The sequence below is a fragment of the Plecotus auritus genome (assembly GCF_963455305.1).
Source record: "Plecotus auritus genome assembly, chromosome: 9".
NCBI classification, from domain to species: Eukaryota; Metazoa; Chordata; class Mammalia; order Chiroptera; family Vespertilionidae; genus Plecotus; species Plecotus auritus.
In genome coordinates, this window is record NC_137783.1 from 34,738,250 (window position 1) to 34,882,428 (window position 144,179).

The 144,179-nt window shown below is 39.3% G+C and overlaps 3 protein-coding genes and 1 pseudogene across 7 annotated transcripts; 2 read left to right on the forward strand and 2 right to left on the reverse strand.

The window, feature by feature from the left end:
* Window positions 1-4,016: 4,016 nt before the first annotated feature.
* Window positions 4,017-39,185, reverse strand: IPMK (inositol polyphosphate multikinase). 2 transcript variants are annotated; one of them, XM_080687518.1, is made up of 6 exons: window positions 38,662-39,185; window positions 24,746-24,831; window positions 17,457-17,553; window positions 15,270-15,442; window positions 9,481-9,562; window positions 4,017-7,529 (listed from the first exon to the last, which is right to left on the reverse strand). In XM_080687518.1, the coding sequence occupies exons 1-6, from the start codon at window positions 38,849-38,851 to the stop codon at window positions 6,907-6,909; spliced, it is 1,251 nt and encodes a 416-aa protein (XP_080543644.1). In that variant the 5' UTR covers window positions 38,852-39,185; the 3' UTR covers window positions 4,017-6,906. The 2 variants fall into 2 exon arrangements, with proteins under 2 accessions (XP_080543644.1, XP_080543643.1); XM_080687517.1 differs by having other exon boundaries at window positions 4,317-7,529; window positions 24,737-24,831; window positions 38,662-39,144.
* Window positions 38,507-59,916, forward strand: CISD1 (CDGSH iron sulfur domain 1). Of its 3 annotated transcripts, none has more exons than XM_080687520.1 (5): window positions 38,507-38,855; window positions 39,891-40,075; window positions 40,281-40,538; window positions 46,976-47,181; window positions 59,516-59,916. In XM_080687520.1, the coding sequence occupies exons 3-5, from the start codon at window positions 40,514-40,516 to the stop codon at window positions 59,603-59,605; spliced, it is 321 nt and encodes a 106-aa protein (XP_080543646.1). In that variant the 5' UTR covers window positions 38,507-38,855; window positions 39,891-40,075; window positions 40,281-40,513; the 3' UTR covers window positions 59,606-59,916. The 3 variants fall into 3 exon arrangements, with proteins under 3 accessions (XP_080543646.1, XP_080543647.1, XP_080543645.1); XM_080687521.1 differs by having other exon boundaries at window positions 38,722-38,855; window positions 40,284-40,538; XM_080687519.1 differs by lacking the exons at window positions 38,507-38,855; window positions 39,891-40,075; window positions 40,281-40,538 and adding an exon at window positions 45,863-45,982.
* A 39,230-nt stretch (window positions 59,917-99,146) lies between these two features.
* On the forward strand, window positions 99,147-138,161 carry UBE2D1 (ubiquitin conjugating enzyme E2 D1). The gene is made up of 7 exons (XM_080641771.1): window positions 99,147-99,512; window positions 128,347-128,410; window positions 128,504-128,535; window positions 131,036-131,113; window positions 133,001-133,106; window positions 136,270-136,363; window positions 137,285-138,161. The coding sequence occupies exons 1-7, from the start codon at window positions 99,489-99,491 to the stop codon at window positions 137,328-137,330; spliced, it is 444 nt and encodes a 147-aa protein (XP_080497897.1). The 5' UTR covers window positions 99,147-99,488; the 3' UTR covers window positions 137,331-138,161.
* Window positions 127,438-127,824, reverse strand: LOC308257706 (phosphatidylinositol N-acetylglucosaminyltransferase subunit P-like; annotated as a pseudogene). The gene has a single exon. The product of its transcript is annotated as a phosphatidylinositol N-acetylglucosaminyltransferase subunit P-like (transcript).
* Window positions 138,162-144,179: the final 6,018 nt, after the last annotated feature.

A 144,179-nucleotide genomic window follows, 5' to 3' on the forward strand; every position in this document is an offset into this window, starting at 1 on the left:
ATCAAACCCAGGACCCTTTGGTCCGCAGGCTGACGCTCTATCCACTGAGCCAAACCAGCTAGGGTTAGATATTCTCATTCATAAAAGAAGACGTACTAATTTTATTTTTCCTAATAAATATATTCAGAACAAATTAAGAGTAAAAAACAATAGTATCCCCTCTGGAGAAAATGGAAGGGCAATGCATAGGAAAGGGAAATTATTAAGTAAACAGACAATCTAAGAATTTTCACCCTCACTAGTATATTATATACCAATAATAGAAATATATAGTAGGGAGAAAATGACAATTAATGAGTTAATGTGAAATTCTGATATGGGAAACTTAAATCCAACTAAACTGACAATAAAACAGCACATTCAAGTTCAAATAGTATTTTAAAATTAAGTAGTCTTTGTACCTAAAAACTGAGCCAAAACTACTAGTTCAGTGAAAAGGTGTTTTAATATCAATTGGTGAAGTGGTATCTATCTATAACACATAATAGAAAGTACATGGTTTTGCATAATTTTTGTTATGGAAACACGTTTGTACATACTTGGAGAAACATCAAATAACATCCAAGTTTCACAACCACTCCCCAGATTATAACATAGTAATATGTAATTTAAGATGGCAATACTGTGAAAGTACCCAGGGAGTTCTACCTAGAGAAGGGAAGGGGTGGAAACATGGATGAATTTTTTTAAAAGATAAAGAATAAGATATTTTTAAATTTGCATATGCTGCTGTCCTGCTGCCTCTGTTTTGATCAGCAGAATTGAATACGCACATTGTGTCCCTTGATCTGACATTGCTGCCTGATTAAATCATGACCATGACAAGCCAGGACTCAAATTTCCTGGTGCCTTATGCAAATTGGTCTAAGATTGGACATGTTGTTGACTGCACTGTGGCCTTCTTGCATCATGCCCTTCTTCAGTGTCCTCCCACACTGACTCTGCATTGGGCAATAGTAGTAGCAAAGTTGACTCAAACAAGGTTGAAACTTGTTTGCATGTTCAAGAGTCTTCTCTTGGACCTTTACTACCACTAGGGAAAATGTCTGGTCTAGCCTGCTGAGAAGACACATCACCCCAGCCATCCTAGACTAGCTCACAACGCCCTCTCCCCACACAGCTGACCTGCCAGCTAATTGTAGAAACATGAGTAAGTCCAGCCAAGATCAGCAGAACAACTCAACTGACTTGCAGATCCACACACATTATAAAGAATGTTTGTTTAAGCCAGGAACATTTTGGGGTGTTATGTAGCATTAATTGCTGACTGAGTGGTCAGGCTAGCCTTACTTACATTGTCCTCTCTGCCTCTGGCATAACCTAGATGGGTTAGGTTCAACTTTAATAGGAAGTAGAAAATGGAAGCACCCTGACTGGTGCAGCTCAGTTGGTTGGGTCACCCTGTACACCAAAAGGTGGTGTGTTCTATTTCCATTCAGGGCACATACCTAAGTTGCAGGTTCAGTTGGAGCTCGTACAGGAGACAACTGATTGATGTTTCTCACTTCAATATTTCTTGCTCTCTCTCCCTTGCCTTCTCTCTAAATAAACAGACAGGTAGGTAGGTAAAATGGAAGCTAATGCCCAGCTGGTGAGGCTCAGTGGTTGAGCATCAACCTATGAGCCAGATCACAGTTCCATTCCCAGTCAGAGCCCATGCCCAGGTGGTGGGCTCGATCCCTAGCAGGAGGTGTGCAAGAGGCAGCTAATCAATGATTCTCTCTCATCATTGATGTTTCTATCTCTCTCTCCCTCTCCCTTCCTTTCTAAAATAAATAAAACTACAAAATAATCTTTTTTAAAAGAAAAATGAACAAATATTTATGTAAAGGGTAACATACTCTTTCATTTCCAATGCATATGCTTCTATTAACATCTTATCTTAATCATCTTTGAATCTGATTCTTATATATACCTAATATGCAAATATTTGAATAAGTTATTTTTAAACTACCAGTTTGTTAGTATATAACTAAAGAAAAAAAGCTCCAATGCAAAACATTTTAATAGGTTGTCAAATATACAGTTATTAGAATTATCTAAATTATCACTTATAAAAATCGGTATATCACATTAGATGATTCTATAAAATAAAATCACACATTGGCAATAACCCCTGCAGTCCAAGAATAACCCCATCAATAGTACAAATTACAAATACATTAAGAAAGAGACATTTAAACCAAAAAGTAACTCTGACTAGACTAAATACATTCATTCATCAATTACAATAAAGTTAGCACAGTCACTAATAACACAAGTTTAGGTGCAATTTCACATGCTTTCACAAATCTTCCAGTACAGCTCCCATAGTAAAGTGTCTTTGTGCACGCCATTTTCATTTATATGTAGATGCATCATACATCATCCTTAAGTCTATTTCACTTCATAATTAAACTTAATATATATTTTAAGTGAACACCAGGTTAAAATTTAGCCCCATTGATGACAAAGTTTAACAATTAAAAAAATTCTTGAGAGTATATTTTAATTTGTTTAATCGCCTGAATACTATTTCCTCTTACTAGATGCTATCAAAATAATTTAAACATTAACTCCTCAAAAATGGAAACTCCAACCTTCCCAAAATATTAACAAGCATTTTAAGTAACAATAAAATCATCCTGTAAGTCCAACAGTAAATTTCACATTCATTGCCAAATTTAAAATACCAGTGATTTGAAAATTGAGGCCTAAAACATTAGTACTAAATTATAAAATACAATGTAAAAAATGTGCAGTAATTTGCATGTGAAAATATAATGGAATATTCCTCACAGTAACGTTAAAGCATTACTCTAAATGGACAGTCTAACTAAACGTACCTTTACCAGTAAGAAAACTGGAAAATTAAGACCTTTATATGCTATATATTACTATCTGAACTCAAAGCCAAATAGAGGTTACAATGCTGCAAAGTACTATTTTCAACCTCTCTAAATTGTTAGTTGCTTTATCTCAACTCAATAATTACTACTTTATCTTTACACTAACTCAAATGCTAGTTAAATTTATCATCTTGAAATAAATATTTCTCTGTATCTCTATTTTAATTCAGTCCCCAACCCCATGCCATCTAGACAGAATGCTGGAAATAGGGCTTTGTCTGATTGGTTCGCAACTGTTTATTCAGGGGCTAAAAATGGTTAGCATACGGTAGATATCCAGTAAGTATTTTTGAATCTATATAATAAAGCCTAAGCGACTGTTATGGAGGAATGACCAGAACGACTGGTCGCTATGATGAGCACTGACCACCAGGGGGCAGGTGCTCAACCAAGGAGCTTCCCCCTGATGGTCAGTGCGCTCCCACAGGGGGAGTGCTGCTCAGCCAGAAGCCGGGCTCACAGCTGGTGAGCGCAGCGGCGGTGGTTGGACCCTCTCCCACTTCCGTGGCAGTGCTAAGGAGCAGCAAGCCAAGCAGTAAGGGGCAGTGAGTAGGCAGGCGGTAAGGAGTGAGGGGTCCCGAACTGCGAGAGGGAGCAGGCTGGGCTGAGGGACACCCCCCACCCAGTGCACGAATTTCGTGCACCGGGCCTCCAGTGAACTAATAAGAAGCCTGACCTCCATGGGCAATTCTACTTGTTTTCCCAAAGCATTAATAGGCAATTTACCTCTTTGCACAACCAAACTAACAATTTTTTAAAAGAAACTGATATCTACGCTGTGATAACATAGAATGTAATGGAAAGACAACTGAAGCTACACATATATCAAATCAAGGTTAAAGGCACTGGATTAGAAAGATTATTACAAAGCATGGTAAACAATTTTTAAAGCAAATCAAGTTTTAAAGTATAAAATGTTGAACTGCTATGAGTAAATGGTACTAAAATGATAATGCTTTAAAATAGTTGACAAAATTTCTATAATTTCACACATAAAATTCTTTCGTTGTTTTACCATTTTCTTCCATCCTACGTGTTCTATATTCCAAATTCTAGAAACAAATGTTTTCAGTTGCATGAAACAAGAAAAATGCAACTGAATTATCTTTGAAAATTAATTTTTTTCTTCAGTTATGTTTTAAATTTGATAGACATTATAGAGATGATATGGAGAACATCATCTTGAAAATCATAAAACAGTAAATTATACTGTCAAAATAAAATTTAAAAAGTTCTTAGTTGAATACAGTCTAAGCCTCACAATAGCAAAATGTAGTGTAAGAGGCATAGTAAGTACAACCTTTCCATACACATAAAGAATAATTAATACTGAATTGAAAATACCACAAGCTCCATGTTAGAGGTATGTAATATACACATTTTCACAACTGTTTCTTGAAAAACTATTTAGATAAAATATTTAGCATTTATCAATTTTTTTATTTGAACCTATGCAACTTCCATCCATATTAAAATATCAATTAGTGTAAATACTTTCTTATAAAACTATTATACAATTTAAGTTTTTATTAGAGAAATGTAATACTCACTCTCCATAACTTCTTAAAGTTCTTTTTGTTAGTGCATTCCATAAGAAATACACTAAAACCATTATGTGTGTTTTCTAGTGGAAAAAAAGTAATAAATCTATTAATCCAAACTATATCCTTATTATGGTTACTTCTTAAACATTTACATGTTTAAAAATGCTTGGTGAATAGTGATCATTCTATTCCTGCAGTGGTAAATTTCAGCATAATGCTAAATGACTGGACTAGATAGTAAAATAGTCACATATAGATTACATAAACAGAAACTTGTTATATGTAAGCTTACTTATAAAGTAACATAAAATGAGCATTTAGATAACAGTGATTTAAAAAATGTAAACAATTAAATGTCAATCCCTTCCCTGAAAAACAAAAGATAAAAGGGCTTCTTGTTTTATTAAACAAAATATTATCTATTTTATAAAAAAGGTAAGACACGGATTTTACAAAACTATATTTCCAAATATGGGTAAAGAAAATCTGGAACAGTTGACACACTTCATTGAGATAAAATGTGCATAAAAACCTGATTAATACTTAAATGTATTAAATTCATTTTACATAGGCTGATACCATTCCCTACAAAAAAAAACTTCTTGTTTTGTTCAGATTCAAAATAGTGTCCAATTATCTGAACTTAAGATTTATCGAGCCACTATCCAAATAACAACAACAAAAAGTCTATATTGTAGGAAAAATCAAGTAAAACTAAAACATTTCTATTAATTATTACTTGAAATTCACCCCCCCCCCCAAAAAAAAAGCTAATGCCCATTTAGGCAGCAGAGAAAAATATGAAGTGCCTATATAAAACTTACAAACAAAAAATTAAAAAGAATTAAATTTTGCTATAACAAAATGCATATGAATTTCAAAGGTATTCATGTTTAATAGATTTATTAAACTTAGAATTCACAGAGCATTTGATACTTCTGTTTGTGCTCAGATATTTTGCAAAGTGCCCTCAGAGAGGCTTGGGAAGGTGACATAAACATAAAATTGTGATACTTTCCTCCACACCAAAAAAAAAAAAAAAAAAAGTGATTGGATTTAAAAGTTTAATTTATAATTCTTAAGAGAAATAGGGGGGGAAGGGGTTGGGACACACTAACAATTCCCAGCTCTAAAACATTTTCCAAAGAATATGGCAAAACTATTAACTACTTAGATGTGTTATTAGTGAATCAAAATGCAAGCAATAAGAGCATAAACACCTAACATATTTGCAAATTAACTTTAAAGTTTTCAATAATAACTGGTTATTTTTTAAAACGTAGATGTGAAACAGGTAATACAGAATCTAATTTATCCAGGAAAAATAGCATTATCCCCCATCTAAAAAATTAAATCATATTTTCTCTCTTGAACATAATATAAAACTATTTTGAGTAAATGAAACAAAAGCATGGGTTTAGATATGCACCACTCTCTATGATGTACTAATTTACACAGTATGTTTGATAACACAATATTGGATGTTGTCCTTCACTGAATATTAGAATTTTGAGAAACATCATTTTTAGCAACATAGATTTATACTACTGCTTAACTAAATGGACACATAAAAATATATAAAATTTTTAAAAATTCAAGTTATTTCAAGGAGAAATAAGACCAACTTTCAATCACCCACCTTTTTGAACACATAGTTAGAGGAAAAGGCATAGAGTTTATAACGCTTTTCACAATAGAGTAAATATATATTCCAATTAGCCCATAAATGAAAAATTTTAAAAGAAAAACATGTTTCTTCCAAGTTACTTGTCTCTTCTTGCCCTGGCAAGAATAATTATTAGCGCCCTTAATTTCAAGATTTTTGTTGTTGTTTGTTTCAATTATCTTTTTCATGAAGTATAACATGTTGAAATATGAGTAATAAATTAAAATTAAAGGGAAAATCTGCTTTTGGAATAAAATAATTCAAAATCATTTCACTAAGAAGCACCTTTAGATATGCTGGTCTAAACTTTAATATGAAATCTAAACAGTACTTGTTTCTGAAGTAGAATGTTCTCCAGTTTTAATAACTTCAAAAAGTAATACTAAGGACATCAACCTGTGCTTTCTAGATTTTTGAAAGTGTTCTCATAAATGTAATGAGTATAGATATGGCTCATTGTCATGGTTGGGTGGACAGAGATTTCATGATAAATTGGCTACAGAAAACTAAATTCTTAATGACTGTTTTGCATTTTGCTTGAGCCAAATAGATGTTTAAATCATGTACCACCACATTCCCTGCTTAACCATTCCAAAGTTTCTTTATTCTTCATAGTTTTCTAATGAACAAATAATTAGTTTTCCTGAGTAAGATTATAAAAAAGTTAACCCTTCTACCAAAAGTGTAAAGACAAATAAAATGTAGACTCACAATACAAATTGTTTACATAGCATTACAAGTGCAGAGATACTGACTGCTGCTCTTCACAATGATTGCCCCACCCCTTAAAAAGACTGCAGCAAAGGATTCAATTGTCCAAAATACTCTGAAGTACAGTAATTAAATTCTTCAGTCCATAAACATATCCCTCATCTATTGTGTTGCTAGGGAAAACATGAGCAAAATCTATCATTCGCACTTCTACTTCCGCAGTCTCTTGGCAACCAGTGGGAAGGTGGTAGAGAACTTTTTCCAGCTGGGAAAGCACATTTCCATTTAAATGTTCCTGTGACAAGCTTTTCCACCCATTGTCTTGCTCTATATTTTCAACTTTCGATGAAGTCTGACTGTGATGCTTTCTTGAATACATTTTTCTGTGACGAGCATACATCTTGGACAAGCTTTTGCCTACTGAAGCCTCTATTTTTCCATTTGTTGTGGAACTTAACACTCGAAAGTTATTATTGTACTCCAGCACGTCTGTGTCCGAGAGTTGTCCTTTGGACAAAAACTTTTCTGCCAAAGTTCTGTCATTTGATTTTGTAGTAGTTGGATGAGATGAACCTTCATAAACAAACAGTAATGAACTTGCATAAAAGTTAAGCTGCTTCTGGCTTTCAAACCACTGCAGAATTCTCTCAATCTTCTGAATACTGGCAGCAACCGCATCTTTTCTTAAGCAGAATCCATTATGAAAAAACCTGGAAACTCCTATAGAGGGGGAAATATAATATCACTGTAATATATTATTATTATTATATAATTATAAAACAGCTACCACTTGGGAAGTAAATTCATCTTAGATATCATTTTTTCCCCATCATCCCTTGCAATAAACTGAACTAGGAAGAATTCTAATTTCTGGTGAAGATGCTGGTGAACATTTAAGTTACACTTATGTAAAGTGAAATATCCTTTAAACAAAACTATTTATTACAGATAGACTGGTAGTTTAGTTCTCTCTACATACATTCTCTTAAGGAATGTATTCCAAGATTTATTTCATTCACTATTTTGAGGAATTTTATAGAAAGATTACTTGTTTATCAGAATCACATGTAAGAGCTAATCTCAAACCTAGAGTCAAATCATAACCATTTTTAATGGTGTCAACAGCCCATTACCAAAATACCAAGTCATAACAGCACTAAATTTTTTTTCTCAATAATACTGATTAAATCAGTCTTTCCACACAAATTAAATTCACATTAGGGATTAGCACTATTCCAGTTTGAGTATATTATCCAAAATTAAGACTTTTAAATGCTTTAACCTATCAGATTATTTATGCCTCTTAAAATTATTTATGCCTACTTTATCATATTTGGAAATTTTATTGGTATGTACAATTTTATTTTTGCCTTTAAACAGTTGTTCCCCCACTCTGAGACAGAAATTGCTAAAAAATATATTCACATTAGCTTGGGAAATATTTTAATAAAGAACCAATCTGCATGCCCAGCCGCAGTGGCACAAGTGGCTGAGTGTCGACCTATGAACCAGGAGGTCACGGTTCGATTCCCAGCACAAGCTCGGGTTGCAGGTTCGATCCCCAGTGGAGGGTGTGCAGGAGGCAGCCAATCAATGATTCTCTCTCATCATTGATATTTCTCTCTCTCTCTCTCTCTCTCTCCCTTCCTTTCTGAAATCAATAAAAATATATTTAATTTTTTTAAAAAAAGCCAATCTGCATATTATCCCTGCTATTGGCTAAGGCAAATAATGATGGTTACAATCACATGATGGATGCCTATTTTTTACACATAAAATAAAAATTCTTCTTCAAACTCTTTACATTACACATAACCTGTTCCCCACCTTAGGCAGAGCTAAGAATAAACTTGCAATAGAATATTACTTCCAAAAATTTAGGATATCACTGTTTTTATTTGTCGATAAATATTTTACAACTATATATATTAACAGACTGTAAACTACTCTTCATGCCACTTGTTCATTCATAATGTAGTTCTAGAAGCTAATAATACACAGCTCAACTATAAAGAGAAATTTAAATAAAAAATGACATGCTACAACATACACTTTAAAGTCTCTTATGTAACAAGCAGTTTTAACATATTAAGATCTATATACTTTGATTTTTAAATATGTTTTTATTGATTTCAGAGAGAGTAAGGGAGAAAGGGAGAAGGGGAGAAGGAGAGAAACATTGATGTGAAAGAAAAAGATCGATTGGTTGACTCCCTCACACACTCTGATCGACCAGGGACCAAAACTGGACATGTGCCCTGACCAGGAATCGAACCATCAACCTTTTAGTACATGGGATGATGCTTAACCAACTGATGCTGAGCCACATCAGCAAGGACTATATGCTATGAATTTAAAGACAACCTCTAGTTCCAGTACTTGGACTAGGTGGTTGGTTCACAGATGTTCATTTTTATTTAAGTATAGTAAGTAAGTAAGTAAGTAAATAAATAAATAAATAAATAAATAAATAAATAAATGAAAATGTAAGATACACCCAAGGTTTTGGTGTATGATGAACCAGAGATTATGTGTGAATGTAAATTTCATTTTTTAAAAGTTTATTGTGAATTGAATCATTATTCCAAAAGACAAAAGTGAAATCACTTTAGAATTATTTTGACATTTATGCAGTAATAAAAGCATTGAAATCTGGTTGTTCAATACTTACCTTCCTTTAGAGTTTCTTTTGTTAAGCTTCTTCCATAGTGCTGGTTTTGTGTCTCATAGCTATCAGAATGAACATGATAAACCTGTCAGAAAAAGCAGTGAATATTAAAAATGAATACTCCTCAACCGTGTGGAATTTATCTCAGCAGTGGTTAAAGGTGGAAAGATCTATTCATATGAATCATCCTAATGAATTGAAGGGGGGAAAAATCATGTCGTCATATCAGCAGATTCTAAAAAGGCATTTAATAAATTTACACCAACTTTCGATGAAAACTCTTTAAACAGATAGATGAATATTTCAATAGGAAAAATTATCTACCTTAATCCACCAAAAGTAAGCCTCAACTCAAGTTTAAAGTGGAAATAAAAAAAAAAGGATCTGTCCTAAAATATAAGAAGCTTCCAAAAAAATGTGTACTATCTAATGTTCTATAACCTCTAGCAAATGCAAATAAGACAAGAGAAAGAAATTAAAGGAATAATAATTTGGGAAGAAAGAGATAAAAATATTACTCTTTCTAGGTAATGGACATATACTGAAAAATCAATTGAAAAACTAATAAAAACTTGAAATGGTGACTAAGTACAAATAGCAAGCAGAAAATGAGCTTTGATATACACAAGTAACTGGTTAGAAACATAATGGAAAACTCCATTTACAAATGCAACAAAAGATAAATAAACTAAATAAAGGCACAATCTATATAAAGACATCTTTAACAAATTCCTAAGACATACACACAAACACACACCCATGGTCCCAGAGAGGGAGACTCAGTATAAAAGGTATCATTTCTTGTACCCCTATGTTCACTGCAGCATTATTTACAATAGCTAAGATTTGGAAGCAGGCCTAGTGGCCATCAGTGGATGAGTGAATAAAAAAGCTGTGGTACATTTACATGATAGAATACTACTCAGCCATAAAAAAGGAAGGAAATCCTACCCTTGTGACAGCATGGATTGACCTGGAGAGTATTATGCTAAGTGAAATAAGCCAGTCAGAGAAAGACAAATACCATATGATTTCACTCATATGTGAAATCTAATGAACAAAATAAACAAACAAAATAGAAACAGACTCATAGAGAACACAACAGCTGTCAGAGGGGAGGTGGGCTGCGGGGCTGGGTGAAAAAGGTGAAAGGATAAAGCAAAAAAAACCCCAAAACCCTCAGACACAGACAACAGAACGGTGATTATCAGAGGAAAGGAGAGTGAGGGAAGGTAGGAGAGGTATAAATAGTAATGGAAGGAGATATGACTTGGGGAAACACACAATACAATATACAGATAATATATTATAGAATTGTATATCCAAAACCTATAATTTTATAAATCAACTAGAGGCCCAGGGCACAAAATTCATGCATGGGTGGGGTCCCTAGGCCTGGCCAGTGATCAGGGCCGATTGGGGCCAGGCCTATTGGGACCTGAAGGCCCAGGCAGGGTTGAGAGAGGAGGCAACAGTCGCTGGGCCAGGCGCGGAAGGAATGGATGCCGGACGCCAATGCCGCTTTCGGTGCCCCGCCACCACGCGGTTTCCCACCTCCCTCCCTCCCCCTTCTCTCGTCACTGTGCCATCACTGGGGCCTGCCGGCCAGGGGTAGGGACAGGGGGAGGTTGGCCACCGGCCCCACCACCACCCACCCCTGGTTCCCCGTCCCAGCCCAGGGCCCGGGCCCAATCAGGCGATTAGGGCCTGCCGCTCAGGAGAAGGGACAGTGGGAGGTTGGCTGTGGGAGCACAGTAACCACCAGGGGGGCAGCTCCTGCATTGAGCATCTGCCCCCTGGTGGTCAGTGCGTGTCACTGCAACCGGTTGTTCCGGTCATTCGGCTGTAATGGTCACTTAGGCTTTTATATATATACACTAGAGGCCCGGTGCACGAAATTCGTGCATGGGGGGGGGCACAGGGTGTCCCTCAGCCCAGCCTGCACCCTCTCAAATCTGGGACCCCTCGAGGGATGTCCGACTGCCTGTTTAGGCCCAATCATGGTAGGATTGGGCCTAAACAGGCAGTCGGACATCCCTCTCACAATCCAGAACTGCTGGCTCCCAACTGCTCACCTGCCTGCCTTCCTGATTGCCCCTAACCACTTCTGCCTGCCAGCCTGATCACCCCCTAACCACTCCCCTGCCAGCCTGTTTGCCCCTAACTGCCCTCCCCTGCAGGCCTGGTCCCCCCCAACTGCCCTCCCCTGCTGGCCATCTTGTGGTGGCCATCTTGTATCCACATGGGGACAGTCATCTTTGACCACATGGAGACAGTCATCTTTGACCACATGGGGGCAGCCATCTTGTGTGTTTGAGTGACAGTCTATTTGCATATCATTCTTTTATTAGATAGGACAGAGGCCTGGTGCATCGGTGGGGGCCAGCTGGTTTGCCCTGAAGGGTGTCCCAGATCAGGGTGGGGGTTCCCTTGGGGTGTGGGGTGGCGTGGGCGAGGAGCCTGTGGTGGTTTGCAGGCCGGCCATGCCCCCCGGCGACCCAAGCAGAGGCCCTGGTATCTGGGATTTATTTATCTTCTATAATTGAAACTTTGTAGCCTTGAATGGAGCCAAGCCACCTGCTCGCTTCGTGGTGGAAGCCATTTCTGTTGGGATTTATTTATCTTCCATAATTGAAACTTTGTAGCCTGGAGAGGAGGCCTGGGCCGGCCAGGGTAGGTGGAAAGCTTGGCTTCCTCCATCTCCGGGGGCAACTCAAGCCTCCTGCACTCTCCAACTCTGTAGCTGCCATCATTTTTGTTGGGATTTATTTATCTTCTATCATTGAAACTTTGTAGCATTGAGTGGAGGCCTGGGCCGTCAAGGGCAGGCGGAAAGCTTGGCTTCCTCCATTGCCGGGGAAACCTAAGCCTCCCTCCTGCTCTCCGTGGCCGCAGCCATCTTGGTTGGGTTTATTTGCATATTCTCTCCTGATTGGCTGGTGGGCGTGGCTGGTGGGTGTAGCAGAGGTACGGTCAATTTGCATATTACTCTCTTATTAGATAGTATAGATGTTACCCCAATACATTAAATAAAAAAAAATAAAAAATTTAAAGATATCAGTTCTACTTAAATTAATCCACAACTAAAATGAAATTATAGCCCTAACCAGTTTGGCTCAGTGGATAGAGCGTCGGCCTGCGGACTGAAGGGTCCCAGGTTCGATTCCAGTCAAGGACATGTACGTTGGTTGTGGGCACATCCCCAGTAGCGGGTGTGCAGGAGGCAGCTGATCGATGTTACTCTCTCATCGATGTTTCTAACTCTCTATCCCTCTCCCTTCCTCTCTGTAAAAAATCAATAAAATGTATTAAAAAAATAAATTAAATAAAATGAAATTATAATAAAACACCAACAATTTTTATAACCATACAAGCCAATCTAAAGTTCGTATAGAAAATGACATATCCCAGGAGGGCCAAATCACGTAATGGCTTTTTTACTTCTCCTGGATATGTACCCTAAGGCAATGGAATCCCCCTGAAGAATTTTTAATAGGAGAATGCCATGATTATTTTACAATGTCTGGAGAACAGATTGAAAGAAAGAAAAACTGAACTTGAGAGATCAGTTAAGAGACTAGGTTCTGTAAAAGGATAATGGTGATAATGGGATTTGATATGCTGGGGAATTAAGATCAATAGGATTAATGGATGGCTCTGAGAGGTAATGGTGACTACAGGTTTCCAGTGTGTGAAACTAGCATGTGTAAAACTAGCACTGCCATTTCTGAGATAAGGAACATTCTCAGTATTTGTTGAGATTTGTTGTGGTTGGTTATGAGATGAGTGTATCGCTTTTTTATATATTAGTTCTAGATGTTTTTAAGTCATCCTAGTAAAATGTCTGGTAGGGTTCTAGCTATGCAGATTAGGAGATCAAAGAAAAAGCTGAGGCTACAGATATGCCTTTGGGAGTATCAGTGTAAGTGAAACTGAACCAATAAGAACAAAGGACACTGCTTAGGAAGAAACAGAAAATGAAGACAGTAAAATGGAACAGGGCAGAATAAACATTTAAAGAATAAACAGGGGGAAAAAATAAGCTGGCAAGGAAAACTGAAAAGTAGCCTTTGGAAAAAAACAGCACAGGGTGTAATCTCAAGGACACAAAAAGGAATGTTTCAAGGAAAATGTAGTCAGCCTTGAAGGCTGCTTTTCAAAGTGCCAGTAAGGTTAGTAATGAAAATGGCATTTAGATTTAGTGACATGAAGATGTCATTAGGGACCTTAGTGAAAGCCGATCTGGTGGCATGGTAGAGCAAATGCCAGATTGGAGGCTGAAAAATACTAAGTGGGAAGTAAGGCAATGGAAATAACTATTTTTATTGTGAAGGGAGACAAGTTAAACCCACTGGTAGACAGCAGAGCAAGGTAATGGTAGGTTTTGATGTTGTTGTTTTTTAAAAATGGAGAGTGATTTGAACATATATAAAACAAAAGGAAGAGTGTCAGGAAAGAGACAGAAGCTGAAGATATAAGACAAGAAAGAATCAATAGTATTAGATTCCTGAAGAGGTGGAAGGGAATGAGATCCAGAGGGCATAGGGAAGGGCTGGCTGTCCTTAGGTCAGAAAATCCATCAGTGTGAGAGAGAGGAATAAAAGGGAAATGAAAGCACTTGTAGGTTAGGTATGCACATCTGTTGGCAGGAAATTAAAAGAAATCCTATCTAATGCCTTTAATTTTTTCTGAAGCAGAAGGCAAGTTCCTCTAAAAAATGTGAAAAGGAAAGTGGGAGGGTAAGATTTGAAAACAGCGGATGTTTAAATAGTTGCTCCTGTGGGATGTTTATTTCTTGTTTGTTTTAACATTATGCCATTAATCCTTTTTCCTTTTCATATATACCCACATTTAATTATAGTTTTCTAAATGAAATAACTGTATCAACAATTTCTTTGATCAGAATACCAAATTCAACTGTGCTGTTATAATTATCACAATAACAATCCATCTATAATGCTTCCTATTTATTAACTCTCCTATTTAAAACTCAGAAGTTTCATATATCATCTTTTATGATGAATTTCAAAACTACACTATTATGCTTATATAGTTTATCAAACTTAACCTCCCCACATCTAACCTCTATTTCCAGAGCCCTTGTAGCTCCCACTCTTGCCTTTTAGGAATGTGGTACATGAAGTAGCTCCAACTAGCCTCCTGGACGATGAGAAACCACATGGCAAAAGACTCTTCTGAAAATTAGAACAAGCTCCCCCACATAAGTGAGGTCATTGTAGACCACCTAGCCCCTGCAGAACCATCAGATGAGTGCAGCCACACAAGGGACCCTGGGCGAGATCAGCAGAACTGTCTACTTAGGCCAGCTCAAACTGCCAACCCACAGAATCATGAGCAAATAAAACAACTGCTTTTAAACCACAGTGACCTAATTTTATTTTCCCTTTTAAAAAATATAGAAAAATTACTGAATATATAAACATAGTACTTTCCTCATGGCAAAATCATAAACAATATAACATTAACTTACCACGTTATTTATATTACAGCTAAACTTAAAGTCTCTTTAAAACAAAATTACCAGAGTTGGAGTCTTGAGGTTCAGCCATTCATCCATTTATTAATCACGTATTATGTGTCACAATCATTCCAGACACTGACCATATTATCAGTGAACAAAAAATAAAAATCTCTGCTCACATTGGGGAGTTGTAGACAACTGAATTCCAAAATATATCATCTTATATATTAGTATCATAATGACATCTATAATTTTCAAGGAAAGAACGTGTAAAGAAAAATATGTGTATTATACTAATAATCACTCTTACCCTCATGCCAAGCACCAAGAATCCAATCTCTTCCATTAATGGGTACTTGCTGACCTGTTGCTGAATCTTCTCAGATGAGGCAAAAGGATCATAGCTTTTTCGTCCTATCTTTACATCCATTATACAGGGTTTATTAAATTTATGGGTCACATCTTCCAGTTTTAGGTATAAATCTGTTATGAAAGAAAAACTTTAATTAGTGATAGGCAAACATATTACCACTCAAATAACTTCCAGAAGAAACAAAATGAGGAAAATTTAAGACTGAGAAAAAAAGTTAAAACTCCAGAGTCAACAATTAATATAAATATCACAGAGAAACACTTGCAGGAGGGTGATTAAATAATATTCAACCATTAGCAAAAGGTATGAAGTAGATGTAAGGTTTCCAAGAACATTAAAAAGGCACAATGAGAGCTGTGGCCAGTGTGGCTCAATTGGTTGGTTGAGTGTCGTCCCTTCAGGGCACATGCCCAGATTTTGTGCCCAATCCCCAGTAGGGGGCGTGCAGGAGGCAGCCAACAGATGTTTTTCTCTCTCATGGATTACTGCACTCATGGATTACAGAAGAATTTCTATAAACATTTACACATATTTATCAGAAAGTCTGAGGGCTATAAGGGAAATAGTTGTGGAGACAATAAAACCCCTTCTAAACAATCTTTTAAAAGTGCGTACTTCATTACAGTATCTAGATAGTCAATCTAACACCATCCTCAACAAACTTTGTTAATCTTTAGATGTGACATTCTTGAGGAATAATAATTAAATAATGTTCTAAGTTAAGCATTAATCAGTAGCAAAATTCATTGAAATCTAAGTATCTTACATTACAATGGAAATTTCTATGATCACAATGAACTGTGAAATAATTTAAGCAACATGCTGATCTGAATCAGAAACATATACATTTGGGACTAACAGACAAGAAGGAAGGGTGAGGGGACAAAAGGGGAGAGGAGGGGAAAGAGCCTAGGCTCACTTTTCCCCACTCACATACAACTGAAGTACAGACAAATCCTAAATACCCAGAGGAACCGCTGATTTAGTATTACCTAACTGAGGATACTCACAGGAGAATACTGTTTCCCTATTGAGAATAATGATTCCCTATTGATGAAACGTGATACACAGCTCATGAGTCAAAGGAAGACAAAGAACTAAGGAAAAGAATAAGCTCAAGCTGGAGCCCCCTTCTTTCCTGTTCTCAAAATGTAGTCCAAGTACTATCTACATTAAAAAAGCTTGTTACTTTTTTAAAAAATATATTTTTATTAGTTTTAGAGAGGAAGGGAGAGGGAGAGAGAGAGAGATAGAAACATCAATGATGAGAGAGAATTATTGATCGGCTGCCTCCTGCACGCCCCCCTTTGGGGATTGAACCCGCAACCCAGGCTTGACCGTAATCAAACCCGGGATCCTTCAGTCCACAGGCCGATGCTATCCACTAAGCCAAACCAGCCAGAGCAAGCTTGTCGCCTTTTTTTTTTTGAGCTTGTCACTTTTAACAAGCACATCACTGAACTCCAACATAAACCTTCATAATCAAAATGTCTGGGCGATTAGCCTATTAATATGCATTTTAATAAGCCCATGGGTTATTCTTAAACTCAGTCAAATTTCAAACTCTTACCCCATTCACCAATCTTTTTCAATAGTTACATAGTCAAGCTGCTTATTTAATTAAATTGTCTGCTCAAAGGCCCAGAAGTGGCAAATACTGCTTCAAGTATTAACTAATATTAAGAGAGAGAAATGTTATGCCCTTACATAGATCAGTTTGTCCTCTAACTATAAAACTTACTGGTATTTTTTAAAATATTGCAATTTAAAGCCCAGAAGTGTGGGACGAAGAAGTGGGATAGGAGACAGGGAGGAAGTTATGCAAGGAAAATATATTTCCTGATGTTTTTTTCCTATTCAAAATGAAAAAAAGAAAATTGCCCAGAAATTACAAAAAGAGAACATCTGTAAATTAATACAGTATTAAGTACTAGTATATATATTTTTTCACTCAATTATAACAGACTGATCATTAAGTTTATTTAATGAAGTAGAGAATGATTAGAAAGAAAATCACACATGTATTCAGTTTTTATAATACTAGGCTTACTTTTATATAATAAACCTTTTATAAAACCACTCTCCTGAATTAAGAATAAAAGATGAATTTTAGGTAAAAATTACCATTTGGTGCAGTGGGAGGTGACCAGATGCCGTAATATTTTGGTAAATATTTTCGTAGCTCTAAAAGAACACCATCAGTACCATCAGCAGCATAAACCTGAAAGAGAGAAATATAACTTGCATATTAGTTTCTTATAATGCTTTACAAGTGCCCTACACTTTTCTCAAATAAAATAATACTGTTTATCATAATATATCTAAAATTTTGAATAAGCAAAAAAAAAAAAAGTACACTGTGTTTCCAATGAAAAACTATGTATTGTTTAGGTAATCTAATTCTAGCCTTCTACTGTCCTTGAACTATTTTTCAACAAAGTAAGCTGTAGATAACTCTTAGCAAATGCAAAATAACTCTTGTTCATATAAATGCAAAATTCTTGCAAAGAAATTCTGGCCAGGGAAGGTTCTCAGAACCTTCATGGAAGGTGGGAGTTTAGTGAGCATTCCTAAATTCATTTCAACTTCCCTTTATTCCATATAAATGTGTGCTTCTTTGACTTTTCTTTTGAAACAGTTTTAACATCTGCCTAGTTCCCTCATTAAATAAGTTTAACATCGTTAACACTTACATATTTGATAGCTGTAAGGAAGTTGTGGTTTCACCTTTTTTAAAAAAATATCCTTTACCTCAACGTAATTCTAATCATTGCTCACTTAATTTGTTGATTTATAAGCAGTAATAATTCTAGTAATAATTCTAGAAAATATTAGAAATGTCTAGATGTTGGGAAGCATGAGACTTGGTTGGAAAGTTTGTAAGGAGGACATTCTGATAAGTGTGTGGAATGCCGCCTGCCCTGTTTATCGGAATTCTGACTTAAGGGAAAGGGAGTGTTGAAGGCGGTGCCCCTAATTATTCCTCGACCTTTCCAAACAAGCCTGTGCATATGCAGACCCCCAGCTGAAGAAGCCAGGCCGCGCCTCTATTGCCTGCCTTTATTGGAATTTTTATCTTTAGATACAATCAGTAGGGTGAGTAAACTTGGGAGGACACTTGGTTACATTGTACTCTAGGCCAGGGGATCCAGGGATTAAGCATAATTCTAGGAAACACCAGGAGTCTGCATATGCACAGCTGACCTTTAAACTGAAGACTGATGTTTAACTGGAAGGCTGCTTTCTCCTTCCACAGCCTCCCAGGCCCCTCACCCATATCTTTTTTGCCAAGCTGTCTTTGCCTCTCCTTAGTAGCTGAGCATCTTTGGGAACATTTAAGGGAATGTGAGCACAATGCAAAATGTCTTTATAAGTATGTTGTGGTGTACACACTTTGTAATTACTTTTTTTGTTGTTGATGTGGCAACCATTTATAAAACATTCAAAATAATTCCACAGTTCTCAAGCAGTAGTCTAATCCCTTTCTCACTTTTAGGAGGTAATTTTTCAGCTTAATCCACATTGCCCTCTCCATAGAGGAAGGAAAGAGGTATGGGTCTGCCTTACTGAGAGCCAAACAGCTCAGAGAAAGACGCCACTATGGTTAAAAATATATCCCTTTCCAGGAACAAAGAAAAAAATAAAAGGGAAAAAGAAGGATGGAAAATGCCCAGCCAGTGTTGCTCAGTGGTTGAGCGTCGAACCATGCACCAAGAGGACACTGGTTCAATTCCTGGTCAAGGGCACATACTGGTGTTGCAGGTTCAATCCCCCACTCCCATACAGGCACGTGTCTCTCACATCTCTCTCTCTCCCCCGCTCCCTCTCTCTTCCTCTCTCTCTCTCCCCATCTTCCCCCTCTCTCCCTTTCCTCCCTCTCTCTAAAAATCAATGGGAAAGATATCCTCGGGTGAGGATTAAAAAAAGAAGAAGGATGGAATGGAGGAAAGGAAGAAAGAGAAACAGAGATAGGCATTCCCAATAGGCATGGCTCAGTGATTGAGCATCAACCTAAGAACCAGGAGGTCACAGTTGGATTCCCAATCAGGGCACTTGCCTGGGCTTCAGGCTCGATTCCTGGGAAGGGGTGTACAGGAAGTAGTCAATGGATGACTCTCTCTCATCATTGATGTTTCTATCTCTCTCTCCCTCTCCCTTTTTCTCTGAAATCAATATATACATATATATCTGTACACACACATACATATGAAACAGAGATAGGCAAAAGGCTCTGATAAACTGATAGGTAAGTTCTATCAAGCCTTTAAGGAACAAAATCTTTATGTGATGCAAATTCTTCCACAAAATACAATAAGAAATGCTCCTCAACTCATTTTATCAAGCTAAAAGAACTTGATATCAACCAAAGACAAAATTTAAAGAAAATAATAATTCAATCTCATTTATGAGCAAAGCTGGAAAAAATCTGAAATAAAACACTAGCAAACAATATTCTGTAATTCAAATTATTAAAAAAAAGACATTCTAGTAGGTTTCATTTAAAAAATGAAAGGTGATATAATATTAGATAGCTATAATGTCATTTATGGCATTAGCAGATTAAAGGAGGAAACTCATGCTAATTTCAATAGATACAGAAAAGGTAGCTGAAAAATATTCAATACCTATTCATATCATACTTTAAATTGTTTCCTGAAATAAAAATTGAAAGGATGCTATATATTTTCCCTTTCCACTTCCACAATTTTCTTTCCAATAAGCTGACATGACTTAACTGCATCAATGGGATCCCTTGCCCTCTTGTCATTCTCTTACTAGTGGGAGAGAGTTGAGGTTGGGTTATTTACTTCTCTAGTTCCCTCCTTATCAGTTCATATCTTCTCATAAAGTTATCTTCCCTGGGTTCCAGTAACCACTCCCTCTCCTTACCCTTAGAGGCCCAGGGATGGTATAGCATTAACTCTCACAGGTAGTCTTAACTCTGGCCATGCCTAGGTAAACAATCCCTTTATTAAACTGACAGAATACATAATTTATCTCTTGTCAGAACCTCGACTCACACAAAGGGCAATTTCCTTAACCTAGACAGAAGTATCTACCAAAATGTCAGAGAGAAGACATATTTTAACAGGGAAATGTTAAAAGCACTTTTGTTATATGAGAGGAAGATACCCCTATCATTGCTTCTACTGAGCCCTGAAATGAAGTCCTTGACAGAAGTATATGGATTCAAAAAAGACAAACAAAACTTCTAATCACAAAATATAAAATTATCTATATAGAAAACAATTAAAATTGTTAGAGAATCTCAGATAAATACGAGTTAAAAAAAGAATTCAACAAGATTACTAGACAAAGAACACTAAATAAATATCTATTTTATCCTATCTAATAAAAGGGCAATATGCAAATTAACCATCACTCCATCACAAAATGGCGGCACCCATAGCGGCCAGGGCAGAACGCTGGTGGCATCGCCCTGGCGACGCGAGCCCAGCACTCCGCACCCTGGCCACGCAGAGGGAGGGGCCTCTGGGGGCAACGCGAGCCCAGCATCCCGTGCCCTGGCCACGCCGAGGGAGGGAGAGGCCTCTGGGGGCGACATGAGCCCAACATCCCGCGCCCCGGCCACACGGAGGGAGGGAGGGGCCTCTGGCCAGAGGCCGGGATGCGGGACGCTGGCATCGTTGCAGGCCGGATTGAGGGACCCCACCCCCACCCACCCCCTGTGCACAAATTTCGTGCACTGGGCCTCTAGTTCTTATATATTAGCAATCATTGGAACACTTAATTCAAGAACTACCATTTACAACTGAAACAAAAAATAAGGAACCTAGAATAAATCCAACAAATTACGTACAAGACTTTTACAGAATAAATATAAAATACTTTCTTCAAAAAAGAGACATTATGTAACATCTAAAAACATATATCCTAGAGCTTAGACTGCCTACATTCAAATCCTGGGATCACTATTTACTTTAGCATGATCATGATCAAATTATTTAAACTAATCATGCCTAATGTAAACATGTATAAAATGAAGCTAAGAGTGCCTATCTCGTAGGTAGTTGTGAGGGTTAAGTGAGTTAATAATGGCAAAGCATGTATAACAGTACTTGTTTTTTAACTTTAGCTTGTATTTTTTTTACTTGCACCTAAACTTAAGAGCTAACATCATAGCATTTAGAAGAAAATATAAGTGAAATTTTAAATGTATTTTATTTGATTTTTTACAGAGAGGAAGGGAGAGGGATAGAGAGTTAGAAACATTGATGAGAGAGAAACATCGATCAGCTGCCTCCTGCACACCCCCTACTGGGGATGTGCCCGCAACCAAGTCACATGCCCTTGACCGGAATCGAACCTGGGACCCTTCAATCTGCAGGCCAATGCTCTATCCACTGAGCCAAACCAGTCAGGACTATAAGTATAATTTTAGATATAACACCAAAAGCACAAGCGACAAAAAAAAGAAAAAAGATACACTGAATTTCAATATTTAAAAAATTTAAGCTTCAAAGAACACTATGAAAAAAGTGAAAAGACAACCCAAAGAATGGGAGAAAATATTTCTAAATCATATATCTGACAAGGGACTTGTATCTAGAATATGTAAAGAACTATCTACACTAACAAAAGAGAAACATGCAAATTGACCATACCTCCGCTATGCCCACAAGCCATGCCCACCAGCCAATCAGGAGCGGGTATGCAAATTAACCCAACCAAGATGGCTGTGGCCACAGAGCGAGCAGGAGGCTTGGGTCTCCCCAGCAATGGAGGAAGCCAAGCTTCCCGCCCACTCTGGCTGGCCCTGGCCTCCGCTCAAGGCTACAAAGTTTCAATTATAGAAGATAAATAAATCCCAACAAAAATGGCAGCAGCCGAAACCGGTTTGGCTCGGTGGATAGAGCGTCGACCTGTGGACTGAAGGTCCCAGGTTCGATTCCGGTCAAGGGCATGTACCTTGGTTGCGGGCACATCCCCAGTGTGGGGTGTGCAGGAGGCAGCTGATCGATGTTTCTCTCTCATCGATGTTTCTGACTATCTATCACTCTTCCTTCCTCTCTGTAAAAAATCAATAAAATATATTTAAAAAAAAAAAAAATGGCAGCAGCCACCGAGCTGGAGAGAGCAGGAGGCTTGAGTTGCCCCTGGCAATGGAGGAAGCCAAGCTTCCCGCAGCCCTGGCCTGCCCTGGCCTCCGCTCAAGGGTACAAAGTTTTAATTATAGAAGATAAATAAATCCCAGATACCAGGGCCTCTGCTTGGGTCGCCAGGGGGCGTGGCCGGCCTGCAAACCACCACAGGCCCCTTGCCCAGGCTGCCCCACGCCCCAAGGGAACACCCCACCCAAATGCGGGACACCCTTCAGGGCAAACCAGCCAGCCCCCACCCATGCACCAGGCCTCTATCCCATCTAATAAAAGAGTAATATGCAAATTGACCATCACTCCAATACACAAGATGGCTGCCCCCATGTGGTCAAAGATGGCTGCCCCCATGTGGACACAAGATGGCCACCACAAGATGGCCAGCAGGGGAGGGCAGTTGGGGGCGATCAAGCCTGCAGGGGAGGGCAGTTGGGGGGGACCCAGGCCTTCAGGGAAGAGCAGTTAGGGGCAATCAGGCTGGCAGGGGAGCAGTTAGGCATCAATCAGGCTGGCAAGGGAGTGGTTAGGGGGTGATCAGGCTGGCAGGCAGATGCAGTTAGGGGCAATCAGGAAGGCAGGCAGGAGAGCAGTTGGGAGCCAGCAGTCCTGGATTGTGAGAGGGATGTCCGACTGCCCGTTTAGGTCCGATCCTACTGTGATTGGGCCTGAACGGGCAGTTGGACATTCCTCGAGGGGTCCCAGATTTGAGAGGGTGCAGGCTGGGCTGAGGGACACACACCCTTGTGCATGAATTTCGTGCACCGGGCCTCTAGTCTATAATAATCCTACATAATCAAAGGCTTATATGCAAATTGACCAAACAGTGGAATGACTGGTCACTATGACGCACACTGACCACCAGGGGTCAGCAGCTCAATGCAGGAGCTGCCCCCTGGTGGTCAGTGTACTCCCACAGGGGGAGTACCACTCATCCAGAAGCCAGACTCACAGCTGGTGAGCACAGCGGTGGTGGCAGGAGCCTCTCCCACCTCCGCAGCAGTCAGACATTCCAAGGGCTCCTGGACCACGAGAGGGTGCAGGCCAGGCTCAGGGGACAACCCCCCCACCCCGAGTGCACGAATTTAGTAAAAGCATAATGTGCTAATTAGACCAGACAGCCGGACTACCTTCCGGACGAAGCGGGGCTGCAAGGGCCAAGCCCCTTGCACGAATTTCATATATCAGGCCTCTAGTGACTAAATAAAAGACATCCCAATGAAGAAATGAACAAAGGATCTAAAGGGACATTCCTCCAGAGAGGATTTAGACATGGTCAGTAAGCACATGAAAAGATGACCAACATCATTAGCCATTAAGGAAATGCAAATTAAAATATACCACAATGAGGTAACAACACTTCACACTCACTTGGATGGCCCTTAGGAAAGAAAACTAAGAAGTGCTGGTGAGGATGTAGAGAAATTAGAACCCTCATACATTGCTATGGAAATGTAAAATGGTAGAGCTACTTTGGTAAACACTTTGACAGTTCCTCAAAAAGCTAAATGTAGAATTATCATATGACCCAGCAATTCCAGTCCTTGATATATATCAAAAAAATTGGAAACTGGTACTCAAACAAATATTTGTACATGAATGTTCATAGAATCTCTACTTACAAAGGCCAAAACGTAGAAACAACCCAAAGGTACATCAATGGATAAATGGATAAACAAAATGTGGTAAGTATAACGGAATATTACTCAGCCATAAAAAGGAAAAAGTACTAATGCACAATATAGTATAGGTGGACCTTAAAAATATGAGACCAAAAAGAAACTAGACACAAAAGGCCACATATCGTATAAGCAGATTGGTGGTTGCCAGGGATTGGGAGGAGGGAGGAACAAAGCATCATGCTTTCAGAGTTTCAGGGTTTTCTTTGGGTGATGAAAATGTTTTGTTAACTAGACAGAGGTGGTGTTCCTAGTCATATGACTACTTAGATGTTAAGTCTGTCCCTTACCACCCTGCTTTGGAGATTTACAGTGCACATCAGCACTAGGCTAAGAAATTCTATAGTGAAAACATTTAAACTCAGCATTTCTGAGAAATACAGTCTCTCAGGTGTTTTTCAAAATGTAGGTCGTAACCCATTAATAAAAATCAATTTAGTGGATCAGAATAGAAAATATTAGGTTGCATCAGTAAAGATAAGCATTATATTTCATTAAGCTTTTGTTTCAGTCACACACACATTATACAAGACATGCTAACAAACGTATTTATTACTGAGTCACCACCAGAGAACTGAAAGCCACAATGAATACAACAAACAAATCTTACCTCACTTACCATATTATAGAATTCTAACTCTCTTGGGCCCCTTGGAGGTGGCTGTAGCTGTTTCAAAACTGTGCCATCTGGATGTTGCAAGATACCTACAGAACAAAAATCAGATATTGTATTTCTTAATGCTTTAGTAATAGTGTATCTTGCATCCTAGAATAGATTTAGATTTGTTCCTGAAGTTACAGATAAACGACTTACATAAATTTAAGGGTTTCCTTCTACTTATTTCAGAAATTTTAACATTCAACCAACATATTTCAGTGCTTGTTATATGCAAAGCACCAGAACACAAATTCTAAATAGCTTGGTTTTATTGTCTCCACAACTATTCCCTTATAGCTCCTTCAGACTTTCCAAGAGATGTTAATTTATAGTTAAACTAGAGGCCCAGCACACGAAATCATGCAGGTAGGGTCCCTAGGCCTAGCCTCCTGCAATCAGGGCCATCTTCTGCCCGTTTGGCAGTCCCCAGGCCGAACGCCGCCTCCGCCACTGGGCTCTCAGGCCGTTGGGATCACCAGCTCATCCCCGGCTGCTCGGGGGCTCAGGCCTGCGGGAAAGTGAGTGCAGGCGACTTCACTTCCATGCGTGTGCGCCGGGCCGGCCACTGATGGAACGCACTGCCCACTTGGGGCCGCTCACGTGGGCACCACCGCCACTGGGGTTTGAGATGCTGACGGAACCTGCCCGTTTAGGTCGTGGGGCGCGCCCGCGACCTACCTGCCCCGGCGTGAGCAGCCCCGAGCTGGCAGCACATTCCATCAGTGGCTGGCCCAGCGCACACACGGAGGTGAAGTCGCCAGCGCCTGCTTTCCTGCAGGCCTGAGCCCCCGAGCTGGCCGAGGATGAGCTAGTGATTCCAATGGCCTGAGAGCCAGCCTGGTCCTCCCGCCACCCACCCCAATTCCCCCATTCACCATAGCTGATCCATCAGAGCCTGCGGGCTGGGGGCAGGGACCAAGAGGTCAGCCGTTCAGTCCACTCACCAGTCCCCAGTTCCGCCCTGCCGCCACTTGCGGGCCGGTGGGTAGGGGAGGACCGAGAGGTGGTCAATGGCACCTCATGACGACTGGTCGAGCGGTCGTTCTCTTCATGATGCTTATGGCCTCTGGCCTTTTATTATATAGACTAGAGGCCCGGTGCATGAAATTCGTGCACGGGGGGTGGGAGGGGTGTTCCCCAGCCCAGCCTGCACCCTCTCCAATCTGGGATCCCTCTCACAATCCAGTACTGCTGGCTCCCAACCACTCGTCTGCCTGCCTGCCTGATTGCCCCTAACCACTCCCCTGCCAGCCTGATCAATGCCTAACTGCTCCCCTGCCAGCCCAATTGCCCCTAACTGCCCTCCCCTGCCGGCCTGGTCACCCCTAACTGTCCTCCCTTGCCAGCCTTGTCACCCCTAACTGCCCTCCCCTGCAGGCCTGGTCCCCCCACCAACAGCCCTCCCCTGCAGGCCTTGTCCCTCCCAACTGCCCTTACCTGAAGGCCTGGTCCCCCCCAACTGCCCTCCCCTGCAGGCTTGATCGCCCCAAATGCCCTCCCCTGCTGGGCATCTTGTGGCGGCCATCTTGTGTCCACATGGGGGTGGCCATATTTGACCACATGGGGGCAGCCATCTTGTGTATTGGAGTGATGGTCAATTTGCATATTACCTCTTTATTAGATAGGACAAGAAACAAGTTAAAAGCAGTAGCAAAAATCGATCTCATTTTTATAGAGAAAAAAATGTTAGCAGTGGACCAATATGAATCTTCTACTTTGTAATTTCTTATAATTTTCTCTCATCTGTTATAAGAAAGCAAAATTTTTTTTTCCTGATTCAGATGTACTGTGTACAGTTGCAAAGATAGAATGAGGGCATCTAGACAACGGGAAAATGGGGGCACCAAGTCAGAAGCAGGAAGGGGCACCTTTTTATAATCAGCCCACTCAAAGAAGGAGTCTTTTTCTAAAGTCATGTCCTAGCACTGGCCCTGTCCCTATACCAGTGGTCGGCAAACTGCGGCACGAGCCGCAGTTTGCCGCTCTGTTGACTAAAGAGTTTGCCGACCACTGCCCTATACCATGAAGACTCATTCCCAAAAGTATGTTAAAATCTTAAATTTTCATATATTGAGTTTTTCACAAAATCATGTTCGTTAGAACACAATAACAAGTCCAAATAAATCTATTTACAACTTTGATAAAATATGCCACTTAGTTTCCATTGCTGTTGCCAAGTGTCAGGAATTTTTAATCATAATAAAAATGCAAAAATTAATCAACAGAAGCAGAGAGTCTCAATTTAAGATTGCAGTAATTAAGTTGTTTTAATACCTAGCTATAGAATAGGTAAATATAAACCCATGTGGATAAGATTGGTTGGTAAGCAGTCAAAGGACCTGAAGACTTTAAGAAATAGTCTAATATAACTAAAAATTAGTGAAGAGAAATTCTAATTCTGAAGGTTGGGATATGTGGAACAAGAAAGCCCTTCATTCCCATGGTAGGAGACATTTTCTATGAACCAATGAAGAGTGAAAGATAAAAAGAAACCTTGATGAACTCAATTCCAGACGGTGGCGAACATGGAGCATTCATAAATGGGGTGAGAACCATGGCAGCTTCTCTTCCTTGGGACAGGCACCTAGTCTACATACAGGTGCACCTGCCATTAAACACATTTTGACAGGCAAGCAAAAGTCAGCTTGACTACAGACAACAATATGTGGTAGCAGGATGGATTAGAGACAATAGTTCTAACAGATTGCTTGGTCCAGCAATTCTCCCACACTACTCATTCTGCAACACACCCCATCTAATTTTTCAGAAAAAAGTAGCCATGTAAGAGAATATGGTAATCCCAGGCATTCTCCCTGTGAATGAATTCCAGAATCCAAAAATAAACCAATAATATTTTAAACTGCAGACAAATCCCTCCCAGCTGAAAAAGTATCAAGATTAAAAAAGTGGGGGGGAGGGGAGAGACTGAGCCAATAACAGAAATACTAAATCTAAGACTATAGCCCAGCATCAGCTTAACTAAATTCTAGGAAGAATATGACTTATCAGCCTCTTACTTTAACAGAGGAAAGGACTTATACTCTATGTGGGGGGAAAAATTCCCTGCTGTTCTTTAAATAAAATGTGAAAAAATCCAATAAAAAATTATTAGATATATAAAAAAAACAATAAAACATGATGCATAATCAAGAGAAAACAAAGTCAACTGACAAACACAGAAGTTGACAAACAGATGACCAAGTAATTTAATCAGCAAACAAGGATTTTAAAACGATTATAAACATGTAAAAAAGTTATAGAAAAAAATGACTATAAATGCTGAATAGATGAGGTATTTCATCTATTGGGAAACACTAATTGTGTTCAGGAGAGAAACAGAAATTATAAAAAAAGATCTAAAGCAGAGTTAAACAGGAATACTGAAAAAAAAAAAAATCCTTTGGCAAATCAGCCTCTCTAAACATAAGATTACTAGAGGGCCTGTGGGGAGCAGGCCTAAGCCCTCAGTGCACATCCTCAGCACTGCTGCAGAGGTGGGAGAGGCTCCCGCCACCGCAGCTGCACTCAGCCAGCTGTGAGCCTGGCTCAGGGCTTCTGGCTGAGCAGCGCTCCCCTTGTGGGAGCACACTGACCACCAGGGGGCAGCTCCTACATTGAGTGTCTGTCTGCTGGTGGTCAGTGTGTGTCATAGTGACTGTTTGTTCCGCTGTTTGGTCAATTTGCATATTAGCCTTTTATTATATAGGAGGATAACAGAGGAATTTCAAGCTCATGGAGCACTGAAAGTGTATTAGTTTGCTCGGGTTCCATAACAAAATACCATGGACAGATGGTTTAAACAGCAAATATTTATTTTCTCACAGTTCTAGAGGCTAAAAGTCCCAGATTAAGGTGCCAACCAATTTGGCTCCTGGTAAGAGCTGTCTTCCTAGGTTGTAGCCTTCTCACTTTGTTCTCACATTGTAGGGGAGAAGAGAATGAGGGAGAGGAGCAGTAGAGGGCGGGGAAGAGAGTGAGAGTGTGAGAGAGAAAACACTCTCTCATGTTTCTTTTTATAAGAACAGGAATCCCACTGGATCATGCCCCCACCCTTGTGACCTCATTAATCTTAATTACCTCCATTAAAGCCCTATCTGAAAATACAATCATATTGGGGGTTGTTTTTTAACATATGAATTTTAGGGGACACAACATTCAGTCCATAACAGAAGGTAACCATAACAACTACAAAATTCAAATTTGTTTCTACTGACTAAACTGATTCAATCACCAACATTAATAGCCTAGCAGAACAGATGTATTAATTTCAGGCAAAAATACTGTTTGCATAAGTTGTTTAAATCCTACACATAATGTCTAGAATTTAATAAAAAATTACAAGACATATGAAAAAGCAAGGGTGAAAAATCACTGTCAAAAGATAATGCAACGAATAGAACAGTTTGAAGTGACACTGATGTTATAATTACCAAAGAAGCTTAAAATAACCATAACTAATATGTTAAAGGTTATAACAGAAAAGGTAGACAAATGCATGAAAAGATGAGGAATTTCAGTAGAGAGAAATTTTGAGTAAATGGAATATTAGTAATAAAAAATGTGGTAACAGAGACAAAAATGCTTTCTATGGGCTCATCAGTAGACACAAAGTAGCAGAGGAAGGAATCAGTGAATTTAATGACAGGTTAACAGAAATTACTCAAATTGAAACACAAAAAGGAAAAAAAAGGAAGTTGAAAACAATCAGAAGAAAGTACCCACAAAATCTGTGGAATATCAGTCTGAGAAAACTATCATTAGAATCCCGCCCCCTCTCCCCTAAAACATGAACAATAGTATCAGACAACTTGGCCACACTGACAAAGAATGCTACATACTACAGATTATATGTTTTGCCTGTACAAATGGAACATCTACCAAGACTGACCACGCACTGGACGATAAAATAAAAAATAATTAAAATCACATAGTTTAGCCAGAATCGGTTTGGCTCAGTGGATAGAGCGTCGGCCTTCGGACTGGAGGGTCCCGGGTTCGATTCCGGTCGGGGGCGTATGCCTTGGTTGCGGGCACGTCCCCAGTGGGGGGTGTGCAGGAGGCAGCTGGTCGATGTTTCTCTCTCATCGATGTTTCTAGCTCTCAATCCCTCTTCCTTCCTCTCTGTAAAATATCAATAAAATATATTTAAAAAAAATAAAAAAATAAATAAAATAAAATAAAATCACATAGTTTATTTTCTGACCTAATGGAAATAACATATTTGGGAAAATGCCAAGTAGAATAAAGGTAAACACACTTCTATTTAATCCATGGATCAAAATTCAGAAGGAATAAATATTAGAAAATACTTTTTTGCTAAATGATAATGAAAACTAAACATATCAAAATTTGTGGAATGCAGCTAAAAAATACTGCTTAGTGCTTAGTGGAAAATGTGTCATTTTAAATGCTTGTATTAGAAAAGTAAAAAGAACGTTCCAGCCTGGTTGGCATGACTCAGTGGTTAAGCCTTGACCTATGAACCAGGCGGTCGTGGTTCGATTCCCGGTTGGGGCACATGCCTGAGTTTCAGGCTCGTCATACAGGAAACATTCTCTCTCATCACTGATGTTTCTACCTCTATCTCCCTCTCTCTGAAATCAATAAAAATATTTTTTTTTTTACCAAAAAAAATTTTTTTTAATGGTTCCAACCTAAGATGCTAGAAAAAGAACATAGTAACCCCAAAATAACTGGAAAGACAGGAGCAAAAATAAATAAATAATAAATAAATAAAATAAGGATGGACAATGGAGAAATGTCAACGAAACTAAAAGGTTCTCTGATAAACCTCTAGCTAGACAGATCAAGAAAAGGAAAAGCAAACATAAATTACCATTATCAGGAATAAATAAAAGATGATAACAGTACAAATCTTATAAACATTAAAAGCATAAGAGAATTATGAACTTTACACCAATAAATCCAACAACTTAGGCGAAATGAATACATTCCTTTAGACAATAATTATTAAAATTGACACAAGAAGAAATGGAAAATCTGAGTTGAACTATGTCTACGAAAAACACTGAATTCACAATTTTAAATATCCGGAGGCAATCATAGGCTGAAATACTTCACTAGCAAATTCTATCAAACATTTAGAAAAATAACCAATCTTACCAAATTTGTTCAGAAAACAGAAAAGTAATAATACTTCATATTTTGTGAAGCTGACAAATGCTTCATTTTTTTAAAACCTCAACAAAGGCTTAAAAAAATTACAGACCAGCCGAAACCGGTTTGGCTCAGTGGATAGAGCGTCGGCCTGCGGACTGAAGGGTCCCAGGTTCGATTCCGGTCAAGGGCATGTACCTTGGTTGCGGGCACATCCCCAGTAAGGGGCATGCAGGAGGCAGCTGATCGATGTTTCTCTCTCATCGATGTTTCTAGCTCTCTATCCCTCTCCCTTCCTCTCTGTGAAATATCAATAAAATATATTTAAAAAAAAAAATTACAGACCATTATCTCAAATAAACACAGTCACAGAAATCTTTAATAAAACATTTGTAAACCTAATCCAGCAATATATACAGGATAATTTATCATGACCATGTGGACTTTATTGCAGGAATGCAAGGTTCATTTAAATATTTCAAAATTAGTAAATATGTTGATGTTTTTAGGAGATAGGGCTCTCAATGAGAAAAAAAAAGGAGATACAAATATAGAATAAAGAAGCAAAGAAGAACCCTGCAGTATTAGCTTTAAATTATACGTAAGTATAAATTGAAATTTTTAAGAATTCAAAATTATGTACTTCTTAGTCCATTCTGCTGAGAAGACAAACAGCAACTGCACGCAAGGAGCAATGGTATACCATTGCTCGATCTTAGTTTTAAATACCATTTACCCCTAAAGGAACCAGATTTCTTGAAGAAAAAATGGCTCATTCCAGGGCTGGGACAGAGAAAGTACAAGATGAACATCAAACATCTTATTATGGCAGAAAGTGAGAAAATGCTTTCAAAGAAAAAAAAGGGAAATGTTTAAAAGACACAAGAGCCAGCTTGAAAAAGCTCGCACTGCCCAAATCTGGGACAACATGAGCATCAAAATGAGCAGCAACAATAATGCCTAAGATCCATCCGCGGAAGTTTGAAAAGACTATTAGTAAAGCCTAAGAATGAATGAGGAAGAAAGGAAAGAAGGGAGGGAGGGAGGGAGGAAGGGAGGAAGGGAGGGAGGGAGGGAGGGAGGGAGGGAGGGACGGAGGGAGGGAGGGACGGAGGGAGGGAGGGAGGGAGGAAGGAAGGAAGGAAGGAAGGAAGGAAGGAAGGAAGGAAGGAAGGAAGGAAGGAAAAAGAAAGAGGAGAGAAGGGAAACTATTCCTTAAAGGAAAATACCAACTAACAAATGTAACAGGAATGACTGAATATTACCATTTTGCAACTATCATAGCAATAAGTTGGTCAGATATTGTCAATGGATGCTTTTAACAATGGGTGCAAACTCTGATTAGGAACAGGATATTTAACACTCAAAATATTCCTCTAAATTACTTCATTACAATAGGAAAAATGAAAACTTTACAGTGGAAAATATGGCAGACAACACTTAACCAGGAAATCAAAGTTACATCCAGTAATGCAACTGACATTCTGTGTTTTATGATATGATGGTCCAAGAATACAACATAACTAATATATATTTTATCAAAAATGCATTTATCTGAATCCAATTATGAGACAACAGCCTGACAAATTTAATTTAAAGGATATTCTAAAAATCCATATGCCTATACTGTGGTTATGAAAAATAAAAGATGAAAAACTACTCCCAATGCCTATGGAGTCATAACAACTAAATGCAATGTGTAGTCCTGGATGGGGGAAAATTGCTATAAAAGGATATTATAGGATAATGGTAAAAGCCAAATGTTAAATATTCTGAACTTAATAATTTTATCATGATTAAGTAAGAAAAAATGCTTTTCTTAAAAGAGATATACACTTAGTTATTTAGAGGGAAGGAATCATGATGCTTATAAGTTAGTCTTAAATGGTTCTGCAAAATCACTATAATATACCACAGAGAATGATATGTAGATTCAAAACAGATACAAAAGCAATATGTAGATTCAAAGCAGATACAAAATCTTGTCACGTTTCTTGTGAAAAATGACAGATTGATTTAAAATCTATAAGGAAATACAAAGGGCCAGAAAAAGTCAAGATATCCTTAAAAACAAAGTGGAATGCTTACTCTTCAGTACATCAAGACTTATTCTAAAGTAACTTGAATCAAGACAGTGAAGTATTATTGCTAGGATTAACAAATAAATCAGTGAAAATAAGTAAATAAGTCCAAAAGCAAAACCAGATAACTGACTGAAAAAAACGGGGTATATGTGCACAATAGAATACAACTGAGTTATGAGGAAGCTCTCCATGAACTGGTATTACTGACTTCTAGGACATACTGTTAAGTTTAAAAACAAAATACAAAACAATATATATAGCACACTGTTTTTTGTGTTGAAAAAAAGAAATGAGAAGACCTATATAGATCTGCTTATTTCTGTAACAAGAAACAGAAATTAAAAATCAAAACACAATAAACTGGTTACCTACAAGGGATGATGCTAAGGAATGGGGTAGAGTGATAGGGAATGGCGTGACACTGATATACCTTTCTGTAAAGTTTGACTTTTTTAATAGGCTTTCAAAAATATCTAGCTAAATAAACTAAGAACTAAGTTTAAACAGAAACAAATGAATCCAACTGTACTTCAAAAGAGTATGATCAGAGAAGGGGGAGCTAAAAATAGCTCCCCAAAAGCCCTAATCCAAATAACTTTTTAAGAGTTTCCAACCACATACCCTCAGTATAAGGGAAAGTATCAATATGAAATGCTGATTGTTAACACAGAGGGAGTGGTAGAACCGAAGAAAAATACTCATTTTTCCACTAGAAAAATTATTAAACAAGAATCATCAATAGATGCTAGATCTAGGGGTGAAGTATGATAAGGATCCAGATATTTGTATGATCTTAAAATTAAAACATTTCCCCACAGACGCTTATTAGTTGAAAGGGGAAAAATATTAACTATATACTGGAGAGGACAGACCAAACTTGGGCCAGATGATCAAAACTAATAATGGGCAGATGGACACTGTGAGCCTCCAGATGTGATAACTTAATGAGGATACACTTGGCCCTGGCAGGTGTAGCTTAGTTGGTTGGACCTCGATCTGTGCACAGAAAGGTTGCTGGTTTGATTCCCCATGACACATACCCTGGTTACAGGCACAGTCCCATGCAGGGGGCATGCAGGAGACAGCAGATGGATGTCTTGTTCTCATATCATGTTTCTCTCTTTCTCCCTCTCCCCTCCTCTCTCTAAATATCAATAAAAAATGTTTTAAAAATAAATAGGATACACTTGTATAATATTCCAACCAGAAATGCATTACCTCAATTTCATCATGAGAACCCATCAGAAATCCAAATTAAAGAATATCTCATAAAATAACTAGCCTATATTCTTAAAAAAATGACAATGTTATACAAGACAAAGAAAGGCTGGGGAACTGATACAAATTAGAGGAATCTAAGAGACTTGACAACTAAATGTAATAAAAGATCCTGAACTAGATCCTGTGAAGAGAAAAACAAATACGATGAAAGACATTGGAACAGCTGAAAAATTGGAATATGGACTATAGATTAGATAAGAGCATTTTATCACTGTTAAATTTCCCATCCTATATAATAAAAGCCTAATATGCAAATTGTCCCCTCGACCCAGGAGTTCGACCAGGGGTGGGGCTGGCTGGCCCCTCCCCCCCAGGGGAGAACAGCAGCAGGTGGCTGGGGGAAGGGATGCCCTGGCCACAGAAATATACACTTAAGTAAATAGTTCAGGAAAAAAAATAAATGCATAGTCAAATAATCAGAAAAATGTTAAGTTCTCTGTATTATTCTTGCTACTTTTCTGTAAATTTGAAATTATTTTAAGTCAATTAGTTTCAGAGGATATCTAATAAAATAGACCAGTAAACCAAAATAGTTGTGAGTTTTCCCCCCAAAACAGTATCACTTTAAATCCCTTTTCCCTATAGACTACCTTATTCTATATTCTAAAGTGGATCAGGGCACAAACATGAGACTTCAACTATTTGTTTAAATCTTTAAGGACTTTTGAAAGAAATTAATGGTACATGTTAAATATTAAAACAAAAAGGACTTTATGCTAACTTTGGTTAAGTTTGGGAATTTAAATTGCTAACTATTACATGTTTGTGAAACTTTCCTACAGAAAGAGTTATACAATGTACAAGGTATACAGAATGTTTAATACATAAAATAACAAAAATGATAAAGATATAAAAATCCAACACTAGAGGAATAAATTGTGATACATCTACACTATAGAATACAACACAATTTTTTTAAAAAAATAAAGAATATCCTAGGTACAAAAATATGGATATACTACATGATAAAATACAGACTGGAAACAAAAAGTTGCTTACATATGTTTATAAGAAAAGTCTGAATTGTGTTATGTGTTTATGCATGTGCCCAGAAACAAAGGCTTGAATGGACACACCAGAAATAGTTACTAGCTATAGCATTTGAGAGAGTAGGGGGAAGGTTACTACATACTGTTTTACTCCTTGAAATTTTTTCCCTAAAAGATCATGTACTACTTTTACAATTAAAAAAAAAGAAAAAGAGCCGAAACCGGTTTGGCTCAGTGGATAGAGCGTCGGCCTGCGGACTGAAGGGTTCCGGGTTCGATTCCGGTCAGGGGCATGTACCTTGGTTGCGGGCACATCCCCAGTAGGGGGTGTGCAGGAGGCAGCTGATCGATGTTTCTCTCTCATCGATGTTTCTAACTCTCTATCCCTCTCCCTTCCTCTCTGTAAAAAATCAATAAAATATATTTAAAAAAAAAAAAAAAGAAAAAGAAAAAGAACTATTGTTCTTAGAAAAATTCAATGTACTTTGATGAAATAGGATTTGAGTGAAGAACATAAAATATAACTGATATCAGAACAATAAAATACTGTCACTTAACTATATCAAGTTCTATTTTTCTGTTCAAGTACTGTTATGCTATTGGTTCCATGATCTTAATTTTTAATTTAACAAAGGCAATGTCGATGTAAGAAACACCCAAACCGGTAGAGAATTTTTCTAAGTGTTCATTCAAGCCAAAACTGATGACAATTGCTGGGAAGCAAGATTTCAAATACTCTGCAGAATGGCCAATTTGCAGTTTCTTTTATGCATTTGAAATTAAGGAAGATTACATAAAGGTGGAAGAAAGCAAGGAGAGAATTACAGGATAGTTAACAAGACTATGTGCTCTCTAGAGGGCGGTTATTTAAAAAATGTGTGTTAATCTTAGATGGAAAAAAAAATGACAGGGCTTGCTTAAGGCAAAGATAAATCTTTTACTAAAGTTATACACCTACTATGACCTGCCCAGTTAGGAATTTATGATCAGATACACTGTTAGGTTACTTTCCTGAACAGCTCTTTCATTCACACCAACAACTCCTTTTTGAAAATCACTAAGATACCAATTCTAAATCGAAAAACTCTGGTTACTTACCGATAGTAACAAAAATTTTAAACAAATATTCACACAATGTTTTTAAGAAAGTTTATTCTGAGAATTTCAGTTGACAGCCAAATCAAACTATGATCTACATGATATACTTGACAACTATATGTGGTTTGTTATAGTAGAGACATAAATTCTTGTACTCTGAATTACTGATCATCTTGTTATGCATTTTAGGAATAGGGAAGATTATCATCAGTGTCCTTTCACTAACAATATAAGCAAGATTGTGTAAATAAATGAGAATTAAATTCATCAAATATTTATTAAATAGCATAGTATGTTTGAGGTATTGTGCACTGGTGACACAAAGACAGTCCCTTAGTCTTACAAAATTGAAAAAAAAAAGGTTTCTTTTTAAGTTGAATGGACTCCTTCCTCTAGAATCTAAATTACTTTCTTAATTAGGTAATTTGGGTGACAAATTCTTCAGCCACTGTTCCCAATGTAGTTTTAAGTCACATTCAAGGTGCATTTGTAATGAGTCAGAGATAACTCTCTGAATAGGCTCACTATTACATACATACTTTGATAAGCAGTGGTTAGTCTTAAGTGACAATCATGGAAGATTGTGCTTATGTTGGGGTTTTTTGTTTATCTCTTCTCCTTTACACAGAAATCGATCTCTAGGTACCCTTAGGAAACAATGATTTATTCAGGTCTCTAGAATAGTGTATTAGGAATATTATTATTACAATTCATCAATATAAATCAATAGGTACACATCTACTAACAATACTTTACTCCTTAAGTACTCTCAAATTCTCATTACCTTAAGTGACACACGAGACTATATGCTAAGCATCTTGAGAACGTTGTTTCCTTACATCTATACTACACACCCTGAGAATGATACTTCCTTATCTGGTGTACTAAAGGAACGAGCAATTTTCACTTGCACTCCCCTTCCGGAGTTTAACTGAGCCCAATGTACCAGGCTGTGAGGATACACAGATTTGGTCTCCAACCTCAAGGAACTCGCAATTTAATGGGAGAAAGGCACACAAACTACATGACACTATCATTAATGCCAACTTTCAACAAAAGAAAAGTAGGTAAAGATAAAAGTAGTGGGAAGTGTCGCTCAGCGAGAAATGACCTACATTCAAAAGAGTACCCATCCATCTTCAACAATCTTGATCTTCAAGCCCAATACACGGTGGGAAAAACCGTCCTGAGGCAGGACCCTTGGTTTCTGCCTTCTAACACATAGCAGCTGTGTAACTTTAGGCTTGTCCCTTAACCAGACTTAACCAGCCTCAGTTATTTTGACTAAAAATGTCATTATTACCTACCCGGCCTAAACCCAAATCATCTTACCAGCATAAACCAAGTTGTCTCTAGTGGCTTCCAGGTCTAAGATCTGCTTTACTCGCACACTCATCCATCAGACGCCCCAATTAATTGTGGCCCAGGAAACCAGTGTGAGTAAGCTTGAATTCGAGTTCCTAAACTGAACTTTAAATCATCAATAGGAAAAACGGAGATAGGCCCTGTATTGTGCTTTAACCGTTGAGAGCGGGGGGGGGGGGGGGGGGAGATATTCCACATGCCATGATACAGTAAAGGTCTGACCTGGGGGCCATTCTAGCACAGCAGCAGGCTGTTGTTTCCTACCAAGAATCCGAGTTTCTGCTCCTGGAACCAAGCCTCCCGGAGAAATCCACCAGATATCAGAAAAACCTCCCCAGGGGCAGGGAGGGATCCCGGATAAGACAAGCGCTCTCGCTCTCTCTTTCTCTCTCTCTTTCTCTCTCGCTCTCGCTCTCGCTCTCTCTCTCCCTCTCTCTCTCTCTCTCTCTCACACACACACACACACACACACACACACACACACACACACACTGCCCTATGTTTTCCCCTACCCGCCAGCTATGCACTGAAAAAGCACTAGATTAGCATCATCTGCATTTCATTCCTTCCCTTTTGCAATCGCTACCCGCTTATAATAAACAGACCTCGTGCTCAGGGGAGAATTGACTTCCCCATCCAGTCAAATTAAAGTTCCTTATTTTCACTAACAACGCCGCCTCCAATCAACACCCACCCTCCCTGGGGAGGAGGCCAGGCACTCCTCTCCCCCCCCCCCACCCCCCGGCCACCTCCAGCTGCAAGCCTGCCGCCCCACGCCCTGGGATCGCCCCACTTTTCGAGACCCTGCGGCACGGGTCGCGAGGCTCCGGGGAAGAGCGGAAGAGGCCCGCGCGAGGACCAGGGGGGCGTCCCGCCCGGCCGCGGGCGCCAGGCTGCCCCCGCCGGTCCCGGGCTCCCGGAGCCCCGCGCCACCCCCACTTACCCACTTTGTCCTTCCCGTACATGTGCCCGGCCACCTGATGCGAGAGGGGCACGCAGCCGTTGAGGAAGCGGAGCGTGCCGCCCGCCGGTTTCGGGGTGCTCTCGGAGTCCGCCTCGCTCGCCGGTGGGGTCCGCATATCTGGGGGGCCGGGCGCCTCGAGCCGAAGGGGGGATGGTGGCTCCGTTGCCATAACGGTAAGCTGAAGCGGTAGCGGCGGCGAGGGCAGAGGGAAAAAAATAGGGTGGAGGGAGAGGGCGCAGAAGAACCGGGGGTCGCTCAGGCTCGGCCGCGAGGAGGCCCTGGGGTTCCCGCGGCGGGTGCCCGCTGAGGCCCGGGGAGGGGGCCCATGACGCCGCGGAGGCGCGGGCGCTGCCCTCCCAACTGCCGGCGGAGCGCGGCTCCCGGCTCCCTCTGCTCTGCCGCCGCGGACGCCAGCCCCGGAGACGGAACCCAGCGGAGGAGCGGCGGCGGCGGCGGCGCCCCGCGCTCCCTGGGGCCTGACGGCGAAACCGGCCCCACCTCCCGCGTCCCCGCCCCTCCGCCGTCCTCCAGTCCCCTCGGCTGCGGCGCGCGCGTCAGCGCCGCCTGCTTCGCCGCCGCGAGCCTCCGACTGCGAGATCCGCGGCCGCCGCCGCCACTGAGCATGCCCAAAGGCCGCCGACGGGACCCCCCGGGCGGGCGGCACTGGCGAGCCCACCGCGACCTGGCTGGGGCGCGCACACTCGCGGTCCTTCACTCGCCACCCCCGGGTCGGCGTTCAGAGGCCATCCGTGCTGGGGCGCTTTCATTCATTCAGGGCGCGTTTCAGCGCTTCCCGGGATTGGCTCCGAGGCGCCGGGGGCTTCCAGTGGCGAGGAGCCGTCTGTCCCGTGTTTGGAGAGTTAGGCGGCAGCTGCAGTGCCCAGGGTGGCTTGGGAGGCCACCCCTTAACTGCATCAACTTCCTGCAACTCCCACCCCACACAGAAACGATACAGTCAAGACAGGCAGCGCCTTAGAAGACGCACCTTCAAAACACCCTTCAAGTTAATCCTAGCCCCTCTCACCAATTTGGTGCCCCTAAACGGCTCTTATAAAACATTTTTTTGAAAAATGGAACTGACACAGATTTCAGACTGTAGATGGCAGAGAATAATCTTAATTATTTTTTCTCCCCAAGTTGTACTGAAAAATTTTCAAGCACATTTTTTTAAAATGAGCCTTTTCTCTCTCTCCCACTTGACCCCTTAGCACACGTTCCAAGGTCCTCAACAGCTGACTAATTGCTGGGTAGAAGACAGAAGGGATGTGCACCGGGGAGCAAGGAGAGATTCTGGAATGAGACTCAACACTTGATTTCTGTGTCTGCCACTGGCATTTTACAAGAAAGGTGGACCTGGCCTTGCAGGTACACGGTCTAGACAAGAAATTTTTAGGTAAGATCTTAGATATCTGATTATGGCAAATGTCTTCATAACACCTGTCCAGTGCCTGGAGAAACCCACACACTGGGAGAGACGTAAAATCTGGGCTGGATTCCCTATTCCCAAGGCCCTGCCACTGGGCTCCAGGACCCCGCCCCGCAAGTTTGCGCAAACTCAGTTGCTACCTCTCTAGCTTTCTTTCTCCTCCCTCCTCCAGCAGCTGTCAAAACCGGACTGTGGACTTCCTGGAGGTTCCGGACAAAGCTCTGCGCATGCTCAGCATCAGCCTGGGTGGAGAATACGCACGTGCATACGGACTGCCGCGGCGCCTGCGCGGTAGCTGCCCGGAATCGGTGCCCTTAGGACGCCTTTCGCACCTTGACTCGGTCTGTCCGCGCTAGCCGGTTTGGGTTCAGTGTCCTGTGCACACGCCTTGCAAGCGACGGCGCCATGAGCCTGACTTCCAACGTACGAGGTGAAGTGGGGCCTGGGAGCGGGTGAGGCTGGCGGCCTGCGCACCAGTGCAGCTTCGTCAGCACCTCTCCTGGCTGTTATCGCTGCTCAGGGCGTCCGCCGGTCTGGTAACCTTGAGATGCACAAGGGCAAGCTCTTGGCCGACCTACAGGCTCCCTGGGCTGAACGGGGAAAGTGGTATGGATTGGCGGTATCCCCGGGCATATATTGGCTTGGGGACCATGCAGACTTCTATCTACCCAGGTCTGGATCAGGTTTCCGCTAACTAGCCAAACCCTAAAACCCGCCGCTAGCTTTTCTGTTGAGCCCCCTCTGTTCTGAAGTAATAGGCTTGGAAAAAAGGAGATAAAAAACAACACAAAAACCTGTTTCCCCCTTCTCACGTTTAAATCACCGTGGAGTTTGAACGTGTATTGCCTGCAACCCTGAAGGGATGCATGACTAATCACATCTTAGTTTTGCACATATTTTTAAAGGGAAGAAACCCAATCCGAGATCTTAAGTTTTCCCAGTTTTTCATGATGCCTCTGGCATCTGGCGCTTCCTGGCTATAGTCCAGGAGAGAAGATTGAAAACCGAGCTCACGGAGCCTTTTTTTTTTTTTTTTTCAGCCTTGCTTCCCTTGTGCTAGTACCTAGCGTTTGGAAGTGTCACTTCACAGAAGGTCCAATTAAAATTAAGAGACTTTCTAGAAGTTAGTTAATGTGAACATAATTTCATAACAGTTCTTGGTGGTGTTATAACTATTAATATATACTGTGCACCAGCTATACGATACATGTGATCTCTCTGCCCAGTATAAAATGCCACACCTCAAGGTTTGGTTACCTGTAACAGTAGTTAAGTAAAGGTAAAGAGATTGTCCAGAAGTTAATTAAAACTAGCCCAATTGATTTATTCAGTAAATATTGACTACCTAGAATGCCAGAATCTGTAAAAGATTCCTACTAATTTGAGCCCTAATTTTGTAATAGATTCTATACATTGGAGAATTATACTTCTGTTGCCAAAGTTACTGTTAGAGTGAGGGTGACGATCCATGACATCTTTAAGTTACTAATGAGGTATATAGTAGGTGATTATTTGCAAAAATTATTTCAAAGGATACTCATCTTGAGTCTCAAATAGAGGCACTTCAGTGCATTTAAAGTAGGGATTGATTTTTGTTTGTGTTTTTTAAAAAACCAAACTTGTATTTTCTCAGGAATAAGACTTGTGTAAAATAAGATACTCATGTGACTTGAGCCACTGGTAATTTTTTAGGAAGACAGTTTGCATTTGTGTGATAATGGGTGGAAAGATTCCAAAATATGTCCTTAAAATGTGGAGTCATTTTGTATAAACCGGCTTTAAACTCTGGTTTGGTAGCATACTATTGAAATGTGAAAGAGGTGAACCCTAGTGCTTCTTAATACTACCTACACAGGCTAATCTTTCTTGCAATTAAGACAGATTTGTTTTTTTGTATTGTTTTTTTCATCTAACCGTAGGGGAATCTAAAAGTGACTTTCCCATTGTTTGCAATTTTCTAAGGGGTAGGAAAATGCTTGGTGAAGAGGGTTATTAACTTAAACTTGAAGTACAGTTGTTATAAGAAGTAGCTGTGGACTGACTGTCCCCGATTTGATTCCGGTCAAGGACACATGCCTGGGTTGTGGGCTTGATCCCCAGTGGTGGGGCGGGGGGTGGGGGGGGGGGCGCGCGTGCAGGAGGAAGCCGATCAATGATTCTCTCTCATCATTGATGTTTCTCTCTCTCTCCCCTCTCCCTTCCTCTCTGAAATAAGAACTAACTAAATAAAACAAATAAAAACATAACGGTTGTGAGGATTCTGAGAAAAGGCCCAAAGCCTTTGTAAATCTTTTCTACCAGCACCTTCTTTCTCAGATATAGTTGTGTGGCAAAGTAGGGACAGATTGTCTTGGGAATCCACCTTGTAATGATTAGAGCTCAAATTGTTCTCTCAAGTTTTAAACCAAACCTATTAGTTTTTACAGATTGAAAATCATTTTAGATCATTTGATTTGGGGGAAGATGACCATGTCTCTTCTTAGTTAAATAAGTTAATAATTAGCCCTAACTGGTTTGGCTCAGTGGATAGAGCGTTGGCCTGCGGACTGAAGGGTCCCAGGTTCAATTCTGCTCAAGGGCATGTACCTTGGTTGCGGGCACATCCCCAGTAGGGGGTGTGCAGGAGGCAGCTGATCGATGTTTCTCTCTAATTGATGTTTCTAACTCTCTTTCCCTCTCCCTTCCTCTCTGTAAAAAAATCAATCAAGATATATTTAAAAAAATAAGTTAATAATTATAAAGGGCATAGAATAGTATTTGACAATGGTAACCACGATATAAGTATATGTATGTGTGTGTGCATACAAAATTCTTGCTTATATTCAGAAGAAAATAATGAGTGGGTTATAAGTAAAAGTGATGTGCATCAGGCCAGGACATGAATCTGGGAGAAGTAATGAGGATGAGTGACTGGAATTGATATCCAAAGATCCCAGTCATTGAAATGGCTCTTGACCATTGGTCTATTATACCACACTTTTTTTTTCCTTATTGGGGTATAAGTGACATGCTCATACCAAACTTACTTTTAATTTCATCTCATATTTTATTGTAGTTTATTATAGTTTCTATCATTAAATGGCTTTTACTACCAAGGAGTCACTAATGACTCCTCATACCTGATAGACGACTTTTAGGAAGTTTGCTAAACATTTTGCTCCTTGATACCTTCAAACTCATTGAATCAGCTCTCATCTGTAATCCCTTCCCCTCTTCCAGTTGCCATTTTCTCCTGCTTCCTTAAACTCTTGCCTCACTAATGATACTTATTGATCTAAGTCCTGTCACTCAGGTTTTCTTCTCTTTAGCCCAAAGCAACTCATAATTCACCCTCATTTTTAAAAAGAAAAAAGAACCAACTTAACCAAATACAGGGTATTAAATGTATACACACTTTAACAGCTGATAACTCAATTTTGAAAATGAAATGGATTTTAATAAACACTGCCTTTATAATTATTCAAAGTGTGTATATACATTTTTTGGGAAGGCCTATATTTTAAAAGGCCTTCCTTAATCTGTCCCCTCAAATCACTTTCTTTTCATACTTTGCTTTATCTTCAGATTACAAAATAGGTGTTCATCTATCTACCTTGTGTTTTATTATTCATCCCAAACCTTGACTGCTACAATGTGTGTAACCAAAACTAAGTTTCATAAATTCTTATTCTCTAACTTTTATATCCTTGTTTATTTTACTAAAACTAATTCATTTGGGTTCAATAAACTCATTGAGTCATTTAAAGTAACTGTTTAAGGGTTTGGTTTTTTGAGAAATAATGTACAGATCTGACAATAAAAAAGAAGCTCCTATGCATTATAAACAAATACCTAGATTTGTGAGATAGAGGAAACAACATTGGTGGTGAGCTGATATTTCTTGGAGCTGAGTAAGTGAGAGTTCATTAGAATATTCTCTGTGTATGTCTGAAACATTTCATAATAAATGTTTTTATTTTTAATCTCAGGAAATATTTAAATTTCAAACTGTGAAACAAGAGATTAAGATGAGGCCAAAGATAAGTTATTTGGTGTAAGAGCAATGTGATGGTCTGATGGGCAGATGGAGCCGTAAAATCAAATTAGCAATCTATTATTTCTTCTTACACAATTTATATTGAATACCACCTGTATGCCAGGCCTTGAGAGAAACATTACCAGGTACAGTCTACCAATCTGGGGGAGACCTAGGGAGGGAAAGATTTAAACTCAGCTCCCCTCCCCCTCTCCTGAGATGAAAGGAACATTTTGATTCTGTGGCAGTTGACGCTGGGCTGGAGTGAACAGTTTGGGGCAGAAAGGGACTAAAGGAAAAGAAGCGGGGTGAGATTTCTGTGTAAATTAAAGCAAAATAATCCCCACACTGGAGAAAATCAGAGGAATGGGTTATAAATAATGGTGTAGGATTTGGGAACATGTTCATATTTTCTCTATCTCTGAATAATTCTAACAGATAAAACCAGAGATTATACAGTAACAGGCCAAGGGAAGAGTAAGACAGGTAGGAATTATTTAGGAATGTATCTGTATTTTGTTCTTTATATTGGCTTATGCTATTTGTGTAGATAGATAGCATTGTTAAGGAAGGTTGGATAAACTGGGATTTGATCTAACTATAGGACTACTGTACCTTGAGAGATGCCTATAGAAAAATGGAAGTGAACATAAACCAGAAGAGACAGCCGGGCCGGTGTGGCACAATAGTTAAGCATTGACTTCAAGGTACTTGCCGGGGTTGTGGGCTTGGGACGTGCATGAGGCAGCCGGTTAATGATTCTCTCTCATCATTGATGTTTCTCTCTCCCTCTCCCTTCCTCTCTGAAATCAATAAAAATGTATTTAAAAAATAAAAATAAACCAGAAGATACAGAAATAATGTCAGGAAATTGTCAACTGAAATATCTTTAAGAATTGGATCTTAGCCCTAGCTGGTTTGGCTCAGTGGATAGAGTGTCAGCCTGCAGACTGAAGGGTCCGGGGTTCAATTCTGGTCAAGGGCCCATGCCTGGGTTGCAGGCTCAGTCCCCAGTGGGGGGCATGCAGGAGGCAGCCAATCAATGATTCTCTCTCATCATTGATGTCTATACTCTCTCCTTCTTCCTTCCTCTCTGAAATCAATAAAAATATATTTTAATAAATAAATAAATAAAATTCAAGTCAAATCTACACAAAATGTTCAGTTAAAAAACATCCTTTAGTGAGGCCAAGGGTTTGAAGCTCTCAAATGACTTATTAATTTGTTTTCTTAGTCATGCAGCACCTGGGAAGAACATAACATTAATGTTTATTTTATGGGATTATAGCAAGGAGGAATGGAAATGTTGGGGGAAGGAAAACAAACTAAATTACTTTGTACAGAAAAATACTGCAGTTGAAAATAGAATAGGAGGAACATGCTAATTAGAAACATAGGTTAAAAACTAGATTATTAAATAGCTAAGAGAAGACCAAGATAAAAGAAACTAAGTATGAGAATGGTTATTCTTTTCCATAGAGTTTTGTAAGAATTAGTTCCAATTTTATGTAAGGCACTGGTGGGTACGGTGGTTAATCACATTAATGCAATAAGACATAAATAGTGCAAATTAAGCCATACAGTTAATTATTCATCATATGTTTTTATTTGGCCTTGGAATGTGTTTTTTTTATACTTATCTCTCTAGGGCTTTATTTGATAGTCTGGGAACTTATTTCAAACACTTATGAAGATCTGACTCAGGAAGTGCTGAGAAGCAGTCCAGTGTGTTTATCCTGACCCCTGTTCAACTTTTTCCTGCAGCCCACTCCGTGCTGGGAATAGACAACTGTCCTCTGAGGCTGAGGCTAACCAGACTATGCAGAACTTTCTTCTCTCCAACTGTCTCTGGACATGGGGTAGTTAAGTGCTTGGGCGTCTAAGGGCTCCTTGAAAAAGAAAGCTATGTAGAAAAAATAAATAGATGGCCTGTTAGTCAAGCGAATAACTGAGTAGAAAAATGTCATTAAACTTATTTTTCTTATTTTTTCAATTACAGTTGACACTCCATATTATTTTATATTAGTTTCAGGTGTACAGCTTAGTGGTTAGACAATTATATAATTTACAAAGTGATCCCATGATAACTCTAGTTCTCACCTGGCACCATACATAGTTATAACGGTATTATTGACTCTATTCCCTCTCCTGTGCTTTATATCCCTGTGACTATTTTGTAACTACCAATTTGTACTTTTTAATCACTTCGCCTTTATCACCCAGCTCCCCAACCCCAAAATGTCATTAAATTTAAAATGAAGTTTGTAGGGAATTTAGATAATCATCCACTGATGGATAATGAAAAATCGGAATTTATTAAATGAGAATGTAACTGTAATTATATTACTCATGTTTAATATGAAATTAGTCCATTCTGATTTTTATTTTAATGAGACGGCACTTTGAAATTTAAAAAAAACAACTTTTTAATGACTTTGAAGCCCAGAATCATGTCGGATTTATTCCTTTGAATGTTTACTATTAAGGGTGGTTTTGTATGTATTTTTTAGAGCAATTGGTATCTATGGACTCACATGTTATTTTAAATATTTTTAAGAACTCTTTAAAAATATTAGTAAGCCTTGCTTTTCTCCATCTGTAAAATGATTTTTTAATTTCCCTCTTCTATCGTAATTTAGCTATCATTGCTATGAGCTGGGGAAAGTTTTAACAAAGTCTTACATCAGTGTGTTCTGACCATAAAGTTAATATTAAAAACCAACTTTGATTATTGGGATGCTTACTGCTCAAAAATTGGATTTCCTGAACATTATATTAGATTATAAGTGCATATTTTATACGTATTTATCAATAATTTTGATAATTATTCCTGTTTTTCTTTCCTGCTCTAGTTGAATGGATCGCAGCAGTTACCATTGCTGCTGGGACAGCTGCAATTGGTTATCTAGCTTACAAAAAATTTTATGTTAAAGATCATCGCAACAAAACTATGGTTAACCTACACATTCAGAAAGATGACCCCAAGGTCGTACATGCTTTTGACATGGAGGATTTGGGAGATAAAGCTGTGTACTGCCGTTGTTGGAGGTCCAAAAAGGTGAGGAAATAAGTCCTTTATATAAGTACCATCTTTAATGAAATACTTCTTTTTAAACTATTCTATCAAACTGGTATCACCAGATAATGTTAAGATAGCCAGTCCTTTGCAAAAATTTTTTGATCGATCCTGTTCTTCTCTGTTTTTCTTACACTCTTCAGGAATATAGTTACTAAAATGTATAACCACTGCCCTGATGGTTTGGCTCAATAGTTGAGCATCAACCAAAGAACCAGGAGGTCACGGTTCAATTCCCAGTCAGGGCATATGCCTGGGTTTCGGGCTTGACCCCCAGTAGGGGGCGTGCAGGAGGCAGCCCATTAATGATTCTCTCTCATTATTGATGTTTCTATTCCTTTCTCCCTCTCCCTCACTCTCTCTGAAATCAGTAAAAAAAAAAACAAAAAACCACACACACACAAAAGAATGGTTTAAAATAAAAAGTATAACCACTATAAAGTAAAATTACATCATATTCTTACTGAGTTCAGGTGAATGTAACCATATTCTTAGCCAAAGAAGAGAAAGAAATCTCTTTATTTACTCGTAAAGATTTTCTCCTCAAGTGGATCTTAGCCTCTGCTATCCCATAAAAGGATGTATGCAACCTAAACACAGAAACAGAAGAGGTAAAATGTTTTCTTGAGTTTTCAAACTCCTGGATTCTAAGAAAAGTTTTAGAAATTTCAAAAGAAAGTTTGGGAAAATTAGCCTTGAAATTTTTTTATCTGGTAAACATATTGACCCTGTATCCTAAACTTTCTTTAAGCTGCAGCTCCTATAGTTAAATGTCTAACATTGTATTTTTTTAAATCTTACTTTCTTTTGTGAGAATTGCATTTCATCAGGTTCCATTTGGAAGTATCATCTGTGATACCTGCAGCTTTTAGATAGTGATGACAGCTACTGATCTAAAGGTGGTAAATTACTCTTCTAAGGTCACCTTGAAAAGCTTCATACACTGACTGACTTTCTGAAGGCACATTATGTGAGGGACCTCTTCCTGTACCGGAGAGCCATTATCACAAATCAACATATCACATAGTAGGCACTGGGAAGCATATTCCACTAACTCCCTTCTCCCAATAGAATTGATGTTGCATAATCCAGTGATATAATGCTTAGATTATGTCATAGTGTCTAAAAATGCTTAGTGAACATATGGAATAGGAACCAAAAATTAGTAGTGCTATTGCAAGTTGTATCTTAAGAACACTATTCAGCCCTAATCGCTTTGGCTCAGTGGATAGAGCCTCGGCCTTCGGACTCAAGGGTCCCAGGTTCAATTCTGGTCAAGGGCATGTACCTTGGTTGTGGGCACATCCCCAGTAGGGAGTGTGCAGGAGGCAGCTAATTGATGTTTCTCTCTCATCGGTGTTTCTAACTCTCTCCCTCTCCCTTCCTCTCTGCAAAAAATCAATAAAATATATTTTTTTAAAAAAGAACACTATTCATTTGGAATGTGGGATTGTTCAAAAGTACTAGTGGGGTTGCTAGAAAATAATTATCAATAATAATCTATAGACTATACCTGGTTTGTTTTTAAAAATTATGCCTATAATAAGTTTCATTCTTTTATTGCTCATCAAAATATAGAAAGTAATACCTGTAGAAATGAGGGAATTTCTAAGTCAGAGTTGTAATAGCTCTTTAGTCAGTGATTTTAAATAGTTCATTTAATGTCTACTCTATATACATGCATGGCAAAAGTAGTAAAACAGCAGGTATCATAGATGTGTATAGTGGATACAGTACAAGGGCTTTAAATAAAAAGAAGAGTTACACTGTGGGCTAGAATTTTCTGGGAAGGTATAGTGATATATATATGGAAGTTAAATTGCCCAGAAATATTGGTGGCATTTGAATAGACCAGCAAGTATTGGAAACGTTATCAAAATCTTCTGGAAAGAACTCATATGAGCGAAGGTGGGATCAATGAAGAATCTAGTCTTGTCCTTGCACTGTCTGCCCCCAGAAATAAGTCCAAATTGAAGAGTGTCTTGAGTGTACCAGTGTGAGGAGTTTGTGCCTCCAGACTTGGGGGAGCTCCTTGTCAGGGATTTCAGACATAAAGTTAAAAGACTTATACCAGGGTGCTAGCTATGGGACTGGAAAACAATAAACAGATAGATACATGAAACATTTGGAGGGATGGATCAGCCAAATGCAATGATGATTTTTGTCAAAGATTGGGGGAGATCAACTGACGCTCACTGAAGTATCTAAGCCTTTGAGTTTGTAGAGATGGTGCCATTAACAGAAATAAGGAATTCAGGGTGAACAGCTGGTTTCCTAGGACAGTAATAAGGAGTTTTATTTCAAAGAGTGAACTTAAGGTGATGTTTGAATGGAAATGTACAGCAGACAATCTGAAATGTGGGACTAAAATTGAGACATCAGGGTTAGAGATAGAGATCAGCAAAACTGATGAGTCAAGCATAGGAATGCAACCAACAAATCCTGGATACAGATAAAAATCAAGGGCTTACTGTGAACTCTTAGGGAATTTTCTGCATTTTGGGAAGAGGAATAAGAGCCAACAAAGGAGATTAAACGGGCCAGAGTTAAGAAGAAAACTAAGAATATTTCGGCTTCACAGTGGAAAGGGGGACAGTTTCAAAGATTTGGTTGTCAGCATGTGGGAAAAGTCAACCAGGTGAATAGACGTAGTCAATTGACCTTTTGGTGTCATTTCAACAGAATAGAATAGAAGCTGTGTCCAAGTGGTTTAAAGTATGACTTACTAATAAAGAATGCTAAAGTCAAATCTTCAGTAAATATGAGTAAATGGAAAGAAAAAGAAATGAGATGACAGCTTTAGTGGACTCTAAACCTTAGCTTTGAGGTCAAGTAAAGTGTGTTTACCTTGGTTGGGCTTTCCCAGAAGGTAAATCGTCAATAAAGCAAATATATTCTTTCATGGACTAAGATTTCAAGTATTTCAGGACGAATCACAAATAGAAGGTGGTGATTTGAATGTTTATTAGACTTTATAGTTCAACATAACATTCCAGGATTATTCTTGCATCATACAATTTAGAATTTTCAGATGGTTAAACAAGGGATTACCATTTCCCATAGCTGGACTTTAAGGAAAGGAATGCCAGACCAGTCATTTTATTTTCAGTATTTTTTGTGTGTTTACCTTTTATTCCATTAATGATCCTCTTTGCATCTAGGATTTGTCACTTTGGAATTTTCACTGAATCTTGGATACTTTTTATTCCCAAAGTGAATTAGGAGTTCATTTTGAGTATTACTCAAGTTAATGGATGGTCTTCTTCTTCAGGCATCTTTGGAAGCTCCCCACATTCTTGAGGTTCCTAAGGTTGTCATACAGGTGCCAAGTCACACATTTTTATAAGTCAATGCACAGACTTGTAATTAATGCCTTGAATTAGATAGGTGTTACATTCAGTAATTTTTTACATTCAGTATTTTTTTTACTTATACAACCCAATTGTTTTATAATAAAACTTAAATGCCTTTTTTACCTATTCCCAAAAACGTTATATGTAATATAAACTTTAAAATAATCCTAAATACAATCGCTTGTTTGTTGTATGTATGTAACGAGCGGTTTTCCCAGAGCTAATAAATCAGATCTCTTCGTAACGTGTAGAAATTCATTTTTTAACACACTTCTTTCTCCCTCTTCCCCCCAGAATTGGTATGCCCTCTGCTGTTTCAGAAACTGGCCTGTTTCATAATATTACACCAAAGGGCTCTCCATATGTACAGTGAGAAGGAAAGGAGCCAATAGAGAGGAAATGATTAAAGTGATTACAGGGGAAGATGCTATTTCAGACAGTGGTGTCTTGAAAGAGGGTGGAAGGAAATGAGACTAAGCCCAGATGTGAAACTCAGCCTTAAAAAGGAAGATAGTCTTACTTTCCAAACAAGATGAGGGAACCTTGATGTAAGAGAGAAGAGTATGCAACGTAAGTCATAGATTCCCACTCCACCCCACCCCCACTCACCTCAGGTAGGTTAGTTACATCATTTGCTGAGTTGTATTGTTGTAGGCAGAGAGAAAAGTGTTTTAGTACTCACTGATTCCAAGTCAAAGGATGGGAGAAAATGAAGCATTAATTTAGAGAGTTGTCGCTAAATATTTAAGAAAACAAGATAAATTTAGGATTTAGTTCAATTCATAGATGAAAAATGAAACTTTAAAAACAATTAATTGAATTAGAGACTAATATTCACAACTGTGTATTACAGAGTCTGCTGAAACAAATTTTCCCCCTAAAATCACCCTCATTTTTATTAATGAGCCAAATTAAGACCAATTTATTTACTACATTAAGTTTAGTTTCAATTTGGCCTGGTTATTTGCATAAACACAATAAGAATAGCAATTGATTATATAGGCTCTTTTTTAAATTTTTATTTATTAAATATATTTTTATTGATTTCAGAGAGGGAGGGAGAGATAGAAACATCAGTGATGAAAGACAATCATTGATCGGCTGCCTCCTGCACGCCTCTTACCAGGGATTGAACCCAACGCTCTAGCCACTGAGCCAAACCAGCTAGGGCTAGGCTCTTTTTTTTAATGGTTGTTTGGTTTTTTTTAATTGATTTCTGGGAAGAAGGAAGAGGGAGAGAGAGAAACCTAAATGATGATAGACAATCATTGATGGGCAGCCTTCTATACGCCCCCTACTAGGGATTGAGCCCACAACCCAGGCATGTGCTCTGACTGGGAATCGAACCCTGACCTCCTGATTCATGGGTCAAAGCTCAACCACTGAGCCATACCTGCAGGGCTATATAGGCTCTTTAAAATCTGCTTTGCTGGAATTTCATGATTGAGCTTTAATTAGTCCCTCAGGACAAAGAAGCTGAGCCACCTAGTTGCTATCAGGTTTTCCTGCAATACCTATAAACTTGGGTAAATTCCTCAAATTGAGGTCCCCAATGATCTTGAGGTTCCAATTGTTGGGCTAGTGACCTGCAGCCCTGCTTTTCATGTTCCCAAAGCCTGGATCCTTTAAGAGGCCTGGGAGAGAGCAGCCACCCCTCAAAGGGAAGGGAGAGTCCCTATTAAGTCATTCCTGAGGCTCTTTCTTCACCAAGAAAGATTCATGGTGAACTATGTCTTTCTTGGCCAGCCAGACGGAGACAGCACCTCGGGCACTGTCAGCCTTCTCTAGGACTATTAGAAAGTGCCAGGTGTCCCAAGTGGATGAGTTAGGCTCTCATTTATCTAGAAAATGGTTCTGTTCAGAACCTCAGAAAGCAATTTCAATTGAAAAGCCAAAGTTAAAAAAGCAGCCATCCTTTTTTTTCCTGTCCTTAGTTATCTTGACCCTTATCTATAGCCTGGGGTCTCTCAACCCTTAACCCTGGCTCCACCTCCAGGATTTCAAAGAGCTCAAATTCAGCCTGAACTTAACTCCAGATACAAAAGAAGGAAGAGAAAGGGAAGAAAAGAACATCCTTCCAACCAATGGGCAAGGATCTCTCTCTCTCTCTCTTTTCTCTCTCTCTCTCTCTCTCTCTCTCTCTCTCTCTCTCTCTCTCTCTCTCTCTCTCTCTCTCTCGCCACACTGTGTGGGCAGGGGTTGCGCAATTAAAAGCTATTGGGATGCTCACTGCTAGAAGACTCGCAATGACAGGATGAGTTGGTCATGGACCAGGGAAGTTTGTACTAGGCGCCCCACCAACTGCAATGAACACTGTAAAATCACACAAGGCCCTTCCTTGCAGCTTATCCCTGTCAGGTTACTAGTTCCAGTGGGGGAAAGGAGGAGGGAGGGGGGAGAGAGAGAGAGAGCGCCTCATGATGGCTGGAGGAAAAGATGCAGGGAGGAAAGAACAGAATCATGTCCTTCAAGCCAACTGAAATTGAAATGAAATGCGACGATATACTATGCAGGACCATTTTCTTTTTATTTACAGCTTCAGGGGTTGAGTTGGGGTTTTGGGTGAGTGGTGGTCTTGTTTTTGTTTTTGGAGGTGAGTGTGTTATAGAAAGTCTCAATCTATTAATGGTTTGGAAGTGGGTTGCGCTGAGTCCATTTTTTCATAGAAACAATATTTAACAAACATAATAGGATATTTTCTGAATGTTGGTTAATCCACATAAGGACAGTGTTGTAAAATCTTAATTTGTGTTTATATGTTTTCCTATTACATCTACTATCTTACGTTTACCAAAGGATGTACAGAAAAATGGTGTAAAATGTCATATACTTTCAGGAAGTTTCAAAGATCTCACTGCTTTTATTTACTTTCAACCAAAGCAAACCTGTTTCTCTGAGTGATTTATGGTAATAAGTCAGAATGGCCCCAGGCAACTTCCTTGGGGAATATAACCCAAACTGTCAATAAAAATACAAAGGTTGGAGAAGGAAGATAAAATTTTCTTTAGTTGCAGATTGAAGAGATAATTCAAAGAGGAGTATGTATTTATTTCCATTTTGAATCACCCTAAAAACAGAAACATCTGCCGAAACCGGTTTGGCTCAGTGGATAGAGTGTTGGCCTGCGGACTGAAGGGTCCCGGGTTCGATTCCGGTCAAAGGCATGTACCTTGGTTGCGGGCACATCTCCAGTGGGGGGTGTGCAGGAGGCAGCTGATCGATGTTTCTCTTTCATCGATGTTTCTAACTCTCTATCCCTCTCCCTTCCTCTCTGTAAAAAATCAATAAAATATTTAAAAAAAAAAAACAGAAACATCATAACTTGAGATATGGGGCCCTTAAGAATAAACAAATCTTAGGTTTTTTATGAAGACCGTGATAATGTTAGCTTTCCAAGTGTGTTTTCTTTTTCTTTTAAATATTTCTTTCAATCTCTTCTCCATACTCTATCCAACCTCGTTTTAAAGATATCTGAGATGAATGGATTTTTAATTGGTTTAACAAGCATAATAGGATATTTTCTGGACATACAGGAAAACCTGCCAATTTAATTCACAAGCTTTTCACCATGATATATTAATGAACAAAGACTAGTATCTTAGAACGAACTTCAGAATCAACTATGACCTAACCTTTTTTCATCAAATATTTTATCTTTTTTAGTTTTAATTTTAAGTATTGATACTATATGAACTGAATTAAATATACCATTTGTGTTTTTATAACCAGCTCTTTGCTTGACAAGTTTAACAAATTTCAAAATTATAAATGAAAGAGGCTTAATAAAATTTTCATGTTTTCATTATATTATTATTTAATGCAAAAACGACTATACCGCCGAAACCGGTTTGGCTCAGTGGATAGAGCGTCGGCCTGTGGACTGAAAGGTCCCGGGTTCAATTCCGGTCAAGGGCATGTACCTTGGTTGCGGGCACATTCTCAGTGGGAGGTGTGCAGGAGGCAGCTGATCGATGTTTCTCTCTCATCGATGATGTTTCTAGCTCTCTATCCCTCTCCCTTCCTCTCTGTGAAATATCAATAAAATATATTAAAAATAAATAAATAAATAATTAAAAAAACAAAAAACGACTATACCTGCTCTGGCTGGTTTGGCTCAGTGGATAGAGCGTCGGCCTGCAGACCCAAGGGCCCAGGGTTCGATTCCAGTCAAGGGCACATGCCCAGATTAGTGGGCTTGATCCCCAGTAGGGGGAGTGCAGGATGCAGCCCATCAATGATTCTCTCTCATCATTGATGTTTCTATCTCTCACTCTCCCTCTCCCTTCCTCTCTGAAACCAATAAAAATACATTTTTTTAAAAAACTACTATACCTAGATTATGTTTGAAAGCATATCCCTTATTTTCTTTCTCTTGAATAAAAAAGTTAAAAATAAAATAAGACACTTTCTGAAAAGCATTGCTATGTAATTTACTTTTTGAATTTTAATGCCCAATAATTACCATTCATTCATTTATACTATACTAGAGGCCCGATGCACGAAATTCATGCAAGGGGCTCAGCCCTCACAGCCCCGGATGCCTTGCGTCCCCACCCACTGGTCATTCTGGAAGGTCGTTCTGCCGTGCGGTCTAATGAGCATATTAGCTCTTTATTATATACGATTAAGGATCACGAAGTAATTTCAATAAATATATTCTGTTGAAATGTACAAAACAATCCTAAGAAATTGCTAATCTTATTTTGAAATAGCTCATTTTGACTTTTGGTTGAAAAGAAAATGTTTAGTTGTTCATAACTTAAAATAAGAAGTCCCTAATGCATAAATATGATGGGAATACTTAACCTTCACGTGAAGTTTGGGAGTTGATTCTGATTTAAGTCAATAACTCCTGTGGTTAAGTGTTAATAGAAAATAGTATTAAAAGATATCAGTGCCTCTGAACAAAATGGTTTTTAATACCTAGTTTACATTTTAAAGGCATAAAAGCATTATACACTTTAAAAGCATGAAAGTTTATTAACAAACTAGAGGCCGGTGCACAAAATTCGTGCACTGGGGGTTGGGGAGGTCCCTCAGCCCGACCTGTGCCCTCTCACAGTCCAGGACCCCTTGCTCCTTACTGCCCACCTGCTTGCTGCTCCCTACTGCTCGGCTCACTGCTCCTTAGCGCTGCTGCAAAGGTTCCCACCACCTCTGCTGCACTGGCCAACCATGAGCCTGGCTTCTGGCTGAGCAGCACTCCCCCTGTGGGAGCACACTGATCACCAGGGGGCAGCTCCTATGTTGAGCATCTGCCCCCTGGTAGTCAGTTCATAGCGACCAGTCATTCCACTGTTCGGTCAAATTGCATATTAGGGTTTTATTATATAGGATAGGACCTACTACTCACTGCTTTTTAAAGAAATATTTATTTTTGTTTACTTTTAAGAACATGTGAAACATGTAAATTTCAGTTTTTAGGCAGAAATAGATTATTGTAAAAAGCATATTCTCTCTCTTTTTTTAAAATCCTTACCTGAGGACATGCTTAGAGAAACGAAGAGAGAGAAAAACATGGATTGGTTGCCTTCCATAGGAACCCCAACCAGGGATCGAACTGCAACCCAGGTATACACATGCCCTGACCAAAATCAAACCGACAACCTTTCAGTTGGCCAGCACTCAACCAACTGAACCACTCCGGCCAGACTATATTCTCATTTCTGATGCATGGCTTTCTTAATCTTTATAAGATTTTTTTTATTTCTCTATAGATTTCTCTCCTATTCTTGATTCTATATAGAGAGAAAAATAATTTGAGAAAATGAATTAATTTTCTAGTATTTTTAACAATGAGATTAAAAAATAAATAAAATTGAAGCATGCTACATCAGTAAGTTATTTGAGGCTTTTTTTTAACTGATATTTTGTTCTCCAGAAATACCTATATATATAAAAGGCTAATATGCTAAGTATCCCTCCCCTCCATCCTACCGGTCACTATTACATGCACTGACCACCAGGGGGCAGACACACAACGCATGAGTTGCTGAGCTGCCGTGACTTGGCAGCAGCAGTTCTCGGGTGATGCACCCCAAAACCAGAGAGGAGGGAGCCCAATTCCTCGTTGGGCTTACTGATGTAGCAATTCCACCTTCAGCTGTGGCTTATGTTTTTGCTGGGGCACTGTTGGCCCCGAATCTGGTTTACATTCCACACCCTGTATGACAGCAACTTTGCAGAGTGCCCTCTTGCACTCCGGGACCCCACGGGGGATGTCGGAGTGACAGTTTCAGCCCGATCCCCACAGGCCAGGCCAAGGGACCCACCTGCCTGAGGGACCCCGCTCACTCCGCAGATTCCTTTCGAGCAGATGCCTTTCAAGCCGCAGCACCACCCCAGGTGCAGCCAGCTGGGGAGGGACTGTGGGAGATTGGCTCCAGGGCATATCTGGCCCAGTCCTGCCCTGCCAGCCACCTTCTAATTAATTTCCTTTCAATGTGCACGAATCCGAATCTGTGGACCGGGTCACTAGTGTTTTATAATCTATGTGCATAAAACTCTACAGTGACATGTTTTATGTGAGCTATTTATAAAAATGGAGTCTTTTACAATGTAAACTTTCATTCTCACTGTAAAATCATGTGTTTGTTTATCAAACATATGCCACTTTGAAATGCTGTTATTTGCTGTAGAATACATTTTAGTTTGATTTTTTTTTTATGGCCTCTTTCCTCATCTAGCCCAAAAAACCTGCAAGCTTGGGTTCATGTTTTTGTTTAAAAGACTTGTTTTTAATATGCATAAATTGTGTACCATATCTTATTGACCTAAAAAAAGAAATAATGCAAGCTTCATATATATTACATTTATATTGCCCCAAGATGGAACTTATACCTGGATATAGAAGGTACTCTGAAAACCTTGAGGTTTTCTGTAATTTTTAACTAATTTACTGCCTCAGAATTATATACAGATAGTAAAATTAAAATTGAATTTCTTTAACATCAACCAAATATTATTTTAATTTTTGAATAGACACTTCTAATATCAGCGTTTAAGATTATATACCATCATTGTCTAGTTTCAGGTATTTGAAATTATATTTCCCTTCCCTGTGAGTAATCAGACGATTTTACTCGTAAGGCCAAGACTCTTGTTACTGTACTCTTCTAAATTTCCTTTCATGCAATAGTGTACCTTATACTAAACATGAAACTCTAGATTAAATGAAACAGGTGCTAGCTATCATTGTTTGACATGAAGGAGAAGTGAAGCTATAAATATAGAAGGAGAGAAACAAAATAATCTAGTGATAATTGAGCCTTCTAAGTGTAAAATCCTGAGGAGACAACTAAAACACTGTTGAATCCTTATTTTTATTATTTAACAGTAGGAAGGATATATTTGCAAAAACCAATGATACATACACACACAGAGAGAGGTCATGTATGAAAATATACCTAATTATAATAACCAAAGAACCTATAAGACAAATAATCTTGTCAGAATATACATGAGACTTGAGAATGAAAACTGCAAGAGGAATAAAATAGGATTTGGCAAAAAAAATTTTTTTCATGTTTATGAGGAAGAATAAATAGGTAAAGTTTAAATAAAGTTAGCTAAAGGATAAATAGGAAAGGTTTAATAACGAAGAATAATATGGCTCGGCCAGCATGGCTCAGTGGTTGAGCATTGAACTATGAACCAGAAGGTCATGGTTCATTTTCTGGTCAGGGCACATGCCTGGGTTGCAAGCTCCACCCCCAGTAGGGAGCATTCGGGAGGCAACCAATCAATGATTCTCATCATACATGTTTCTATCTCTCTCCCCCTTCCTCTCTGAAATCATTAGAAAAGTATTTTTTTTTAAAAAAAGTAATAATATAGAGGAAAACTAGCCCAATTTTAAGCTTATTTTAATCAGTTATTATCTGTTGATCAACTTGGTACAATTTTTTCCCTAAACCTTTTTATTTTGCTTAGTTTTTCATGCCCTTAATTTTCCCATTTTCATACAAATAGGCCTTTTTAGCATTATACATTTCCTTTCATTTCTCTTTTTAACATCCTTAATGGAGACTTCTTTTTCTAGAAATATGGCAGATTCACATTTCGTTTCATGATTTCACATTTTATTTTTCATTTTTAAATAGATTTTTATTGACTTCACAGAGGAAGGTAGAGGGAGAGAGAGAGAGAAATGATGATGAGACAGAATCATCGATTGGCTGCCTCCTTCATGCCCCACACTGGGGATTGCGCCTGCAACATAGGCATGTGTCTTGACCGGGAATCGCACCATGACCTCCTGGTTCATAGGTCGATGCTCAACCACTGAGCCAAGCTGGCCAGGCTCATGATTTCACATTTTAGATATAGCTGATATTTTGATGTCCAGTGGAGGGAAAAGGACAAAAAAAAAATTAAGTGTTTCCCAGAGTATGCTCCAAAGAATTTAGTGCTGCAATATATTCTGATATGGTTTTATTCTGTGTTTTAAAAACTTACAAACAAACACAACCCACATACAAAGCTATTTTGATTCACAATATACATTATTACTTTACAAAGGTCCTGCTATAAAAAACTCTATTTTACCCCAAACTCTTCCAAACTGACTAGACTATGGGCACTTTTAACTCTATCCACAATCACAACGTTCTATAAAGTACACTTTGCAAAATGCTGTTCTAGCTCTTGTTGCTTCAGTATTATTAGAGGTTGCATCCTAGATTGTTATACCTTTCAATCATATGCAAATTGATCTTAAATAAGTGAACTTAGGCTCTTAAACATAAATAGGCAATGGATATAGCCAGTTCACACAAAAAGAAATTGTAACTAGTATATAAACATGGAAGGGTTTTCAAAATCCATACTCAAATGTCACAAATGGGAATGCTATTTTATATTCAGTTACCATAATATATATGTGATTTGAAGGTCACCCCCACTCTGCCAAACATAATATTGACTTTGTGATTAGATATTTTACATTCTCTTTCTCTTCCCAGTTCCCGTTCTGCGATGGAGCTCACACAAAACACAACGAAGAGACTGGAGATAATGTGGGACCTCTGATCATTAAGAGAAAAGAAACCTAGATCGACAGTTTCCATGCTGCAAACCAAGTCGTCCTGATTGTTTAATTAGAATGACTACCACTTTAGTCTAATTCACCTTCTCTGGGTTCTAGATGTGGTATATTACAAACTGCAGCTTTCATATTCATGTCATTTGCCTTACTTGTTGAACCATCCTGGTGCACATTTGTTTAAACAAAGGAAAAAGTGAAACTGACCTCATGGCCTGTGGGTTATTTTGGTTTTGTAAGGATCCGTTTGCATTTAATATAATCACATTAGAATGTAGTTGTATGTTCAAGTTAACCTATTAAATTATTCTCAAAATCGTGTATGTGCAGATTTACTTACAATTTTCAAGAAAAGTTATCACCTTTTATTAGTTAACCTAGAAAGTAAATTGGGTGTGATTAAGCGTACATTAGTCTCTTAAGACTTAACGCAATCTAGGAATAACCTGTTAGGACCTTGATTTTCTTCTTGACAGTGATAGTGACACAGAAAATATGGCTGCCATGTTTTCCCAGTTTTTAATCAAAATGAACTTTGAATGTTATTCTGCTTATTTAGAAATGGGCCAGGTCAATAATAAAGGGGTGGTAACTTCTTTTTACTCATCTTCATGGATATTTAATTGATCCATTAAGGTAACCAATAGTGGCTATTTAGATCACAGAGAGAATAGACATAAGTTGTCATGAAGAATGTCTTAAAATGTTTCAGAATTCTAGCCCAAAGAGTGGCAAACACTTGATATGGGGACATTTAATTGGAGCATGTAATATCAAATCTCTCGAACACAAAGCCACACATCCATGACAAATAGTAATCACAGGGCAAGATCAAAGGTGTGAAAACATTTTTATTTCCCATGTCAATAATTAGGCATATGACTGATTCTAGTAAAACTATTTGGGGGAGAAAAGAATTACATCCTCTTTTAAATTGTATGATCTTTTTCTTAAAAGCAAAAATTTGAAGACAAATATTTATGTCATACTTTTTTAAAAGTTTGTTTATTGCTGGAAGTGTTACAGATGTCCCCTTTTTTTCCCCATTGACTCTTTCTAGCCTGCCCCATCCCCCATCCCAGGCCCTCACCACACTATTGTCTGTGTCCATGGGCCATGCAGATATGCATTTAAGTTCTTTGGTTAATCTCTTCCCACCCACCCCCACCTTTCCTCTGAGATTCCATAGTCTGTTTCATGCTTCCATGTCTCTGGATCTATTTTGTTCATCAGTTTATTTTCTTTAGATTCCACATATGAGTGAGATCATGTGATATTATCTTTCTCTGTCTAGCTCATTTCACTTAGCATAATACTCTCCAGGTCCCTCCATGCTGTCTGAAAGGGTAAGAGATCCTTCTTTTTTACAGCTGCGTAGTATTCCATGGTGTAAATGTACCACAGCTTTTTTATCCACTCATCTACGGATGGGCACTTGGGCTGTTTCCAGATCTTAGCTATGAACTTAGGGATGCTACTATGAACATATGGATGCATACATTTTTTCTGATTGGTGTTTTGGGTTTCTTAGGATATATTCTTATAAGTAGGATCACTAGGTCAACTGGCAGTTCCATATTTAATTTTTTTAAGGAAAACCCGTACCGTTTTCCATAGTGGCTGCACCAGTCTGCATTCCCACCAGCAGTGTGCTAGGGTTCCCTTTTCTCCCCATCCTCGCCAGCACTTGTCATGAGTTGATTTGTTGGTGGTAGCCATTCTGTATGTCATACTTTTCAAAGACAGTCCAGGACATTACATTCATTACTAATTTAGAAAAAAAGAAAATGTGAAAACTTAAGTAATTAGGAGTAATAAAAGAAGAAAGGCATAGTTAACATTTTTAAAAGAGAATTCTGGGTTTTATGGGTTAGAAGGAAAAAAATTACAAAATATAAGTAATGTAGACTACCAATGTGAAATTGACAAAAGTAACAGGTAAACATTCTTACTGTCATTGGATTCTCAGTAGTAGTCAATCAAAAGCTCCTACTTGCTAAAATCCAGAATTACCTTGGGGTCACAAGAATCGATATCAGACATCAGCGTTCTTATGTATGTATGATCACTGATATTTTTTAAATACACAGTTTTGAATATTATGGTAGATAAAGTTGATCCCCTGATTGTGTATGCTAGTTTTAAGTAACCCACATGACTTACTTGGACGTGTTTTTAAACCACATCCTCACAAAATCAAAAATATCACAAACCCAGATTCTACCTATCAGTTTCTTAGGATAAATTTTTTCTATGCCCCTCCCCCCTTTTAAAATAAGTATGAATGGGTCAGCAAAAAGAGCATCATTCTTTAATTTTTTTAATATAGTTTTATTGATTTCAGAGAGAGGAAGGGAGAGGGAGAGAGAAACATCAATGATGAGAGAGAATCATTGATCTGCCTCCTACACCCCCCCACCCCCCACCCCGCAATGGGGAATCAAGCCCACAACCTGGGCATGTTCCCTGACCGGGAATCAAACAGCTCCTGGTTCATGTGTGGATGCTCAATCACTGAGCCACAGTGGTTGGGTGCATCTTGCTTTTAAAAGGTGGTTTCAGCCGAAACCGGTTTGGCTCAGTGGATAGAGCGTCGGCCTGCGGACTGAAGGGTCCCGGGTTCGATTCCGGTCAAGGGCATGTACCTTGGTTGCGGGCACATCCCCAGTGGGAGGTGTGCAGGAGGCAGCTGATCGATGTTTCTCTCTCATCGATGTTTCTAGCTCTCTATCCCTCTCCCTTCCTCTCTGTAAAATATCAATAAAATATATTTGAAAAAAAAAAAAAGGTGGTTTCAAAGAAAAAAAGTCCATGAATTCCACCCTAACTGGTTTGGCTCAGTGGATAGAGCGTCAGCCTGTGGACTGAAGGGTCCCAGGTTCGATTCTGGTCAAGGGCATGTACCTTGGTTGCGGGCACATCCCCAGTAGAGGGTGTGCAGGAGGCAGCTGATCGATGTTTCTCTCTCATCGATGTTTCTAACTATCCCTCTCCCTTCCTCTGTAAAAAATCAATAAAATATATTTAAAAAAAAAAAAAGAAAAATCCATGAATTCCTAAAGTTTCTGATAAAGAGACATTCTCTTAATAGACCAAACTTTTCTTAATCTTGAATTTGAAATTATATTACACATTTTCATAGTCGATGGGAAAAAGTAGCACCAGTTCTCAAAATTATTTTTCAAAGGCATAGGAAAAATATGGGTGTGTGTGTTTATGGTGAAATTGAAAATTATCACCTCCCTGTGAAATGCAGATAGCATCAACTACCTCCTGCACACACCACCTCCTGCACAGATCGAGTCCTCGACCTGGAATCGAACCTTGACCTCCTGGTTCATGGATCGGCGCTCAACCACTGAGCTGGCTGGGCTATTCCATACTCTTAAACTAGGATTTCTTTGGATATTAAAACCTTTTCATGTTACTTACTGGTAATCTAAAAAGTCAAGTAGGTGTGGCTAAGGTAATGTGAGATGTTTTTACACAAAAGTCGTATGCAACTTACTGTTCTCATTTAAGCACCCTAAAACTTCTAAATTTTCATTTGGGAAATCAGAGAAGTGGAGCTTCACTACACCACCACTATCTTTTTATCCTCTATATCATTTATGTTCTAGTGATGTCCAAAATAGGATTTTGGGCTGGGTTGGGAAGTTTCTAATGTGTGTGTGTGTGTGTGTGTGTATGTGTATGTGTGTGTGTGTGTGTGTATATATATATTGGTTTCAGAGAGGAAGGGAGAGGGAGACAGGTAAAAACATCAGTGATGAGAGAGAATCATCGATCAGCTGCCTCCTGCCACGCCCCGCGCTGGGGAATGAGCCCACATCCCGGGCATGTGCCCTTGACTGGAATCAAACCCAGGACCCTTCAGTCCGCAGGCGGATGCTCCATCCACTGAGCCAAACGAGCCAGGGCAAGAGAAGTTTCTAATGTTATGAGGACACTTAGTTCTGCAGTGATTTAGAATGACATGTGTCTGTTTAGGCAGCAGACATGTATTAAGCATATAGCCTTTAGACAGTAATTGAGAATTAAAAGCTCACAGTTTAGATTGCATCATTTATGACCTAGGTTATATAATTTATGATTTGGTGTTATTTTCCTTGACAAATAACAGCTGCAGTCATGTACACAGAGTCTACTACAAAGCAGGTGGATTTATTTGATTATGCATTCAATTTTTGTTTTGTTTTAAAATAAACATCAATTAAGGTTCCTAATTAGCAACATGTTTAGTGCTTGGTTATCTGTGAAGGCATATTGCCCTACTAGTTGTCAGGAGCAATGTTTTCCCTGATTTTAACGCTGAGTTCAGGCAAAGCCACTCGCCTCTCAGCCTTGTAATTGAAGTAGTTGGATTAAGTGGCATTTTAAGCAATTGTTCCCAAATTCTAGGCCAAGAATAAATTTCAGCACGTGCACGCGCACGCGCGCGCGTGCGCGCGCGCGCGCGCGCACACACACACACACACACACACACACACACCTACCTCATAGAAGGTTAGCAACTAAAATTTAATTTTTATAAGATTATTTAGTGTGGGAACAAGTAAGGCAAGGTCCTATATAAAGTTTTCAGACTTATTTTTTTAATATATTTTATTGATTTCTTATAGAGAGGGAGAGGGATAAAGAGTTAGAAACATCGATGAGAGAGAAACATCAATCAGCTGCCTCCTGCACACCCCCTACTGGGGATGTGCCCGCAACCAAGGTACATGTCCTTGACCGGAATCGAACCTGGGACCCTTCAGTCCACAGGCTGACGCTCTATCCACTAAGCCAAACCAGTTAGGGCCAGACTTATTTTTTAAGATATTAAAACAACATAGTTTGATTTTGATACACCATTTTTATATATAGAAGTTTTCATATATGATTATTAGCACAATGGATTGAGACTTCATGCAAAATTATTAATGTTAAAAATGGTTTTTAATTCACTTTGCCATCATGGATCCACACTAAGGATAGTGCCAATCTGTCCTAATCCTTTCACAACCTATAACTTTAACAGAAATTTGCAAAGGATAATTGTTAGCTGCACATCTGCCTTTCCTGTGAAAAGTCTGTATTTTTTCTGTATTTTAGAGGAGTATTGCATGTGTTAACTGAAGTTGCCAGAAATCCTGCCAAAGGGGAAAGACTGGCAATAAGATTGTAATCAGTAAATGAGAGACTATGATTAAGATGATAAATTAGGAGTATTAAGCTCTGGTCAGTGTTCTCAAGTGGGAGCATAGGCCCACACACCAAAGGGTATGTACCTGGGTTGCAGGTTTGATTCCCCCACCCCAGTAGGGGCTCAGGTGGAAGGCAACCAATTGATGTCTCTCTCCAATATTTCTCTCCTCTCTCTCACCTCCTCCCCCTTCCTTCCCACTCTCTCTAAAAATCCGTGGAAAAAAATATCCTCTGTTGAGGATTCACAACAACAAAAAAATGTTAAGTAAATAAATTAGGAGTATTGATAGGGTGTGACTCCTTAGGTCTGTGAACGAAAAAAAAAAAGGGGGGTGGGAGGGGCAGTTCAACCTCAAACTTGGAACAAAAGTGCCAAGCTGAGAATGTTGTCAGGTGGGTATTGTGTAAACCAGATGTTCTTTACTTTCAGTAATGATCTGTATATCTCAGGATAGTCTTTTCTTTCTAGTTCTTCCAACCTGTCACAGATAAGCAGAAGTCAGTTTCTCTCAAGATCTGGATCTTCAAGTGCTATTTCAAAAGTTGTTTTCATTTGTAAGTATACAGAGTTTTCTAGAGTCCCAGCTTTATTTTCTGTTTAAAATAATTTTGAACATTGCCCACATGCTCATTATGGTAAGATAAATTGTTTTTTCTAGTAATACTGCCAACCAACACTTTCATTGTTGGCTTAAGCAGTGGCTCATCTAACTCCATTTACAGGATAGATGTGAGAGATGATGTCTCTTATGGCTCTGTCATCCATTAAATCTGTTGAACTTATTTCAAATCTCCCAACTATGAAAGGTAGACTTCAATTTATGCCCTCCATCCACAGAGTAATCCTCTTTATCACAAACTTTCTTGACACAGGCTTCTCCCACTACCCTCCCTCCCCGCAACCCCATCATTCCACACAATGAGGTTGTGTGTTCACCTCAATACCATTACGATTTTTTAAAATATATTTTTATGGATTTTAGAGAGGAAGGGAGAGGGATAGAGAGATAGAAACATCAGTGATGAGAGAGAATCATTGATTGGCTGCCTCCTGCACGCCCCCCACTGGGGATCGAGCCTGAAACCCAGGCATGTGCCCTTGGCCAGAATGGAACCTGGGACCCTTCAGTCCCCAGGCCGACGCTCTATCCACTGAGCAAAACCGGTTAGGGCCCATTACAATTTTTTACTTACAATTTCTTAGCCTTCATCTTTCCAACTTGAAGTCTGCCCTGTAGCTATCACATGGACCTTTTCTTATCTCTTCGCCTCCACATCCATTCCAACAAAGAGCATTTTGGTCATCACTTAAAGCAGCTGCTTCCCTTTCTCTTTTAAGATCCCCCAGGAAGCGGCTTCTAGCACAAAGCTAAAATAACATTGGCTGGTTACTACTTCCATCCTGACCCTGGACGCCACCTAGTGCACAGTCTCTGATAATGAAAGTATTAAGTTGTAAGTTACAGTTATTAGTATGCATTCGAGTTAAGGCCCTGATCCTGAAGTACCTTTGTACCCCCAAAGTCTGGTCACTTACAGCAGCTTACAGCTTACAGTTTCTATGACTCCCTCATGCTTTTAGCGTCTGGTTTGCCAGTCATTGTAATGCCACAGGACTCACTTTTTTTAAGCCATAAGGGAGAAAATGTTCCCAGTTTTGATCATTACAGTATATTCAGTACCCAGAACAGGTACAAGTACACAACAGGTGCTCAATAAGTACCCGTTTTAATTGATACGAGATTTGAATGTAAGTTTTAAAGAATACAAAAGTAATTCCCAAAAAGTATTTCTGTCTTTTTCTACACCAAACCCTGATTATCATTTTTTTTCCAAGTTTGTTCCTCTCTCTACATCCAGTATTATAGACTTTTGAACATGCCTATTAGGAAAATTTACTCAATAGCTATCTTATCTTGATAAGAGTGGCTGTAATTTAGTCTGATGCTTCTGTGCCTAAACTTATAGTGTAAAAGCCAGCAAACTAATATTACTACTATCCAGATCAGCTTGTTTTAGGGCAGTATGCACATGATGTGTTATACCTAGGGTGGGAGGGGAAATGTGGCATTTGGGATGTTTAAAATCTGTGGATATGGCTTTGGGAGAAGAGGAAGCTGCTATGAAAAAGACCAAAATACTTCTGGTATTTGTCAATCTGGAAGGCTTTCATATATATATATATATATTTTTTTAATTGATTTCAGAGAGGAAGATAGAGATAAATACATCAATGATGAGAGGGAATCATTGATTGGCTGCCTCCTGCACATCGGACTGAGCCCACAACCCAGGCATGTGCCCTACCCCAGAACCGAACCCGGGACCCTTCAGTCCACAGGCCAACGCTCTATCCACTGAGCCAAACCGGCTATGGCTGTAAGGCTTTCTAATGGCATTTACTACCTCTTTGGGGACAGTGGGGTATTCACCCTTACGTTCAAATCTCTGCTCTGCCACTAATTAGTTGAAACCTGGAAGAAATAACTTTCTGTGAGCCTCTGATTGTTCATTTTATGCGAACTTGACTGGGTTACAAAGTGCCTAGATATTTGGGCAAGCATTATTTTAAATGTATCTGTGAGGGTGTTTTTTAATGAAATTAACACTTAAATCAATAGGACATGTAAAACAGACTTTCCTAATGTGGGGGGGGGAGCCTCATCCAATCAGCTGATGGCCTGGGTAGTACAAGGCTGGCTCTCCCCACATGAAGAGAGAATTCTTCCTGCCTGGCTGTCTTTGAGCTGAAACATCCTCTCTTCCAGGGTCTCAAGCCTGCCAGTCTTCAGACAGGAACTATACCATCAGGTCTCCAGGGTCTCCAGCTTTCGGAGTCACCCTGCAGGTCTTATGACTTGCTAGCCTCCATAATGTCATAAGCCAATTTCTTGTAACATATCTCCCCATCATCACCACTGTCTTCTCTCTCTCTCTCTCTCTCTCTCTCTCTCAACACACACACACACACACACACACACACACACACACACACACACACACTGTGCTATTGCTGCTCTGGCGATTCCTAACTAAAGCAGACCCTTTCATTTTTATAAACATGTGAAGGGGGACTATGCCTACACCTAGAGGGCTAGAGATAGTAAATTTAAACATCTAACGTAGAATTTTTTTTTTGCAGTTTAAATAATAATTTTATTTATTTGGTCTAATTTTGAATTCATAGACTTTCTTTTTTTTTTTTTTTAAATCATGGAATCTTATATATAACACAAACTAGCTTGGGTTCCTGACCCTAATATTATGTCCCCTGCTAAAAGCAGTACAGAAAGAGATTCAGAGTTGTTTTGTACATCTACACTAATAAAAGAAAGATGCAAATTGACCGTACCTTCGCGATGCCCACCAGCCAACCAGGAGTGAGTGTGCAAATTAACCCAACAAAGATGGTGGGTTAATTTGCATACACAGGCACTAAGTGGCCGGGGGCGTTCCACACCACCCCAGCTGCTCCAGGCCTCTGGGCAGTGTGGGAAGGCGGAAAGACGGCTCCGGGCTGGAGCCAAGGCAGAAAGGCAGCTCCATGCCAGAGCAAAGGTGGTGCCGGCAGCCAGGGGAAGGAAGGCCCATTCTTGCATGAATCTTTGTGCATCAGGCCTCTAGTAAATAATAATAGATAAATTATCAGATATTAGCAAATTAATCTTGTTAACATTCCCAAGACAATTTTTTTGAAATAGCTCTTATTTTTCTGCATGGGAGCGGGGAGCAGTTTTTAAAATCACAGGGTCTTTCTACAGCAATTTCTAAAAACAATTATTGAGCACTTACTGTTTGCCAGGCTGTAAGTAGCAAGACTGAAACAATCCCTGTCCTTAGGGAATTAAGTAGGGGGGTGGGGGAGGTTAGTGTTAGACACTAGTAGTAAGGCTATTATCAATATGATTAGACATAGCAGGTGAGGGAGATAAGTACATAAGCAGAAGAACACCAGGGACCCAAATCCAGAGCCAGAGGTCAGAGCAGTAACAGCTGCAGTGTGAGTAAATGTTTGAAGGGGAAGGAGGACCAGCAAGTCCCAAGTTTCTGAACTGCGAGACCAGTTCAGGCCACCTTGCCCCCTCCTCTGAAATGGCCCTGATTGGTCTTTCCACTTAGGTCTGCAGTGCTCCTTCCTGTGGAATGATCTCATTAATAGCATTTTTCCAGACTTTTTTTTTTTTTAATCCTCACTTAAGGATATTTTTTCCATTGATTTTTAGAGAGTGGAAAGGAGTGGGGAGGGGAGTGAAAGAGAGAGAAAGGAGAGAGAAACAATGTGAGAGACACATTGATTGGTTGCTTCCCTCATGTGCCTTGACAGGGGCCAAAAACGAACCTGCAACCCAGGTATGTGCCCTTGACCCGGAATCAAACCTGAGATCCTTTGGTGCGTGGGCCGATGCTCTGAGCCACGCCGGCCAGGGCTTTCTCCTGACTTTTAATGTGCAAGATGAAATCCAGTCGTCATCCGTTACTTAATCAGGTGAAAGCAAGACAAAGTCAGGATTAAACCCAGGAAGAAGAGGATGGACCTTACTGCTTTAGCCAAAACTTAAAAGATCTTGTATTCAACCTTTATCACGTCACCAGAGAGGCTAAGAAGTTAAATCGATGGTGTCATGTATTGTTGTCATTGCCTAATGAAGAAATACCTGATCTGGATGGAAATGTCTTACAATCTCAGTTCAAATAGTGATGCTTTTTTGTTTTTAATATGTTTTAATTGATTTTTAGAGAGAGAGGAAAGGAGGAGAGAAAAAACATCGATCTGCTGCCTCCTGCACGCCCCCTACTGGGGGATCCAGCTGGCAACCTGGGCATGTGCTCTGACCAGGAATGTAACCAGCAACCTCTCAGTGTATGGGACAATGGTCAACCAACTTAGCTACACCGGCCAGAGCACATAGTGATGTTTTCATTTAAGTTAACCTGTAATGTAATTTTGAAAAGGGGCTAAGTGAGTATATATACAAAAACCATTCTCAGTATTCGCTGGTCATCAGTGAGCACCCTGGAGGATTCCTAACAAACAAGAGCGAAGGACTCTGCCTTTTCAACAGTGTGACCTTGGTCAGATCATTTAACCTCTTTGATCCCTGTAAGACAGGGATAATAGGACTGACTGTCTCACAGGGCTTCATGAAAGAAGAAATGCAGATGAAGCACTTTATACTGTGCTGGACACCTGGTAAGTATGCTCAATTAGTCATTGTTGTCTGTTTAACAGCTGGAATGCTATCGGAAGCTTCACTGCTGCATAGCCCTGACCATCGCAATTCGAAGAAACCCTTTTCTTGATCAGAAACTACAGCTGGATCAGAACTGTAAGCAATCAATTGTAGTAGGTCTGAGTATAAGGTTGCTTTGCTTGTTACATACTTTATTTATCAACATTGTCTAAAGACCTAGAAGAAACCGGTAAAGAACAGAAGCAATAAATACACCACACAAAGTGAGATTGGACATTTAAACTGAGAGAAGTAACCCAGCCTTTCCTACATTTTTGTCCTCCCTTTTTTTTCCGTTGGCTTCTTCTATTAATATCTGCTCCTTAGGATGAAAGCCTAGTGAGAAAAGCAAAGTTCTGGAGATTCCCAAGTACTTGTTACCACGTCCACTAGGGGGAGTCCTGGCCACGCCTTTCTATGGCAAGGTAATAGGTAAAGTCCCTTTTTTTTGTAAAGTTTTTCATTAACATTTAATCAAGATTAGAAAAACTGCAATACTGTTGACTGATGGGAGTGTACCACTTGACTTCAAAGAAGCAGTTTTAACCAGCTGTTTTTATTTGTGTTGGTGGGGGGCAGGGATGGGAGGTAGAAGAGAATTAAACCCTAAGGGCAGAATCAAACTCCAGGCAGGAAGCAGTTCAAAGCAAGCGAACCTCAGACTGTTTTATTATCGGTACACACAGAAAAATGCACAGTTGCAGGGTAAGAGCTCCAAGAAACTAAATTTAAATAAAATTTTGATCTCTCATTACCTTCAAATATTATATCTTAAATGATATGAAATATTTAAAATAATACACTTCCTGAGTGAAGCACATTTTTCTAGTCTTAATCTACTTTGCTGAAGAGTAATGAGGTTTTTCTTTCTTTCTTGGTAATAAGAATCCCATCTATTTCTATTTCTTTGAGAGGATAAGATGAAGAGATATACAGTACATGTCTTATACTAGTAAGTATCAACAGCAAGCCAAGTAGTCACTTTACAAACAAATCAAAGGATAAAGTATTCAATTACAAAAGGAGTAAACACGTCTTTGGAGATTATAATTTGTATTGGAAGATGTATTAGCAAAAAATCCAGAGGGATTCAGAAAAAAGAAAGGAGACCTTTGGGTTTTAATAGTTGGGAAAGACTTTATGGACTGGGTCTTAAATACACACAGTAGGGAAAGACAGACGTGTCACAGTTGTCTGTTCAACCGCACTAGCTATGGCAAGGAAACAAATAGCCCCACCCCTCAAAGATGTTTGAACACAGGACACAGCCATGGAAGAGGAGCCCAGTGTAACGTGGAATTTCTTGACAACCTTCCTCCCATGCAAATGCCATCAAATTTTCTTTATCCCACAAACACTTGGGCAATCATTTTAACCTAATGATTTAATAAGAAATTGTATCTCTGCTTCTCCTATTTTGTTTGCATGATATATTCTCCCTCACACTCATTGTCTCTACTTCTATTTATTCTCAACATCCATCTCAAATACTATGTCCTCTGAGAAGTCAGGGACATTTCTTGTTCCTTTTGCATTCCCAAAGCACTAATATGCAGATATTTCTTCATTCAAGGAACAAGTATGAAATATCTTACAGATGCTTTTGATATAAAGATGAACTTTAAAACACTCCTTGACTTTAAAACAATTCCAGCTTTGCCAAAACCGGTTTGGCTCAGTGGATAGAGTGTCGGCCTGCAGACTGAAGGATCTCGGGTTCGATTCCGGTCAAGGGCATGTACCTTGGTTGCGGGCACATCCCCAGTGGGAGGTGTGCAGGAGGCAGCTGATCGATGTCTCTCTCTCATCAATGTTTCTAGCTCTCTATCCCTCTCCCTTCCTCTCTGTAAAATATCAATAAAATATATTTAAAAAAACAAACAAAAAAAAACCCCAAAAAAACAATTCCAGCTTAGCTGGAAAATTAATAATCTATAATAATAAAAGTGTAATATCCAAATTAGACCGGACTGCCGAACAACCTTCCAGACATCCTTCCGGATGAAGCCGGGGCTTCGTTGGCCAAGACAGCTGATGCGGCTGCGAATTTCGGTCATTGGGCCTGTAGTGATAACTATAGAACAAACTATTAGAGCTAAAGTAAAAGTGTGTGCAAAGTACAGTGGTTCAATCAATTCAAAGTCTGTTTTTGGAGGTTCTAGGGAGACCATCTTTCCAGGGAAAGTGGCATTTGAACTGGTACATAAGGATGAATGACATTTTCCTAATCAAAGAATAAGAAGGAAAAAAGTATAGACTGGGGAGGTGGGTGGGAGGGGAGAAACCCACTGAGAAAAAAATGTGAAGAGGCATTTGGTTGCCTGCTAGTGTTGCATGAAGTTATTCAATGCAATTCTTCATGACCAAGCCTGACTTCCTACTGTCACCATCATTCATCATTCCCAACCTATAGTCTAGAAATCAGCTATTCCAACCTAACTTAGATCCATACCAAGCCACTCTCTCATCTTAAAATGCTTCCCCAAACTTTGTGTGTCTGTGTATGTGAATAAATTCAAATTCTTTAAGAATCACAGCATCGATTCAATAGTTTCTCCTACAGGGAGCTGTCCTTAACTCCCTTAGTTAGAATTAGGTGACCCTTCTTTGCAGCCCACAGAACTCTGCTTATTTTTGTCTGAGTCTTTATGACCCTTATTTTAAGTCTTTTCATTTAAACTATGAAGTCTTTTCTGCTACCTAACATTTGTTGAGTGAATTAATGAATATTAGGTACCAGAACCTTTGATAGGCTCTGGGGGAGGAGGAGATAATAAAACAATCTTTACTCTTAAGGAGTTTACATTCCAGCTCAGTCATAAGTGGTACATCCTGATAACAGAGGGAGAAGAAGGGGACATTGAGTTGTAGGAGCCATTGGCTGAACTGGAGGGAGTTGACAAGGAGCCAGATTCCTTTTATGTGTCCCCAGCACCTATTGACACAAGACTGAAAACTAGTAGACCATGGCCAAAAAAGCCACAGGCAGGTTTGTTTGTCCCTTTCAGCTAACATTGAAAAATCAGAAGATTTTATATAATAGGAGGGATTTCTGGCTTCATTTGAGTAATTTGGTGTCATAGAATTGCATTCTGCCCGGCTGATATGGCTCAATAGTTGAGCATCGACCTATGAACCAGGAGGTCAGGGTTCAATTTCCAGTAAGGACACATGACCTGCTGGATCCCCAATGGGGAAGCGTGCAGGATGCAGGTGATCAGAGATTCTCTCTCATCATTGATGTTTCTCTCTCTCCCTCTCCCTTCCTCTCCAAAATCAATAAAAATATATTTTTATAAAAGAATTGCATTCTCAAAACTGAGGAACAGCTGTCTTTTTCTGATAGGGCATTAACTTTTTTTGCATTTGCCAAGTTTTATATTAAACAAACATATTTCAGTTAAAAAATAAATCACTTTAAAGGAAAACATAAGGTCAATAACTGCACAGGCAGTACTTGGATATGGCCTAAAAAGTGAAGGTGGTACTTAATGATGGCTCAAGGCCATAGAAAACAACACAAGGACCTCCAGATTCTCTACCACTGCACTGTGACTTCCAACAATTTTGGTCAAATTATACATATTAAGGCATATCTGTAAGACTTTCATGTGATACTGTATCCTTTATAAAATATTATCTTGGTAACTATTTTTCAGAATTTAATCTCATCTGATATTAATATCACAACCTCTACTTTCTTTTATTTGTATTTTCCCAGAATATATTTATCCTTTTATTTTCAAAAAGTAAGTAATTTCAATTTAGTGCTCTTTTTATGTATGCAATATACAGTGAAGAATGTTCTTTGTTTTATAATTCAACCAGAATCCTTTATGTATTTATTTCTTTTAAAAATTTTATTTTTTAATTATAGCTCACATTAAATACTATTTTGTATTAGTTTCAGGTGTATAGCATAGTGGTTGGACTCCAATATCCTCCTGATATTTCCAGTACCCATGGCACTGTACATTGTTATTACAATACTAGAGGCCCAATGCACAAAATTCGTGCAAGGGGCTCGGCCCTCACAGCCTCTCCCAGCCCAGGCTTCATTCGGAAGGTCGTCTGGATGGTCATTCTGCTGTTTGGTCTAATTAGCATATTAGCTCTTTATTATATAGGATTATTGACTATATTCCCTATGCTGAACTTTATATCCCTGTGACTATTCTGTAACTACCAATTTGTGCTTGTTAATCTCTTCATCTATCCCCCAACCATCCTCTCCTCTGGCAACCACCTGTCTTTTCTCTGTGCAGAATATTTTTTTTAAATATATTTTTATTGATTTCAGAGAGTAAGGAAGAGGAAGAGAGAGAGGGGAATATCAATGATGAGAGAGAATCATTGATCAGCTGCCTCCTGCACACCCTTTATTTGGGATCGAACCCACAACAGGGGCATGTGCCCTTGACCGGAATCGAACCTGGGACCCTTCAGTCTGCAGGCCAATGCTCTATCCACTGAGTCAAACCTGCTAGGGCCAGAATCCTTTTTTTAATAGATAGGTTTTAGCATATATACATGCTAGGGTTTTTTCTGCAATAAGGGTTCAGGAATCTGGAGAAGGGCTGCATGTAAATGAATAAACTAGACATGAAATATAAATTTTGAAGGCATTGGGGAATGCCAGGCGGGAACTTAGTTCTAGTGACTAAGCTCTCTGAATCTTTGGACCCAAGGCTCTTTATTCACACATTTTTCCCTTTAGCAAAGCAGATATACATATCAAAGGTAAGGTTTGGTAAACAGTAAAGGATTATCAGGTTAGGGGAATTGCCTTCGGCTGTTCCAGCAGCAGGTAATAATGTGCAGATTTTCAGCCCTGCTGAAAATGTCCATTCAACCTTTTGAGGACTTCTCACATTTATTATGACCTGCTGGACTTAGCCTCCAGAATTTACATTTGTGGATATCATAGTTAGATGTTTTGATTTTATTATTTTTAAATGATTTCTTATTTTTAGATTTTTAAAAATAAATTTTCACTATGTCTTCTATGCTTGTTTTGTGTCTATATGTATGTTTCTGCTGACAATTTGGGAAGCTTGCTTTTTTTTTTTTTTTTTAACCCAGGCATGTGCCCTTGACCAGAATTGAACCCAGGACCCTTCAGTCCTCAGGCTAATGCTCTATCTGCTGAGCCAAACCAGCTAGAGCTGCATTTTTGTTTTTGTTTTGTTATCTTTATTATGAAATATACTCTATCTTCTATTTGTTTAGATAGTGTCTAGTTACTTTCTATTCAGAAATTGTGACAACAGTGTATTTGCACTTCTTTCTTCCTTTCTGCCCTTTCTGCCTCCAACCTAAATAGATATCAGAGGGAAGCAAGTGGTAGGTGGCAGAACAGCAAGTGTAAGACTTGGAATAAATTATGGTAAGTTGTTGCTGTTGTTTTTTAATATATTTTATTGATTTTTTTACAGAGAAGAAGGGAGAGGGATAGAGAGTTAGAAACATCAATGAGAGAGAAACATTGATCAGCTGCCTCCTGCACACTCCCCACTGGGGATGTGCCTGCAACCAAGGTACATGCCCTTGACTGGAATTGAACCCGGGACCCTTCAGTCCGCAGGCTAACGCTCTATCCACTGAGCCAAACCTGTCAGGGCTGTTGTTGTTTTTTATGTGTTTGTTTCAAGAATAGCAAAGAGGCCTGGCCGATGTGGCTCAGTGATTGAGTATCAACCTATGAACCAGGAAGTCACAGTTTGATTCCCAATCAGGGCACATGCAGGAGGCAGTTGATCAATGATTCTCTCTCATCATTGATGTTTCTATCTCCCTCTTCCTTCCTTTCTGAAATCAATTGTATATATGTATGTATATATAAATATGTGTGTATATATATATATATATATATATATATATATATATGCGCGCAAGGAAACCTCTGGGGTTGGAGGAGGAAGTGGAAGGTGAAGGTCAGAGAAGTCATTGGGGCTGTGTATTTGCTTTTTTTTTTTTTTTAATATTCACTTGAGGATATTTTTCCATTGATTTTTAGAGAGAGAGAGAAAGACAGAAAGAAACATCGATGTCAAAGAAACACATCGATTGGTTGCCTCCTGCACAAGCCCTGACCAGGTACATGCTCTTGACTGGAATCAAACCGCAGGCCGATGCTCTATCCACTCAGCCAAACTGGCTAGAGGTTGCTTTTTACTCTAAGATCTAATGCTACTGGAGGGTCTTTGAACAGGAGGCTGGCATCTGACTTACACATAACATAGGCTTCTGTACAAAGATTAAATGTAGGGACACCAAGCACAGAAGCAAGAAAACCATGGGAGGCTATGCATAATGATGGCAGCTTCGTCTAGGATGGAGTGAGAGAAAATGGTTCAGATTCAGAATATGGGTTTTTTTTTGTTTTGTTTTAAAATTTTTAAATCCTAACCTGAGGATATGTTTATTGATTTTTAGAGAGGAGGAGGAGGAAGGAGAAGAGGAGGAAGAGGAAGAGAGAGAGAGAGAGACCGAGAGAGAGACCGAGAGAGAGAGAGAGAGAGAGAGAGAGAGAGAGAGAGAGAGAGAGAGATATCAGTGTGAGAGAGAAACATCAGTTGGTTGCCGCCTGTACGTGCTCTGAACGGGAATGGAACCTGCAACCTGGGTATGTGCCCTGACTGGGAATCCAATCCAACATTTTGGTGTACTATACGGGGCGATGTTCCAACCAACTGAGCATCTGGCCAGAATATGTTTTGAAGGTAGAAGGGGTAGTATGTGAGATAAAGAGAATTACTGCAAGGCTTTTGACCTGAGCATTTACTGAGATGTTCTCCAGATTGCTGTAGGAGGTAGCAAAACCTGTTATTAAACCCCAAATTAGCAACCTCAGAGAGTTAAACCTATTATTAAACTACAATAATTGAAATGATGTGATAATGGAGCATGAATTTGCACACACAAAAAAAACTTGAAAAAGAATTGAAACTTAGAAAGGGCCTTAAAACAAATAAGAATGAAAAATAAAAGTGGCATTTCTAATAATAAAAAAGGATAAATAATTCAAAGTGTTGTGCTGAAACAACTAAATAGCCAACTGGAAAGAAAGAACAATGTCAAATACCTATTACTACCTGATATCTTGCAATAATTGGTAATCCTCCCCAAAAGTATAAAGACAGTGAGAGACTGTAAATTTCTGGAAGAAAAGAGGGGCAATATCTTTTTTAAAAAATTATCTTTTGCACTAGCCAGTTTGGCTCAATGGATAGAGAATCGGCCGGCAGACCAAAGAGTCCCAGGTTCGATTCTGGTCAAGGACACATACCTTGGTTGCAGGCTCCTCCCCTGCCTGGGCCCTGGTCTAGCACAAGTTCACTGTCTTTCCTTCTCTTTTCCACACTCCCTAAAAATCAGTGGAAAAATATCCTCATGTGAGCATTAACAATAACAAATATATATATATTTTATTTTTACTGATTTTTTAAAGAAAGAGGATGGGAAAGATAGAAACATCGATGAGAGAGAAACATTGATTGGCTGCCTCCTGTACACCCGCTACTGGGGATGGAGCCTGCAACTCAGGCAAGTGCCCTGACCGGGAATTGAACTTATGACCTCTTGGTGCATGGGATGACACTCAGTTCACTGAGTCACACCAGCTGGGCAAGACAATATCTTTTAACTCTTGAAGTAAGAAAGACTTCTATAACTCAAAAACCAGAAGCCACTGTTGACTTCATTTTAAAAAATCAAAAAACTCTGCATGACCAATACCCAATCAATAATATCAAAAGATTAACAAGAACCTGGGGATGAAGATATATTTGCAAGTATTACAGTCATATATGATGTTATTTGTTAACTTTCCTATATTAATAAAAATTGTTTTAAAATCTCAATATAAATATTAAAACAAAAAATAGACTTCTATAGATAGTCAGGACTTGGGGTAACTGAACATGGGGAAAGGAGAATGGCACTTTCTGGAAGAAATAAATGTAGCTCAGGAAATTCTCCTAAGCCAATACTGTCCTATCACCTCAAATGGATTTTATACAGTTACCTCCAACTAGGCTATTCTCACTGGTATTGTCTGCATGTTTATTGGGTGGGCTAAATGTCATCCAGGTAGACATGATGATGCCACAGCTGTGGTATAAAGAAACCAGTAACTGAGATACTTGCCATTCCTTTATGGATTGAATCAGACTGAGGCAATCACTTTATAACAGAGATAGATAACCTGCTTTCAAAAATTCTGGGGTACTCCTTAAAATTTCATACCCCATATCATCCTCAATCATCAGAAAAGGTGGAATATAAAAATCTAGACATAAGAAGGACTTTAGAAAAGATGTCAAGAAACTGGACTTTAAATACCAGAAGCTTTGTCCTTGGCCCTTATAAAGATCCAGAATACTCCAAATAGGAGGCATTGGGTTAACTCCTTTTGAAATAGTTTTTGAACACCCAATGCCTTCTAGCTTCTCTAAACCTTCCATTACTGGATTAAGCAAACATTATGACAATTTAAACAAACAATTTGATACTATGACTAGCTATATACAAGAACTAACTAGTATGTTTGAAGCATATCACCAACAGGTAAAAAAGGCATAGCCTCCATCAACTGGCAAGCCTTGTCATCCCTTCTGACCAGGAGACCAGGTACACATTAAGGTCTTTAGAAGAAAACATGTGCTGTCCCCTTGATGGGAAGGACCTTATGAGGCACTGCTAACCACCTACCTTGCCATCCAAATTTTTTTAAAGTCCTCTTGGATCCATGCACACTATGTCAGAATAGACCCATATCATAGCTCTCAAGACAACTGGAAGGTAGTCCCTATAGGTGACCTTAAACTAAGGATTTCCAGAGTTAATTCTCAGGCCCCAGAAGCAGATAGCACTGCAAAGTAGACGGCTTTTTCCAAGATCGTGAATCACCTACCTCTCCCCAACCCAGCCCCTGCTTTTAAGACTCCCTAAATACAGACATTAAAAAAAACAACAACAACAACAAAAACACCCACACACCTTCTCTTATTAATGAACAATTTTTTAGAAAGCTGACTGGACAGTGGTTGTCTCTCTCTCTCTCTCTCTCTCTCTCTCTCTCTCTCTCTCTCTCAGCTTCCACTATGGATTTCATTTCAACCTGTATCTTGCTCTTACTAATTCTCTCTTTTTCAATAGGTATGGCATAGACCAAACACCCCGCTATGCCAGTTTACCAAACCCTGGTTATGCTAACTAATCAATCTGACTATTGTTATGACAACATCTAGATAGTGCAGAAGAGCCTGAGTAGTCTTTATTCAGGTCAATGTGAACACCTAGGGAACTGAGTATGGAAGATGAATGAACAAAGGAGTAAGGTATCCATGTATTCATGAGAAGACAAACATTAGTCCGCTTCTTCTGGTGAGTCATTTGGGCCCCAGAAAACCTCTATAGAAGCTCCAGTGGTGTGGCTCAGTGGTTGAGCATCAACATATGAACCAAGAGGTCACAACTCAATTCCTGGTCAGGCACATGCCAAGATTGTGGGCTCAATTCCTAGAAGGGGGCATGCAGGAGGCAGCTGATTAATGATTCTCTCTCATCACCAATGATTTCTATCTCTCACTCCTTCTCCCTTCCTCTCTGAAATCAATAAAAATATATTTTTAAAAAAATCTCATAAAGACAAGGGAGAGTCCTTTGTATTGAAAACAGGCACAACATTGGACCTTCCTGAGTGACATATCAGGGCAATATTGCAACCAAACTCTGCAGTGAGACTCCACAGAAGGTATTTTTAAACCTCTCAAGGAAATTACTAGTGACTCTAGCACTACTTTTTTTGGCACAAATATCTGCCAAAAAAATGTCCTGGATGGCTCACAAGCCACCCTTGTACAACTTAGGGTGTTGCAGCTGTCCCCTGGTTAAGTTGTCCAATACCACAAACTATATATGGGTAAACCAAAAACCTGGACTTACTTGGCTAAGTGACAGAACCAAGCTTTATAACTGTCAAAACCAGACTACAGGCCTCCTATACCAGCTATTTCACAATCTGTTTTGCACTCACAGATTGACAGGAGCACATGGAAAACAGAGGTGTGTGAATGCTAACAGTACCAGTGGCAAGGGCCAGGGAATACTTCAGAGCCTAGGAATTACAGATTCTACTTTCACCTTGTGTGTAAACCACATGGCCTTTTCATCTTATGTGGTGACACGGCGTACAAAGGTTCTCACCTAAATAGTCAGGACGATGTGGACTTGGATACCTCCCTCCTTCTGTCACCAAACACTCCATCCTAAATGGCAGCCAATAACAAGCTTCTTTGCTCATCAAGTTGTGCCACACAAATGTTCTAGGCAAGAAACTGTAAAGAGTCCTCTTGTGTGTCACAAATCCAAGGTGTTTTTTGTTTTTTTCTTCAGCATTAGGGGTCTTAGTCCCAAGCTTTGAAGACTACAAATTGGAAAGGACAATCTTAAATGTCTCTATGGTAAAGGAACAAGAGTTCAATACCACTATGTAAACTTTGAAGATACTCTATTCAGAAGTTAACAGCTTAGCCTCTGTGGTTCTCCAAAATCATTGTGTCCTAGAAACACAGACTGCCCAGCAAGGAGGAGCCTTGTGCAATCATTGGTGAAGTGCTGTTTCTGTATAAACTAAACAGGGTAAGTAGTATCTAACTTAATTCTGTTCAAAGAAAGGATTAATAGTTTCCATCTGATAAATGAAGGAAAGGCATTTTATCAGACTGACTTATTCCCAAGAATGGGAAACTGGTTTAAATGGAATGTGGGGATATGCTCTGATTGGTTCTTTTTGGTTTGTCTATCCTCATGCTAACCTATGTTCTTCTGTCTCTTTACAATCTCTTACCACTCAGCTACTAACTCATTTCTTCTCTCCACAGCCACCAGCTCAGATTTTGATATGGGAAACTTCCAGGGAACTTTCATTGGAGGGAACTGTGGGTGTCAGGAGAGTCTCCCCAGAATGTGCCACCCTAGCATGCAGATTATTTTGAGTTGAAAACAAAGCCTGACAAACTCAGGAAGAGGTGTGTGGGTTTTTTTCCTCCCCCTTTCCTGCCTAAAGAGATTTAGATAGAAAAACCTGCTTCCCAGTGTATATGAATTAAGTGGCAGACAGAAAGAATCCAAGTGAAAAATCTGTTCACTAGATTTCCCTTTGTATCCCATTGTTTCTGGGTGGGCCTGCAAGATTTTGTTTACCAAATGTTTGCTCTTTCTCATCTATCTGTGAATTGCCTATCTCCCTCTCCTTAGTCCAAAATGACATATATACCTTGGTTTGCCTCTCTGTTTTGGGAATTTCCATGCTTATGTGGTTTCCCCACGTGCACATATTAGAATTTGGTGTTCTGTTAACCTGCTGCATGTCATTTGACTTGTTCGACAAACCAGAACTAAAAGGGTAAGGAGAAAGTTTCCCTAGCCCTGATACTTTGCTAAACCTCATCTGTAAAATGCCCACATGGGAGGCACACCTCGAATGCCCCGCTTGAGTGATCAGGGAGGCTGTGCCACTGGGCCCTACTGAACATCTACTACATTAGGCCACTCTACCAAGCCTGGGAGAAGTAGCAGCTCTACCTAAGACATAGAAACAAACACAGAAAGGCTGCCAAAATGAGGAGACAAAGAAACATGTCCCAAATGAAGGAACAGAGCAAAATTCCAGAAAAAGAACTAAACAAAATGGAAACAAGCAATCTACTAGAAGCAGAATTCAAAACGCTGATTATAAGGATGCTCAATGAACGTAGTGAGAACTCCAACAGCATAAAAAAAGGACATGGAAGCCATAGATAAAGGACCAGTCAGAAATGAAGGCTACACTAAATGAAATGAAGAATAGTTAACAGGGAATCAACAGTAGACTAGATGAAACCAAGATTCAAATCAGCCCTGACCGGTTTGGCTCAGTGAATAGAGTAGGGGTGGGCAAACTTTTTGACTCGAGGGCCACAATGGGTTCTTAAACTGGACCGGAGGGCCGGAACAAAAGCATGGATGGAGTGTTTGTGTGAACTAATATAAATTCAAAGTAAACATCATTACATAAAAGGGTACAGTCTTTTTTTTTTATTTCAATAGTTTTATTCATTTCAAACATTTTAACAAGAAGAATGTAAACACTAATTATTATAATTTGAAACTTCAAAAAATGGAGGAATCATAGCACAATAACATACCTTATATTGAAGATGGCAAAGGCAAAATAAAATTGCCTAACAAAGGAAAGGTACAAAAGCCTTTCAAATTAAACCTAAATATAATAAAATAATTTAAAACTAAAACAAATAGAAAAGAACAAAATGTGTAAACAGTAAATTAAACATTTTCTTTAGTGCAACTTCCAAATTATGCCCGGGACGTAGATGTAGATGGCAATGTAGACTGGGTTGAAAGGTTTTTGGTCTTTAAAACATCAACTTCAGTGGGAACAGTGTTGTTGGTCTCCTTTTTAGCTAATGCTCTGATACTGTGCTCTCCAGGGGCATGTCTCCCTACATCACCACGATAACGTGTCTATGCATTCCCAGGGTGATGTCGGGGGACACGTCCGCGGGCATTACAAGGAGGCTCTGGAAGACTGACAGGTTGTTCCTTCTACTGAATGGGCGGATATAAATCCGCCCACTCAGAAGAAGGAGCTGTGGCCGTGTTTCCCGGCGTTGCCATGTTAACACTGCTGCTGGTGAAGGAGCGGAGGGGAGAGCAAGAGAACCCTCCGCTCTTTCGGCTCCGTGGGCCGGATAGAACAGCCAAATGGGCCGGATCTAGCCCACGGGCCATAGTTTGCCCACGGCTGGAATAGAGCGTCAGCCTGCGGACTGAAGAGTCCCAGGTTCGATTCCAGTCAAGGGCATGTACCTTGGTTGTGGGCACATCCCCAGTAGGGGGTGTGCAGGAGTCAGCTGATCGATGTTTCTAACTCTCTATCCCTCTCCCTCCCTCTCTGTAAAAACTCAATAAAATATATTTAAAAATAAAAATAAAAAGATTCAAGTCAGCAATCCTAATAAAAGGCTAATATGCAAATCAACTGAAAGGTAGAACAACCGGTCGCTGTGACACGCACTGACCACCAGGGGGCAGATGCTCAATGCAGGAGGAAGTGCTGCTCAACCAGAAGCCGGGATCATGGCTGGCGAGTGCAGTGGTGGTGGCGGGAGCCTCTCCTGCCTCTGCAGCAATGCTAAGGGAGTCTTAGGCTGGGGAGCAGGCCTAAGCTGTCAGTTGGACATCCCCCAAGGGCTCCCGGACTACGAGAGGTGCAAGCCGGGCTAAGAGACACCCCTCCCCCCAAGTACACGAATGTCATGCACCGGACCTCTAGTTTGGAATATAAGGAAGCAAAAACACCAAATCAAAGCAGCAAAAAGAAAAAGAACCCCCCAAAAATGAGGGTAGTGTAAAGAGCTTCTGGGACAATTTTAAGCATACTAACATTTGCATCATGGGGGTGCCAGAAGAAGAAAAGGAGAGCAAGGAATTGAAAACCTGTGTAAAAAACTGATGGCCTGGCTAGTGTGGCTCAGTGGTTGAGTGTGGACCTATGAGCCAGGAGGTCATGGTTTGATTCCCAGTCAGGTCACATGCCCAGGTTGCGGGCTCAGTTCCCATGGGGAGTATGCAGAATACAGCTGATCAATGATTCTGTCTCATTATTGATGTTTCTATCTCTCTCTCTCCCTCTCCCTTCCTCCCTGAAATCAATAATATATATATATATACATATATATATATATATATATATATATATATATATATATATATTATTTAAAATTATGGAAAACTTCCTTAACATGGATGGTGAAGGAAATAGATATACAAGTCCAGGAAGTGCAGAGAGTCCCAAACAAGATGAACCCAAAGAGGTCTACACCAAGACACATCATAATTAAAATTCAAAAGGTTAAAGACAAAGAAAGAATCTTAAAAGCAGCAAGAGAAAAGCAGTTAATTACCTACAAGGGAGCTCTGATAAGAACATCAGCTGATTTCTCAGCAGAAACTTTGCAGTACAGAAAGGATTGGCAAGAAATATTCAAAATGGTGAAAAGGCAGCCAAGATTACTCTACCCAGCAAAGCTATCATTTAGAATCGAAGGACATATATACAGCTTGCCAGACAAGAAGTAGTTCATCACCACCAAACCAGTATTACATGAAATAAGAAGGAAAAAAGATTTAAAATATGAACAATAAAATGGCAATAAATACATATCTATCAACAATTGAATCTAAAAAACAAAATAAATAAAAAAGTAGAACATAGACTCATACATACAGAGAATGTTTTGACAGTTGCTTAATAGGGTGGGGGTTGGCAGGATGGGTTAAAAATGTGAAGGGATTATGAAGCACAAATTGGTTGTTACAGAATAGTCATGGGGATATAAAAGTATGGCATAGGGCAGTGGTCGGCAAACTCATTAGTCAACAGAGCCAAATATCAACAGCACAACGATTGAAATTTCTTTTGAGAGCCAAATTTTTTAAACTTAAACTTCTTCTAACGCCACTTCTTCAAAATACACTCGCCCAGGCCATGGTATTTTGTGGAAGAGCCACACTCAAGGGCCAAAGAGCCGCATGTGGCTCGTGAGCTGCAGTTTGCCGACCACTGGCATAGGGAATGGGAAAAAAAGGAAATCAAACATAAAAGTAATTTTCAAAGATGATCAATGTAGTGGTCAGATATCTTGCATATCTGACACATAGAGCAGATTATTTTGTTGTTTTTAAAAGCCACCCCACCCCCATTCTATAAGACAAAATTCATTTCAGTAATATCATAAAAGTGAATAAATAATAATTATGGCCAGGATAAAAATGCAGATGGAGAAAATTTTCTTTTATTTAACTTTATATATAAGCATACTGATAAAAATAAAAATATTTCAATAAAATAAAGGATAAAGGAAAGTACCAATGCTTTTTAATGTATTTTTGAAAGAAGGGGAAAATACCTACATATTAGTCTGTGACAGAAATGAATAATATTATGCTTTCTGTTTTTGAGTGTTACTTAGAAAAATTTGTCAGTGATTTAATCAAATTTGACCTTGTTCATATCTTTACATTCAATAGATTGTGTAGCCAGATTTGTCACTATATCTTCAGAGCAAGCAACATATTTTAATAATTTTAACTTGGAAAGGTTCCTTTCACACAAAAGCAATCTATACTAATAAAAGAGTAATATGCTAATTAGACTGGGAGACCTTCCAGAGACCTTCCAGACGTCCTTCTGGACAAAGCCAGGGGCTTGGCTGGTCTGCAAACACCCCCAAACTGCCCTCAGCCCCTCACCCAGGCTAGCCATGCCCCTCAGTGGGGACCCCCACCCTGATGGGGGTATGGCCAGCCTGCAAACTGCCCCAGGTGCCTTGCCCAGGCCAGCCCCGCCCCACAAGGAGACCCCCACACTGATCTAGAACCCCCTTCAGGGCAGACCAGTTGGCCCCCACCCGTGCACCAGGCCTCTATCTATACTAATAAAAGGGTAATATGCTAATTAGACCAGGAGACCTTCTGGATGTCCTTCTGGACAAAGCCATAGTGGTGGGGCCGAGGCAGAGGCAGTTGGGGGCAATCAGGCCGGCAGGGGGGCAGTTGGGGGCGAGCAAGCTGGCAGTGGGGGGCAGTTGAGGGTGAGCAGGCAGTCAGGCAGAGTGATTAGGGATAATCAGGCAGGCAGGCAGGTGAGCGGTTAGGAGCCAGCAGTCCCGGATTGCGAGAGGGATGTCCGACTGCCGGTTTAGGCCCAATCCCGGCAGTCGGACATCCCCCGAGGGGTCCCAGATTGAAGAGGGTGCAGGCCGGGCTGAGGGACACACCCCCACGCACGAATTTTGTGCATTGGGCCACTAGTAGATGATAAAGAGTTAGGGAAAGTCTTAAACATGAAGATAAATTTGGCAGTCATAAAAATTGGATTTAACAAGAATTCCAGAAATTGCAATACTTTTCATGTCTGTCGCCATGATTGATTTTAGACTTTCAAATGTCTCCACAATAAAAAAATTCCATTAAGATGTTAATTTTAACAGAAAATACTTTTTCTGTAATTTAATAAAAAATTCCATAGCTTTTCATTTTATAAAAAAAAAATCTGAGAAAATGACTGAACAATAATAAATATTGGCATATTTTGATCCTTGCTTTAAAATAGGTATCCATTCTGAAGGGTCCCTGGTCAAGGGCATCTACCTAGATTTCAGGCTCAATCCCATGTAGGGGCCTTACAGGAGGCAGGCAATCAAGGATGTTCCTCTCTCATCGATGTTTCTATCTTTTTATCACTCTCCCTTCTTCTCTCCCTAAAAGTAAATATAAAAATAAAATAAAATATAAAATAGGTGTCAATTGTTTGAAGTTCAGACATTGACTAGTGATTTCTTCTAGCAAGGTAAGGTCTGCACCTTTCATTTTTTTCTCTTGGCATTGTTCTTTGAACTTTTATTGTTCCTTCGTAATGTAAAAGTCCCATTTCCTTGCATTTTGTTGTTGTATAACCTTTTCCTCGATTTCTATGTATAGATCTTAAGGGAATTTTTTAAAGTTTGGTGTTTCACCAGACATTATTCAAGTCTGATTCTAGCTCTTTGTAAATATTTTTGTATTTAATTAACCTCATATAAAAATTTCATACAAGGAAAAAAAGGTAACTAAAAAGAAAGGTGCTTACATCTATCATTGTTTATTTTTCTTCTACTGTTTAAAGATAGAAATATGTAAATTATAGCACTTGGAGGCAAAAACTGCCCAATGACCTAAAATAATTCTAGATCATTATGAACTTACTTTCAAAACAAATGGCATTAGCTTAATTCTGTTGGGTCAGGGGCCAACAGTATAAGTGGAAATTCTCCAAATTAACTTCCATGTAGCATGCAAAGCTATTAAAGGATTAGTAATGAAAATGTGCTAATTAGAAGTTTATATATATATACTAGAGGCCCAATGCACGAAATTTGTGCTTGGGTAGGGTCCCCAGCGGCTGCCGGCTGCTGGCCGGGGCCTCCCTTTGCATCTGCCTTGTCCTGGCACCGCCTGTTCGCCTGCTCCACATTCCCACCATGGTCCCACTCTCGTCGGGGCCCATTGGGGCCAGCAGCGCCTCCACTGCTGCCCACTGCCAGCGCCGTGTCGTTGACGCCCACCATGTTCTGTGCCACCCCCTGGTGGTCAGTGCACATCTAACTCCTGGTGGGTTGAACTCCCGCCCATGGGGACAATTTGCATGTTAGCCTTTTATTACATAGGATTACTAAAACCTGACAGGTGATGGAAGTGTTCTAAATTTAGGTTGTGGTGATGGCTGTGCAATTCTGTGAATATACTAAAAGCCAAAGAATCGTATACTTTAAATAGGTGAATTTTATGATAGGTGAATTATATCACAATAAAGGTGTTAAAAAAAAAAACTTAGGAGGAACTGCAGGAATAGTTTAGAACTTAAATCAATGAAAGATTTTGGGGTAAGAGTGTTTTATCACAAACATTGTTTAGAATTACTGGCTGTTTTATAGCATGCTTCAGTTCTCTCCAATGAGCCCCATATAGTTTGTACCCAGGGCAAACAGTACCCGTGGCTCACCACTGGATCAATCTGTGTGTCTATAATTCTATGCAATGTTATTACATTTTATTCTTTCAGGCTCTAAACTCAGGGGCAGCTATTTTATGGTGCCTAGATGCTAAACCACACAATCATCCAGAGGGTTGTGGAACCCAGCATTAAATGACATACTCAGAGATGACTTCACAGTTTCCCTGCCTCTGATACTGAATGTTCTTTGTTGTATTTCCTCTGTCGGCTCTCTCCCGCTCTTTCTCCCTCTCTCCCTTTACCCTTCCCAGCATTCTGTGTTAGAAATATCTGCAAATTATCCCAACAGCCTTAATGTTCTTTAACTTGTCAGTTGCCTGAGACTTTTTAACACCAGCAGAATAAGGTGATTTTTCTTTTTTAAGGTATGAAGTCTACAGCAGCTGTGTAGCTACAACACCTACATTCACACTAGTTCTACCGTCTTTTCCTGCAAAGGCAAGAGAAACTTCAGTCCAGACACCCAAATTGGCTTTGTTTTAAGGTGGGTGGGATGTTAATGTTAAGGTGTGACTCTGTTGTTTCCCTTCTCCACCAGGGTGGTGGGCTGGCGAGACTTAAAAAATTAACAACATGGCAGTCACTTATGTAAGTGCACCGTTTATGGGATGTTTTTGTCAAAACTTAGAAGCTATGGCTTTCTTGACCTTTTCTATTCACTTGCCCTCTCTCCATTTCCCAACAGGCAAGCATCAGAACAGCACAGGATCCCCTTGCAAAGGGCCTCAGCCCGAAGTCTCGTGCTTTTCCTCCTGGTCAAATGTACTTTCTCTTCACGATTTCCTAGGCACCTGTACTCTTTTCACTTTAAAATTTACAAGTGGACTGACCCCCTCATTTTCCATCTCTTCTCATTCCTTCTATTTCCTGATCATCTAAAAGTGTGTCCCTTTCCCCCAGGACAGCAACAGATGGAGTTCTTTGACAAGTAAAAGCCAGAGAGACAGGCATTCAAAGGGACTGGCTCAGAGTGGAGAGTCACCCATCTGCTCTCTCTATAATAGAAGGGCTAAGCAAGAGTTTTTGGGCTGACTGTCCAGGGCCCATCAGGGTTGGCAGAGCAATGATCAAATCCTACCCTCTCAGAGATCGACTATTCTCAAGAGAGGCGGTTATTTTTTGGGGGAGTATATATATAAAAAGCATATGATAGTGTGGTAGAAGGCAGTCAAGTACCATAGCTAATAGCATAGCTATTAACTCGGTCACATACAGGCCATGTGACCTTGTGGAATTATTTTTTCTCTTTAAATCTCAGTTTCTATATATGTAAAATGGGGATAATAAGTAGAATTGACCCTTAAACAACATGGGGGTTAGAGGTACCACCTGCCAGGCAGTTGAAAATCAATCCCATATAATTTTGATTCTCCAGAAACTTAATTACTAGTAGCCTACTGTTGACCAGAAGCCTTGCCAATAACAGTCGATGAACACATATTTTGTACGTTATATGTATTATGTACTGTATTCTACCATAAAGTAAGCTAGAGAAAAGAAAATGTTATTACAAAAATCACAAGGAAGAGAAGCACCTTTACAATATTGTGTGTATTTATTGAAAAAATAAAATCTGCCGAAACCGGTTTGGCTCAGTGGATAGAGCGTCAGCCTGCGGACTGAAGGGTCCCGGGTTCGATTCCGGTCAAGGGCATGTACCTTGGTTGCGGGCACATCCCCAGTGGGAGGTGTGCAGGAGGCAGCTGATCGATGTCTCTCTTTCATCAATGTTTCTAGCTTTCTATCCTTCTCCCTTCCTCTCTGTAAAATATCAATAAAATATATTTAAAAAAAATAAAAGAAAAATAAAATCTGCGTAGAAGTGGACCTGTGCAGTTCAAATCCGTGCTGTTCAAGGGTCAACGGTGTTTCCTTAATCGGAAGGCTGATGTTTTTGTACTTCAGTGTTTATGAAATTGGGATAGCTGATCATCTGTGCTGTTTTATATTACATGTACACTGGTACGTACCTCCTAGGGTTGCTATGGGGATGAAAGGTGATTGTGTGTGTAAAGTGCACTTCACTGGTGGGAATTATTTCATGATAGACGCTGTCTCTTCAAGAAGGTAGAGGAAGCATGTTAGAATCTGTGGCAACATGAGATTTTATTGTTACGTTTTGGGGATGTGCGTTTGTGTATGTGCATGGTTTTATTTTACTCACAAATCTTCATGTTGGGCAGAGCTCAGCTAAGATAGCAGCTTGAATAGGGCTGGGGGATCTGCTTCCTAGATGGCTCCCATATGTGGGGCATGGCGTTGCTTTTAATATTTATGCATTTATTTATTATTATTTTTAAAATATATTTTTTATTGATTTCAGAGAGGAAGGGAGAGGGAGAGAGAAACAGAAACATCAGTGATGAGAGAGAATCATTGATTGGTTGCCTGTTGCCCACTGGGGATCAAGTCTGTAACCTGGGCATATGTCCTGACTAGGAATCAAACCGTGATCTCCCGGTTCCTAGGTCAACGTTCAACCACTGAGCTACACCAGCTGGGCAATATTTATTTTACTGAGGTAAAACTTACATACTATAAAATTCACCAATTTAAAATGTACATATCAAAGGCTTTTAGTGAATTTATAGAGTGCAATCATCAACACCATCCAGTTTTAGAACATTTTCATCACCCCCAAAAAGTTCATTTGTGCTTGCTTACAGTTAATCCTTAATTGCATTCCCAAGCCTAAGCAACCGCTGATCTGCTTTATTTTGGTCTTTATAAATTTAGCTTTGCTTGACATTTTATATAAATGGATTCATATGATATGCAGGTCTTTTGAATCTAGCTTTTTTCAATTAATGTAGTGATTTTGATGTTCAACCATGTTGTAGCATAGGCCAATAGTTTGTTCCTTTTTGTTGCTTTAATATTTTATTGTATGGACATACCACACTCATTTTATCTATCACCAGTTGATGGTCATTTAAGTTGTGTCCAATTTTTGACCATTATGAATAATGCTGCGGTGAACATTTATGTACATATCTTTTTTGCAAACATATGTTTTATTTTTCCTGGGTAGATTTATACATATGAAATTACTGGGTCATATGGTAAAGTTTATGTTTTTGTTAAGAAACCACCAAAATATTTTTCCAAAGTGGCTATACTATTTTATATTCTCACCAGGAGTGTATAAGACTTCTGGTTTGTTCACATCCTATCCTACACTTGTTTGTCTTTAATAAGACATGTATTTTAAAAAATTGTGGTGTGCGAGGAGAAACCAAGATGGCGGCAAAGGTAAACACCTAAACTGCTGCCTTGCACAACAATATCAAAACTACAACTAAAAGACAAAATGGACACCATCCAGAACCACAGGAAAGCTGGCTGAGTGGAAATTCTACAACTAGAAGAAAAGAGGAAATCACATTGAGACTCAGAGGAGCTACAAAAGGCTGAGGTACGGAGACTCGCACGCGGAGGGGATGGGTGGCTGTGTGCACGGGCGGCTGAGTGCGCGGCTGGCTTTCTAAAGCGGGAGGGAGAAGGAAGCTCCCGACTACACTGAACTCCAGTCCCGGGCGAGATGCTGGGAAACCAGACTCATTCAGGGGGAATCTGGACTGTCAGGAAAAGAGAAAACACACTGAGACTTGGGAGCAGCGGAAGGCAGAGGTCTGGAGGCGCGCGCGCACAGAAAGGACTGACTGCTGAATGCATGGGAGGCTGAGTGAGTGGCTGGCTTTCTAAAGTGGAAGGGAGACAGAAGCTCCTGACTGCGCTGAACTCCAGTTCTGGGCAAGTTTCTGGGAACCCCGACTCATTCGGGGAGAAACTGGACTGTCTGGCAGTGGGCGAAACTTGAGCTTTCTCTCAGAGGTGCTTGCAGCTATTACCGAGGGACACTGAGACCCAGGGGTCTCATAGGGCAGGGCTGACGGGAAACCAAGGCTGTCAGCTCCACCCTGAAACTCCACCCCATCCAAGCTAAGCACAGAGGCTTTTGCAATTTTGCAAGTCTTGTCTCATAAGAGTGTCTCCAGCACAGAAGTTCTCCCAGCGTAGACACAGCTGATCCTCACAGCCAATTGGCCTGGAGGTCAATTCCTCCCAGTGATACCAACAACAATCAAGACTTAACTACAACAAGGCTGTGCACACAGTCCACAAAGGGGTGCACCAAGAGTGTCCACCTCAGGTAACTGGGGAGGCTGAGCCACTGGACCATATAGGACACCTAGCACACAAAGCTACTCTACCAACTCAGGGAAGCAGTGAAAATACAGAGACAAAGAAACAGATCGCAAATGAAAGAAATGGAGGAAAGCAAACGACTGGATATAGAGTTCAAAACCACGGTTATAAGGTTTTTCAAGAATTTCCTAGAAAAGGCCAATAAATTTAGCAAGACCCTCGATGATATGAAAAAGGACCAACTAGAAATGAAACATACACTGACTAAAATAAAAAATATTATACAGAGACCTAACAGCAGACTAGAGGACTGCAAGAATCAAGTCAAAGAGTTGAAATACAAAGAAGCAAAAAACACTCAACTGGAAAATCAAAAAGAAAAAACAATCCAAAAATTTGAAGATTGTGTAAGGAGGCCTCTGGGACAACCTCAAGTGTACCAACATCTGAATTATGGGCGTGCCAGAAGAAGAGAGAGAGCAAGATACTGAAAACCTATTTGAATAATGACCAAAAACTTTCCCCACCTGGTGAGAGAAATAGACTTACAAGTCCAGGAAGTGCACAGAACCCCAAACAAAAGGAATCCAAAGAGGACCACACCAAGACACATCATAATTAAAATGCTACGAGCAAAAGACAAAGAGAGAATATTAAAAGCAGCAAGAGAAAAACAGTTTGTTACCTACAAGGGAGCACCCATACGATTGTCAGCTGATTTCTCAACAGAAACTAAGCAAGCCAGACAGGAGTGGCAAGAAATATTCAAAGTGATGAATAGCAAGAACCTACAACCAAGATTACTCTACCCAGCAAAGCTATCATTCAGAATTAAAGGGCAGATAAAGAGCTTCACAGATAAGAAAAAGCTAAAGGTGTTCATCACCACCAAACCAGTATTATATGAAATGCTGAAAGGTATTCTTTAAGAAGAGGAAGCAGCCCTAACCGGTTTGGCTCAGTGGATAGAGCGTCGGCCTTCGGACTGAAGGGTCCCGGGTTCGATTCCGGTCAAGGGCATGTACCTTGGTTGCGGGCACATCCCCAGTGGGGGGTGTGCAGGAAGCAGCTGATCGATGTCTCTCTCTCATCGATGTTTCTAACTCTCTATCCCTCTCCCTTCCTCTCTGTAAAAAAATCAATAAAATATATATATAAAAAAAAAAAGAAGAGGAAGCAGAAGAAAAAGGTAAAGATAAAAATTATGAACCACAAATACATGTCTATCAACAAGTGAATCTGAAAATCAAGTGAATAAAAAATCTGATGAACAGAATAAACTGGTGAATATAATAGAATCAGGGGCATAGAAAGGGAGTGGACTGACAATTCTTGGGGGGAAAGGGGTGTGGGAGCTGCGGGAAGAGACTGGACAAAAAGCGTACATCTATGGATGAAGACAGTGGCGGGGAGGAAAGGGCAGAGGGTGGGGTGGGAACCGGGTGGAGGGAAGCTATGGGGGGGAAAAAGAGGAACAATTGTAATTATCTGAACAATAAAGATTTATGAAATTTTTTTAAAAAGAGGAGAAAAACAATTGTGGTGTAAAAAAAACCCATGTAAAACTTACCATCTTAATAATTTCTAAGTATACAGTTCAGTAGCATTAAGTACATTCACATTGTGCAACCAATCTCCAGAATGTTTTCATCTCTTTTGTTGTTGTTAATCCTCACCCAAGGATATTTTTTCCATTGCTTTTCAGAGGGAGAGTGAAAGAGCGGGAGGGAGGGAGGGAAGGAGAGAGAGAGAGAGAGAGAGAGAGAGAGAGAGAGAGAGAGAGAGAGAGAGAGAGAGGTGAGAGAGACTCATTGATGGGTTGCCTCCCACATGCACCCTGAGCAGGGGCAGGGAGCAAACCTGCAATCCAGGTATGTTCCCTTGACCATAATCACATGATCCAATTCCCATGATAAATCTCCTTTTACATATCTCCTTTTACATATCCTTTTTTATATCCTATTGGTCTGTTTCTCTGGAGAACCATCACTAATACACCAGGGCTGCTCAGAACATTATTCAAATAGATTATGAGTATAACCACAGAATGCTTTTTCTTCTCATAACTTGTCAAACAACAAACAAAAAAGGTTTAAGCATTCTTCTGCTAGCTGTTCAATGCTCAAAACTGGTTTTTATTAACAATGACAACAAGTAGGCTATTATATGAACAGAAACAGCCTGGAAGGAAATGTATGTCATAGAAGGTTACACATAATAGAAACACCCTTGAAGGAAGCACCTGTCTGTTGCTCCTGAGAAGTTTATGGTTGCCTTCACAACCATTGAGGCTCTCTCCTGGGTGCCCTTCTCAAACCATGGATCTAGCCCAGTTTCAAGAAAAAGCTCACTCAACACTGGGTCCTAACCCTATGGATATTTACTTGGGAATAAGGAAGTTCCTGCATCAACCACAGGCCCCAGCCGGGGAATGGTTCCCCTGAAATCTTACGGCCTGTAGCTGGACAGGGTTAGTAGGGGTGGGGATAAGGACAATCTACAAGCCAACAACCCAGACCGCTATTCTGGAAATACTTCACAATGAAGAAATCTTGAACTACATGTTTTGTGCCATCCCAGCGCTCTTGACTGAGCTCCATCTCTTGGCCATTCTGCTTTTATAGTTATTGGACAATATAGTCACGGGGGGAAGGGGCCTGTTGTATCTGAAGAGTGTATGGCTCCATGCCCAGAATTTTCCCAGGACAAGTGAGAGTTCTCATCAGCCCCCCAAAAAGCACTCACAGTTCAAAAGAGCTGGGCGTCTTGGGTAGGGAGGACCTATGCAGACAAGGGCTGTTGAGAACCCAGCCACATAAACGCACAAAGGAAAAACAGAAGCAGCTCTTCTTATATTTGCAAAGACAAACGTATTCATGTGGGGAACAGGTGGAAGAGAAGCAAAATGGCAATCAGCAGCCTGTCCCCAGCAGTACCTGAGAAATCAGGTAACATGCATTCCAGAGAGGGCGGAGCTGGTGATGGTTTTCCGGCACGGCAGCCACCTGCAGCTGGCTTCACCAGGCCAGGGCCAAGTTCATGGACTGCAAACGCAGGACTCCTGGCATATGCTGTGCTCCAGCATATCACACTCAGCCAGGAATGCCTGAATCTTTTCACCAAACCCTTTGTTTGGCCAAAAAACAAAGATGCTGCTGTATTCCATCTGAGTGAGCCATCATGGATGAACCATCCTCTACCTCTAGTAGAGCCTTCAGATGACTGAAACCCCAGCTGACATTTTGACAACCATCTTATGAGAGACTTTATGTTAGAACCACCCAGCCAAGAGGCTCCCAAATTCCTGACCCACAGAAACTACGAGATAATAAATGATTGCTGACCTAAGCAGCTGTGTTAAATTATTATTATTATTATTTTTTTTGCAATAAACAAGAGACCTAATTTTTTTCATGTCTACCTTCAAACATAAAGAGACCTTGTTTGGAAAAAACACCAGGGTTCTTCTGGTTCCTATTTCATGCCCCTTTCTTTCTCACCAGCAAACTTTTCCAAAATGTGATAAGCACTGGTTAACTCCATTTTATTTATGCTTTTCCTCCCTCCCCTCCAGCTTTATTGAGGTATAACTGACAAATAAAATTCTAAGATATTTGAAGTATACATCATGATGACTTGATATATGTATACATTGTGATAGGATTCCCCCATCTAGTTAATCCACTATCTCCCTTTTATTTATTTATATTTATTTACTAGAGGTCTGGTGCACGAAATTCATGCATGGGTAGGGTCCCTAGGCCTGGCCGGTGATTGGGGCCTTCCGGCTGCTGGCCGGGGCCTCCCTTCATTCCGTGCCGCCCTCTGGTTGTCAGTGCACATCATAACTAGCGATCAGACTCCCGGTCCCCCGGTTGAACTCCCGTAGGCACACTTTGCATATTAGCCTTTTATATATATAGATTTATGTGAGAATATTTAAGTTCTACTCTCTTAGAAAATTTCAGTTATACAACACAAAATTATCAACTATAGTCACTGTGCCATTCATTTAGATCCTTTGAAGTTATTCAAATTATATTTGAAAGTTTGTACCCTGTTACCAACCTCTCCGTTTCCCCTACCTGTAGCCCCTGCAACCACCTTTCTACTCTTTTTTTGTTTTTGTTTTTGTTTTTTTTTTTTAGATTCCACATATAAGTAAGATTATACAGTATTTGCCCTTTTCTGTCTGGCTTATTTCACTTAACAAAATGCCTCAAATTCCATCCATGTTGTCACAAATGGCAGGATTTTCTTCTTCCTCATGGCCAAATAATATTCCATTATAATATATACATTTCATTGTAATATTCCATATATGATATATAACCACATCTTCTTTATACATTTATTCATTGATGACCACGTAGATTGTTTCCATATATTGGCTATTGTAAATAATGCTGCAATGGACATGGGAGTGAAGGTATGTATTTAATATCCTGTTTTCATTTCCTTTGGATATGTAACCAGAAGTGAGTTCGCTTAATAATGTGGTAGTTCTTTTTCCCCCCATTTTTTGAGGAATCTCCATTCTTTTTTATAGTGGTTGTGCCAATTTACATTCCCACCAACAGTGCACAAGGGTTCCCTTTACTGCACATGCTTATCAACACTTGTTATTTTCTGTTTGTTTGTTTATAGAGACCACCCTCATAGATGTGAGGAGATATCTCATTTGGTTTTGATTTGCATTTCCCTAATGATTAGTGATGTTAATAATCTTTTCATGTTTGTTGACCATCAGTATATCTTCTTTAGAGAAATGTCTATTCAAGTCCTTTGCCCGTTTAAAAAATTTGGTTATTTGCTTTTTGTTGTTGAGTTGAGGAATTCTTTATATGTTGTGGATATTAACCTCTTATCATATACAAAGTTTGTGAATATTTTCTCTCATTTAATAGGTTGTGTTTTCACTCTGTTCCTTGTTTTCTTTCCTGCACAAAAGTTTTTTAAGTTTGATATAATCCCATTTGTCTATTTTTTCCCTGTTGTTGCCTGTACCCTTGGTGTCATACCCAAGAAATCATTGCCAAGTCCAGTGTTATGTAGCTTTTCCCCTATGTTTTCTTCCAGGAGTTGTAGCTGTATCGTTTCTGGTCTTATGTTTAGGTCTTTACTCCATTTTGAGTTAATTTTTGTGTATGGTATAAAGTAAGGATAGATCCTTTGTTGTTGTTGTTAATCCTTACCTTAGGATATTTTTCCATTAACTTTAGAGAAAGTGGAAAGGAGGGAGAGGGGGGAAAGAGAAATAAGTATGTGAGAGACACATCAATCGGTTGCCTCCTGCACTCACCCCAACCAGGACTGGGAATGAACCTGCAACCCAGGTACATGCCCTTGACCATGAATCAAACCCGTAACCCTTTGGTGTGAGCTGATGCTCTAATCACTGAGCAACACTGGGCAGGGTTACACTGACCAGGGCTACATAGAGCCTATTAAAGAGATTTTTATACACACTTTCATCTCCTTCTTCTCAGTTCCCACTGTCTTCTTCCGAGGAACCAGAGTTTCATTTCCTGAGCCTTTCTGGAGCAGTCAGCTGACTTTTTGTTTGCTTCCCTTGGCTCGCACCACACAATACTTTCCTGGTTTTCTACCTACTTTTTCACCACTAGCCCTTCTTTTTCCTCTCACTCATTTACTACAGCTATTTCCCAGAATTCAGTTTCTAGTGTGTTTCGTTTCTCTGTTTTCCCCTAGTCCTTTGGGGACTTATTTATATTTTATAGTTTCACATCCATCTTCTCATATGCTTGCTCTCAAATCTGTATTTCCATGCCCATGTCTCTACCAGTAGGCATTTTCCTTTTGAAACCTATATGTTTGATAACCTCAAACTGTATATGTCCTAAACTCAATTTACCATCCCCTCTCCAAAAGATCATCAACATTAGCCTTTATCCCAGTCTCTCTCTCTCATAAATTTGCAGTTCAAACTTACTCCTTTTTTCAATTTCTTTATCTAACTGTAGTTGAGTTCCCTTGCTTCTTTTTTTTTTTTTTTTTTTAAATATATTTTTATTGATTTTTTACAGAGAGGAAGAGAGAGGGATAGAAAGTTAGAAACATCGATGAGAGAGAGACATCGATCAGCTGCCTCCTGCACACCTCCCACTGGGGATGTGCCCGCAACCCAGGTACATGCCCTTGACCGGAATCGAACCTGGGACCCTTCAGTCCGCAGGCCGACGCTCTATCCACTGAGCCAAACCGGTTAGGGCCCTTGCTTCTTTTTTAAAAAGATTTTTCTTTGTGTTTCTAGTCATGTCATCCTTGTATAGGCTCTTGTAATCTTGACCCTAAAAACTTAACTTGTTTCCCTTTCTCTATTTTCTCTTCATCTACCATCCTGTGTCCCTCTATTAGACTAATTTGTTAATCAATATATCATTGCCACGCTACTACTTTCATGATGAAAACCTCCTCTTATTGCATTTAGGCTTAACTTCATATTTCTAGACCTAGCAGTCAATGTCTTTATTTGATCCCAATAGTAGCTGTATTCCTTGTTAGTTCCCAATAGGAAACGTAGCCTCCTGTGGAAGATTTCATTCTAATTTCCATTTCCTTCTGTTAGAAAATTGTTCTTCTATTCCTGTTCTAATGGAAATGCTTCCCTCCATTCAACTTCTATTATCTCCAGGAAGACACTGGTGATGAGGGACCCAGGCTTGGAATTCTGGGGCCCTCCAATGCTTCAGAAGAGAAGCTAGTGAAGTGGAAGACCCAACTACCCTGGGGCCATGGAAGCCAGAGGCAGCGAGTGTTCATGGCAAGCACAGGTGGGCCACAATCAAATGGTTCTAAAACCTCACGGAGGATATGGAGCGGATTGGGTTTGTAATTAGAAAAGCTCAAGTGTGACATTGGTGAAAACCGATTCTGCTTGTGCTGAAAGCAGAAGCCAAGTTTTAATGAGCACACACGTTCATGAGAATGAAGGACTGAGGAGTATCTTGAACTCGGATTGTCAACATCAGGGAAGGAGCCAGTGGTGATGGCGAGGCTCAAAATTCGGAGTTCCAAGGAGGAGCAGACATGCGAGGTTAGCACTGGATAGAGGAGGTTCGCCTTTTGCAGTAGGAGCTAAGTAGCGATGAATCTGTGCATGTGTGGAGGATGAGAAATTCGTGTATTTGAGAAGGGAATGGAGTCTGTAAAAATAACAAGACCAGCTGTAGCCCATTATACATTCCTGTAAGCGCTTTATGAGCTCATTTATTATCCCCATTTTACAGATTGGGTACGCCGTGTTCAGCATCTGGATCCAGATCAGCCTGCAGAGACCGACTCCGGCGCCTGGCGGCGGTAAGCCAGGCTGCGGGGTTGAGGTCAGCAGTGAGTCACCGGACCCCGCCCGGGGCTGACCGCGGGGACAGGGCTGGAACTACACTTCCCAGTGTGCCAGGCGGGGCGGGGCGCGGGCGGGGAGGGCCAAGGCTCCTTCCCAGAAGCAAAAGCGGAAACAAAAGAGTCTCGCCGGTGTCCCCGCCCGCACACTCGCGCACACTCGCGCTCGGGCGCACACGGAACTGGCACAGGCGCCCGGAGCGAGCCAGCGAGCGGCGAGCCGGGGACCCACCGCGCAGAGCCAGCCGAGGAGCCAGCGAGCCGCGCCCGCGACGACCTACGCCCCTAGAGTCCCGCAGCCGCCCCCCGCCGGCCGGTGTCCCCGCCGTCCTCCCTGACCCATGGCGCTGAAGCGGATTCAGAAAGTGAGTGCTGGGGACAGGCCCGGGGCAGCGGAGCGGGCTGCGGCCCCTTCCCTCACGGACTCGGGCGGTGGTCTCCAGCGACGCACCGGGAGGGCGCGGGATGGGAGAGTGGGCAGGGGCGGTACCCGCGGCGGGAGACGCGGGCCGGGCCAGCGGGCGCCGGACAGGTGAGGCGGGAGCGGGGGCAGGGGCAGGGGCAGGGGCAGGGGCAGGGCAGGGGCAGGTCCCGGTGGCTGGAGCAGGTCCCGGGTGCTGGAGGTGCCAGGAGGCAGGGGACCCGCTGTGCTCGCGCCGGACCTGCGCTCTCAGCCCCGTGGGGAGGCAGATCCTCCTTCGTCTCCAGATCTTCCCGAAATCTGTGCTTCACGGTCACCGCTGGATTTTTGCCCCACCTGGGGCTAGTTTCGGCCCCTGTCACACCGTGTCTTCTCGCTGTTTCTTCAGCCCGTTCTCTTTCTGTTCTTGCTTCCCTGGGCTCCCGGGGAGGGCAGGGAAGGTGTGCGGTGGGCCTGCAGCCTGTTCCCTCGGAGCTGTTGGGTTTGTTCTCTCTCTCCTTTGCGGTTGGCTCTTGGTCAGCAATCAGAATGGGCTGGAAAAGCCCATTTGGGGCCGAGAAGCCTCCTGCTCCTTCTATTTTGGTGCCTCTCCTGCTGCCACTTTAGGTCACATAGCTGTAGTGAAAACATAGTTGCTGATACACAAGATGACCTCCTGGCTGTGATTCATGGTGGGGCAAGCCAAACAGGTTTTTTACCCCCCTCATGATAAAACTTACATATAAAGTTCAAGACACAACAGAAACGGGCACAAATTAAAGTGTTGGATGCTTTGACACATGGGTACAGAATGAGGAAGAAATGTATATATTCATTCAAGTAATATTTGTCCATTCCAGCTCTGTGATTGTCCTCTCGCACAATATTTATTGCTACCGTTTCCAATGTGAACATCTTACAAAACTGGGGTTGGGGCATTTCCTTTCTCTTCAGTTTTATTTCTTGTTGAGTTATTGGTCCGTTCCCTAACCCAAGTTTTAGGTTTTACAGTTCATAGTTCCTGTTCCTGTGGAGAACGTTGAGAATTGGTTTTTTTAAATTGCGTTCAGCGAGTTAAGCCAACAATGGACAGCATGCTTTGTAAGTGGTTTCAGAAGAAAGAGATGCCCACTGAAAAATTTTATCAACTTTTTCAGGCATGAATCAATAGAGCAGTGAACAGAGATGGGTACATTCTATTTCAGTCACCACTGGTGGCATCTTCTAGTACAGAGGACAGCAACGTTCAGACCTAGTCAATTTTTGTTGTTGTTCAAACCTGTGGATCAGTGTTATTTTTTGTGCCATTTGAAGGTCCTCTTACTATAAAACATAGCTAATAATCAGCATTTATTGACTAATATGTTTTCTGGTTTGTAGATGATGCAGTTACACATTTTTTCCCATGTAATTAATCGTAATTTCGAAGCCCCAGCAGGAATCTTTGCCATGCCTTCTATACTTATTAATGATGACGTCATATCAGCTGACACTGAAACAACACACATTTTCCCAAAAAAGTTGTAAAATTCCATTTCCTTTTTTCCTAGATATGAGAATTTTTCCTAAAGACTTTGCACATACAATAGCTTTTAAATAGTATGGATTTTGTCCGCAGTAAGAAGACCTTCAAAGAAAAAGGACACTGTTTGTAAATACCATACAGGCTAATTGTTAATCATGCTGAGCCAGTGTATTTGACTTGTATTTAGAATATAGCATATGCCCAACCCATATTTTTATAGCTATTGGTTATTATTAGTGACTGATAAAAAAAATCACTTAGAATTGATGTCAGTCCTGCAAAAATTGGTATCTGGAAAAAGAAATTGGGGATCATATAACATCACATCTCTATGTGTTGTATTTTGGCATTCCTTTTCTGTTATCAGAAAACTTGACTTGCACAAATCGCCTTTCCTTTAGTCACATGTTCCAACCATTTCCTCACACTGTAGGGGGTATTATTTTGTTTGATTCCCTACTTTCCCTCTTCCTTTACCCCCCTCCTTGATTAGAAGCCAACTCCAGGGCAGGTGTGTTGTTTGCCATTTGTACTGTTATGAAGCCCTCCTTGAGATCATCAGCATACAGATCCTTGTTTGAACCTTGCGTGTTCCCACAAAAGAAGATGCATGTTAACATTTAGCGCTTCGTTATAAGCGTTTTAAAGTAACACTGTCAGATACATTTCAGGTCATGGCGTGATTTTTCTGTACAGAAAGTGGCAGACATTGGAGCTGTGCATAACCTCAGAGAACTCTGCAGGGGTGGGTAGAGCGGAAGGGAGTGGAGTGGAGGGCAGGGCAGGGCAAGGGGCACAGCTTCTAGGGTGGTGTATCATGATCACTTGTGAGGCTGTCCCCACTGCAGTAAATGGAGAGAAGTTGCATCCCTCAGATGGGTTGGGGTGAAAGAACGTTGAGAACCGGTGATGTGCTAGTCTACCCACATTATTCAAAGGCCTGGAGTGGAGGAGTACTTTGTCCAAGTTAATCTCTTAAGGAGTGATTTGACATATTTGAGAATGTTAAAATGTTTATGACTTCATACTCTTCACAAGCAAATATTAAATATTCTTGAATTAAAATTGCATATACAGTATCTACAAAGCATGTGGGTATCAGTGCTTAAAGTACATTTTTATACTACAGTATATGCTAAATGATTTAATGCTCTAATTTGGACATCTAGTGCCAATTTTGCATGTCAGCTTATAAATTTACACACCCATGCCCTATTTTTAGATTTAGTGGAAGATGTTATCACAGTCACCTAAATCCCTAAAGGGAAAAAGTTTAAACAAAGTCTGAGGAAAGATACCTAAAACATGTCTGAAAAAAGAGGCAGTTTCAGCTGGCCATCTATAATTTTCCAGAATCAATTTCTAAGTATTTGTTCTATAAATGCTAATTTTAAATCTTGATTAACTCTTTTGGAAATCATTTTAAAAATCATTTACATCACAATACTTAATGTTTTGAAAACCAGAAAGAAAGAAAATAAAAGGAAATCATAGTACAGACATTATCATCGTCCTAGCATATAATTGACCCTTGAACAACATGTGCTTGAACTGTGCAGGTCCACTTATATGCGGGATTTTTTTTTCCCCAACAAATACTGTAATGTTTTTGATCCACAGTTAGGGGTTCGTGGATGTGCAGGGCCGACTGTATGCCATTTTATATAGAGGACTTGAGCATCAATGGATTTTGGTATTGTGGGGGGTTCCGGAATCAATCCCCTGTGGATACTGAGGGACAACCTAAGTTTTGGGAAAGTCAGAACTCATGTGTGCATCTGATTTTCAGATGCCCAGGGTTTGGTGCTCCTAACCCTTGCCTTGTTCAAGGGTTAATTGTATTTCCTTCTGGATTATTTTTTATTTGCTAAAGAAGTTGAATTAATGGCTATGATATGATAGGATAATTATTGCCTTTTTGGTCTATCTTTTGAAAAGTGAAGCAAAAGTTTTGTTCTGCAAATAGAGCAACACATAACTGTTCCTTAAGGTACAGTTCTGTCCCCAAAATGAAATATTTGTTTTTTAAAATAATTATTTTCACTTAAAGTATGCATAAAAATAGTTTATAATACAACTTTATAAATATTTTGAGCTGCTGAATTGTTTTGATTTGTATAATTCCACGTTGAACTGTTAATATCAGTGTAGAAAAACCTTAGGGTACTTAAAAACAACAACAAACCCAGCTCTCTCTGGATGGAGCTTCAAATAGGAGAAGATCTGGTTTCTGTTCCTGGCTCTGTGACTTTACTGGCTTGTTTCCTTGTTCATACAGTGATGCTGCTGATAAGTACAATTACACTGTATAATACGTAATGGTTAATCTGTGCTAGACACTGTCTTAAGTGCTTGACATATATTAATTGGTTTAATCCTTAGTGGGTCCAAGAGGTAGAAATGATTATTACCCCCATTTTATAGATGATGAAACTGAGATGTCGAGTAATGTACTCAGAATCACAGCAATGCTAGGATTCCAAACCAGGCAATTGGCTCTATATTCCATGCTCGTAAACATGTTAGTACATAACTTCTCTTACTCAGATGGACTTATATCTATTGTACTTAAATTGAAGGACATACAGAGTCAAATGAGTTTATGGATGTAAGGGCTTTGCAAACTGTTCTATTCAGATGTAAAGTGATATTATAATTAAGACCTTGGCATATTTAATCATTCTCCCTGGCTCATCACTCAGTATGTTGATTATACATTGTAAACCTCTGTTCTGAAGTAATGTACACTGGATCTTTTCACATGGTGAATAAATAATATAACTTTGTTCACTTTGTTCCATCACTTAAAATTTTTCTCCTCCAAAAAGATTTAGAAGAGGTATTCTGTCAAAAGCATCATTTTCTGTGGGGTTTTCATTTGAGGAAACTGTTTATGAATTTATATAGCTGTTTAGTTCCTATGGTGGCTTTGAGTAGTAGTCAACTGTTTAGATTGCACATGTATGTTAGACTTTCAGATTACAAGGTTAAATCTAAGACTCTAGGGCAGCCGTGGGCAAACTACGGCCCGCGGCCGGCTGTTCTGTCCGGCCCGCGGAGCCGAGAGAGCGGAGGGTTCTCTTGCTCTCCCCTCCGCTCCTTTACTTTGAATTTATATTAGTTCACACAAACACTCCATCCATGCTTTTGTTCCGGCCCTCCGGTCCAGTTTAAGAACCCATTGTGGCCCTCGAGTCAAAAAGTTTGCCCACCCCTGCTCTAGGGTCTTTCAATAAAGAAGGATATAACTTCCAAAAAATATTTTTTAAAGGAGTAACATAGTATTTATGTTTCTTGGTAGATTAAAAAAAGGGGGGGGGCCCTAACCGGTTTGAGCGTCGGCCTGGGGACCCTCAGTGGATAGAGCGTCGGCCTGGGGACTCAAGGGTCCCAGGTTTGATTCTGGTCAAGGGCATGTACCATGGTTGTGGGCACATACCCCGTAGGGAGTGTGCAGGAGTCAGCTGACAGATGTTTCTCTCTCATCGATGTTTCTAACTCTCTATCCCTCTCCCTTCCTCTCTGTAAAAAATCAATAAAATATATTTAAAAAAAATAAGGGGGCGGGGAGGAAGTGTTCCTTTTCTAAAAAGCCACCATGTGACTTTTTCTGCATTTAAATCTTTGCAATTAAACTCAGTCTTTCATCCCCCTTCCCCTGTACCATGTATTTTTCTTTAACATAAAAAAGGTGTAAAAGGATGAGATCGCCTATTAATAGTTAAGAAGTTCTGAGGTTCCTTCTCCGTGGAAATAAATAGCATAGATCTAAATAAGGTTGTTTTATGCTTGTTTTAGGAAGCCAAGCACATATTAGAAAAACCAAACCTAGCAGGATGTGGGATTGCCTCCAGAAGAGCAGAGTAGCATCCTTACTCACTTTAGTTTCCTGAAAAAACACAGAGAAAACATGTTTAATGAATGCCACTGATCAAAATGGTAAGCCTAGTACTTTCCATCAAACGGAGTTAATGGTTGTCTACACCCTCTTATCCCCCCGCCCCTTTTTAAACTGGTTGAACTGATATTTTATTTAATTAAAAACAGGTATTGAGATACTGTCCTTTCTCTTACCCCTGTGATGCTAGAATAAAAGTACTAGGATATGTAATAGAACCCAGATTTGCAAGATTGGGGGGTGGGGGTGTCCTCTGGCCGCCTCAGAACATCTGCCTGAGGGCAAAACAGGTTCTCTTTCTGGCCTTAGTCTCGCTGGCCTCTGAGAAGCTGAGGTTTTCCTGCATTTAATTTGGTTCTGGGTGACTCTATGAAGCCTCCATTACAAGCTTCAAGTAGACTGTAGTACGAGGCACTGTGTTCCAGGAGTTGTCCTTAGTATGGGGAGGAGGCCACCAGCCTGAAGCCTGCAGAGAAGTGCTGCCCATCAGCTCACCACCGCGCGCGGTAGCTTCCCGTCTTGCCTCTTTCCGGATGTTTCCCTCACTGCTCTCTAGTCAGATTATCCTGTTTGTGTGGCTCTCTCCTCCTTCAGTGACACCAGATTGCTCATTGGAGCCCTAGTCTCCTTTCAGAGTTAGGAAACCCTTTCCAACAGGGGTGAGGTGGGGGACTGGTTTTTTAATCTTCTTGTTTTTTTTTTTTGTTAATCCTCACCCGAGGATATTTTTCCATTGATTTTAGGGAGAGTGTAAGAGGGGAAGACCGCGAGAAACATCGATGTGAGAGAAACACATTGACTGGTTGCCTCCCGCACGAGCCTTGACCAGAGCCCTAGCCGGGGAGGAGCCTGCAACCAGGGTACGAGCCCTTGATGGGAATTGAACCCGGGACCCTTTGGTCTGCAGGCCGATGCTCTATCCGCTGAGCCAAACTGGCTAGGGCTGGTTTTTCATCTTAACCTTCAGTAAAAATAATCAATGGTTTCCACTCCAAGTGGCCACCCTCCTTATGTGAACAGTTTGGATTGTTCTAGAAGGAGCCAAGCAGACCTGGTGGCTGGGCTCATTCTCCTGTAAACCAGTAACACTCTGCCTGTGATTTTGCTTCCCTCAAATTTTCATGTGTTGTATTTTCATTTTTATTTAGTTAAAAATACTTTCTATTTCCCTTTTGACTTCTTGTTCAGCCCTTGGGTTATTTAGAAGTATATTATTTATTTCCCAAATATATGGGATTTTACAGATAGCTTTCTGTTATTGATTTTTAATTTAATTCTCCTGTTATCAGAGAAGATCTGTTACCATTTTACTCCTTTTAAATGTTTGAGACTTGTTTTATGGCCCAGAATATGGTCTATATTTTACGTAATAATAGTGCCCTTCAGGTGCTCAACATAGCTTTTGAATGAACAATATGAAATAATTTCTAACTTCATCTTGCCAGTTTCTGGTTGTTGTCTATAGGGCCTAGGTCAGTGGTCGGCAAACTGTGGCTCGCGAGCCACATGTGGCTCTTTGGCCCTTGAGTGTGGCTCTTGCACAAAATACCACGGCCTGGGCGAGTCTATTTTGAAGAAGTGGCGTTAGAAGAAGTTTAAGTTTAAAAAATTTGGCTCTCAAAAGAAATTTCAATCGTTGTACTGTTGATATTTGGCTCTGTTGACTAATGAGTTTGCCGACCACTGGCCTAGGTTATTCCTAAGGAATGAAGGCCATACTAAGGTTTATACCTTCCCAGTGTCTTTTTTGCACTTTTATGAGCTTCCAGAACAGGGTGACAAAATCAGTTTAGTGGATCACAAACAGCATTTTAAAAAATGGAATGGGAAATAGTAGTGCTTTGGGTGTAGTAAGGGTGGTGTTATTTCATGAAACTTTTGTTTTGGTTATGTATGTAAGTCCCTGTGTTTGTGTATGTGGTAGGTATACTAGGTCGTGATGTATGTTTTTCTTATTATGAATTGCTACAAGGAAAGTTTGAAAATCACTGTTCCATACATAAGTTCCTTATTTAAAATCAATATTGTCAAAGCACATTCCATATATTTATACATATATGTATATAGAGAGAGCAAATGAACATATTGTACGCACTTACACTTATATACTTACATGGATACATCCACTTAATGTAAAATGTTCTAGCCTTAGAAACATTTTTGTTCGATACAAACTGTCAATGCCAATTCCCTTCTACTACATGTAGCAATAGTTTACAGTCACTGATATAAAACTATAGTATTCAAGAATAGTACTGTGTGATACTAAGATTAATTAATTTATTATACTTATAAATGACCATAATATGCTAGTTATTAGGACTAGAGCTTTAAGAAGTGATACTTAATATCAAATATTTGCTAAATATTGGCAGGTATGTTTGTGTTTTAAGTAATAGCCTGCTAGCTTTTTTTCTTTCATTTTCTCTTTTTTCTCTGAAGCACCACCTTTCTTGGTTACTATGAAGCAAATAGTAACTTTTGATAATGTTTCATACAAAATGCTGTATGTTGCATGCTCTTTTATGTGTTAAAATTCTATTATGTATTTTGAAAAGTTTTATGTAATTTCCTATCATGTTTTTCTTGCCTCTCAGAGGTCTTTGAACACAAACACTCTCCTCAGAAACTTAGGAAGTAGTGTTCATTTCTAACCCTTTAAAAGGTTATAAGGCTCCTGGGAAAGATAAAAAGAATTCCTTTCCATTCCTTCACTCATCACACTTTTGTTTCTCTTGAGCGTGGCTGAAAATGTGCAAATGACCGTAATTCAGTACTGGTGCACTGTTGTCTCTAATGTTGATTGAGAATAATGTGCTCTAGTTATTATAGCCTTCAGGTGACTATTGTTTTGGATGGGAGCAGTGCTGCAGTGCCAGTCAGATGGTCCTGGGCCTTTAGCTTTGTGACCTTGTCAAGAAACTCATTGTCTTTATTTTCTTGATCTAGAAATTTAATGAACTAGATAATTTGTATTGGTTATAATTTTAGACACACCTAGATAATGTTATTTGCTATTTGTTTTTGTTCAGCAAACAGCAAAAATGATCACAAAATAAATATTGAGCAATGGCACTGTGTCTACTGCTGTAGGAAACTTGAGTTAAAATTCTATTTACTTTGAGATGTCAGAATTGAAATAAATGTTGATGTCTTAATGTATAAGATTAATGAGTCCGTAACGATGTATTACTCTCTGATTAAAGAGCAATGATTTGTGATGCAAATAAGGTGTATTTCTGTTTTTGTACTGGTTACATCCTTTTCTAATTCCATTTAGCTTCCATCTGTTTCACAGGTGTCTTTTGTACTTGAAAGATTGTTTTATACATATATTTAGACAACTGCCATACAAGTTAATGCATTTATGGAGCACTTTTTGTATATAAGGCATATACAAAATGAAATGAGATATATAGAAAAGTAAGGTATAACATAATCAGCATTACCTAAGAAATAGAAAAAAGGGTAAGAAGAGTACCATAACAACTATGTAGCTTTAGGAAAGCGCCATAAGGAAAATACAACATATTTGAGCATGAAGGAAGTCAAAGGTGGGAGAGACAAAGTTATTTGGGGAAAATAAGGAAAAATTCTATGGAGAAGACGGAATTGGATGTGGGTTTGGAAGAAGGGTAGTAATTTTAAAGACAGGACAGCCAGGTTCATAGAGAAAGCTACAGAAATGAAGGCACTAGAGAGTATGTGGTTTATTTGGGAAGAAACAGATAATCCTGCTTTTGGGAATAGTAGACCATAAAAGTTTATACCGTGGAAGGCCTTGAAAGATCCATGCTGAGAAATGTGAACTTAATGCAGAAGTTTGGGGAAGCCACCAGAAGGTTTTTGAATAAGGAAGTAACATTCTTAATCACACTGTAGGTATGCATTCTTGCTATTTGTGCTTATAAATTTGATAAATGCCATGAAAAGGGAAGTACAGCGTAGTACTTCTGGTAATATAGCAGGGACCCTTTGAAGGGGGTCAAGGAAAACCGACTTAAGGAAATGATGTTTAAGATGGGACATGAATGCCTCCACTGACACCCGCTGCCAGCACCGCATCGCCGATGCCCGTCATGTTCCACGCCACCCCCTAGTGGTCAGCACATGTCTAACTCCTGGTCAAACTCCCGCCCATGGAGACAATTTGCATACTAGCCTTTTATTATATAGGATAGGAGGATATCTGTGTGTGTGTGTGTGTGTGTGTATACATATATCTATATATACACAATGTTTTTTTTAAAAAAGAAAAACATTGAAAGTTTTTGACATGGTACTTTAAGAAGATGATTTTTACTGCAGTGTGTTGTTGTTGGTAGAGATATAAGAGGACAAAGGGTCAGTGAAGATGTCATTGTACTTGCTCAAGTGAGATTTATTTATTTTTTTAAATATATTTTATTGATTTTTTACAGAGAGGAAGGGAGAGAGATAGAAAGTTAGAAACATCGATGAGAGAGAAACATCGATCAGCTGCCTCCTACACACCACCTTACTGGGGATGTGCCCGCAACTAAGGTACATGCCCTTGACCGGAATCGAACCTGGGACGCTTCAGTCCACAGACGGATGCTCTATCCACTGAGCCAAACGGGTTAGGGCTCAAGTGAGATTTAAAGAGGGTGTGAGTAGGATGGTGGCAGAGGATATTTGGAAAGGGGTATGTGAGAAAAATAATAGTGTATTTGTTCCACATAGCCTTTTTGAATTGGCCTGACCCACCCAATCCTTGACTTTAGGTCAAGTCTCTAGGCTCAGTGGTCTGGGCAGTCTCTTCAGACTCTTTCTCCTACTACCCAGTCTGTCCCAGACACTGTAATAGTGTCTCTCTGGTTTGAACCTTTGTCTTGTCTTAGCCTAAAATGTGTCTCCTCTGGCTTTTCTCAGACTCTTCTGCCCTTTGGACCTCGATTTTTTTTAAACTTTATTTTTTTAAATATATTTTTACTGATTTCAGAGAGGAAGGGAGAGGCAGAGAGAGAAACATCAATGATGACAGAGAATCCGATTGGCTGCCTCCTGCATGCCCCACATCGGGGATCCATCCCGCAACCCAGGCCTGTGCCCTGACCGGGAATTGAACCGTGACCTCCAGGTTCATAGTGGACCTTGATTTTTCTATGTGATGGGCTTACTCCTGAGACCCTTTCAGTGTGAGGGATCTGGATGGAAGGAGTATCTGAACACCTGGTTACTGATTAATGTGAGGAGGAGGGTAGGCAAGGTGGGACCTGGCGGGAAGAAGGAATCAGATGGCGAGTCCAAGGTTTAGAGTTTGGGTTACTGGATCAAGTGCATTTTTTACTATAATACTTAATAAAGTAGACTCAAATACAGTTTTTCTTGAAATACCCTGGATTTGTGTAAGGTACATTTTTATGTAATTTCTGTGATGGAAATCCTATATAATAAAAGGCTAATATGCAAATTGACCGAACGGTGGAATGACCGGTCTCTATGACACTCACTGACCACCAGGGGGCAGATGCTCAATGCAGGAGATGCCCCCTGGTGGTCAGTGCACTCCCACAGGGGGAGTGCCACTCAGCCAGAAGCCAGGCTCACGGCTGGCGAGCGCAGTGGTGGTGGCGGGAGCCTCTCCCACCTCTGCAGCAGCGCTAAGGAGGGCGCAGGCCGGGCTGAGGAACCCCCACCCAGTGCACAAATGTTGTGCACCGGGCCTCTAGTATTATATATAAAAAGAGGTAATTGAGAATCTTCTCTTTAAAAAGGAAGCCATGTTTTAAATTACAGGCAAACCCTAGCTGGTTTGGCTCAGTGGATAGAGCATCTGCCTGTGGACTGAAAGGTCCCAGGTTCGATTTCGGTCAAGGGCACATGCCCGGGTTGTGGGCTTTATCCCCACTTGGGGGCGTGCAGGAGGCAGCCTCTCATCGTTGATGTTTCTATCTCTCCCTCTCTCTCTGAAGTCAATAAAAAAATATAAAAATAAATAAATTACAGGCAAGATAGTACTTGGGGAAATTGAAAGTCACTGTGGCTGCCGTGGAGAGCACCAGGGGGAAAGTGGCTACAGGTCTGAGGCATTGGGAACATATGTCCCTAATTCTAACCTCAAACCATTGTTCTAATTGTGCTCTTTATAGTTCAGATTCAATAGATATTACTTTGATGTGCAAAGTCAATAGCATTATTGCTTCCTTCATCTTCTTTTGTGTGGAATTTGGCTGCATCATCATCATTATTATTATTTTTAATAGACAGTCTTTTCCAGAGATATATGGTCCAAAGAGGCAGTGAAGCTGCCAGGACCAGCTTGTTAAAGTGAGTTTGGTTCCTATAACTTAATAAATTGGATGTCATCAGCATTTTGAAGTCTTCCAGGAAGAATCTACATGGTTTAAAATAAAGATGTTCTTTAATTCAAGGGCTTAAAGAGGGTCTGTGTTTGGAGACATTTCAGGCAATTGTTGAACATATTTCTATTTAAATAGCTCTAGTCAACTGGATAAGGAGATCATAGTCTGAGCTGTAAGCCCATGAAATGTTTATTTACAGACAACCAAATATAGCTCATATGTCCCTTTAGAGACACATCAAAAATGCAGTCCAGTAAGAATCACTGCCTTGTTTTAGGAGTTTTGATGGTTGTGTCACATTAATTAATTGCCTGTTGAGCCAGGATTTTTGAAATAATGCCTTCATGTGCTTTGGATTCAGTAATTTAGATTATGGACTGTAAATCATTTGCTCTGGATGGGCTGTTTAATGTCCTTCCCGCACACCCAGTGGGGTATATAGTCTACCTATTGCAGAGATTTAGGCCTTCTGAATGCTGAAGCTACAGAACAACAAAGCATTTTCAGTGTGGTCAGCATAGTTTTTTAGAGAATATTTACTGGATAGTGTCATACTAAGTCTGATGGTAAATAAGGCAGCTCTGACTTGTTAGCTTTTATTCTCCACTGTTCAGATTGGACTGCTACCCTTCTGGGAGCTGAGAGATTAATGCAGGCCTCTCTTCTCTGACATTCCCTTCTTTGTTTCCTTTTATTTGTTTACTTTCTTTGAATTAGACTGCCTCATCTACTTTTAGATTTTAAGTCCCCAGAGGCAGGGACTGTGTCTAGGTTGGTTTTATGGAGAACACTCAGCATATTGTGGGGGGGTGTTATAAACATGCCATCTGTGCCAATTTAAAATTCAGTTTCAGACCTTTCAGTACTTTTCTTTGTGTTTAGTTGGTTATAGAATCTGAACTAGAATAGTCCATTAAGTACACATTTTTGTGGACTGACAGTGCTTTTATGGTCCCGGTTCTAATTCAGGGACAATAACTTATAATCTATTTTTAATTACTACATCATATATATATTTTAAAATTTAAGTGCCCTAATTAGTATTTTATTTTCTTTTATTTGAATGTTAATCACGTTAGAATAGCAAATTGCTTACTGACACAGACTGCTTTTGTCTGGGGCATACTTTCTCCACTTTGATGATAATTATTACAGAGAGGAAGAGACAGGGATAGAGAGTTAGAAACATCGATGAGAGAGAAACATGGATCAGCTGCCTCCTGCACACCTCCTACTGGGGATGTGCCCGCAACCAAGGTATATGCCCTTGACCGGAATCGAACCTGGGACCTTTCAGTCCGCAGGCCGACGCTCTATCCACTGAGCCAAACCGGTTAGGGCTGATGATAATTATTGCTTGATCTATGTTTAGGTGTAAGGTTGGTTGATTTTAAGTTTACTTTATCTAAAATAAGAAGAAATTGGATCAACTATGTATTTCAATTTTAGATTTTAAAAGTCACTAGAAATAAAACAGAGATACACACACAACGTATGTATATACACACAGTGTGTTTACTATAACAAGTCCTTTTCCTATATGGATTTATAATTCATTATTTGATAGCCATCTTTTACAGTATATGATTTCTATATATTTGATAGCCATCTTTTACAGTATATGATTTCTATATATTTCTTTTAAGTATGTACCTGGCTGTAGAATTCTGGGTCATGGAGTATCCCTATGTTCACATTTAGTGTTAACTGTCAAACTTTTCCTCTTCCACCACCAGCATGTGAGAGTTCCAGTTGCTTTACATCTTTACCAACATTTGTACTTTCTTCTGTCTTTTTCTTTTAATTTTTATTTAATTTATTGGGGTGCCATTGGTTAATAGAATTATATAGGTTTCAGGTGTTCAATTCTATAATATATCATCTGTATATTGTATGGTGTTCATCACCTAAAGTCAAGTCTCCTTCAGTCACCATTTATCTCCCCTTTGCCCTCTTCTACCTACCTCTACCCCCTTCTTGCAATCACCAAACTGTAGTCTGTGTCTATAAGTTTTTTCTTTTTCTTTTTTTTTTTTTGGCTTAAACCATTCACCTTTTTCACCCAGCCCCCCAGCCTCCCATCCTTTGACAGTTGTCAGTCTGCTTTCTGTATCTATGAGTCTGTTCTATTTTGTTTGTTTGTTCATTAGATTCCACATATAAGTGAAATCACATGGTACTTGTCTCTCTCTGACTGACTTATTTCACTTAGCATAATACGCTCCAGGTCCATCCATGCTGTCACAGATGGTAAGATTTTCTTATTTTTTATGGCTGAGTAGTATTCCATTCTGTAAATGTATGGCAGCTCTTTTATCTGCTCATCTACTGATAGGTCCTTGGGGCTGCTTCCAAATCTTGGCTATTGTAAGTAACGCTGCAATGAACATAGGGGCACATACTTTTTTTTGAATTAGTGTTTTTTGTTTCTTCGGATATATTCCCAGAGGTGGAATTACTGGGTCATAAGGCAGTTCCAGTTTTAATTTTTTGTGTGGTAACTCCATACTGTTTTCCACAGTGGCTGTACCATTTGCATTCCCACCAACAGTGCACAAGGGTTCCCTTTTCTGCAAATCCTCGCCAACACTTGTTGATTTATTAATAATAGCTATTCTGACTGGTGTGCGGTGATATTGTGGTTTTAATTTGCATTTCTCTGACGATCAGTGACATTGAGTATCTTTTCATATGTCTATTGGCTATCTATCTGTATGTTCTCTTTGGAGAAGTGTCTATTCATATCCTTTGCTCATTTTTTAATTGGATTGATGTTTTTTTGTTGTTGAGTTATATAAGTTCTTTATAAATTTTGGATATTAACCCCTTATCAGATGTATCATTGGCAAATATGTTCTTCCATTTAGTGAGTTGTCTTTTCATTTTGTTGATGGTTTTCGTTGCCATGCAAAAATCTTCTGTCTTCTTCATTTTAACAATTCTGTTGGATATGTGGTGGCATAACATTTTGGTTTTAATTTGCATTTCCTTGATGGCTAATGAAGCTGAGCCACTTCCGATATATACTGGGTGGGGCAAAAGTAGGTTTACAGTTGAGTATGCAAAAACAATTTATTCTTCTTTATTTTCAATGTTAACAACTGTAAACCTACTTTGGCCAAACCCTGTGTATTGGCCATTTGGATAGGCACTTTTGTAAAATGCCTATTCAAGTCTCTCTTTTAAAAATTGATCTGCAGAAATTGCTTTTTGTCAGATACATCCTATTTGGTGGCTTGCCTTTTCACACTTTAAATGTGTCTTTTAATGAACAGATGTTCTGAATCTTAATCAAGTCCAAATTTTCCACTTTTCTCTCTCATGATTAGTGTTCTTTGTGTCCTCTTTAAGAAATCTCTGCCTTCCCAAAAGTTATGAAGATATTTGATGTTTTCTTTTAAAAGCGTTATTTTTTTACCTTTTATATTTAAACCTACAATCTAGTTAGAATTGATTTTTTTTTTTTGTATGATTTGAGGTGGGGAGGAAGGTGAAGGTTCACTTTTCCCCCCATATGGATACCCAGGTGCCCTAACATCATGTACTGAAAAAATGTTCCGTCTTCATTCACTAGAATGTCATTGTCTTCACTTTTAATTTTTGAATTCCACGTTTGCCATTCTCAACACATGGATGAAATCAAGTTAAAATAAGTGCTTATTCCCCACTCAGATATCAAACACTAACATGTGTTCATTCAAAACAGTGATACTATCCTAGGTTGGGTTTAAAGGTTATGTTATCTACTTCTTTTTTTGTGCGGTTTTCTGTAATGGAGCTTTGTAGAGCCCCAGAGGGCCCTACTCACATTGAGGTTTGTTTGACTGGCACCCCTTGGAATTGGCGCACTCAGCCTGTGTGACAGAATGCAGCAGCCCTGAATGCTCTCTCTCTCTATAAAGAGGTAATATGCAAATTAGCCGGGACGCCGTAACATCACGACCGCTCAGGAGGAGGCTGTGCGCGCAGGTGGGCGGGAGGGGACTGCGTGCGTGGTGAGGCAAGCTGTGGCGGCGAGCAGGCCTGCAGAGAACAGGGCCTGCCAGCCACGCATGCCGGCAGTCCCACCTCTGCGCATGAGCTGCAGAGGAAACACCTTTTCTGACCGCTCATTGGCTAAGCTCCCCATACACCACTCACAGTGTTCTTGGTAACTTGGGTAATAAGAATCCAAGAAGGTGATCTAGGGTTTTTCCACCTCACTCCTGGAGGAAAAAAACGAAGGTCTGCTGCTGGAGGGTCTAAGAAATGTCATATCCTGCCCTAGCCAGTTTGGCTCAGTGGATAGAGCCTCGGCCTGCTGACCGCAGAGTCCGGGTTCGATTCTGGTCAAGGGCATGTACCTAGGATGCAAGCTCCTCCCTGGCCGGGTCCCAGGTCAGGGCTCATGCAGGAGGCAACCAATCGAAGTGTTCCTCTCACATTGATGTTTCTCTCTGTCTTTCCCTCTCTCTTCCATGCTCTCTAAAAAATCAATGGAAAAATATTCTCATGTGAGGATAAAAAGAAAGAAAGAACTAAATGTCATATCCTATGAAAGAGACATCTTGAAAATGCCTAAAGAAAGTTGTCACTTTTTTGTGGTGAGGGGACCGGAGTCCGTGTTGATGAAAACACCTTGGTGGCTGCAGCGGCCAGCAGTGGCAGCACCAGGGTGATGGGGGTGGCGCCTTCCCCTGATCAGCCCGGTCACCTCCCGCAGAGGGAGGCCAGACTGCGGCTTAGTAGGACATCCCCTGAGGGCTCCCAGATTGGAGAGGGTGCAGGTCGGGTTGAGGGACCCCCACCCCGCCGTGCACGAATTTCATGCACCGGGCCTCTAGTTTGTAATAATTGGCAAATACAAAAAAAAAATTTATTAACTTTTACTGTGCTCCAGCAATCTACCTGTTAACAAATATGGGTTGTTTTTATTTAAGGGCGGTTTTGTGTAGTGTGAGTAGAGTAGGAAATGAATTCTGAGGCAACCCCTGTGGCTTTTCAGAATTGACCAGATCTGATAACTTTACTTTTTAATGTTTCATATTTGTGTTTATTTTTTTATTTAGAATGTAGTTTGTGTCAGTGAAGGTATTTATACCAGTTTCTTACTGCATCACGTTTCTATCCTAGGGGAAGCTTTCTTTCCTGGATTCCCTAGAGCAGTGGTCGGCAAACTGCGGCTCGTGAGCCACATGCGGCTCTTTGGCCCCTTGAGTGTGCTCTTCCACAAAATACCATGGCCTGGGCGAGTCTATTTTGAAGAAGTGGCGTTAGAAGAAGTTTAAGTTTAAAAAATTTGGTTCTCAAAAGAAATGTCAATCGTTGTATTGTTGATATTTGGCTCTGTTGACTAATGAGTTTGCCGACCACTTCCCTAGAGTATCTAAACCAGGGGTGGGCAAACTTTTTGACTCGAGGGCCACAATGGGTTCTTAAACTGGACCGGAGGGCCGGAACAAAAGCATGGATGGAGTGTTTGTGTGAACTAATATAAATTCAAAGTAAAAGAGCGGAGGGGAGAGCAAGAGAACCCTCCACTCTTTCGGCTCCGTGGGCCGGATAGAACAGCCGAACGGGCCGGATCCGGCCCACGGGCCGTAGTTTGCCCACGGCTGATCTAAACTGTAATGAACACATTCAAATGATGACCCTTAGGATTTATAGCTTCTCTTACATGTATTTTCTTGGAGATACAATTACTTTTAAGTTTCTAAGAATCCAGAGGGCCTCTTTCCTATACCTTTTAAATCACATCTTAGGAAGTGATAACCCCCCCACCCCCCACAAATCAGTTCCCCTTGAATTTCATGCCCAGTTTAATCATCAACAAAATGTGCCTGACCAGTGATTTGTGAGAATGTTTATTAGCATCTTAATTGGATACAATTAAATTAAACCTCTGCAATATATGGGAGTGTAGAGTTGGGACCAGAGTATAAATCAGAATCTTGATCCCTGTTAGAAAGGAACTGGAAGTGCTTCATTAACTTCTGCTATGGTTAGTGCAGCTGGTTAAATTGAGCATGGAACAACAACAGCAACAAAAACACCCCTGTGTCACCAACTGCAGCTCTGTCACCAAGGGTTGCCAGTGGTTGGAAGATTGGGTCAGCTCAGCACAAACCCCTAACTCCTCTAAGAAAAGCAACCCAAAGCTGTGTCCTGAAAGTAGGTCAGCAGCATCCTAAGTAAACAATAAAGATGGACTATTTCGAGTTTTGAGGTCTTCTAAACTGGAAAAACCAAAACAAAAATTTCTAACAGAATCTCATACATTCTGTAAATTGAAAAAGAGTTGTGGCATTAGCATGTATTTTTATTTTTAAGATTTTTTATTTTTTATTTTTAGAGAGAAAGAGAAACATAGATGTGAGATTGAAACATTGACTTCACAGAAAGGTTCTCAAACATTTTAGTCTGTGGACCCCCTTATATTAAAAGTATTGAGGGCTCCAAAGAGCTTTTGTTTGTATGGGTTATAGCATTAATTTTTGTCATAGATGAAAACTAAAAACAAATTTAAATATATTTAGAATTTAAAAATGATAAACCCATCACATATTAAGCTAAATAACATTTTTATTAAAAATAACTATATTTTCCAAAACAACCACACAAAAAAAGTAGAGTTGAATTGTTTTATACCTGTTCAGATCTCATTATTGTTAGGCTTATAGTGACAGTTGAATTCTCACATCTGCTTTTGCATTCAGTGTTACTATATCATGTCATTAAACTGGAAAATGCCACTGTATACTCATGAGATATTGGGAGTGAAAGAGGCAGATAACCTTAGTTTTATTATGAAATTAATTTTGATCTCACAGACCTCCTGAAAGTGTTTTAGAAAACCCAAGAGGATTCTTTGGAAAATTACTGGGCACGTTTGTGAGGGGGAACCCAATTGAAAGTGTAACGTTGAGACAAGATAATGAAAAGACTTAGCTTGGTTGAGTTTGGCCTCTAATATGCAGTGAGGAACCACTGAAAATTTCTAAGTAGAAGAATGAAATAAATAGAGTTGTGCTTTTAAAAGATTATTATGAAAGTAATGCATAGAGTAATGGGAAGCAATTATAGTTGAAATATAATTAATTTACTATGGTAAGCAATGTAATGGATATTGAAGTAGAATATATTGTAGTACTCTTCATCTGACTATATAAGAGTCAGAAAGAGAAGAGTCAAAACAGTGCTACCCTAGCTGGGTAGTTCAGTTGGTTGGAGTGTCGTTCGGTACACCAAGGTTGGGGGTTCGATCCCCAGTCAGGACACATACAAGAATCAACCAGTGAATGCATAAATAAGTGGAACAACAAATTGGTGTTTCTGTCTCTCTCCCTCTCCTTCTCCCCTTTCCTTAAAATCAATAAATAAAATAATAATAAAAAAAATCCTGAGATTTTAAGCCTGGTGAGTGGGAGATTAATATTCCATTAATAGATATAGGGAAAGAAGCAAGTTGGGGAAAGAAATAATGAATTGTTTTAAACTATATATAAAGCTTTAACTTATTATTTTTTTAAAATATATTTTATTGATTTTTTACAGAGAGAAAGGGAGAGGGATAGAGAGTTAGAAACATCGATGAGAGAGAATCATCCATCAGCTGCCTCCTGCACACTCCCTACTGGGTATGTGCCCGCAACCAAGGTACATGCCCTTGACCGGAATCGAACCTGGGACCCTTGAGTCCGCAGGCCAACACTCTATCCATTGAGCCAAACCGGTTAGGGCTGTATTATTTTTTATTTTGAGATAATTTTAGTTTTGCAAAAATAACAAAAAATTTACATATATTCTTCACCCAATTTCCCTTGATATTTGCATATGGGGTGCATCCTGCAACTTGTATAACCATAGTACAGTTATCAAAATGAGGAAAGTAACATTGTACAATGATATAAATTATAGACTTATTTCAGGTTTCACTAATAGACTTATTTCAGGTTTCACTAGTTTTTTTTACCCTATCTCTAATCCAGTTGGGGTCACCAGTTAGATTTAGTTGTGTCTCTTTAGTACATGTATCCTCTAATCTGTAACAATTCCTTAGTCTTTCCTTGCCTTATAAAAATTTGTTAATGAAAGAGAAGATGCTTATAGTATATGTGATTAAAAAAAGCAGTATCGCCCTAACCGGTTTGGCTCAGTGGATAGAGCGTCGGCCTATGGACTGAAGGGTCCCAGGTTCGATTCCGGTCAAGGGCATGTACCTGGGTTGTGGGCACATCCCCAGTAGGGGGCGTGCAGGAGGCAGCTGATCGATGTCTCTCTCTCATTGATGTTTCTAACTCTCTATCCCTCTCTCTTCCTCTCTGTAAAAAATCAATAAAATATATTTTTTAAAAAAAGCAGTATCATTTCATCTCTTTTAAAACACATAAGGGCCTGAATAAAATCATTATTTTTTAAAATGTTAAACATTTATTGTAAAAAACTGAAACAACGTAGAAGACATAAATAAAAAGTGACAACCCACTCCCAGAGGTAACTGCTATTAATAATTTGGTGTGTATTATTTTATTTATTTCCTATGTATTCATAATATGTTTATGTATTATGGAATTTAATGGGCATACTTTACTGCAACTTGTATTTTTCAATAAAAAAAACTATATGATATTCACACAACATTCTTTAATGTCAATATATAGAGATCTTGCTCATTCTCTTTAATGACTGCACAGTGTTTCATGGCTATCTCATGAAACCTTTCCTTATCCATGGACCTTTAGGTTATTCTCAGTTTTTCATAATTATACAAAATGCCTCACTGAACATTCTTATTTATGTATATATCTTTGGCTGTTTGGACAATTATTACTATGAGGTGAAATTACCAGGTCAGAGACCATATGCATTTTTCTTTTTTTTTTTTTTAATATATTTTATTGATTTTTTTACAGAGAGGAAGGGAGAAGGATAGAGAGTTAGAAACATCGATGAGAGAGAAACATCGATCAGCTGCCTCCTGCACACCCCCTACTGGGGATGTGCCCGCAACCAAGGTACATGCCCTTGACCGGAATCGAACCCGGGACCCTTCAGTCCGCAGGCCGACGCTCTATCCACTGAGCCAAACCGGTTTCGGCCCATATGCATTTTTCACTTTCACAGTTATTACCATACTGCCCTCCAAAAGATTGTATCTCAACTTACACTCCCTCCAGCAGTGAGTGGCTTGCTTGTTTCCTACAAGAGCTGTGGATGGAAGTATTCCAACAGGTTGGCAATGATTTGGCTGGGTAGCGGTCTCGTGGGTGTTTGCTATTTATACATTGCTCTTCCCATTTTTTTCCCTACAAAACACTGTTTTGCTTTTATAACAAACACACACTAATACGATACTTAATTAAAAATTAACCAGTTTAAATATTTTGTCTTTGAGACCTTTTACTTTTAATCATTATGGGATAAAAGCATGGCCATGAAGGCCTAGACAAGAGGCCTGAGGGTTAGTGAAACAGTTATTGGAGGCTCTCTGTGGGGTGCATCCTGGATTTCAGGGTAGTGGTGGAACAGTAAGAAGTGTTCAAGAAGTGAGTGTCAGTGTCATGAACTGTTCTTTGGAAGGGGCTTCCATTAGCTGTGAGTAGTATGGAGTTAATCGTTGGCTCTTAAGGATACTATGGACTTGAGCAATTTGTATAATTCAGTGTTATTTCTTACAGAGAGTGAAGAGAGGAGCAGAGGAGGGGGTTACTATCCTAACATTTCCTTCTGGAATAACATAAGAATCACTGAATTGTTTTTGATACTCTGTATGTATCTGTGATGCTAGAATTGGATAAATAACAATGCTAGTTATGCCCAGCCAATGTGGCTCAGTGGTTGAGCATTGACCTATGAACCAGGAGATCACAGTTGGATTTCCGGTCAGGGCACATGCCTAGGTTGCAGGCTCGATCCCCAGTAAGGGGCATGCAGGAGGCAGCCAATCAATGACTCTCTCTCATCATTGATGTTTCTATCTCTCCCTTTCTCCCTACCTCTCTGAAATCAATAAAAATATTTTTATAGTTGAGAAAACATAAATCGGATAAGGTAGATTCTGAAAACCTGGAATAAACATATTAAAAGGGAGAATTTAATGAGTATAAGTGGTCCTTGATTTTTTAAATATAGATATTTTTATTAATTTCAGAGAAGAAGGGAGAGAGGTAGAAACATCAATGATGAGAGAGAATCATTGATCTGCTGCCTCCTGCAGGCCTCCCACTGGGGATCCAGCCAACAATCTGGGCATGTGCCCTGACCAGGAATCAAACTGTAACCTCCTGGTTCACAGGTGGACACTCAACCACTGAGTCACGCTGGCCAGGCGTGGGCCTTGATTTCTTATGTCTTCTCTAAAAATACACTGGCTGCTCAGCAGACTAAGGGCCAGAAAGGTAGGGTTTTGTTTGATTGGTTGTAGTTTTTGTTTGTTTTATATTTTTATATTTTTACCTTCCTAGCACATCTCAGGATTCTTTATTTTTCTTTTTTCAAATTCAAGATCTGTATTTTTAAGGGTGGGTATTATATATATACTGTGCCTTTTGTTTTTTGTTTTGTTTTTGTTTTTGTTTTTTTGGTCATTCTGTTTGTACCTAAGCACTGTAGTTTTAGTTACATATTTCCAAATAGTACTAGTATAATGAATGGCATGTTTCCAGGCATGGTTTGACAAAGAGAAAGAATGTTAGAAATTGAGACCCTCCTAAAAAGTCTAGGATGTGTAAGTTCCTCACCAAAGCATTAGCGCCATTATTAGTAATGGTCAGTGTGACTATTAAGAATGTTTGATGTACCATCAGCTGCCTCTTTCCTATAAGTGAGCTTAAGAACCTGGCCTTTGTAGGAGTTCCACTGTTAGATTTTTCTCTCTGGTCCTTAGCTCCAATCTCTCTTTTCAGAAGAGGTAGAATCAGGGCACAAAAATATAAGAACAAGATAACCTGTATTTTTTCTGCAGTATTTTAATGGGATTTCAAGAACTGTTTTACATTTGAAATCTGAACATGATTCAACTAAAATATGGTTTGGGTTTTATTTTTTGTTAGTAAACAAAATAAATTTGTATGTATTTATGTATAATGTATGATTTCTTCACATTATCTGTGTAATTTATATATATATATATATATATATATATATATATATATATATATATCATTAGTAGTTTTTAAACCACAATCAGAGACTGTATTTCCTATGAACTAGTTTTGTAGTTAAAAATAAGGGCAAAGAAATCTCATTTACCCATATATACTAATGTTTATAAAACGCCACATGATGAATATTTTCAGAAGCAATCTCCTAAGAGCCCAAATTAGAAAACTTAAATAAAGCACAGTCCTTCTAAAATGGGCCTGTGACTTGGGAACGGCTCCTCCCCCAATCATTTAAACTAGTTAAATAGTTATAGTCTGCTACAAGAGAATTGGATGATTCTTAACAATTTTACATTATTTTTAAACATTTATTTGAATGCTCCTGTGTGCCAGAGACTGCTATAGACTTTACACGTGTCATTTCACTTGTTGGTCATAGAAACGACGGATGAAAGCAGCAGTGTCCCTTACATGAAAGAAAACTGAGATTAGGAGAGGGGGGGAAAATTGTTTTGCCTAAGGTCACGCAGCAAGTGTGTGACAGCACCTGGACTTGAACTTCAAAGCCTTGCTTCTTAACCACGATTGCGAAATCAGAGACTGAAATCTTCCTCTTTATTGCTTAACTATACCTGGACCAAACGAGCTGCTAACTGCTAGTTAATTCCCGTCAGGAAGAGAAGAACTCACAGCTGTGGAAACAGCAGTAACAAAACCAAAAATGAAAGTGCCCAAGTGGACTGGAGGACTTGGAAGAGGGAGACCTGAGTTTGCACTTGGCTCAGTTACTTAGCTCATATCACTTTCTCCGGAAAGCCTCTCCCTACCACGTCCTCTTCTTGTTTGTCTCTGTTAGAATGCTGAACTCATTGCAAGAATCACCGTGTTGGAATGATTCTAAAGTGCACCTCATTTTTATTTAAAGTAAAGTCAGTATGCATCTTATCTTAAAATTAATTGGCAGCATTCCTCCTTAATTATTGGTACCTAAAATAAGGATGTGATTTATGGTGGCATGTTAGATTTGACCAAATGCAGTATGTTCCCAAGAAAATGTTTACATCTTCCTCATGGTTATATATATTTTTATTTTTTTATTTTTTTAATTTAATAAATCTTTATTGTTCAGATTATTACAATTGTTCCTCTTTTTTCCCCCCATAGCTCCCTTCCACCCGGTTCCCACCCCACCCTCTGCCTTTACCTCCCCCCACACTGTCCTCATCCATAGGTGTACGATTTTTGTCCAGTCTCTTCCTGCACCTCCCACACCCCTTTCCCCCCAAGAATTGTCAGTCCACTCCCTTTCTATGCCCCTGATTCTATTATATTCACCAGTTTATTCTGTTCCTCATATTTTTTATTCACTTGATTTTTAGATTCACTTGTTGATAGACATGTATTTGTTGTTCATAATTTTTATGTTTACCTTTTTCTTCTTCTTCCTCTTAAAGAATACCTTTCAGCATTTCATATAATCTGGTTTGGTGGTGATGAACTCCTTTATCTTTTTCTTATCTGTGAAGCTCTTTATCTGCCCTTCAATTCTGAATGATAGCTTTGCTGGGTAGAGTAATCTTGGTTGTAGGTTCTTGCTATTCATCACTTTGAATATTTCTTGCCACTCCCCTCTGGCCTGCATAGTTTCTGTTGAGAAATCAGCTGACAATCGTATGGGTGTTCCCTTGTAGGTAATTAACTGTTTTTCTCTTGCTGCTTTTAATATTCTCTCTTTGTCTTTTGCTCTTGGCATTTTAATTATAATGTGTCTTAGTGTGGTCCTCTTTGGATTCCTTTTGTTTGGGGTTCTGTGTGCTTCCTGGACTTGTAAGTCTATTTCTTTCACCAGGTGGGGGAAGTTTTTGGTCATTGTTTCTTCAAATAGGTTTTCAGTATCTTGCTCTCTCTCTTCTGGTACCCCCATAATTCGGATGTTGGTACACTTGAGGTTGTCCCAGAGGCTCCTTACACTATCTTCAAATTTTTGGATTCTTTTTCCTTTTTGATTTTCCGGTTGAGTGTTTTTTGCTTCTTTGTATTTCAACTCTTTGACTTGATTCTTGATTTCCTCTAGTCTGCTGTTAGGTCTCTGTATAATATTTTTTATTTTAGTCAGTGTATGTTTCATTTCTAGTTGGTCCTTTTTCATATCGTTGAGGGTCTCGCTAAATTTATTGGCCTTTTCTAGGAAATTCTTGAAAAACCTTATAACCGTGGTTTTGAACTCTATATCCAGTTGTTTGCTTTCCTCCATTTCTTTCATTTGTGATCTGTTTCTTTGTCTCCGCATTTTCATTGCTTCCCTGAGTTGGTAGAGTAGCTTTGTGTGCTAGGTGTCCTATATGGTCCAGTGGCTCAGCCTCCCCAGTTACCTGAGGTGGACACTCTTGGTGCACCCCTTTGTGGACTATGTGTACAGCCTTGTTGTAGTTAAGTCTTGATTGTGTTGGTAGCACTGGGAGGAATTGACCTCCAGGCCAATTGGCTGTGAGGATCAGCTGTGTCTACGCCAGGAGAACTTCTGTGCTGGAGACACTCTTATGAGACAAGACTTGCAAAATTGCAAAAGCCTCTGTGCTCAGCTTGGATGGGGCAGAGTTTCAGGGTGGAGCAGACAGCCTTGGTTTCCCGTCAGCCCTGCCCTATGAGGCCCCTGGGTCTCAGTGTCCCTCGGTAATCACTGTAAGCACCTCTGAGAGAAAGCCGCCCTCAAGTTTCGCCTGCTGCCAGACAGTCCAGTTTCTCCCCAAATGAGTCGGGGTTCCCAGAAACTTGCCGGGAACTGGAGTTCAACGCAGTCGGGAGCTTCTGTCTCCCTCCCGCTTTAGAAAGCCAGCCGCGCACTCAGCCTCCCGTGCATTCAGCAGTCAGTCCACTCTGTGCGCACGCGCCTCCAGACCTCTGCCTTTCGCAGCTCCCTGGAGTCTCAGTGTGCTTTCTCTTTTCCTGACAGTCCACATTCCCCCCGAATGAGTCTGGTTTTCCAGCGTCTCACCTGGGACTGGAGTTCAGTGTAGTCGGGAGCTTCCTTCTCCCTCCCACTTTAGAAAGCCAGCCGCGCACTCAGCCGCCTGTGCACACAGCCACCCGTCCTCTCCGCGTGCGAGTCTCTGTACCTCAGCCTTTTGTAGCTCCTTCGAGTCTCAATGTGATTTCCTCTTTTCTTCTAGTTGTAGAATTTCCACTCAGCCAGCTTTCCTGTGGTTCTGGATAGTGTCCGTTTTATCCTTTAGTTGTAGTTTTGATATTGTTGTGCAAGGCAGCAGTTTAGGTATTTACCTATGCTGCCATCTTGGTTTCTCTTCCCCATGGTTTTAAATACCAGGTATAGACAATGATTTTCCAATTTCTAGTCCAGTATTCTTTTATGCTCCAGTCCTATAAAATTTCTGTTGCTATCACCGGGGTCACAGATTCTATGTCTACTTTCCAAGTCAACTTGTCTTTTAGTGTTCCCTCCTCTCAGACAATGGCATCTACATTAGTACATTTGTGAACTAAAAAGCCAGAAGTTCGGCCTTCCAGGGTTTGAATCCCAATTCCACCCCATATAGACCAGTGTTGTGAACACACGGTGAAGTGAGTCACCTGTGCTCCTCATCTGTAACATGGGGAGCATTATCACACCTACCTGTGAGGATTGATTGTTAGGACAACAAAACATTGAGTGAATGCTAGCTGCCACTTACCATCATATGTATCTGTGACCTCTCTCCTTACTCTGCACATGTAATTAACTCATCATTACATCCTCTGGTAGGTAGACCCTTCAGAATATCTCAGATCCCTCCGCTTTCATCTTGTTGCCACTTCTCCAGTCCAAGCCCCTATTTTTCTTGCCTGTAGTAACTAATCTTGTAGCTTCTACTCTTTCCCATCTCCAATCCATTCAAGTACTTAGACCGCTAGAGCCATTTTTTAAATCAGATCATGCCACTGCTTAAAACCCTTCCCAATGCACTGGTATAAAACCCCAAATCCTTAACATGGGTATACTGTTCTCAGTTTTATGCCTGGCCTCTGCCTACTTTCAACCTCATTTTATGCCACTCTACCTCACGGTGTTGCTCATTTCTCCCAGAACTCCCACTCAGATTTCAGCTTAGGTCCCTCTTCCTCAGAGACATTGCCTGATCTCCCAAACTAAATTAGGTTCTTCAGTCCTAATGTAGAGTTATTTAAAAAAATTTATTTTTATTGATTCCAGAGAGGAAGGGAGAGGGAGAGAGAGGTAGAAACATCAATGATGAGAGAGAATCATTGATTGGCTGCCTCCTGCATGCCCTCTACTGGGAATCAAGCTCACAACCCAGGCATGTGCCCTAACCGGGAATCAAAACCGTGACCTCCTGGTTCATAGGCGATGCTCAATCACTGAGCTACTCCAGCTGGGCATAATGCATAGTTCTTTATAATGAATGTATACTTTTTATACTTGGAGGTGATCAGTTCCTTCCCAACTGAAAGGTAAGGGAATGAGGTGATTTCTCCAAGGTCATAGAGCTATAGTTATGGTGAAACTGGAATGCCAATCCAGGACTGGCGACCTAAAGCTGTGTCATCTCCATGGTCCTTCCTTTGCTTCCTTGATGACAGAAAAGAGAATATGAATCAATGTGCGAGGCTTCAAAAGATGGCCGCCTTTTCATTTAACTTCTGGGTTTCTGTAATAGCCATCTCTGTGTAAGCCTTCATTCTCCCCAATTAGATTCCAAACCTGTTGAAGTAAGGCCTATTTCATATAGATTATATACCTAGTACTTATATAAATTACCTTGCCTATAGTAGATACTCATTAAAGAAAAACTATTTTAATCCGTTTAATCTTTTCAAGGTCTGGAGCTGTCTCATGAATTACTCTTCTTCCCATGAGTGACAGAGTACATTTTGTTGTCTTTTTTATGCTAATGCAATGTTTTGTTTATTCTGTCCATTAATAACTAATATTTGAGAACATTTACCAGGTACAGTATTAATGGAACTTAGTCTTAGAGAAATTCAATTTACATTTTCAACATATTTCAGAAAATATATTAAAAATTATGTTAATCTACATACTTTTATGTAAAGTTCTTTGAAAGATAGAACATTTGGTTTACTTCACTAATAGGAATATCTCTTAATGCTGGGATGGCCTCTTTTGGTATTTCTTCTGCTCTTGATTTTTGGCATAGTTATCTGTGATTGTTTGAATGGAGTTGTGGCCAGGTACTCATATTTACTTCAAACAAGAGTACATAACTGATTACTACAGGAATAAGGAGGTAGATGGGCAGTACAACTGCCCAATACTTTTGAGGCCAGTAGGTTCAGCCTAAGGAATTTGGCCAAGATTCAGGCATAAAAGCCCATACGAGATATAGTATGAAGCCAAATTCAGAACTTAAGAAAAGAATAAAGCCATAACGTAATCTTTCTGGCAATGGAGACGGTGAATTTTCCACCATTTCTCTGTGACTTTAGATAATCAGTGTGGAGACCGCAGCACAGGCACTGACCCCCACCCCAGGAGCCCAGGGGCGAGAGAGGAAACACTGAGTGGTAGGCTCAGTGGCCACAGCTCCCCCACCCCCGACCCCCCACCCCAGGCTTAGGCCACATTTTTTTTTTTTAAATATATTTTATTGATTTTCCACAGAGAGGAAGAGAGAGGGATAGAAAGTTAGAAACATCGATGAGAGAGAGACATCGATCAGCTGCCTCCTGCACGCCCCCCACTGGGGATGTGCCCACAACCCAGGTACATGCCCTTGACCGGAATCAAACCTGGGACCCTTGAGACCACAGGCCAACGCTCTATCCACTGAGCCAAACTGGCCAGGGCTTAGGCCACATTTTGTTTTCATATTTTGAATTGAACTAGGTGCCTAAACTGGTTGTTGAGTGAAGTTGATAATTTGTGTCTTCATGGATTATTATGCTGTTTCACTGGATAAAGAGTTAACCTTAAGTATTTTGTTTTGCTTCAGGAATTAAGTGACCTACAGCGTGACCCACCTGCTCACTGCTCCGCGGGACCTGTGGGAGACGACTGTAAGCTTTGCTTTATTGCTAGCATTTTGCTACAGTTAATAATACAGGTTTGAACATTTGTTAATGACTCCAAAACTCCTTTATTTGTTTCAGTGTTCCACTGGCAAGCAACTATTATGGGACCTGTAAGTATGATTCCTATATATGAAATTAATCCCCTCAGCCATATTTAATTCTTGCCGTTTCACCTTTGATCAGATATTTGTGGCTCAGGTTGAATTTTCTTGTATCTGAATCACCCAGGAAGCAAAATGTAATTACAGGGTTTATGATAATTGTCTACAGCACTGATGGTGAATACTTCTAGGATCATTGTGATGTATTTTCCTTTGCCAAATCCTTGATCAATTACACATAGTCCTGGATCACCCACAATTTGTAACCAGGCTGTGTGTGTTTCCTTTGTCTTTTTTTTTTTTGTAACACACACACAAAAAAACAATTGTTCAGAACTAAGCATAATTATTCTCACATCAACAGTTTTAGTAGGTCAGAAATAAGTGTAAGTAACCCAGTAATGAATTCCTACAAGTAACAAATACCAGTTTGCACTAAGTTTTATCACTTCCTATTTGTGAGAGAGAACTGATAAAATATTGTAGTGGGTCTATCTTTGTCACTTCATGAGTTTACCGCTTTTAGTTTCCTTGGGTTATCCTGAAGTCAAAACTACCTGCTGTTTTATGAGTGGCTTTTCTCAACACTTACTGCCTTTGTTTGTTAAGATTGTTTCTACACCCAAGAGGCAGTTATGACTAGAAAGAGGCTTTCCTTTCTATGAGCAAAAATCCAATTGCATAAGAACAGGCACTGATAACTCAAAGTCGCTTTCTGGGAAACATAGTAACATGTTTCCATGAATATCTTTCTCTCTTCTCTTCCCCCCAAAGAGCTTTATCTTGTCTTTAACTTAAAAAACAAAATAATTACTGATTTTTCGGAGAAGGAGTACTGGGCAAGTATCTCAGTTATTAAATTGTTAGGTTAGCCTTTTAAAGGGTAAAATGCAACATATTTATTTAAACAACGTTTAAGAATCTGGTTATTTGTTTGTTTTTCATTGCTTACTAAGAACCTTCAAAACACTACCCATTTTACCACTTGAATTATAGCCCTTCAAAAATATTTCTTAGGTGAATTACATGTAGCAAATGGTTATAATTATGTTACTCATACTCCCTTTATTTTAGTAATGTAAACATGTTATTCTATCATATTATTTGAAAATCTAAACAGAACATGACTGTCAATTATAATTTACTTATGTTTTCTACATTCTTTATTATTTTTTATGAACTAGAATTAAGCAACACATGTAGGAAGAATAATTATACAGTGCAGTCCTCTAATACATATGCAGAAACTTAAGGAAGAAGTAATCATAGTCTTGCTATTATAACCAAAATGTTAGTATAACATAATACATTTAATTAAATATAAAGGAATTAAAATAAAATTTTAGCTATTTTTTGCTACCTTTTAAAAAAAAGTATCTTTCCCCCCTTGCTTGTAGCATATTTTCTAATTGCTATAAAGTTTCCTGGCCAAATTTAGATTCTTCTTGATTCCTAATTTGTTTATTTCATGAATATTGAATTTATTAGTTTTGTTTGGAGTCTTTTCGCATTATTTTACAAATTATTATTGAGTGAAGATTTGCGGTATAATTGTGTAATGCTGTTCCTTAACCTATCCTTTTCATAACTTGTTCTCTTCAGTTCCTCTCCATTCTTTTTTTTAAATATATTTTTGTTGATTTCAAAGAGGAAGGGAGAGGAGAGATAGAAACTTCAGTGGTGAGAGAGAATCATTGATTGGCTGCCTCCTGCACACCGCACACTGGGGATTGAGCCCTCAACCCCAGGCATGTGCCCTGACCGGGAATGAAACCATGACTTCCTGGCTCATAGGTTGACGCTCAACTACTGAGCCACACCGGCTGGGCTCATCTCCATTCTTGCCCCTTAGAGGACTATCAGGACTTCAGTTTCATAAATTAGAAGGTAAATACTAGCCCCAGCCCTTTTTTTCATACTGATTACTGCCACAGAAAATTATTCTTTTCTTACAGCAGTCTTGTGTATACTGATATTTAAAAATCTATACTCAGTCCTAACCGGTTTGGCTCAGTGGATAGAGCGCCGGCCTGCGGACTCAAGGGTCCCAGGTTCGATTCTGGTCAAGGGCATGTACCTTGGTTGCGGGCACATCCCCAGTAGGGGGTGTGCAGGAGGCAGCTGATTGATGTTTCTCTCTCATCAATGTTTCTAACTCTCTATCCCTCTCCCTTTCTCTCTGTAAGAAATCAATAAAATATATTTTTAAAAAAGATGTGTTAAAAAAATAAAAATCTATACTCATAAACAGATTTGATTGGGCAAGTCACACAACTGTGTGTGTCCTATTTTTTATTTGTTTTAAACTCTAAGATGTTGACATGATAGTTGGAAAATCCTCCTTCATACGTGCAAAAGAAAGTCTGTTTTCAAGGTAAATGATTTGAACTTTTGACAAAACGATGGCATGTTTTTCAAACTGACATATTTTGGGTGGGGAGGGGGGTCATTTTAGGTTATCAAATAAATGTAGTAATCAAACACTGATGCAAATATTTTGTGATTTCAGCCTGATAGCGCATATCAAGGTGGAGTCTTCTTTCTCACTGTACATTTTCCGACAGACTATCCTTTTAAACCACCAAAGGTATTTTTATTTTTGTGATTGATGACCTCTATGTCAGGGGTGTATCCAGAGATATTTTATTATGTCCAAGACAAGTTAGCGTGTTCAACTGTTCTATAAAGCTACTGAGTCTAAAGTATGCTTTCTTACTCAAACAATTGTATTATGTTTGTAAAACAAAAGGCAGTATCTGTTATGCTGTAAATTAGGTTCCTTTCTTTTCCTCTTCGTTAGATCTCTGTAGTTTGGGTTTTATGGTCAAGAATCAGACTTTTCCATTTAGGGGATTATCTTTCCAAAGTTGACTCTCTTTTCTCAGTTTTAAGTATTCAACAAGCATTTATTGAAAACCTACCATGTTCTGTGACATTGGAGAATACAAAAGTAAATAAGACACAGTCCTTTTATTTAGTGTGGTAGGAGGGATAAAAACATGTTCTTACTCAATTTAGTTTAAATTAGATCTAAAGAGGGAACACATGATGGGGAAATCAGGAGGGAGAAAATCATTAACAACTTCTGTCATTCAGGAAACAATTATTTCATTTTTTCTCTTATTTTTTTTCAAATTATAAGAGAAGCTTATTTAGAAAGTTACAGAGGTAGTAGAAGTGAGCCAGCCAGGCTGCATAGGCTTGGGAAACAAGTTACAGAAGCAAAAGATGGACCCTGGGAGCTTAGGAGAGAGAAAGGCAGATGTAACGCACCTTGGGGAGGGAGAGGGATCAGGGAAAGGTACAGGTGTGCTCTGGAGAGGAAAGAGCAAATAATTATTTCAGATTTTAAAAAATACCTGAATAACGTTATCCTATATAATAAAAGCCTATTATGCTAAGTGTCTGGTCATCCATTCAGCAAATCAAAGCATAATATGCTAATGATATGCTAATGACATGCACTGACCACCAGGGGGCAGATGCTCTGACTAGTAGGTTAGCTTGCTGCTGGGGTCCTGCAGATAGGGACTAAGCCAGATGGGCCGAACACGCCCTGGAGCTCTCCTGTAGTCCCTCCTCGGCGGGCCAACCTCCTGTATCCCTTCCCGACCCTGATTGTGCACCCGTGGGGTCCCTCAGCCTGGCCTGCACCCTCTCGCAATCTGGGACCTCTCCGGGGATGTCGGAGAGCTGGTTTCGGCCCAATCCTGCTCAATACAGGAGCTGCCTCCTGGTGGTCAGTGCACACGCACAGAGGGAGCGCCACTCAGCCAGGAGCCAGGCTCATGGCTGGCGAGTGCAGCGGCAGTGGCAGGAGTCTCTCCCACCTCCGCAGCAGTGCTAAGGACATTCCCTGAGGGCTCCTGGACTGTGAGAGGGCGCAGGCCGGGCTAAGGGACCCCACCCCTGAGTGCATGAATTTCGTGCACCGGGCCTCTAGTATATACATGAAACGGTATAACAAAAAGTCTTGTGGGAGATTAGGGTTCTGGGTGGATTTCTTAGGACAGGTTACAAACTCTGGCCCCTCCACTTTCCCCCAGAACAGGGTCAGCACCCTATTTTTAGACGCTCGTGTCACTTCCAGGTATCCTTGATAATCAAATTAAGAAAAGGATTACTTTGGGGGATCATCAAAGCCATGGTTAATTACTTCAGCTGCTACTCAGCAGTCATATCAGCTCTCATACTTATTGCACTCTCCAAAAATATTTCTCAGTTTCTTGCTGGAGGTGGCGGGGGAGAGGGGTGGGGAAAGTGGGAGAGTGGGAAAACTTACTTTATCTGCTTTCACATCCCCAGTAGCTAAAACTTTGTGCACACAAAGTGGATGTTCATTCAATTTGTGTTGAATACATTTCTCTACTAGGGTGCTTAAATTTAAAGACATTTTACCTTAGAGTAAGTTGGTTCTGTTTTGTTCATTGTTCATGGATTGTCACATTTTTATTTTGTTTTGTGTTATATTTAGATTGCTTTCACAACAAAAATTTATCATCCAAACATAAACAGTAATGGAAGTATTTGTCTTGATATCCTGAGGTCACAATGGTCACCAGCTCTGACTGTATCAAAAGGTAATTTCATTTATCAGATATATGACAGTTGATAATAGTGAAGCAGGAAAAATACAGAAGTATCTAAGGCCCAAAGTTAAAAAAAAAACAAAAAACTACTGTGTTTTATCCTGCTTTGATTTTGCTTTGCTTTCATAGCTCTTATATGTATTCTTTTTAGCTTTTTTATGTTTTTATTTATTTCAGAGAGGAAGGGAAAGGGAGAAAGAGATGAAAACATCCATGATGAGAGAGAATCATTGATTGACTGCCTCCTGCATGCTCCTTACTGGGAATCAGGCTCACAACCCAGGCATGTGCCCTGACTGGGGATCAAACCTTGAACTCGTGGTTCATAGGTTGATGCTCAACCACTGAGCCACACCAGCCAGGCCTCTTTAGCCTTTAACGGTTAATTTGGTGGGGGTGGTGTTGGTAAGCAAATCTAAATGATGAAGTAAGAGAAATTTAAAATGTTAGAGCTAGAAATTTGGGGATAAGCCTCTCGACTTTTTACCCTTTAGTTTTAGCATATCTTTAAAAAGAGAGAAGTAAATATATGATTTTAGGGCCCATTGTCCTATTTATTAAATGGAATTACTGACATAATGATTAAAGGTTTACATTTGTTTTACTTCATCTAAGAAGAAATATCAGATTAGGTTGATAAAATAAAAATGATTTAACACATATTTCACATTTTAGAATGATGCAATACATATAACATTATTCTAAACTAGTGATTTTCAATGTTTTTCATCTCCTGACACACATAAACTAATTATTAAAATCCTGTGGCACACCAAAAAATGTATTTTTCCTGATCTGAGAAAAAAAATACATATAATTTTGATTTATTCACACCAGACAGCTATTGTTGTGTTGTCTGTTGTCATTCTTTTATTTGATAATCTAAGGAAAAAGATGTCAGTGCCCCTGACTAAATACTCCAGTATTGTGTGTTTTAAAAATTCTCCAGCATACCAGTTGAAAATCACTGCTTTAAACTTTGTGTAATCAATAGCATTATCATAATGACTAATACATACGCCATCTGGATTCTTAACTTTCAGTAATCTGTAACTTTGTTCTTTGCTAAATTATCAGATGTGTACATCTGAAGCCCTTTTTGTTTTTTTTTAGCAAATACTATTTGCTGTGTGAATCCTCTTAATTCAAGTCTTGTTTGAATCCTCTTAATTCAAGTCTTGTTTATCTAAACAGAGGAACACCTGACAGTTGGAAAATATTGTTCTGAGTTAGAAGCATCTGCCCCTTGAAGTAACTTGGTAGATTTTCCTTTTATAAAATTTAAGAAAATTGTTTCTCTTGAAGGATTCATGGAGAGATCCATGGTCATTTAAAAATTAAAACAAAAGAAATAAATGCTACCTGAATATATGACTTGTTTTTTAAAGTGATGAGGTTTATAGGAAACAAAGTCGACAGCCATAATTTTTTCAAGTATTGAGTAAATAATAGCCCTTTATGTCAGTTAGTTATTTGTGAATGGCAGTTTTTGTGACCTAAAATGTTTGTATAAAATGTTCATGTAGATTCCGTTGTCTTTTAAAAATATTTCACATAGTGTAACTGTTATGCATTAGATGTAGGAAAGATTCTGTGTCAAAGGGTTATTCAAAGTCATATATGCTCTTTCCTGGAATGGTATCAGAAACTATAATTCATTTGGCATAAGCAGCTAAATACTTACACATACAAAAGAAATGGCAGACTGCAGATGTTGATCATTTATCTTCTGACATTGGTAGCTTTTTATAAAGAATAATTAGTATTGATGCTTTCTGGTAACTGTCTTTAATAACAGTTTCAAATGGCCTCAGTTTCCTCATATGTAAAGTGGGGATTATAATAATATTACTACATAGGGTCACTATGCACCTGACACACAGTAAGCACACAAATGAGTGTCAACATCCCTTTTTCCTTATCTTAAAACATTTGATTTTTGTGCGTAATAGTGAAATCAGGGCCTGTGGCAGGGCAGCAGGACTGGGGAGGTAAGGACCTTGCCTCTTGCTTATTTTGTAAGGTAGCTTATACCTGCTACTTAAAATACAAGTATTTTAATGTCTTACTTTAAATGCCTTTTTGATTTTTATCTGGAAACTTTCTGGAGACATTAGCCCAGATAATCGTGGTTTAATATACAATGGAAGATAAAGAAGATAAATTAAATATTAGTTTTAATATTAGTGCTCTTAGCACCAGCTTTTCGTGTCATCTAAGAATCAACTTCCCTTTATAAATTCACCTGTGGAATTTGAAGAATAGGAAAAGGTAAGGGAACATAGTAGAGGAGGCTGAAAATGCAAGGTTGTTCCAAAGATCCCATGGACCCCCTCAGAAGTGGTGGCATGCAGTGGAGGCAGAAGAGGAACCAGTCTTGTTCCCTCTTTTTTCAGATACTTAGATTTGTGTGTGTGGCTATTTGTATTAGTATTTGATGTAATGTGGCAAGAAACAACTATTTTTAAAATTTTCATCTATATTTAAAAATATACAAGTTACAGAGTAACTATTCACATTATTTTTACATGCATGTGATACAAATAATATACATGGAATAAAAGAGTCGTTGAGAAAAATCTTACAAATCTTCCTTCTTTGTGGACACTGTATAGCACTAAGCCAAAGTGAAAAAGTACATGAGCACAATGTCCAAATGGTAACTATAATTTGATTGCTTTACCTTGAATTGATTAGAACACAGATTTTCTGCATTAAAATAGAATAAAATGGACAGTTTTCTCTACAAAAGTATCTCTAAGAGACATCTAAAGTTAGGATGCTATTCTAAAAAGTTTTTTATTATGTATCATTTGGGGTATGTGTGTGTTACCAAAATATTTTTGTAAAGAACACTTGAGTTTAAAGGTTATAATAGTTACTTTAGAGGTCCACATTTTTTTAAATAAATAGAAATTCAGATAGAATTTAAACCTTTAAAAATTATAATTTTGCATTTAATATATATATTATGGTAATTTTATAATTTTAAAAATTAAAAATACTTGCTACCAACTATAGTCTAAAATATAATTTAATGTGTTTTGTTTTCTTTATAAGTTCATTGTCTATATTCAATGAAATTATTTTCACATATGCAGTTGTATAAAGAAGAAAGATTATTATCTAATATGGTGTTCTCTTTTCAATATAGTTTTATTGTCCATATGTTCTCTACTTTGTGATCCTAATCCAGATGACCCCTTAGTACCAGATATTGCACAAATCTATAAATCAGACAAAGAAAAGTAAGTGTTTACTATATTTCTGTTTGTGTATATTTCTTTGTGGTCTACCAAAATATAAGTATTACCAATATATTTAGCAATACATTTAGTTATACTTATTATACTTATATTGATTTTGTTTTTCTTTCCAGTGTAGTAAACCTTTCTTTTTAAACATTATTAGTCTTTTTACAAAAAAAATCTTATTCCTTTTCACATATTGTGTAATCCTTCACTTTTTAACTAGAGGCCCAATGCACAAAATTCATGCAAGAGTAGGCCTTCCTTCCCCTGGCTGCCAACACCGGCTTCCCTCTGGCACCTGGGATCCGGGCTTCCCTCACAGCCCCAGCTTCATCTGGAAGGTCGTCCGGAAGGACATCCGGTCTAATTAGCATATTACACTTTTATTATTATAGATAGTACACACTCTGTATTTGCACAGTATGTTATGTTTTTGGTAGGAAAGAACTATATATAATTCTAGGGAGTAAATTTAAAAATGAAAGAATTTAGTAATTGGGAAGTGTTGGATATTATATTCCTAATCTCCCAGGGAAAAAAAGTTATCCCTAAGCCACCCAAACTGACCTAGTTTTCAAGCTGCTTCATCTTACTGGTACCATTGATTCGTTTGTAATTTACAAGTAATGCTCATTGCCTTTTATAGATTATTACTGTAAATTGTTATTTTTTTCATTTTGTTATTTATAATTTAGGTATGTTTTCATATAGGTTGTAAACAAATCCATCAGGTAAAAATTTGACTTAAGTCTTCTGTTTTATTTATTCATAAGGTTAAGTCACATTGACCCAATAATTGGTATACGTATGATTACTGCACATAAGCATAGGAAGGTAGAGTATACTGTTTTATGTAGATAGATCTTCTAAAAGATTCAATTTGTATGTTTTTACTATATCCCTTTTGTATGCCTACAGATACAACAGACATGCAAGAGAATGGACTCAGAAATATGCAATGTAAAATAAAAAAATTTTTTCATATATACCAGAGTACTGTAAAATCTAGGTTTTTTTCAATATTAGCAGTAAATTGAGCACTGTTTACTGTTTCATTGTATCATGAAATCCTTTGATTTTTATCCATTTTAAATGTATTTCTGAAGCAAGACGAAACAAACTTCCAAAAATACCTTTAAGACTGTGACGAGAGCATTTATCATTTTGTAAGCATTGAGAAAGACATTTATTATGGATTTTAAGATACTTGGACATCTGCATCTTCAGCTTACAAGATCTACAAAGCATCTGAAAAGTAACCAAATTATTTTTTGCTGAAATTAGATGTTTTTACATGAGAAATACTGTATGTGTTGTCTGTGTCGTCAGTTTTATAAATCTATTCAGATTTCATTCTTTGTTAGCTCACTTTATAATTTGTATTTTTTTACTGTATAGACTAAATATATTCTATTTACATGTATGTCAACTCATTACTTTTTCCCTGTGAACAGTATTGAAAAAAACCGAACAGCTGATAATTAAATGAATTAACTGTCTCTTTCCCTTGTCTTAGGGTTTTCTGTGTAGATCAATTGCAGATTTCTTAAACCTGAATGATCTTTACACTGTAATTCTCAGTATACTGATTATGGAGAAACACTTGTTTTGATTTTGTTATACTTGACTTAACTTTATTGCAATGTGAATTAATTGCACTGCTAAGTAGGAAGATGTGTAACTTTTATTTGTTGTTATTCACATTTGAATTTTTTCTGTATAGGCAATATTATAATGACACCTTTTACAGATCTTAATGTAGCTTTTCCATATAAATAAAATGCTTTTTCTACTATTTGTCTTGATTACTTAAAAAGATAAAATAATACTTTATAAGTAAAGGATCAAAACTCCATGTTAAATTTTGCAATGAAATTAATTCCAAATTGTGAGACTAAGGTCTATTGATTTGGCTAATTAACCACCATTAATTATATACATTTTATTGCTTTAGCTTTTTATTCGTTCACTAAATTGTCAGTCTAACTGTGATATAGATTGGTCCCTTGTTATAGAAGAGAACTTAGAATAAGTTAGGGTTTGTCTTGGATCACAACTAAAATGGATTATTTACTGAAGTACTAAGATGTGTGTGTATAAGATAGTGTCATCCACACTGAAGAAAAATCTTTATAGACCTGAAGAATAATTAGGTTAATTCATTAAAATACCACTCTAGATGTAACTGACATTGCATTTCTTCACATTTTAAAATTTAGAATTTCCAAAAATAGAATTTTAGTGCCATCCAGTTTGAAAAAGAACATCCTTTTTTTTTTTTTTTTAATATAGAAGTTATAGAGAAAATTCTAAAATGATGCTTCTCCTGGCTTTATAAATTGCCAGTAAAAAGTAGTTAAATAAGCAGGTTATCTTTGCAGATTTTAAAGAAAGCTTGAAAGTATTTTAACTTGGGAAAAATACATCTCTAATTATTAGCATGTTTACTAAACTTGAGTGAGTGTCATTTTTAAGAAGAGTTGTAGCTCTTCTGATTATGCAGTAGCTATATAAGTGTGCAAGAATCTGTGATGGGTATAGTCATTAGCAAGACATTTAAATCGCTGAAGTATTTTACCATGGTTCATCATTATTATTAAAACACAGAATAACCCGTTGTTAGAAAGTGTGTTTTTATAAATGAATGTAAAATATTTAAATGAATTGTGAAATGGATGTTTAAGAAAATACAGGTTTAAAAGTAATTATATTAAGTGATGTCTTGAAACAGGCATATTATGAAGAACACTACTAGCTATATTATTATAAGCTATATTCTCCCAGAATTTGAACACTCAACATCATTAGATTTTAGTATTTAGTATATTTTGATAGGGATTTTGTTTCATGAATATCTTTCACTTTTTTATAAACTTTCATTTGTGTGGCATTTATTTTTGGAAGTGTCTTTTTTTTTCTTTATTAAAGTTTTTGAAACTTGCCTAACTCTTGTTTGCCTTTGCTTACATCTGAATTGTAAATCCCAAGCCAGGGGCCTTCCTCCACAGAGTAACCTTTAACTTTAGGACCTCCTTGGAGTAAGGGAAATGAGTAGCCTTTTGGAGATTTAGGATCCTACTCGAAGTCCTGGATGCTTCAAGATCTAGTTGAAAACTATAGTTAAGCCCTGGCTGGTTTGGCTCAGTGGATAGAGTGTTGGCCTGTGTACTGAAGGGTCCCGGGTTTGATTCCGGTCAAGGGCACATTCCTGGGTTGCAGGCTCAATCCCCAGTAGGGGATGTACAGAAGGCAGCCAATCAATGATTCTCTCATCATTGATGTTTCTCTCTCTCTCTCTCCCTCTCCCTTCTCTGAAATCAATAAAAATATATTGAGAAGAAACTACAGTTAAATTATAATTGATCCCCATTATTATGTGCTTGCTATTGTTTCAGATGCATTTTACACAATATAGGACTTCCCCAAAGCACTGTTGTCATTTTTGTTGCTGTTTTGTAATTAAGAATAAATAAATGTCAAAACTTTTGTCAAAATAAAAAAAAAAAATTATAATTGATCCATACACTCAATCAGCAATACAGGTTGTAAGGGCAACCTCACCCTCATCCCCCAACTATCTTCAAAGCATATGATTTCTGAAATATGGGTTTTACACATGCCTATGTAAACCATATATTATTTTGCTTTAAGTTACCCACCCATCCCCACCCCAACTGTCTACCCTACTATAAATTTTGTTAGGGAAAATTAAAATTTTTCTTTTTAAATCAACTACTGATCAATTTCAAAGGTTCAACAGGTATTAAGTGAGCAATGCACAAACAGTACACAAGGCAACCCTAAAAATGTTTATAAGAGTGACTTTTTTAAAAAACTTAATGATAGAAACAGTACCACATATAGTTTCCATTGCTCTTATTATTACAATGATTTATTTATCTTTGTACATGATTCAATCATTGATGTTTCACAGAATCCTGCCCTCTCACAGTTCTGTATTATTTTTTTAAATAATGTTTTTATTTTTCAATTACAGTTGACATACACTAGTATATTATTTTCAGGTGGATAGCCCAGTTATTAGACATTTATAAAACTTATGAAGTGATCACTCCAGTAAATCTAGTACCTGTCTGACACCATTTAAAAAAATATATATATTTTTATTGATTTCAGAAAGGAAGGAAGAGGGGGAGAGAGAGAGAGAGAGAGAGAAACATCCATGAAGAGAGAGAATTGTGGATCGGCTGCCTCCAATTCCCCCACTGGGGATCGAGCCTGCAACCCAGGCATGTGCCCTTGACCGGAATCAGACCTGGGACCTTTCAGTTTGCAGGCCGATGCTCTATCCATTGAGCCAAACCAGCTAGGGCAATCTGACACCATTTTAAAATGGAAACATTAGGACACATACCTCGCTCCCAGGCTTGATCCCCTGTCGGGGTGCATGCAGGAGGCAACCAATCAATGCGTCTCTCTCACACCGATGTTTCTGTCTCTCCCCGTTCCTTCCATGCTCTCTAAAAATCAATGGAAAAATATCCTCGGGTGAGGATTTTAAAAAAAGGAAACAGGCAAATTCTTTTCTCTAAGATTAAAGGAAATTCCTCGTCTTTAAGCTATTTATATCATGTTTATTAGTGGTCAACTTGAAATAGACTCAAAATCCAGTCCAGTGAATGATTTAAAATTTGAGTTCTGCAGTAAAATCAGCAGTCCTGTTACTTATTCTTATTAGGACCAACCACGGAAAATGTGATTAATGCTTTAGCCATGGCCATATAAACAGGGCTTCAGTGTACTCAAACTGTTGACCTTGGTCTGTTAAGATATAACAGAGTACTGCTTTTTAAAAAAGTTTATAACGTTTAAGTGATTATTAAAACAATAACATCTGAATTTTTAGAGTTCAGTTCTATAACTCTGTTAACTGTAAACTAGAACTTTCAAAAATATTTTCTTTAAAGCTGAAGTTTAATTGCAATTTAAAAGCCCTAAAATGTAATGCAGGTTGTTTGTGGAAGTTCTCATTTTTTATAGTGTTTCCCTTTTACTATTATGACCATTGTACGGTACAAATGTAAGGCAGCAGGTAGAGATTCATCTAATTTCACTTGTGAAAAATCCCATGCATTGTCATTTTTCCTTTTTTTGCTATGGAGTGATAGCAAAAACTTCTCTTAAGCTGTAATTGATGCACTTTCACCAGGAGTTTTTTGGGAGTGGTGGTAACTGAACATTAGTGGGCAGCTAATATTTTGGTTGTAGAAATAAGTTGTAATGTATTAATCTTGGTGGTATTATGTCACACTAAAATTTCTGCTTCCATTGTCCTGTTATATTAGGAATGTGGTTTTAAGTTATAAATGAACTGAACTAATAAGAAGAGGGACTATTCACCCAAAATTACTAGCATTTGGGGGTATTTTTATATAATAGGGTACATTTCTTTAAAAATTTATTTTAAGCCGAAACCGGTTTGGCTCAGTGGATAGAGTGTCAACCTGCAGACTGAGGGGTCCCGGGTTCGATTCCGGTCAAGGGCATGTACCTTGGTTGCGGGCACATCCCCAGTGGGGGGTGTGCAGGAGGCAGCTGATCGATGTTTCTCTCTCATCGATGTTTCTAGCTCTCTATCCCTCTCCCTTCCTCTCTGTAAAATATCAATAAAATATATTTTTTAAAAAATTTATTTTAACATTCTCTTAGGTTCTATTGTTCTAGAGGGAGGGACGTGCCTTTCTTACCTCGGGAGGAAGTTGTTTTTATTGTGCTGGCACAAGGTCCGAGCTGTGCTTTCCCCATATCATGTATGTGATCGTGTTACGCTCTCTAGTGCAAAAGATCACTGTGAGTTTGTATATGAAAATATTATATATAAAGTGAGGAACAGATAACACCACTGTGTTATCACTTCGGATGCACTTGTTTTGGCAGTCCCACGACCCCACATGCATTCAGTAAGTCCACAGAAGACTTTGCAAGACTAAGCATATGGTCGCACTCACAGTTTTATTTATTATAGTGACACAGCAAAGATACACAGCTGGATGGATCAGTAATGGGAACGGAGATAAGGCAGAGTCTGGAGGAATCCATGTGCAGGCTTCCTATGTTCTCCCTGAAGAGGCACAGAGTGACTCTGAGATGCAATAACACAGCACAGTGTTTTTGTCCAGGAAAGTCTGTTTGAAATGCTAAGTCCAGGTGTTTTTTTTTTTTGGGGGGGGGGGGAGGGCAAGGAGGGACTAGATTGTGTAGTTATTCTGCCCTTCAGAATTCTAATCTTTCAGAAGAAAAGCAAGTGTTCCTCATAAATCACATTATTTAAAACGTCTAGTCAGCGCCGCAGACACAATGTCACATAGGGAAAGCGCCAGAAGCCAAGTTCCTAGATGCCAGCTGAGGGCCAACCTGGGAAGCAAAGCCTTCAAAGATCAGGTCTGCACCATTAGTTGAAAAGATGAATCTTTCCCCTTGAATGGTCTTGGTACCCCCTTCAAAATCCAGGTTTATCTCTGGACTCTCAGTTCTATTGATTTCTACACCTTATGCCAGTACCAAACTGGCATTGATTATTGTAGCTTTGTAGTGACTTTTGAAATCAGAAGGGAGGGTAGGTGTTCCAACTTTGTTCTTCTTTTACAATATTGTGTATTTTAGGATTGTATTTGCTAATATTTTGTTGAGGATTTTTGCATCTATGTTCATGAGAGAAGTGGTATGACCCACAATGCAAATATTTGGATTGTGGTGCCCACCAAATGAAAGCTGAATTAACTCTCAATATCATGTACAATAATAATTATGGGCATTTCCTTCCATTGGACCTGATCATCCAGACATACTTAGAGGCTCAAAGAGGCTGCTTCTGGGCACTTTAACATTCTCAGGGTATTTTGTGTCTTGATTATTTCCCTTAGCCACACATGGTCATGAATGCTTCTTTAAAAAATATATGTATATTTTTTATTGATTTCAGAGAGGGAGGGAGAGGGAGATGGAAACATCAATGACGAGTGAGAATCATTGATCAGCTCCTCCTGCACGCCCCACATGGGATCAAGCTCACATCCTGGGCATGTGCCCCAACTAGACATCAAACCGTGACCTCCTAGTTCATAGCTTGACGCTCAACCACTGAGCCACACCGGCCAGGCCAGTTTGTCATTTTTTAATATCTTTTTAAAAATCAGGTTTTAGTTTCATTGATTTAAAAAAATTACTTTCTGGTCTGTATTTCATTTACTTCTAGTCTTATCTTTGTTATTTCCTTCCTTCTACTAACTTTGGACTTAGTTCCTCTTTTTATAGTTCCTTGAGGTGTAAAGATAAGTTGTTTATTTCAAGTCTTTCTGTTGTGTAAATATTACATTTATCACTATAAAATCCCCTCTTAGAACTATTTCCATTTTTGTTAACTTCAGATATTTCAAAATTTCACTTTTGTTTTCTTTTGACCCTTGGTTTTTCAGGAGTATGTTGTTTATTTATAAATCTTTGTGAATTTTCCACCTTTCTTCCTGTTACTGGTTTCTAGTTTCATACTATTGTGGTCTAAGATCCTTAGTAAAATTTCAGTCTTCTGAAATCTGCTAAGATTTATCTTGTGACCTATTGTATGATCTGTCTGGAAGATCTATTCATTATGTTGAAAGTGGTGTTTTGAAGTCCTCTACCATCATTGTATTGTTGTCCATTTCTCCCTTCAGATCAGTTAGTGTTTGCTTAATATATTTAGATACTCCAGTGTTGGGTGCATATATATATAAGATTGTTATATATTCTTGATGAATTTACCCCTTTATCCTTATACAATGACCTTCTTCGTATCTTGTTATAGTTTTTGGCT

Coding starts and splice junctions, on each gene's coding strand:
- IPMK (XM_080687517.1), bottom strand. CDS start 38,851: ATGGCAACGGAGCCACCATCCCCCCTTCGGCTCGAGGCGCCCGGCCCC. Junction 24,832..38,661: donor GTACGGGAAGGACAAAGTGG/GTAAGTGGGGGT, acceptor TTTGTTCTGTAG/GTATCTTGCAACATCCAGAT. Junction 15,443..17,456: donor ACCTCCCACTGCACCAAATG/GTAATTTTTACC, acceptor CTTTCATAACAG/ATTTATACCTAAAACTGGAA.
- CISD1 (XM_080687519.1), top strand. CDS start 45,943: ATGCAGAACTTTCTTCTCTCCAACTGTCTCTGGACATGGG. Junction 45,983..46,975: donor CAACTGTCTCTGGACATGGG/GTAGTTAAGTGC, acceptor TTCCTGCTCTAG/TTGAATGGATCGCAGCAGTT. Junction 47,182..59,515: donor GTTGTTGGAGGTCCAAAAAG/GTGAGGAAATAA, acceptor TTCTCTTCCCAG/TTCCCGTTCTGCGATGGAGC.
- UBE2D1 (XM_080641771.1), top strand. CDS start 99,489: ATGGCGCTGAAGCGGATTCAGAAA. Junction 128,536..131,035: donor AAGCAACTATTATGGGACCT/GTAAGTATGATT, acceptor TTGTGATTTCAG/CCTGATAGCGCATATCAAGG. Junction 133,107..136,269: donor AGCTCTGACTGTATCAAAAG/GTAATTTCATTT, acceptor TTTTCAATATAG/TTTTATTGTCCATATGTTCT.